A 139,434-nucleotide genomic window follows, 5' to 3' on the forward strand; every position below is an offset into this window, starting at 1 on the left:
TCACCTAGGCAAATTGGTGAGGCTTTTTACCAAACCTTGTCCAGGAAGTGGGGTGCAAGGTTTTGGGAAGTATTTTGGGGGGAAGGACGCGTCCAAACAGCTCTTCCCCAGTAACCAGTATTAGTTTGGTGGTGGTAGCGGCCAGTCTAAGGATAACGGGGGTAATATTTTGTACCTTGGGGAAGTTTTGACCTAAGCTGGTAAAGATAAGCTTAGGAGGTTTTTCATGCAGGTCCCCACATCTGTACCCTAGAGTTCAGAGTAGGGGAGGAACCTTGACAGCAATACTGCATGTAACTAGTTCACAGAACTGGAGGGGGGTGTTGGGGAAATTCAGGGGGGTAAACACCCCCATGGGGGGGTCTAGGGAAATCCCTGGTGGGAGGGGGCCAGGTGGAAGAGATATTTGGCAGGCTGAGACCTTCTATGGGAGCCAGGCCCCATTTAATTGGCAAGCAGGCCAAACCCTGGGGCAAAGCAGGGCAAAGACCTGGGTTAGCTCAAAGGTCCCTCTCTGGAAGGGGCCAAATCCAAGTAGCCTGTGAGAATGGTAGGATTTGAAGCTGGTTTCCATCCCCGCACCCCACCCCCACTCATGGGGATGTCCTTGTGTCGGGGGTTTTGGTCAGTTCGGGTTGGATCTCGGTTTCCAGCTGGCATCCATTGCTGTGACATTTTAATCCACTCTATTAAGCTGTGGTGGGGGAGGAGAGGGGAGGGAAAGATGCCCGATGTATCAGCTGAAAAGAGACTTGGGGGTTCTGCTGGGTGCCCCAACCCCTAGCTTTACTGATCCCTGCCTCTTCATCGCAAACAGCAAGGAGCGCATTGGGGTGAAAGGATTACCTGGCGTCGGTGAAAGGTCACGGGGGAGCGAAGGGGATCCCACCAAGGGAATTCAGACTAGTTAGCCAGGCTGCTCTGGCTGAAGCTAGGAGTTTATTCCCCCTTCCCCCCCATCCCTGGCTGCATCCAAGCATGGAGTTGGGGGCTCTCTGCAGAGGGAGGGGGAAGTGTTACAGCCATTTGCAGCTCCTGGCACCCCGACCGCTCCCCTGGGCGAATCGGGTGGGGTTTGACCTTCCAATGTCTCCGATGGGCCTGTGTTCGAACAGCTGAGGTGAAGAGCTTGGAAATAGACTGGAGGGGAAGGAGTGAGTCACCTGCTCCAGGAATAAACTTTTCGATAGGGCCAGGGCAGCCGGGATGGAGGGCAGCAAGTTGCCAACGCCACCCACAGCAGCGGGCACGACGGGTGCCGTGGCTGGAGCCACCTGAGACTGTCCGATCGGAGAGAGCCCCCCGCCCCCATGAGCCAGTCCCAGGCACCGCTGAGAGGCAGAGCATGGCCAGAGATGCAGGACAGGAACTGGGGCAGAAGGTTATGACTCCAGGATGGTACCTGAGGCATATGAAACCTAAGCCGGGGGATCAGCTCAACACCCCTCCTCCTGGCACCATAGGGATGCCCTGGACTCAGTGTGCTGGCAAGTGGGGGGCACCGCATCAAGCTTCTCGTGCACTGATGTCCAGAGCCCAGAAGAGAGCTCTGAGCCAGCAGCTCTGCCCGAGGGCACCATGGTGGGGCTGAATTCGAGGCCAGCTTGCAGTACGAAGGACCTCAAGTGGCTTCTCTCCAATGGGAGAGTTCAAGCCTTGCCTGGAGCCTGCTGCTACCGGGCCTTATTCACTGGTTGTGTATTTGTGTGGCGTGAGCATGCGTGTGCAGGGGTATGTGCGTAGGCACTGTGTATGGGGCAGGCATGTGCAGGGCGTGCGAGGGGCGCGTGCAGGGTGTGTGCTCAGTGCAGGTAGGACAAGACTTGGAGAGTGTAGGGGGTGCTGGCTGGATGCCCCGGCAGCCCAGACTTCGTCCATAAAGCTCAGCCATGGACTCCATGGGCGAGTTCAGTGCCTTGATCTAGGGGCACCATGGGACGCTGCCCCAGACACAGCACATGCTGTGAGGGTGGAGGCTGGCGCTGGGGTACCGCTGGCAAAGGATGTTCGGTCAAGGTGCAGGCCAGGCTTGTCCAGCTCTGTGGCCATCATCAGCCCCAAACTCTCTGGGATTCCCCAGCTCCTGGCAGTGGTCACGAGAGCCCCGAGCCAGGGGGTCATCTCACGGGCATTGTAAGGAACGAGCTAATCTGCCAGTGACAACCCCCTGACCCTCCTTATGGGCCGGCCAGATCCCTGTGCTATTGCCCCCAACAGCCACAGGAGTGTGAAGCATCATTGCAAGACCAAGCCAGCTGGAGAGCCAGCCCTGGTTGCTGACGCCTGCTTAGGGCTTTGACTCCTAACAGTGCCCAGCCCTCCGGCTGCCTGCCAAGTATGTGGGAAAAGAGGATATTTAACAATCAATGAATGTAGGTGAAAGGTGCCGGAGACGGACCAGAACAAGCACAGGCCATGGCAGTGCAGGGTCCCTGCTCTGATGCGGGGCAGCAGTCTTGACCTGCAAGGACCCACGTCCTGTCTCAATGTCCCATTCGATCTCCGGTCCCTCTGTTGAGGGTGCCCAGCTGGGCGTTTGTGACGGAGGCAGCCCCAGTGGGCTCAGGCTCCCCACACTCCTTGCACGTGGCTCACAGAGCAGTGGTGAGAAGGGGCCCAGCTGTGATAGCGAGACCAGACGCCTCTGTCCTGAGTCCAGATGGATTGACTGGAAACCGCTTCCAGCGCAGCGTGAGAACGGCGGGGGACCGCTCCCCAGCACGGGGTGGCCGAGAGGAGAGGAGCCTGGGAGAAGCTGCGATGGCAGCCACTGGGGGTGTCATGGCTGTGCCCCGTTCCCCAGGTTCTCCAGGGGCAGACAGTAGCAATAGCAATGAACCAAGAGGATGCGACAGTCAGGATTTACCAATCATTTATAACAAACCAAACCAATTTATATACAGAATAACTCCAGCATAGGGTCAATGGGAAATGCAGCCTCCCTCCCCCCCCGAACGCCCCCATGGCAGGTGTAGCCATGTGCTATTGGCTCCTTCCCTTTATTCAGTGCATGTATGGATCACGCTTGACACACGCCCACTGGGAGGAAGAGTTGCCAAGGCTAGGCTGATCTTGTGGGCTCCTCCAACCCTCCTGGCCCTTTGCGTGGGGACCTGGCTCCAACTGGATTTAGAGCTGTCAAACCTAGACTCTGCCAAATTGTGTCTCCTTCCGTGTGTCTGTCCGTGCCCCTCTCTCTTCTCCGCCCTCTGTACACATGCTCAATGTTGGACTCCTTCGGTTCCCCTGAGCCCATTGCTGGGCACAGGGGGTGCTGTCTGGTGCTCCTAGGTTCTGTTCCCAGCTCTGACTCTTGTGCCTTGAGGAATGGGATTAATGGCTGTATAAGCAGGAACGATCCCCTCCCAGCACTCACACTATTGGTTCTGGTCAGACTCACCCTCCTGGGATTTGCCCCTCAATTCCTGAGGCAGGACTTGTACTTACAAATATAAATAAATCATAACCCAGACTCCCTCTCAAGCTGTTCCTACAGATTCCCTCCTGCATCTAGTTTTCTTGGAGCTTTTTATACTCCTGAACTGTATCTAATGAGACCCACCTGTTCTGGCTGCCATGGTGAGTCAGTAAAATAGCTCTGTGCATCTTAAATGCAGGGTCTTAAAGCCTGGCACCTGATCACAGTGCTACTTACTGAACTCTCAGGGCTGTAGTGAGGCTTGGGTGGCATGTGTAAAATTCTCTATAAGAGTTGGGACTGACCCAGACTTCAGACTTGGATTTGAGCATCGCCAGAGTTCAGGAGTGTTTGGATCTGAGGGTACAGTTGGGGACCCCCACTCTGTGCTACACAAATGCTTGAGTAGGTCTTTCCCCCTCCCCACCAGAGGGAGCACTGCCCCAGGAACGACCAACGCCTTTGTTCAGCGAGAGTCCCACCAGCTATTTAGCTCTTATCCACAAGCTCCAACTTTCTCACTGGGCAAAATCTGTGCGCGGAGGTGAATTGTAATAGTTCTACGAAAGACCCTCCAGGGCCAAATACATTGATTCCCAAGGGAGTTCCACTGGTTTACACCAGAGATGAATGTGGTGATCCTGTGTCTAAAACTCTGCCAGGGACTCAGTGTTGTTTGGTCTTATCTTGTGTCATACAAACCGAACAGGAGGGGGAGCGACACAGCCCGATGCTGATGTCATGTAATTTCCTTCTCCCCCCATGCCCTGCTGCACAGCTCTGCTGCTCTGGGACTTCCTTCTTATCACCCCTCCCAGTGGATTTCCGCTTACAGAGCCGCTGATGTCTCCTGGGAAACGGGAGAAATCTTATGCACAGAAACACTTCTGCTCCCATCTCTCTCAGGTAGAGCTCAGTCCGAGGGATGAAACTGGTGAGTTCTTCTCATTAGACCCAATCCATCCCTGGTGCAAGCTCCGCTGAAGTCAGTGCTCTCGAGTCTCCTCTCACACCGATGTAGATCAGGAGTAACTCCATTCAGTGGGGCTACAGCAGTGTAAAACCAGGGTCAGAGAAGAATCAGGCCCAGTGAATTTCGTCTTATAAATGAATAAAATGTTAGCCCAAAACGGTCTGCCTGCATCTCCCTATACAGAAATTGTTTTTTGAACCTCCCGAGGGCTAGGCCCTTGGTCAGTTGAGGACCTCACTGCCTACTTCCCTAGGGTGGGACAACCTGCTACACCTACTAGCCTGGGAAGAATTTGTTTCCCATCGGGACAAGAGTTCCAGCTAAACTTTCCTCCCAGTTGCGTCAGCACAAGCCCATTGGGCCAGATCCTGATCTCAGTTACGCTGGGGTAAATCCAGAGGAGCCAGGGCCAAATCCTGCTCTCTCTGAAGTTCGTGGCAAAACTCCTAAGTGGTGCCAGGGCTAAATCATTCTCTCATTAAAGTCAGGCATAGGGGCCAATTGGAAGTCAACAGCAAAACTTGCAGGGCCAGCTCCTGAGCTGGTGGAAATCTGTATAGCTCCCTGGACTTCACTGCAGTCAAATTAAGTCAATGGGGTCATACCGCTGGACAGCAGCTCAGGATCTGGCCCCCAATGACTTCAGTGGGACCAGGACTTTGCCCCTATGCTGGTGTAACTGTGAGCAGAATTTGGCCCAATGTCCCTTGCTTTTGTTGAAGCGTTGAAAGAAGCCCCAGCTGCTCTTTAAAGAGTCGTTTCTAGGGCATCTCAGGCCAGCTGCTTCCCCTTGCCCTGCCTCACCCCCCTGGCGCCAGCCACTCAGATTTTGATTTCAGTCCGGAAGGTCTGCTGGACATGCTCTGTGTGTTTGGCTGGGTGCCGCTTGGCTTTGACGGTGAGGGTGCCATCCACACCCAGGGCAGAGGTGACGGACGTGGGGTTCATGTCTTCAGGCAGCTGGCACTTATGGGTGAAGGTGTTCATGACGGTCCCATCCGCGGCTAGCTGGAAGGGAGAAAGAAACAAAGGTGGGTCACGCTGAGGGATACAGCACGGGCTGGCATGGCGGCCTCTGTTTGCCCCAGGCCATGGGTGAAAGAATGTGGACCCTGGGCCAAAAGGAGGGTTGCTTCTTTAGGGCAGATAAGGAGAAGAGATGGGAAAGCTGTTGTCTGTTCTGGCTCTGCCATTCCCTGCTTGTGATCTTATGTGAGTCACTTCCCTGCTCCTTGTGATTTCTAATCAGATTTACCTGCTCCCCAAGTATGCTGGGTGGCACCTGATATTTACGAGTGGCTTGGACTGGGAAGGGAGGGAGTGGTTAAAGGAGACTGGGCGTCATGACGCCGGAGTCCTGTTCCTGGATCTGCCGCTGTGCACCCTCTGCGCTCTGGTGCCCCGCATCTGACAAAAGGACTGAATACCAACTGACCGCCGGGATGGGGTGGGAGCTTCATTCCTAGGGTTGCCAACTTTCCAATTTCTGGCTGCATTTTCATTTTGGCTGAAAAGTTCATTCTTGCCCCCTCCTCTGTCCAAAGAGCCGACACCTGAGCCTCACCGTCAACAAGATCACATTTAGATCAGGTGAAGTGTTTCCTCTTTGTGCTGTTCAGAGAAAAAGTCCAGGGCTCAAGTAGGCAAGTCTGGTAATAACCCCAACGAGGCCGCGGGTAGTTAGGACCCTCTTTAAGACACATCATTGAGGGAAGAATGTGGGGAGAAGGGGAGAGATTGACTCTACTGAGCTAAACCTCCAGCGCCCACACCAAAAGGTTCCTAAAAAAGTTAAAGACCTTTAAATAAACTCCAATTCTGGCACAATGACACCCCACCCCCCCCAACACACATATACCCACCAGAAACGAGGGTCAGCACATAGTAATTTCAGGGAGTTGGGATCTGGGAGGGGGGCATTGTGGTCTCCATGTTTTTCCTGGGGAATGAGGGAGAGGGGAACTGGCTCTAGGTCCTGCAAAGGGGCGGTGGGGAGTGTGCATGGGCAGGGTGCATGCCTGGGAACGGGGGGGTGAGGCTCAGAGCCAAGGCGGCCCCATTGAGGGAGAAGGGCGCATGGGGGTTTTGCAGCTGCAGGGGCTGGCTGGGGACACAGTGGCTCCAGGCTGTGTGTACGGGGGAGGAGGGGGTCGGCAGCGTGGTGAAATGCTGCTCGCAGCCCCTGCTCCCTCGCCAAGCAGCAGGCGGAGCCCCTCTGCCCAGGGAAGCAGGGGTCCTGCCGCCGGGGCTGAGCAGGGACCCCCTTCCCCACGGACTGCCCCTGGTGCTGGGCAGGGGGCACAGCAGGTGTGCGGAGGAGGGGGAGGGGTGCCCTGTCCCGGCTACTCATCCGTGCAAGGTGGGAGCTGGCGGCGGCGTGGCGAAGTCGCTGCCCGGGGGTCCCCTGGTGCCGCGGGGCAGGAGCAGCAGCAGGAGTGGGGGGGAGCAGTGGAGACTGGGCTGCTCCGGGGCGCACTCTCGCTGCCCATCCCCACTGCTGCTGCCACTGGGGGAGGCGGCGTGTGAGAGGTGGGTGCACACTGGGGGAGCAAAGCGGGAGGGCACGGCCACTTGCTGCTCCCTGGTGCCGGCTCTGGGCCACGATCCCCTGGCAGCGCCTTTCTTCCTGTCTGTCCACCTACATGGCCCCAACTGTTCCGGCACCCCTGCAAGTGGCAACCGGACTTTGGCTGTCCGGTCCGTGTTTCTGACCGGACACTGTCAGGTGCCATTTTTGACTGGACTTTCCGGTCGAAAATTGGACACCTGGCAACCCTGCCTTCGTTCCTGGTTGGAAAGCGCTTTCTGACTGCAGACAGAAGGTGCTGGAGATGGGCAAAGGCCTGTTATTGTGGGGAAGGCCTGTCTGTGCGTCTTCGGAGGCACTGCCGGGCCTGCTCCATGGTGGGGCGGCCACACACGCCTCTTGGAGCGGATGGCATTGCTCTCACAGGTGGTGTGCGGCGTCAACGGTTGTGTAGGAGCTCTAGGCCCGGAGGAGCTCACATCTACTCAAGTAACCAGCCTCTCCCAAGGGGTACCACTGTAGGGAGTGTGGAAGGGGACATGGCTGTGGGGCAGCTGTAGCTCACAGCACCTCCTAGTGGCAGAGGCTAAGACTGGGGTGGCTGTGAGCTCCCTTCCCACCCCCTCCAGCTCAGATGAGTTGCGCTGAGTCTGAGTTGTTCGCTGAGGTGTTTCCAAACGAGGAGGCTGGAGCTGCAGTCTGAATGGAAGCACAGTAGAGCTTGGGGAAGGTTACATCATTCTGCAGCTCCCCCTGGAGTGATTAGGCGCACATCATTAGAGCCCAGTGCACTGTGTCCCCGTGGATACTCTCCAGAACATAGTGTCCCCAGAACCTGGCCTGGGAGTGAGCAGATGTCGGTGCACGTGAGCGGCACAGAGCCCTTGAATGGCAGAGAAGATCAGTATGTACCAGCCAGCCTCATAATGAATTTAGCACCAGGGAGAGGTGACAGCACTGGAGAATGCTGTCCTCATGCCCTGTATATCCCCAGGACGGGTGCAGCCTGGGCACTAGCAGGGCAAGTTTTCCCGGTATTGTCCCATTGCCAGTGTGCTTTGATGCTGCCCTAGAGGGACCTCCTCTGGGGCGGAGAGGGCAGCATGTGCAGTCTAGGGGGGTCTACCCTGTGCTAGCTCTGCTGCCAGTGCTGGTGGTGTGATTTAGGGTCCTGCCTGAGACCCATCAAACTCATGTCATATGATGGCCTCCAAACTGCCCTTTAATCAATGAAATAGTCCTGTACCCGGTGCCTTATGCACACTCCATACCACACGCTCCTTGCCCCGAAGAGCAGCTCACAACTGGAGTTAGGACAAAGCCAAGAGAACAGGTGAGGTCAGCTCGGATGTAAGGGCTATCAAGGATGAGATGGGAAGGGAACCGGCCGCAAGAAGAAGGGGGGACTCTGAAGAAGTGGATAGAAGATGCCTAATAGGTGAGACCAGCTGTCCAAAGGGCAGGATGCTAGAAGACATGAGGCCCAGAGTGGGAAGAGAAGAGAGATGTGAGTGGAGCAGGATCTCCAAGGGCTGGGTAAGGAAATTGAGTCTGACGGGGTGAAAACTACCAGGTGATACCAGCATTCAAGCGCAAACCACCGACAGATGGCAAAAGGCCCCCGAGCCCAGTAACGGTCCCCTGAGCCAGCTGACCTGTTGCTATCTACACTTCAGCATAATTCAGGAGCTCATTATGGGGGTGGTCCTGGCTGATGCTCCAGCAAGCTGCAGTGGGAAGGATGATCCAGGTATGGGAAAGGGGCCCATGTGTCAGGAGGAAAACCCTGGAGCAGCTCGGGAGGGGGGTTAAAGAAAGGAAAGTATTGATGGCAGGTGGCTCAGGGCCTGATTCTCCTCTCACTCAGGTGGATGTAAATCAGGAGTCACTTCACTGAAGTCAGCGGAGTGACACCAGCATATATGAGAGGGGGTCCATGCCCAGGTCTTCTGGCACTTTCCAAAGCAGGTACAGTAATTTGTATGGGCAGAGTCACCAACCTGCGGTTGTTCTGGGACAGCATCTCCCAGCACCCATAGTGCTCTTTCCCCAAAGGTGCTGGAGGGGATGGTAGAGGGTACTGAGAAGGGAGATGTCATTTGAGCTGCCACAAAGGGGTGGCACTTGACTTTGGGATGATAACAGCGTTTACCATCTTGGGCCAGGTGACACCTTAGAGTGATGAAATGGGGCAGTGTGTGAAGCACAGCCCCGAGCAATCTCGGGCTTCCCAAAGTACCCACAGAGAGAGCGAGCTGTGGGAAGGGAGGGTTCTGACCCAGCTCTCCCATGCTTCTTCTGGTAGTTAATAAATCAGGTCTGATTCTGGTCTCGCAGAGGTGTAAATCACCAGCCACGCTAGTGAAGTCATTGCAGCCCCATTGGCATAGGTGGACCAGAACACAAGCTCTGGCGCGCCTGCTCCGAACACAAGCTCTGAGTCCCAGATGCTGGACAGAACTGCCCTGCCTGCTGTGGAATCTCCTGCAGAGCCCTCGCTCAGCACATCGCCCCACTCCATCCTGGGGCAGCGATCTGTGTTGGGACGTGATGGGGCAACAGGGTGGTGAAGGGGCACAAGTCTCCCAGCGTGGTGACCGGACCAACGAAACCCACAGGACCAGCCGTTAAAAGTGAAGATGAGAAGATTCCACTGGGACAAGCATCCCGAACCCCAGATACTGAACTGAGCTTAGCCAGACCCGCAGGGTTCAGGTCTAGAGCTTGGCCTGGAAATCCCCCAAAATCAAGATGGTTAAACCTCGAAAAAGGGACAGGGCTGGTTTCAGACTGAGAGGAAGGTCTGGGGGTAACAGGCCCATTAAAGGGAACTGGGCTTAGGGATCCTGTTCCAGGCCTGGTGTTCCCAGCTGGGCCAATGAAGAGGGCAGGGCAGCACCTGGGGGCTATAAAAGACCAGTCAGGTAGCCGGCAGGAGAAGAGAGCTGTTAGAGAGAGAAGGTGGTTTCAGGGAGAAGGTTGAAGGCAGGAATGCAGCATGGGTGTTTGAGGCAGGCGGAGTGGAAGAGGGAGATGCCTGCTGACTCGGAGCGGGGCTGAGGGCCAAAGGCAGGGAAGCAATTGGCACCTCCCCACTGATGTCTCTTTGCTGGAGAACTGGACTCTGAGAAGGCCACGGGGAGTGAGGGATGCTCCCAGCAGAGAGGCTGTGCGGGTTCCCCTGGGAAGACCAGGATTGCACCCCAAAAAGAAGGGCAGAGGGCTGGAGGCGTGGCAGGAGACACTGGGATCTGGTGAGAATGAAGCCAGGTTTTAAGGGTTCCGTGTTCTGGGGGTGATCTGGACTGTGGATTAGGGACTGTTTGCACTATTGAGGGATTTGAGGATCAGCTTCTGCCAAGTTGGAAGGGACTCAGAAAGGAAACTGGGGTGAAAGGCCACTTGCGGGGCTGCCCTGTGGGGAGGCCCAGCTGGGTTTGAGTTGTGGGGGCGCAGGCTCAGCCTAAGCTCGGGGCCGAGGTCTGGGTGGAGATTTGGGACAGGGTCACTGTATTTTGGAGGAACACATGGCCTGGGACTTGGTGTACACCCCTGTCTTGTTCTGCCCATGACTCCTACAAGACTCTGTCAAGGGGACAGATCTACCCAGGGCAGAGGGAGCATTATGGGCTGAGGGAGTGGCCAGTGCTGCTACTCCAGGCCCTGTGCACATGGAAGGCCGCTGTGGTGGAGCCATTCACCTTCTCGGCGTGGACCTCGATCTGGTTGTTGGAGGTGGTGACAATGATGTCCTCGGGGGAGAAGTCGCTGACGTCCACGGCAAACTGGTAGGTGTCCCCCAGGGTTTTAATGTTCCCCATGTTGCCTGGCCGGGCTGCTGGGAGAGGAAAGAACAAAGTGAATCATTTCTGATCCCTGTGCAGGGATTTCTCCCTGTGCCTGGGGTAGATCAGGGCCCATTCCAGGGTGACACGGGAATCCAGCTCTTTACCAGGAGCTGCTGTATACAGCTGGGTATGGAAATCTGGGAGAGTTTCTTATCCTTGATTGGAGCAAAGGAAGATGGTTCCCCACCACTAGATATTGGGCATGATCCCAAAGTCAGAAGGAGTCTTTATGGATTTTGGATCCGTATTAGTGTACCCCTCTCGCCTTATCAGTAACCCAAGCCTGGAGCTATGTACTCACCAGAAAAGCTTTTGATTGTCAGTGCTATTAAGGATGTATGGCAGTGGGGGGAAGAATGCTTGGGAAACCAAGGACTTGACTTTCAAAACTGCTTGTGCAAAGACTCATCGAACGGCGCATGTGCAAAATTGTTTGTGCAGTTGTGAACTTGATTTGCGCACAAAGTTACTGTGATTGCATTTGCACAAGCAAAGATGGCAGTTATGCATCTAACTGGCCGTCTGCATTTGCAATGACCAGATTCACACAGGAGTAAGGGAGCGGCCATAGTCAGACCAATGCTCTGACCATGCTGACCATGGCCAGTACAGGATGCTTCAGAGAGGGGTGTAAGACCCTGTATTGGACAATTATGGTGTAAGCTATCCATGGAAGTTCTTCCTGAACCAAGTTAGTGGTTGGCTAAGGCCCTGAGCATGAGTGTATCCTTCATACTCATTTTTAGCCTCCTTAAGGTAGCTGAGTGTTCCCATATCCACAGAAATGCCTAAACCCTTTTTGAATCCTACTGAGTTGTTAGCCTTAATGACACTCTTGTGGAGGTGAGTTCCATGAGTTAATTATGCCTTGTTTCCTTGTATGTGTGTGCAGTTGTGTGCCTCCTAAAGTCATGAGCTACAAACCTTCACATGCAACTATTCCTAGTTAATGCTGGGGGGTTCTGCCCTTGCTTTGACACTGAAGGTCTCCTCAGCAAGGAGTTGCACAGTGAAACTAGCTCCTTTTCCTTCTTTCACCAACCCTGGTTTTGCCCAGACGTGGTCTGTTCCTACTCTGGGATCTTCACTCTGAAAGAAATACTACAGTGCTCCACAGCAGTGGCCCCTGCCCTGCAGCAGGTAGGTCCCTGTTGTAAGGTGTGATGTTCAGGATCACGACTACAGAATAAGAGGACTTGTGGCACCTTAGAGACTAACCAATTTATTTGAGCGTGAGCTTTCGTGAGCTACAGCTCACTTCATCGGATATGCTCAAATAAGTTGGTTAGTCTCTAAGATGCCACAAGTCCTCCTGTTCTTTTTGCGGATACAGACTAAGACGGCTGCTCCTCTGACACCTACTACAGAATAGTGCTGTGTAATGGGCCTGACTCTGCTTTCACTTTCCCCTGGTGTAAATCTGGAATAAGACAATGGGCTTGTATTGGAGTAAGTGGCAGCAGGTCTGTTCCTATGCTGTGCTTCAAGCTCATCTTTCAACACCAGGATCTCCTCGTGATGAGTTTGCAGTTCTCAGCTTTGTTCGTCCTTTGGGGGGGGAGGGGCAATGGTATTTTGCCACCCCCTGGAACTGATGGCCGCCACGTGGGCCAGGCTAAGCTGCGATGCTTGTACAAAACCCTTCTGGGATGGTTCTGCTGGAGTCCCACTGTGCTCAGTTATCTGGTCAGTCGATAAAAAGCTGCGTTTTACAGAGCTGCGTCTGTCCTCACTCAATCTAACTGCACACAGCAAACAACTCATCCCCCTCCTGTCTGCGAATCACACCCCGATTTTTATCAATTTGTCCATTTTATGCAAAAAAATCACCCAATAAACGGTTCATGGAGAACTTCGAGCTTGCCCTTTGCCTATGAATGGTTCACCTGGACCCTGCACTGTTGGGTAGGGGTGGACTTCACCCCGGTGCAGGGGGCCCCTTCATGCGTCACTTACGTGCTTGGGCCCACACACACCTCTGTAGAGAGGTCAATGTGCCCCCATGGGACTGGCTGCCTGGGTAAGTCACGTGACATTGGTTCTCTTTCTGTTTCCTCACATCAATCTCTTTTTGGTTCCTTGAACAAATGACTTTTGGCTCCAAGACTCACTTTCATTGGCTCTCTGGGCGAAGGAAACATCCCTTGTGCCCGGGCTGGTGAAAACCAAGGGAAGAGGCTGCGTCAAAGCCCCTCAGGGACACTTAGCCAGATAAATCTCCCCAGATGGTTTTTCGTAGAGTTAGCCTGTCCTGCCCTTTATGGACTCTCACTACTGAAACACTTCAGAGGACCCCCAAGATGGTAGCAGAAGTTTTCCTCTATATTCCTCTGGCTCCTTCTGCTGTCCCCCTTCCCATACAGATCCGCTGAGAAATCAGGGGCATGAGGGTGAGGCCCCTGCCCCCCGCTGACATGCTGGTGAGGGCATAGAGGTTGTTCCCCAGATAACCTCAGACAACACCTTCTCCTCTGTCAGCCCCGCTATTCTCCATGGAAACAAAGGCTGCCTCTGGCCATGGACATCAATTCCTGCGATTTCCCTACAGACGTCCCATTGAACACGTGCTCGGGTGTCGTTTCACCCCCCACCCCCAGTGAGTCCTGTACAAACACCCAGCAACCGGGGGCGAGCCCGGATCCCTTGTCTTGCTGAATCTGGCACTAGGCAAGTCTAGCACAGCAGGGACGACGTGGTCTCTGTCCCACATGTAAAGTGGCAAACTCAGGATTAGGAGGCACATCAGTTACTGCCCAGGCAATCCCTGGGGGAACGAAGGGGTCGTGTTTCCTCCCCCCCGAGCCCACCAACTTCTGATGTCCCATTGGGGTCTCCCTCAATGCAGCTGCATGGCTAATGCATTTACACATAGGTCTGCCCCTCACCAACCTCTCATAGGGGGTAGCGCCTCCATCAGGACTGGAGTGTCTGGGAGCTCTCCCCTGGTTTGCACTCCTGCCCTACAGCGCAGCCCCATGGCCAGTGCTCCCAGAACGTCTGCTGCTGCGGAGGATGGAACAGGTTCTGCCCATCGTGTGGATGCGAGTAGCCTCCCCGGGAGCTGGCATTGCCCAGTCCTCTCTCCCTGCTTTCCCCCTTGAAAACAGGCGGGGAATATGCTGGGAACAAGCAACCGAGAGAAAACATCCCCCATGCTGGGAGATCCGGACTTCCCCCCTGCCCCAGCTGACTCCTCCTAGAAGCCCAGGTCTCTGGCTGCAGGAGTCATGACTCCCCAGTTACTGCTCTGTGTTCTGTACAGCTCCCCGTGCTTTGACAGGCTGGGGTTGCGGTGGCTCCGAGCGCCCCTACACTGCCCTACTGATCTCTACAGCACCCCCTGCTGACATGTGGCCAGCACTGGAAAAGTTGGGAGCCTCCCCACAGCCCGCAGCTTGAGCTGGGATGCACGTGGCTGTGAGCGCCTGCACCCTCCCCTAGAGCGCCCCCTGCTGGGAGAACTGGAGCTAGAGTCGGTGTAAGAGTCCCCCTCGTTCAGGGCTCCTCCAGCTTGCTCTGTTGTGCCTCTTGCTGGGGTCAGCTGAGGCTGGCTTGTCTGTAAGCTGTTCTACACTTGGCCCTCCTGCTCTGCTCCCTACCACCCGGCCTGCTGGGGGAGGAGGGAGCTCGAGGGGCCAGGAGCTTCCCTCCACCAGCCCATGATGCAGCCTCATGGTGACTCTTCAGGAGCTGGAGTAAGGACAGCGGTAAGAAAAAACCCTTTAATGCTAAGGGACGGACACAAAGGACCAGCTGGGAGACTAGACTGTTCTTCAGTAGAAGCAAGTTTTATCGCCATAGACAGAAGCAACCACCCGATCGCTCTGCCAACGAACACCCTTGATTTCCAGCCACAACCACTGCCCGCTTTGCCCCACTTCCCAGCCCGCCCGCAAACACTGCCGCCAGATCTCAGGCTGCACCCGCTGGCAGGTGCCAACTTGCCTGGGAACACCAGGGGCTCGTTGCGCGGCCTCATGAAGTTCCCGAAGTCGTCGCCGAACAGCCCGCGGGCTTTCTCCATGTGCTGATCCCGGGCCGGGGTGGGTGAGGAGCTCTGGTGGAAACTGCGCTCCGAGTGGAAGGCAGGGGAAGATTTCAAGCTCATTCACCTCCAGAGCCTTGTGGAGGGCGAGTGGAGAAACAACCCACCAGTCAGCCAACCACAGGTGGCGGGGGGGGGGAATCCTCTTCTCTCCTCCTGGATGAAAATGGGAATCGAGCTTGTTCTGGGTGTCCCTGCCACTGTCCCCTTTACAGCAGGCTGGGAGGATGGAGCCAGCACAGTTCAGAGGCAGCTGATGGGCTTATAAAGCCCCTTTAGGTTCTAGGCTGCCTTCCAGCCCTCTTGAAATCAGGCTAAATTTAGGTGCTTCTGCATCACTTGGACGGCCGTGGAAACTTTCCCCTCCGCCAGAGCTCCAAACAAACAGCGTGGAGGAATCTGATCTCATTGCTGGCATTCCAGCCCGCCTGGATAATGCAGCTCTCGCTGGCTCCTGGCAGCACCAGGCTGCTGTGGGCTGATGGCCCAAAAAAAGGAAGTGTGTGGGGGGAGCGATATGTGCAAGCTCTGAGGGGAAAGGGATGTGTACTGATGTCATAGCATAATGTCCATTCTGGGATGACTGGGGGGCGATGGGACACACGGCTGCATTAATAACGCCCTTCTCCCATCTGAGGGTCTGCAAGCATCTCACCCCGCATGGGAGGTAGGTGTGTGCTAGCTGTGTTAGACAGGGAAACTGAGGCATGGCAAGGCGACGGGACTGGCCCAAGGTCACCCAGCAAGCCAAGAGCAGAGCCAGGATTAGAAGCCAGGAGCCAGGCTTTGGCACCGTTTTCCTTGATGACCCTACTTTCCCATCTGCTAGCCTTTGCTAGTCCCTAAGCACTTGGGAAATGTCACAGTGTCGGATGCAAGGAGAGGTTAGTATTGGGGAGATGAGGTCAGGGCTCTGCAGTGCCCCCTTCCTGAGGAAGTGGATAAAGAGGAAGGGCAGGTTACTGGTGCCTTTTGCTCCTTATCTGACAAAAAGAACAGGCACAGTTAGGTCATAAATTAACCTGATGATTGTCAGAGTGACTCGGCCCCCTTCTGAGCCGAGGCTTCTTCTCCCAGGATGGGGCGGGGGAGGGAATTGGCATGAGCCAGGCAAAGAAAGGAGAATGGGTTAATAATGGGTAGCTACGGAGCAGCTGGAAGGCTTCTGCTCCTGGGGCGGTGTGGCCGGAAGAGAGAATTTAAACAGGGTAGAGAGAGCGTAAAGGATCTCTGAAATGGGGCTGCAAGGCAGGGAAGGGGCTAGGGTGGGGAAGATCTGGGTCCAGGAGCCCTGGAAAAAGAGCTGGGTTAAAGAAATAGTGAGAGACCCTGAAAGAAAGTCTGAGACTGAGTCGAAAGACAGCTAGGTCTGCAAAGGGGCTGAGAGTGCACTAGGCAACAAACCCTGAGGGAGAGTTTGAGGGGGAAGAGAGCCTGGGCACCAGAGCCTTGAAACAGGGGCTGGGACTCCCCTCACGCAGTCTCAGGGCACAGGCATCTGGTGGTGTGAGGAGGTGGACTAAAGATTCCAGACACCCGGTGGTGAAAGAACAACGGTTACAATGGTTGTGCTGAATGACTCGGGAGTGCCAAAAGACTTGGTAATAGTGATGGGTTCCCCCCAGGGTGCCACCTGGAACTGGGGTACCACTGAGCCCCCCTGATCCACCAGCCTGGGCTCCCTTCTGCACTGTACTGCTGTGACAACCTGCCAAGCCCTCTCCAGGCTTTAGCCTGCACTTTCACCAGCATACATACAGGTAGGGACACACCCATCTGCAGTTACACGCAGATGCTCTGACCAGCTCCTGCATAGGAAGGCTTCAGCTAGGGTACTTCCCACCTCCTTTGGCATGCACCCCCTCTGGAGTATAGACCCAAAATTATACCGTCTTGCGCTGCACAGGGAACTGTACAGCGTAAGCTCATGAAATTTGCCCCCTCTCTGTGTGAAAAGGAATATGCAATAGCTTTCTGCCCCAAGTTATGACTCCCACATACTAGGTTTAGATAAAGCAAAAACAAGCTTATTAACTACAAAAGGTGGATTTTAAGTGATTATAAGGGATTGCAAATAAATGAAAGCAGATTACCTAGCAAATAAACAAAAAAACACAAACTAAACTTAATATACTACATAGATCAGTTATGAATACTGCATTCTCACCCTAAGTGATTATACAAGCAGGCTGCAGATTCTTAAGGGGCAAGCTACGCTTGCTTACAACCTGGAATCCCCAGTTGTTCCATTCACAGGCTAAAAATCCCTTTAGCCTGGGTCCAGCACTTCTTCCAGTTCAGTCTTTGTTCCTCAGGTGTTTCCAGGAGTCTTCTTGGGCGGGGGAGTCCATGAAGAACCAAGATGTCACTCCCCTGCCTTATATAGCTTTTGCATAGGGAGGGAACCCTTTGTTTCAAAGCCTGCTTCCCAGGCCAGCAGTGGGAAAATACTGACCTTCCAAGATGGAGTCCAGCACTAGGTGACTTGGTCACATGTCCTTGTAATGTCACAGCAGCCATTACTCGGAGGCTGTCTGTGGCGTCTTCAGGAAGCTTCTCCTAAGGCCTATTGTTCTCTCTAACAGCTCATTAAGGTGAATGGGCCCTTCCTGGCCAGCCATCTAGATTGAAAGCCTTTTGCCTAGTGGGCATTGCCCAGGGATAGCTACATGTGAAAGAAATACATAGTCAATATTCATAACTTCAGATACGAAAACGATACATGCATACAAATAGGATAATCATATCCAGCAAATCATAACCTTTCCAATGACACCTCCCATGACTGATCTTGCATGAAATACATCATAACTATGTCATAATTATACCATAATAATATCACTGTGAAGACTATGGGATGCAGTGTCACAGTAATGCCTGCCAGGGACTGGATCTTAAAGACACCTCAGCTGGAGGGCAGGTCTCATGCACGGGGGGTGATAGAAAGGCTGCTGGGAGATGTGCTACCATGGGCCACGTGCATGTAAGTTATATGCAGTCATGCCATGCCTAGCTCCATACATGCTGCTGCTCTGGTTTCTGGTGCCTTCTCAGACACTGGACTTGGTGAGCACCACTAGAGGGCTCACAAGTTATTTAAAGGGATATTACCCTATTCCTCAACATTCCTGTTACCAGCATCCTCAAGACACTCAATGAAACTTTGTTCTGGCTAGATGTTGACCAAATGTCTCCATTGAAGAATCCAGGGCAGCAAAGGGGGGAATCACATCAGCTGATGTCAGTGGGTTGAGTTGTCTTCACCCCACATCCTGATTTGCTCTGCCCTGTACAGCTAAGGAGCTATCTTTCCATTGGTGAGATCCCCTGAACTTCCTGTGTTTGACAGACCAGCCTGGGGTACACAGACCAGGTGTCCAGTGCACGGCTTCCACCCGTATGCTGCTGCTCATCCCTGCTCTGTATGACACCTGCCAATGGAAGTTAAAGATCTCTTCATGGTCCCTCCAGGGCATGATCCTGGCCAACATCCCCTCTTGTTAAATCCACCTCTGATCAGTGGTGTCAGAGTCATCTCAGAGGAGTACAGCATGGTTGCTGCATTTGCCTGTACTATCTAACTCCCTGCCTTGGCATTCTCAAATGCTATGGCTGAGGGAACAGAGCCTTAGGGTGTAAATCCCTCTGTTCTTTATAACCACAGGTTCACAACTCCGTAAGGCCATCTTAGCCCTTCACAGGGACATCTGCTAAATTCCAAGCAATTTTATTCTGCGACTCTTAGACCCGAGTGCTGTCTGCTAATTGCTCCTAGGGTGGGATTGCCCTACTTTCTTTATGCAAAATGTCTTCTTCCCGCATTGTGCAGTATGCTGGTGGAAGCTGACCTTCACCCCAGAGGTGGCTGCATGTCGTTGGTCAAGGACTTTGGCATACTGGAGGATTTAGAGCAATCTAGAAATCCAGATTTTTATTTGGTTGTGTCCCTCTTACTACAAGCACAATGCTAAGATGAGCCAGACTGTGATCTCTCCCCGCCCCCCAATGCTACAGTGCCATTCTACAGTATTAATCAGTGGGGTGTTACCATCTGCAACGCTGTGTTCAGAGCTGGTTGCCCCATCTCCGAAAGGACAGAGCAGGATTACAGGGGGCTTAGAGGTGGGTAATGAACATGATTAGAGGCAGGGAAAAACAGCCAAGAAGAGAGAGTGGGACTGTTTGGTTAAGAGAGGAAACCCAGCAAGAGGGGAAGTGATGGAGATATAGAAAACATGGAAGAGTCTAGAGGAGAGAAACTGGCTGCTTCTATTTACCTCTACTCATAACTCAAGAACAAGGGGACATTCACTGAACTTGAAAGGTGATACAATTAAAACTGATAAAACACTTGCCTCCACCACATATAATTAATCTGTGGAACTCATTGCCACAAGACATTGCAGATGCTAAGGGTATAGTGTGGGCGTCAGACATTTCTAGAGATAATGGGCTACAAAAGAGAGGATTTTTCTTTAAAACGGTCCTGCTTCAAGGCGTCAGCCAAACTTAGCTGCCGGGGGGAGGAAGGACCTTCCTCTACAGGCAGGTTAATCTAGACTCATCCTGTGTTCCTTGAGCCTTCCTCTGAAGCAGCTTGTGCTGGCTACTGACAGAGACAGGTCAAGGGACTAGATGGACCATGGGATGATCCGGTGAGCCAACTTCTGTGTTCCTCCCAGTACGGTCAGGCAGGGAAGCTGGACTGTGGCTCGGTGGGAGCAAAGCCTGCTCGGGGACGAGGGGCTGGATTCTGCCCTGACTTGCACTCCACAGCCATGCTGGTGTGTTGTCACTTACCCATGTGCTGAACACAAGGCAGTGGAGAATCAGGCGTGTGCTGGGGGGTACAGCCCTGGGCAGCATTTGGCCCAAGATGTCTGTACTAGCTGGGGCTTTTAGAGCATTTCCAGCCGTTCAGTTCCCCAGTCACGGCCAAATCTGAGCCCCATGACATCAGGGTGAAAACTCCCATTGGCAGTGGTGGGGCCCAGATCTACTCAACTCCTAGGGCCAAACCCCTCCGTGGTGAGGGTGGCTCCAGAGACTAATTTGGTCTTAATGCTGCAAAGCAGCCCACGGCGAGTGGGGGAGCTTTGCTGTCCTTGCCCGTACAGGGTTAATTAAGCCTGGCCAAACAGCTGAGCCTGCCGCCTCACCAAAGGGTCAGCATCCTGCTCTTTGTGGCCAGCGGAGACTGGCCCTGCTGCGCTGGTTATGGCTGAGGCTCTGGCCCTTGGACTCCACCCCGCTGGGTTTGCGACGCTTTCTGGGCGGATGATTTCTAGCCCGGAAAGGTCAGTGGTGCCCCCGGGACAGAGCGTGCACGGCTCTCGGCCGCCCTGACCCGCCAGAAGCGTTTCTTCCTGGCATGAGTGAAGATGCCTTTTCCATCCACGTTTCTCCGTGTCAGCATCCTCTGCCGGCGTCACGAGCCATCTCCGTGGGGTGGAGGGCTTGGGAGACTCTCCCTCTCCTGGCATGGCCTGGGATTGTTCCTAGGAGCTGGGGGCGCCGGTTGTCTGGTTTGGGGGGGTCTCTCTGACGGTTGTGCTGGCCACAGGGATGAGGGGCCCCTGCTGCTCACTGCAGGACATGGTGCTGTGCATTCCCCTGGCCACGCTGACAGGATCCAGTTTAGCCCTGGGAGAAGATTGTCTGAAGCACAAAATGGCCTCACAAAGTGTCTCTTTCTGCTCCAAAGAGACTACGGCTAACGCCCCCATTTGGGGGGCAGGGTATCCACAGATCCTGGGCGGCTGTCATAAGCAGAGCATGGAGTGGGGGGCCTGTGGCTGGATTATGAGCAGGAGTTACTGCAGGTCAGGTCTGAGGAGCAGTGGCAGAGCTGGGGGAGCGGCAGGTCAGGACTGGGGTGCCTGGGGAGGGTTGTACGGAAAGGGGAAGCTTGTGCAGCCCCTGCCCCCACTGCTGTCTGACAGCCTCCCTTTGGGTCAGACCAGCCCTTCACTTAGCCGATCCTTCAACCATTTAAGGTTTTATTTCTCAGCCTGATAAAAGGGCTTGCTGACCCACCCTGCATCCGCTCCAGGAATGCGGCTGATGTCCGTGCTGCTAAATGTGCGGGCCTGTGAGCCGGCTGGAATGTGCGTCTGCCCCGTGCTGGGACTGTGTGTTACCCGGAGCGATGAGCCAGGCCTGAAGGCATGTCCCAGCCGAGCTGGGGGAATGCAGGGCTGCGGGCCGAGCTCCGGATAGCCGTGCATGTGTCTGGGGAAGGGGGGATGTAAGGAGATCCAGATGCTGAGTAATTACAGCCGGGGCTAGAGTCACAGGTTGGTGGGGGCATTTTGCCTTGTGTCAGCCCCTGATGAATAATCTGAGGCCAGCGTTCCCCTCACACACACCTCCCCCTTCCCCTCTGCTCTGCCTCTCCTCCATCTCACCCAGGCCTCGGTGCTGCTGACAGCCCCCGGCCCAGCCCATCACCCGTCGTCAGGCCCTGCGGGCTGTTCTTTACACCCTGCGGAGCAGAAAGCCTGTGAGATGGTGTCTGTGGATTTATAATGGTGACACTCCCCACTGATGAGCTCACTTCTGCACAGGACTGACTCTAGGCACCAGCAAAGCAAGCACGTTCTTGGGGCGGCAGCAAAAACCTAGAGCTGGCCCTGCTTCTGGAGTAGTCCCGGGGCAAGATTTTCAGAAAGGATGAAGTGACTTGGGAACCTAAGTCCCATTTCAAAAGTCATTAGAGACTTAGGAGCCTAAATCTCACGGGATTTAGGCTCCAAAGGACCCAAAGGCCAAGTCTGCAACAGTATTTAAGGGCCTATGGGAGTCAGGCACCTGAACTACTTAGGCACTTTCGAAAATCCCACTAGGTGCCTACAGCAGCTCTGTAGGCACCCAAATGCCTTTAAAAATTGGCCCTCAATCATTTTTGAAAATGGGACCTGGGCTCCTAAGTCACTTGGGGGGTGTCTACCCTGCAGCGCGGAGCGAGCCTCCTAGCCTGGGTCCACAGACTCAGAGGAGCAGGGCGTCAGCTAGCGTGCTAACCAGAGCACTGGATATGTGAGCTCAGGCTGGAGCCCGGGCAGTCGTCTGGGTTCAAGAGGCTGAGCTGCGTGTCTGCCCTGCTGTCTGTAGCGCGCGAGCTCAAGCCCTGCTGTCGCACGTGTGCAGTGTGGACATATGTTGGAAAACGCTGATATTTCCAACCACCGATGTCATGGGGAAAGGGCGAGGTTTGAGTGGGGGTTTTTGTTCAGTCTGTTACGCAGTTAAAGGCCGGCTGTGAAATTCAGATCCCCCGGTGGGTTTGAATCTGGGGTTCCGATTCAGGCCTGTCCCTTCACTGGAGCTGAAACCAGGCCCAGCTCCTCCACATCTTGGGTTTCTTTATGGAGCTGAAGGTGAGGCCAGACTTATTGCATGGTTTGTGGGTGTTTGGAGTGAATCCAGACCGAGGCTGGAGAACATCTGGGGCTGACTGATGGTTTTGCTCTGTGATCAAGTGATGCAGGCTTCATTTGACCTCCCAAAACAAAACTGGTGATCACAGAATATCAGGGTTGGATAGCACCTCAGGATGTCATCTGGTCCAACCCCCAAACCCCAATTTTTGCCCCAGATCCCTAAATGGCCCCCTCAAGGATTGAACTCACAGCCCTGGGTTTAGCCGGCCAATGCTCAGACCACTAAGCTATCCCTCCCGCCATCTGAGAACTGAACCCACTCAGGTCACCACTGAAAGAAACTGGCACCAGCCCCCGGAGGAGCAGGATGCATCTGAAAGGCTGGGATAAGGAACTTCAGCCATCCCACACTGCTTGGCAGCCCCTCGTAAAACGCTGCAGGAGTGGGCGGGGATGGTGGGAGGGATGCGCCCGGGTGCTGCAGGGTTTCAGATCCATCCTGCCAGGCACTGAGGAAATTTATTTCCTAAGGGGCTAAAAATGGTAGCCAGGTTCTCGAGGAAGGAAGGGAGAATGGCGTGTGTGTGTGTGAGAGAGAGGCGCTCCTGCCCAGGAGCCCCAGCCATGGCCCACATCCCCAGAGTGCTAGATGCTGTACAAACCCAGAACAAAATCCAAGAGACTTTGTCAGGAGGCCTCATTCTGATCTTACTGTCTCTGGCATTAATCAGGACTAACTGCCCCTCTCCCCCAAGGGCTGGGGACGGGGGTATTGGCTGGAGCACTGGGGTACAGGATGGTGTGACAGGTACCGGCTGGAGTGCCAGGCCAGGGCTGGTTACTGGCTGGAGCACTGGGGTACAGGATGGTGTGACGGGTACTGGCTGGAGCGCCGGGCCAGGGCTAGGGACTGAAGGCTCCGGTCAGGTGCTCAGAGGGGAACCATGAGAACATCTTTCTGGGGTATTTGGAGAGGGTCCATCACCATAGTCTCCAGTCACAAATTGCTGGAGTCCAGAGTCTGCATCAGCTTTAGTGGGTCTACAGCAGCGGTTCTCAAACTGTGGGTCAGGACCCCAAAGTGGGTCATGACCCCATTTTAATGGGGTCGCCAGGGCTGGCTTACACTTGCTGGGACCTGGGGCCAAAGGTCAAGCCTGAGGGCTTCAGCCCTGGGCAGCAGGGCTCAGGTTACAGACCCCCTGCCTTGGGCTGAAGCCTTTGGGCTTCAGCTTTGGCTCCCCGGCCTGGGGAGGTGGGGCTTTGGATCCCCCCTCTCCCTGCCTTTCCCTCCCCCAGGGTGGCGGGGCTTGGCGGGCTCAGGTTTCAAACCCCACTCCTGGGGTCCTGTAGTAATTTTTGTTGACCGAAGGGGGTCGCGGTGCAATGAAGTTTGAGAACTGCTGGTCTAGAGCCTCCCCACACTGCAGGCCCTGTTGGGGTCCGGGGCTGCCATTGCATTTCAGGGTCGGCTGGTGCTCGGTGTTGACGCCGTATCTTGGGCCCATCTGGTTCCATTCAGGGCTTGGCTGGTGTCCGGATCCCAGATCACTCCCTGGGGTGCGCTAGGCCCTGCCGGTCTGTGGAGGCAGCTGCTCCCGGCTGTGATCAGGTGGTGCCTGAGCCATCGCTGACCTCCGCCTGTGTGGGGCGGCACTCTCACCCGGGAAGGGATGTGACCCCCCTGGAGTCAGTCAGCACCCTCTCATTACGGGCTGCAATTCCTCCCGTTGGGCTGCTTGCCACGCCTCCCTGCTCAATGGGGAACCCGATCCACCGGCCCGGTGCCAGCCCTGGAATCTCTGCGCTGAGAGTCATGAGCCCAGAATGCTGGGAGGAGGTGGGAAGAGGTTCATGAGTGACTCGCAACTCTTCCACTCCACGACCCCAAGTTACTAAACCCCCCCAGGAACCCACTCCCCTCTAGCTAGAAAGAAGTGTGTGGGGGGGTTTGGGAACCCATGAGTTAAGCACTATGCTGAGGAAAGACATGGTGACTGGGACATGGACGGGAAAGAGCCCTGAGCTGGATTCTGGGTGTGTTTTAGGATAACAGCATTGGTGGATTTCCTTTCCCTGGGGTAGACAGGTTAAGGTATAATAATAACAAGTTATAACGTGAACTCCAGAGCAAGCTCAAAGCATTTTGCAATGCATGAGTGAAGCCTCACAACTCACTAGGTAGGTTAGTATTGTGGGGAAACTGTGGCACGGAGTGGTTAGAGCCAATATGTTCGAAAAGAGTCATTGATTTCTGGCTTGGTTTTTGGGACCCCGACTTGAGACACTGAAGGCCTGATGTTCACAGGTGCTGAGCCCCTGTGGCGAGCAGACACTGACTAGAGCAGTGACTCCCCTGCTTTTTCATTGATCCAAGCTGGTTCTTTAATACACCTTGAACTCTGCTCCTAAAGAGACAAGAACAAAGCAAAAACCTCCCTGAGAACTGAACCTGAACTCAGGGGGAGCTGAGCTGTCTCTGTGTGACAGAACTGCTATTGCATGGATATCTGTCACATTAGCGTTGCTGAATACATTCGGATTCTTGATTCCTGGCAGATTCCCAATTGTCAGTCATCCTAGTTATATTGGAAAAAAACCCACGGAGCAAGGGTCAGGACTGGTAGGTGACCTTGCTTCAGTGGGGGATCTGGATGGGAGGCAATGGGCCACATTACAAGAGTTTTCCCTGGGATCTTCCTAGCTAGAGGTGGTGGGAAATGTTTTTTCCATCCCATAAGAACTTTTGAGATGCTAAAAAAATTTCCAATCCCGAAGTGGGACAAAAAAATTAATCTTGAAAATTTTCTCAAACCAAAAATCGGGGGTGTGGGGGGGGAGACAAATCAGGTCACTTTCACCTGAAAAACTGAAGTTTTGAAATTTGCAAAATGGAAACAACCCCCACCCCAAAGTGTTCGAAATGGGAAATTTGCCAACATCAGCCTTTCCCAAGAACATTTCTGTTTCAATGAAGCGGTGTTTAGAGATGGAAAACTGTATCGTCAAAAAATTCACAAGTGGAACGAACCCTCCCTTGCTGCTCCTGCTGACTCCGGCCCAGGTGGTTCTGGTTGACTTGTCAAGGACGTTTTGAATAGCGACTGTAAATCTTTCCTGTGTTCTAACTGCCTGGGTGGGGCGGGGAGGAGGGACAGCGACTGGTGCAGTGGTACCTGGCCAGTGCAAGTGCAGAGGCTGGGAGGCAGTTTCCTGCAGAACTTCGGAGGCGGCAGCTGTCCTGAGAAGCACCCAGGTGAGTCCTGTAGTGCTCTGAGCGTACTAAATCCCTGGAAAGGGGGCCATTACAGCTCAGCATGGCCAGGGCTGGGCTGGGCTAGGACAGGCTCAGGGCAACGCTGCAGAGCACTCTCTTAAACACTGATACAGCCACATCGCACTGTCCTGCAATCTTCTCTGAGTTCCCAGCCAAAGCAGGAGTGGGCTACGTCGGTACATAAGAAAGCTCCAAAGTGAGGAAGGGTGGGCACGGGGAAGGCTCCGGATTTGGGACTCAGGAGATCTCACACCCTGGGCAACTTGGGCTGAGTCACTTTGTCTGTCCAGGCTCCGTTTCCCCATCTGTAAAGGGAGGATAATACGGCTCCCTTCCTTGGGGGGCTGCGGGGTAAATCCAGTCACAGTGTTGAGTGCCCAGAACAGGCAACAAATGAAATTGAACTTGCTAGTGGTTTGTTATGAGAGGCTCTTTCCTCCTTGGAGCCAATAACGAAGCAAAATCTGGCATGATTACGGGGTGGTGAAAGTGCTGCTATTCCCCAGAAGACTCACGGCCAAGGCTACGACTCCTCACTTTCACAGAAGATGCTCTGGGACTTTTCCCAAGGCTCAGGGTGCTGCTGACTAGTGCCCTGGCCAAAATCCAGCCTGGCCAATAAAAAAAGAAAAGGAGTACTTGTGGCACCTCATAGGTGAATGGTGCAAGGTGATAGTAAGGGCAAGGACTGCGAGGGGTGTGTTAGCAGTCAGTGCTCATCAGGGTAGTAACAAGTGACACAGCTAATGGCCATTTGTCACATCTCTGACACTGGGTACGAGTCTGTCCCTAAAAAGTGGAGAGGAAGCGGGAGGAGGCACCTGAAACCTCTAGGTGTTGGGGTTTTTTTTTGCAGATAACGTAGAAATTAGCGGATAGGAGCACTATCTAATTCCTATATTAAAAAAAGAGGATTTAATAAATATTAGATCCACTCAGCTCTAATACTAACATGTTCTCACATCTTGTGTCAAGTCACTTAAGTAACACTGGTTAGGTTTAAAATGTTAATGTATATTCTTTGTTACTAACTCTCGAATACAACAATCAAAACAATTCTAGAAAAATCTAGATTACTTTCTATCACTTTTTTTGCAGTTCACCAAGCTGGGAATAGATCATTTAACTTTGGAAACATCCTACTAGCAGGGCCGGCTCTAGGATTTTTGCCGCCCCAAGCCAAAAAATTTGTTGGCTGCCCCAGCTTTTTTTTCGTGCCCCCTTCACCCCCGGCTCCGCCCCAACTCCACCCCTTCCGACCCCTTCTTTCCACCTGCCCCCCAAATCTCCCCCTTTTCTGAACGTAACCTGGGCTCAGTGCTTTGCTGTATTTTTTCTGAGCCCGCCCCCACCTGTGTTCTCTCTAAAACAACTCTTCTCCCTCTCCCCCCTCCACAGAGGGATTCCTCTTTTAAAGAGAAAAGGAGTACTTGTGGCACCTTAGAGACTAACCAATTTATTTGAGCATGAGCTTTCGTGAGCTACAGCTCACTTCATCGGATGCATATCGTGGAAACTGCAGCAGACATTATATATACACAGAGAATATGAAACAATACCTCCTCCCACCCCACTGTCCTGCTGGTAATAGCTTATCTAAAGTGATCATCAAGTTGGGCCATTTCCAGCACAAATCCAGGTTTTCTCGCCCTCCGCCCCCCCACACAAATTCACTCTCCTGCTGGTGATAGCCCATCCAAAGTGACAACTCTCCACACAATGTGCATGACAATCAAGTTGGGCCATTTCCTGCACAAATCCAGGTTCTCTCACTCCTTCACCCCCCTCCCAAAAACCACACACACAAACTCACTATCCCGCTGGCAATAGCTCATCCAAAGTGACCACTCTCCCCACAATGCGCATGATAATCAAGGTGGGCCACCCCCAGCACAAATCCAGGCCTTCTCATCCCCCCCCCCCATACACACATAAACTCACTTTCCTGCTGGTAATAGCTCATCCAAACTGACCACTCTCCAAGTTTAAATCCAAGTTAAACCAGAACATCTGGGGGGGGCGGGGGTAGGAAAAAACAAGAGGAAATAGGCTACCTTGCATAATGACTTAGCCACTCCCAGTCTCTATTTAAGCCTAAATTAATAGTATCCAATTTGCAAATGAATTCCAATTCAGCAGTTTCTCGCTGGAGTCTGGATTTGAAGTTTTTTTGTTTTAAGATAGCGACCTTCATGTCTGTGATTGCGTGACCAGAGAGATTGAAGTGTTCTCCGACTGGTTTATGAATGTTATAATTCTTGACATCTGAATTATATGGGGTGGGAGGAGGTATTGTTTCATATTCTCTGTGTGTATATAAAGTCTGCTGCAGTTTCCACGGTATGCATCCGATGAAGTGAGCTGTAGCTCACGAAAGCTCATGCTCAAATAAATTGGTTAGTCTCTAAGGTGCCACAAGTACTCCTTTTCTTTTTGCGAATACAGACTAACACGGCTGTTACTCTGAAACCTCTTTTAAAGGCTACACTTCCATACCCTTCATTTAATCACCAGCCCTTTCTTATCTTAATCACCTGCCTCTGTTTGGAAACAAAATACTGGCTCCCTGCCCCAGGGGCACCTCTCCTCTCCACTAATGCTGGGCTGTAGTTGCTCCACCTGGGAGGCTTCTGGCCTCCCCCAAATTGGTGCCCTTGTGTCTTCCCCAGAGCTGGGGTGAGATGCCCAGCTGCTGGACACAGGCCCATGCTAGGTCTGATCGAGCTAGCATGCTAAAATGTAGGTATAGTGGCAGGAGAGGTGGGATGGGCTCACCACCCTGACTCTGAGCACATCTGAACCCCATAGGCCTGTATTCGGGGCAGCTAGCCCTTCCTGCTGCTTGGACCACCGCACTTACATTGGCTCAATCAGCGCAGGGGTGTCGCCTCAATCTGGGAACCCCCTGCCAGCTCCAGTGCAGACTCGCTCCGAGTCTAGGGTGTCAGTCCCACAGGCGAAACCACTAGCCTAGGGGCCAGCTCCGTAGCTGGTGCCAACTGACATAGCCCCGGTGACTTCAATGGTGTGGCACCAGTTTACACCCGCTGAGAATCTCAGCCCCTTTCCCCTGTACCCCAGCCTTTCCTCTGGGCCACCCTTGCTGGGTGGAGATGCTGGCAGCTGGGGGCTCCTTTCCTGCTGTAGCCATAGGTCCAGTTAGTTATGAGTTCCAGGAAGCTGGGAGGAAATCAGATTTTCTGTGGTTCTTTCTTCTCTGTTGACTCCCTTCCTCTCTGTGGAGCAAAACTGAGGTTCCTCAGCACGTTAGTGATCGATGCAAGTCAAAGAGGCTTTGGGCTGGATTCTGGCCCCGGCCTGGGGGCTCCACTCCACTGGGTGGCACAAAGCAGCTGGAAAAATGGCGTAACTGGCTACCTGGGAATTCTCCCCCAGCTTGAATGGGGCTGGGTTGTGCCTAGTCAGCAACCCAGCTCTGCTTTTGAAGGTGCCATCTTCTATGTGAGGATCTCAGCTTTCCTTAAAACAAAAAACAGTAAGTCTCCAGCTGTCCTGGTTGTGAAGAAACCCTTGAAAGGTGAAGTGAGCATTATCAATGCAGTGATGTCTGAGTTTGCAGAGAGCCTGAAGCAACAGCCCTTAGAGGGGCAAATTGCCCCATGAATTTCAGGGGGTGTTAATATAGGTGCCCAGTAATAAAGCAGCAAAAACTTACAACAAACTGGGTCATGGCAGGGCCCAGAATCTGGGCCAACAAAGCTGGCAGACAGACACTTTTGCCCCTGTCCTGCCCAGAAAGGAGCACAGCCCCTACCAGCGCCAAATCTAGGCCTCTGAACATCTGCTGAATCAGAAGGTGCTGTTACACGTGAGTGCACTGAAATGCTCAAGGCAGGATGCAGGGAAGCTGTTTTGAGTTCCTGGGACAGAATTCCATTCCTGCATCTCCAAGGGCCACCAGCTGGTCCACCCCTAACTCCCACGCAGGACTGATGTGGAGAAGACTGCAGTGCTGAAAGCAGAGGCACCTGCACCTGCAGGGCTCCCCGCTCCTTTCACGGACAGGTATAATCTGTCTTTGGTGCTGTCTGCTAGTTCATTGCCCCTGCCCACCCAACAAAGACTCATCTTTAGGGTACGAATGAGCAATGGGCGAATCATGAAAAGTGCAGAGGTCCAGACCAGCATGGAAAAGTTTGGGGAGAGAGGCTCAGAGAGGAGTCTGTGCTGGTGTAACTTACATGGTGAAAGGGAGATATTAACTTCCCCACGTTGGAGTCTCTTAGACTCCTTGTGGCCTGGCCCAGTGAGCTCCCTTGTCACAAGGCTTGTGATCACAGCTGGTTGGGAAATGATGTTTCTTCCCCATGAAAAATTTTGACAAAACTGCAAAATGTTTTACTTTTTTCTGTCACAACAAATTTCCTCGTAGAAAGTAGAACCTGAAAAAAATGTTCAGTTTTCAGCAACCCAAACCCCTGAAATTTTAGTTTTTTGGTTGCAGGAAACAAACAAACAAAAAATCAGATTTCAGTTTTTTGGTGAAAGTTTTTGATGAACACAGAAGCTTTTGCTGAAAAATTCCCATTGGGTCCCAGGCAATTGACACTGAACACGTTCCATCGAAAGGTTTTTTCTATCAGCTCTAGCTAGAATCCTCTCTACTCCCTCCCATTCCCCCTCTGATCCCCATTCCCACGCCTGTCAGAGCCCCAAACCAACCACCGCCCTGTGAGCCACGAACCCCCCTTTCTTCCTCAGTACTGGCTCTCCCAGCCCACTTCTGCAGCCGCTGCCCCTGCTTTCAAGATTGGGGCGCTGCAGTGGTGAAGGGCCTGGCTGCTGGGTCACAGCATGGCACACGCTGTACATTTGCCCCCCGTGCCGAGGCTTCACTGTTACTGCACCCTTGTTGGTGCAAGTCCTTGCAGGGGCAGATTCTGTGCTGTGAAACTACAGGGGCTGAGTCCTCAGGGATGGCACGAGCGGTCTGAATTAGGTGAACCCAGTCTGGCTGATACAAGAGCCAGGCCCTCCCTGAAGCAACCCGAAACAGGATGGTTTCTATCCAGGTACTTATGTCCTTGTCATAAAGGTTCATTAAGTGCTGGATTCTGCCAGCCCTGCTCACATTTAGCATTACCTTACATCATGTTGATTTCAGGGGAGCTCTGCGTGAGTGGGGGTCAGGGATGGGCAGGATCCAGCCCCAAATGCCTTTTGGTTTCATTTGATCTTAGATCTTAAGACGTTTTTAAGGCCCGGTTTGACAAAGCCCTGGCTGGGATGATTTAGTTGGTGTTGGTCCTGCTCTGAGCAGGGGGTTGGACTAGATGACCTCCTGAGGTCTCTTCCAACCCTGATATTCTATGATTCTATGTGTTGAGACTTTGACTACATCCCCATAGACCCCCCCGCCTTGGGCAGGCTACCCGAACCTGCTGGGGTAAGCTATATCACCTGGGCTACCCGGCTGGCTCAGAGGGAAGAGCCCCCCTCCTGACACATCAGCAACACTCAGTGTTTTGATGCCCCTGCTTACCCGCTTCCTGGAACAGTGGGCAGCAAAGGGGTAGAGGTTTGGCTCCATCCCCAGGTGGTCAGTGCAGCTGAGCCAGGGGCGGGATGCCTGGAGGGAATTGTGTCCCTTTGCCATGGGGCCTCTGCTGGGATCCTGCAGTTGTGTCCAGGTGACAAAACCTAGCTCTGAGCTGTCCGATAAGCTCCTGTCCTACACTTGACCTTCTTGGCCTCCTGTGAACAACACGTGAATGCCCTGAGGCCTCACGGGCCTGGTGCATGGTGGGAGCGTTTATTCCAGTCGAGTCTGCACGTTTGTTGGGTCTCACTCCATTAGCAACTCAAGGTCACCCACTCCGTCAACACATTAATCACCCGCTCACTCCAGCTAGATGCCAAACATCAGCTATTATTAGCATAATGCGGCTTTACCTGGTGCAGGATCTTTCCTATAAACTTCTTCCTGGTGTGCAGCAGAGCTAAATAACCCCTCGCTCTCCAGCGAGATTCTGTCTTAGAAGCTCGCCCCTGGGCATTAGGCCACCCCAAGGAGGGTCCAAGTCCCACTGACTTTGTCTCAAGAGATCCGGGCAGGGCCAAAGCTGTCGTCAGGCGTGATATGAAATGAGAGGGTGAGTCAGTGAGTTGGCAGGGAGTCTGTTCTGGATTCTGGGAAGGGCAGAGGAAAAGGTTTTCACCACAGCAGAGGTGATGAGAGGGGGGACGGGGACGGGATGGGACTAGACAAGCTTGGAGAGCGGGGAGGGGAGCGACCCAGGGCTCAGTGTCACCAGTGTAAGTGTAGAATTAATCCATTGAAGTGAATGGATTTGCAGCCGTGTAACATCAAATTCCAGCCCAGGGTCCATAAGGAGGCTGTTTCTGACCCAGCAATGCAGTACCCCACGGCTGGGTTGTTGGGGAAGCAGCAGCTGTGGGAGGTAGGCCGCCCCACCACACATGCAGACCAGGGCAGCCGAGCCTGTCGTTTGCCAAAGCTGTATGGTCGCTGATAGCGAAATGGTTCCTGGTTAGCTCCGTGCCATCCTTTATAACATGGGCCTCTCCGTAGCCCAGAACCCCCTACGGCGAGGCAGCCCGGAACCGCCTCTTACCCGGTTTGCACAGGGACCTGCTACTCCTGGCCTGGAGGCATCGCTGGCCCATGGCAACAGCAGGGTCCTGGAGGGTGTGGAGGGAGCACCAGGCTGCTCAGGCGGCAGAGAGGATTCTCGTGCTACAAGAAAGCTGGAGGCCCTGGCCCAGAACACGCAGGACAATCCGAGGTAAGAGCCAAGATGGGTGGAAATGCTCCTACTCCAGCACGGGTGGCAGAGTTGGCGAAGGCCTCCTGGGCCATCTAGTCCAGATGGGGCATAAGCAGCATTCTCCTCTGCCAGCAGGCCCTCAAGTATGACACCTGTACCCCTTTGGGGTGGGGCCCCAGGCACCTTCCCAGCTGGAGCCTTGCAGTTCCTAAAGCCCCCACTCTATGGTGTGTCGTTGTTAACTTCTGTGTTAATAAAGCCAGGCCCCAGCAGGCTGATGGTCCTTTCTCTGCTACGCTTGATCGAATAACCCCTGCTCCGCACTCCGTACTTGTCTAGGGGCTTGTGCTCCCTGCTCTGTCTGCCTAGTGTTGTTCTGTGGCTGCTCCAATTGGGCTTAGATTTCAAATGGCTGCCCCCAAATCACTGCACTGGGTTTGATCCAGGGCTGCTGGTCAGCTGTATTTAATAACATCCGGCTGGGATTTCTAAGGTGCCCCTTCGGTCTGTACTGCCTTTCCCTTGACATTTGCCTGCATAGAGAGCTGCAGAAGGACAAAACCCAGCTGCTGGGTGGGTCTCGCTGGCAGTAGCTGGACTGAAAATGAATCTCGGAATGAACTCATGGAATATTTCAGCCTTAACAAAGCTGCCACCACAGGGGAACTTTGTTTCCTGGTTAATAACCGAGCTGGTTGAAAAGTATCTATGTGCTTCTCCCATCTTCCGAGAACCTGTTCCTCCGAGTGCAGAACAAACTATCAGTTTCTGCTTCAGTGCCAGATCCTGTGCTACTGACAACCTCCGCTCACTTTCCTCCTGTGAGGGATGTGCAACCTCTGTTTACAAGGGGGCTGAAAAGAGCAACCCCAAAAACCCTTCCCTAGGACCACAGGCAGGAGGAAATTCTCCTGGTGCCTGGGCCCTGATCTGGGGCCAGGGTTTTTACTGGGTTAGCTACAGTCCCTTGGCGAAAGGAAAGGGGAGTTGCCGTGCAATGATCAAACTCATGCCCTGTGGGGTTTAGCTGACCCTCCTTGTAACATGCGATTTACCTAGCCCCAGCAGAGTGTGTCTGACTCACCCTGTCCCACTGGTGCCCCCTGTAGGCTGCCTGGAGTGTGTGAAGCGCCAGCTGTTCCGTGTCGGTGATGACTGGTACTTCCTCTTTTTCCTGGGGTTGATAATGGCGCTGATCAGTTTTGCCATGGATTTCACCGTCTCCAGGGTATCGAATGGTAACTATTGACTGGCTGTGATCTCTTTCTCTCAGCTGAATACTACAAAGCACCCTGGCCTCTGCAGCGAGTACAGCAGAATGATTATCCGCCTGGAGAAACTGAGGCAGGGAGAGGGGCCACAGTGCCACAGGAGGAGGTAGTATCAGAGATGGGATTAGTACTCAGGTGCTCCTGGCCAGGCCTTGGCTTGCATTGTTCCACTGGATGCGTCTCCTGAATGCTCCATAGTCCTTCTGGCCAAAGGTGCTCAGTGGGGGTTTTCTGGACATGGAGAGAATTCCCTCTGCGCTGCTCCTAGCCTCTGCCTACTCAGAACGTAGGAGCCCCAAGGCAATGGCCTGTCCTAGGAGCGCACGGGGTGTTCTGCAAGACTCTACTGCAGCATCACTTGAGAGGAAGCTCCTGGCCTGGCTGGTCTCTGTGGGGTTCACCGACTGTGCCATGGAAATCTGTGTTTTGGGTTCTCCGTGGGGGATGCTGGCACATGGGGATGACAGCAGAATTCAATGCAGGGTATCACTGGCTGAGCAAACAGTATAAGCTTAGGGAAAGGAGTTGGGTGGGTAGGGCACTGAACTAGGAATCCGGAGCATCGGGTTCTATTCCTGCCACCGACTCACTGCATGACCCTGGGCAAGTTACCCCCTCCATCCCCTCCACAGCACAGCAACACCTCCCCACCCTCACCGCTGGGACCTGTGGCTGGAAAGCAGTCCAGAATTTCCCTGTTCCATCTGACGCTCCATTCTGAGGGGATTTGCGACTGAACCCTAGGAGCCCACACTGACGGGTAAAATACACAAAGCCAGAGTCCATGCCCAGAGGGAAAACTTAGGTTACATTGACACCTAGTGGAGTTCACATGAGATCCAACAGTACCCTGGGAGCTCCTTTGTGTATCTCGGTTAATTACTGTCATGCCCACAGTGCGGTCAGAACGATCCACCCCGGGTGTGCACAGAAATCTGAAAGAGGCTTTTATCCTCCCCAAGGAATCCATTCCAGGTGGAGACAGAAATCCATGTTGTTTTCTTTCTTCCACGTGAAGGAGGAGACAGCGAGTGGGAGAGAGATTCCAGACTGAATTTCTGAGCCCGTCTGGAGTGGATTCCAGCTACCCTGCCTGTGCAAATGATGGCACGAACAAACTCTATGGGGCGTGGCAACTTGCTAACCTCAGCTGCCTGTCCTGTGCAGCCCCAGTCTGTTTTCTGAAAGGCAGCAGCTGGGCAGAGCGGGCCCCTACCCAGCGCCGAGGAAAGAGGGATTTGGGTTTCAGATAGGAGCATGGAATGTGGCCCCAAGAAAGGGCAATAGAAAGAGGGTTCAGATGAAGGATGCCCCATGTATACGACGTATTTCCACAGACCCGCTAGGGCCACTGACATTGATTTTTAACATGAAAAGCTTAGAGTATGTTGGCCACAGGAAACCCTGCGGCCGAACTCATCATAGAGACTGTTCCTACGCCACCCTTTGCGGGTCCTTCTTCCCCTCTCCCGACCGTCCTATCACAACCCACCCCAGTTTGTTTTGATGTCATGTTTTTATGTAGGGTAATGTTCCAGGGAACACAGAGTTGGAAGCTGTGGTGAATGAAAGGCAGGAAGGGCATTCATAAAATCAAAGAGTTAGATGCTGTATAATAAACCTGTGGAACTCTCTGCCATAGGATATTAGTGGGGCAAACAACTTAGTAAGATGCACTATTGCACTGGACACACTTAAATTAGAATGGAATCTGAAGGTTACACTAGGTGGGGTAAAAACCCAAGCACTGCCAATCCTCATGCTTCAGGGCATAGGAAGATTGTCAGATGGGGGTCAGGAAGAATCTCCCCGTCTTTCTCCAAGGGATATTATTGTACAATTAGATGTTTGAATGGGATTACCATCTTCCCTTGGCCACTGAGAACTGTTGGAAGGAGTGAACTGGAATAGCTGGACCAATGATCTGTTATGGTGTGGCAGGAGGTGGGATCCCAGAATTGGGATTGGCCCATTGATATAATCTGGAATGGTGGGACATTGGAACAGTTGGACCGTCGCTCTGTTCTGGTGTGTCGTATGTGGGCTATCATAGAATCATAGAATATCAGGGTTGGAAGGGACCCCAGAAGGTCATCTAGTCCAACCCCCTGCTCAAAGCAGGACCAATTCCCAGTTAAATCATCAGAACAGATGCAGAACTGGTCTGTTGTGTTGTGAAGGGAGGCAAGATATTGCACTCGTTAGGCCACTGGTCCATTTTGCTACATCACTTCCTTCATCTCTGTTTTACTCATTTTCTAGCACACAAGTGGCTTTACCAGGAGCTCGGGGATCACTTACTGCTGAAATACCTGTCCTGGACGATGTACCCGGTTGCCCTGTCCGCCTTCTCCACTGGCTTCTCTCAGAGCATCACTCCACACTCGGGAGGTGAGTCCAATGTGCTCAGACTTGAGGCTCACAGGTCACAGAGGAGCTGTCTGATTAATAAGAATCATCCCTTTGCCCCATAGCTCCTTACCAGCCTGGTGTCTCGTCTGGAATCAAGTTCCAGGCTATTGGCTACCCAACCTGATATCAAGTGCTTCGGGGTGACTCTTCTGTTGCACCATGGGCTCATGCTGAGCAACATCATGATGGGGACAGTGCAGCCCAGTGGGCAGTAAATGAAGTGGTTCTTCCACTTTTGAGAACTAAGCAATGTGGGGTTGGGGAGATGGTCCATCAGATGGTCTATCTCCTAGCGGGTGGCCTACAGAGTGGAGAAAGCTGGAGACAGATGTGCACATCACAAAAATCCTACGATGGTTAGCACTAAGTGGGTCCCTTGTTGGCCATCACAGTAGACAGGTCAAGGACTGGAAGGGCCTTGAGAGTGAACTCCCCTCTCGCGCCCCAGGTCTGATGCGTTGAAGTGAGTTGGCCGGGCTGCGTGTGGGAAGTTTGTGCTGCTGCTTCCCATATTGTATTTGCTTGGTGGATAAACAGAGGACTTCAGTCGCTAGGGCTGACCCCAGGGAACCTTTCACTGGCTCTCAGTGTCAGGTATGCACAAAGGTCTTTGCCCTATAGCAAGCAACAGATGGCTTTTTTTTTTTATCCCTGGAACCCAACAAATATGGAAAACACTTTGGATAGAAGCAGAGCATCTCTCTGCTTTTGGATGATGTAGTGTCATCTGGTTTTAATTGCAAGTACCCAACTCAGAATACACCCCCTTGGTCTTGTTGATGCTGGGTTCCTGGTTGGAGAACCACTGGAATCCCAGAACTGGAGATCCAGACATTCCTACCAAATGCCTTCACCTCTGTTAACTCTTGGCTTTCCGAGTTGTTTGCTGGCATTCTGGCGTATCCTTCGTTTTTGTGTTTTTCCAGGCTCTGGCATCCCGGAGCTCAAGACTATTCTCACCGGAGTCATGCTGGAGGAGTACCTGGCCATTAAAAACTTTGGAGCCAAAGTGGTGGGCCTGACCTGCACCCTCGCATGTGGGAGCACCATATTCCTCGGCAAAGTCGTTAAGTGTTCCCCGCTCGGTCTCGCAGCTGAATAAGGTTGAGGAGAGGTTTCGGTTGCTGGTGACTCTTCCATGCTGCCCTCTAATGGTTCCTCTTGAGGGACCAGGCCGGTGTAGGCCATTGGGGATAATATAAAAAGTACAGAAAGGAGACTCCCTTCCAACTCTTGGGAGGGAGATGAAGTCAAAAGTTGCTGGGGTGTCCCAAGGAGGGCTAGATCCACAGCTGGTGCAAATCCATTGACGTCAGTGGGGCGATGCTGATGTACACCCGCTGGGAATCTGACCCTGATTCAGGGCACCAGAGCCGATTTTTAGCTGTCTGATATCTGAGGGTGTGTCTCAGTCAGGTCGTGTCAACAGATTCCAAGTCCAGCAAGAGACGGGAATCTCCAGACATGTGCAAAGAACCCGAGGGCCTTTCTGGGTCTGAGAAGGGGTGTGTCTATAACATGCTCGAGAGCCCCTCCTCTCTGAGCAGCAAACAAACGGAGATGGAAACCATCCAGTGGATGAGCAGCAATGGCTCATGGGTGGATGGGAATTAGCCCGTGTCAGAGTAGGGCGGTGGCACTTAAGGTTGAGACCAGCTTGCTGTTTAACAGCTCATTTTTCCAAGTGACTCTCGAAGGAAGCCACTGCCCTTTAGAGAGTCTCTGCTCTTCGTGCAAACCATTGAGCACCCAACTCCTCCTCTCCTCCAGGGCCCCTTTGTGCACCTCTCCAGCATGATCGCAGCGTATTTAGGAAAGATCCAAATGTCTGTCGTTGGGGAGTATGAGGTAAGGTGGAGAATGGGGCCACTGCCTGCTGGTGAGATGAGAGGGGACTCAGGGAGGGGGTAATACACCCCTCTCCCCAGGGTTACCCTTATCGACTGATCCCCGCTGGCAGCATAGTGGGACTCCCTGCGAGTCCTAAAGTCTGAGGCAAACCCCCCTGCTCTGCATGTGTCTCCGTTCCAGAACAAAAGCAAGCAGACGGAGATGCTGGTGGCAGCCGCTGCTGTGGGAGTCGCGACCGTCTTCGGGGCTCCCATTAGCGGTAAGAGTGCAACTGGCATGACCCGGGGGGGTGGAAGGGGTGGGGACAGTGTCACATGCTGGTGGAGTGTCTGATGCCTCCCCTCACCAGCTGGGTCACACAGCAGAGGTTCCCAAACTTTTCTTATTGCGCTGTACCCCCTGCCGGAGCAACCACCGGCTGCCCCCGTACCCCCTGCCGGAGCAACCACCGGCTGCCCCCATACTGCCTGCCGGAGCAACCACCGGCTGCCCCGGTGTCCCCTGCCGGAGCAACCACCGGCTGCCCCCGTACTGCCTGCCGGAGCAACCACCGGCTGCCCCGGTGTCCCCTGCCGGAGCAACCACCGGCTGCCCCCGTACTGCCTGCCGGAGCAACCACCGGCTGCCCCGGTGTCCCCTGCCGGAGCAACCACCGGCTGCCCCCGTACTGCCTGCCGGAGCAACCACCGGCTGCCCCCGTACTGCCTGCCGGAGCAACCACCGGCTGCCTCCGTACTGCCTGCCGGAGCAACCACCGGCTGCCTCCGTACTGCCTGCCGGAGCAACCACCGGCTGCCTCCGTACTGCCTGCCGGAGCAACCACCGGCTGCCCCGGTGTCCCCTGCCGGAGCAACCACCGGCTGCCCCCGTACTGCCTGCCGGAGCAACCACCGGCTGCCCCCATACTGCCTGCCGGAGCAACCACCGGCTGCCCCGGTGTCCCCTGCCGGAGCAACCACCGGCTGCCCCCGTACTGCCTGCCGGAGCAACCACCGGCTGCCCCCGTACTGCCTGCCGGAGCAACCACCGGCTGCCCCCGTACTGCCTGCCGGAGCAACCACCGGCTGCCTCCGTACTGCCTGCCGGAGCAACCACCGGCTGCCCCGGTGTCCCCTGCCGGAGCAACCACCGGCTGCCCCCGTACTGCCTGCCGGAGCAACCACCGGCTGCCCCCATACTGCCTGCCGGAGCAACCACCGGCTGCCCCGGTGTCCCCTGCCGGAGCAACCACCGGCTGCCCCCGTACTGCCTGCCGGAGCAACCACCGGCTGCCCCCGTACTGCCTGCCGGAGCAACCACCGGCTGCCCCGGTGTCCCCTGCCGGAGCAACCACCGGCTGCCCCCGTACTGCCTGCCGGAGCAACCACTGGCTGCCCCCGTACTGCCTGCCGGAGCAACCACCGGCTGCCCCCGTACTGCCTGCCGGAGCAACCACCGGCTGCCCCCGTACTGCCTGCCGGAGCAACCACCGGCTGCCCCCGTACTGCCTGCCGGAGCAACCACTGGCTGCCCCCGTACTGCCTGCCGGAGCAACCACTGGCTGCCCCCGTACTGCCTGCCGGAGCAACCACCGGCTGCCCCGGTGTCCCCTGCCGGAGCAACCACCGGCTGCCCCCATACTGCCTGCCGGAGCTACCACCGGCTGCCCCAGTGCCCCCGGCCAGAGCTACCACCGGCTGCCCCCGTACTGCCTGCCGGAGCAACCACCGGCTGCCTCCGTACTGCCTGCCGGAGCAACCACCGGCTGACCCCATACTGCCTGCCGGAGCAACCACCGGCTGCCCCCGTACTGCCTGCCGGAGCAACCACCGGCTGCCCCCGTACTGCCTGCCGGAGCAACCACCGGCTGCCCCCGTACTGCCTGCCGGAGCAACCACCGGCTGCCCCCGTACTGCCTGCCGGAGCAACCACCGGCTGCCCCCGTACTGCCTGCCGGAGCAACCACCGGCTGCCCCCGTACTGCCTGCCGGAGCAACCACCGGCTGCCCCCGTACTGCCTGCCGGAGCAACCACCGGCTGCCCCCGTACTGCCTGCCGGAGCAACCACCGGCTGCCCCCGTACTGCCTGCCGGAGCAACCACCGGCTGCCCCCGTACTGCCTGCCGGAGCAACCACCGGCTGCCCCCGTACTGCCTGCCGGAGCAACCACCGGCTGCCCCCGTACTGCCTGCCGGAGCAACCACCGGCTGCCCCCGTACTGCCTGCCGGAGCAACCACCGGCTGCCCCCGTACTGCCTGCCGGAGCAACCACCGGCTGCCCCCGTACTGCCTGCCGGAGCAACCACCGGCTGCCCCCGTACTGCCTGCCGGAGCAACCACCGGCTGCCCCCGTACTGCCTGCCGGAGCAGCCGGTGGTTGCTCCGGCAGCCAGTACAGAGGCAGCCAGTGGTAGCTCTGGCCGGGGGCACTGGGGCAGCCGGTGGTAGCTCCGGCAGGGGACACCGGGGCAGCCGGTGGTAGCTCCGGCAGGCAGTATGGGGGCAGCCGGTGGTTGCTCCGGCAGGGGACACCGGGGCAGCCGGTGGTTGCTCCGGCAGGCAGTACGGGGGCAGCCAGTGGTTGCTCCGGCAGGCAGTACAGGGGCAGCCAGTGGTTGCTCCGGCAGGCAGTACGGGGGCAGCCGGTGGTTGCTCCGGCAGGCAGTACGGGGGCAGCCGGTGGTTGCTCCGGCAGGCAGTACGGGGGCAGCCGGTGGTTGCTCCGGCAGGCAGTACGGGGGCAGCCGGTGGTTGCTCCGGCAGGCAGTACGGGGGCAGCCGGTGGTTGCTCCGGCAGGCAGTACGGGGGCAGCCGGTGGTTGCTCCGGCAGGCAGTACGGGGGCAGCCGGTGGTTGCTCCGGCAGGCAGTACGGGGGCAGCTGGTGGTTGCTCCGGCAGGCAGTATGGGGGCAGCCGGTGGTTGCTCCAGCAGGGGGTACAGCCGCATACCGCATACCACCGGCTGCCCCCGTACCGCCTGCCGGAGCAACCACCAGCTGCCCTGGTGCCCCCTGCCAGAGCTACCACCGGCTGCCTGCTTACCCCTACCCTTCTCATCACTGATACTTTGTGTGGTCATCTTACCACCAGCTGTCTTTAGCCACCTGCCCATATGTCACTGTTATGTACAGATATAGTTATAGTGCAACGTATACAACCGAACACCCCCCTCAGTTCTGAGCTCAGTTAGACTGGGCTGTTGCTGGGCAACTGAACCTGCGCGGTATGGTGATTGGCGGGGAGGGCTCTATACATCAGTGTCTCTGTGTATTTGTGTTCTCATTGGTACATCTTGAAATACGTTAATTACCGTGTTTTATATAACAAATTCCCACAGAGTTTTAAAGCTCCTGCGTACCCCCCAAGATGCCTTGTGTACCCCCAGGGGTATGTGTACCACCGTTGGGAACCCCTGACACAGAGGATAACAGCCTTCTATTGGTGCTAGCCAATAGAGTATCTCATATGGTCAAGATCTGTTCTTTGGTGCCGAAAATCTTGGCTTCAAACCCTGCTGGCGAACAATACAGCAGTCCTGGCCCCAACTGGCTCTGCTCTGCCTCGCTCTGTTCCCATTGGTGCTCCTTGCACCCTACCCCACCTTGCCAATTTCCCTCTTACCTTTCCTATAAGGCTGGTGCTTTTGGAGCCAGCAGGGAGCTAGGAATTCACCTCCTGTTGTCTTCACACCCTTTCTGCTGTTGCTAAATGAATAGCAATTGATCGTGTTACTGTGGAGAGTCAGTAACTCAGAACAAAATGGCACCTTGGCCAAAATGGCAGATCGTGTCTGCCCTGAACTGCGAATGGGACTACCCAGAAGAGAGCCCCCGGGAAGGTGAGATGTCTCTTAAGAAGGAAAACCAGGTGGCAAAACCATGATGACCCTACCTGGAAAGCCAGGGAAATGTTTCTATGTGTATTAGGTTCTGTAAAACCCCTTTTAAATGTAACCCTTCTGCCCGTCAGAGTTGGCAGCAACAAGGGCCGGGTTCAATATCTAGGGGATCCATTCCAATAACACAATGCAAACCGGCTCGAGCCCCCACCCAGTGACCTGGGAAAAATATATACCACCCCTGCTGGGCGCCTCCAAGCGGCAATACTTCCCCTCTCGCAAGCACCTAGTCTGAGTGTAGCAAAAGTCTTTTAATAACAGAGAGAAACAATGTGGCATTATGTTGGGGAAACACCACCAACAGGATTCATAACACAACCCATGAGCAAAAACAACCCCACCCCAGGCAAATTGGGGCATGCCCTTTTCCCTTTGGTTCTTGAGTCCAGCAACCCCAAATCACCCAAAGTCCCAAAAGTCCAATGCCCCAAAAGTCTCTGTCCCTGGTCAGGGCAGCCCCAGAGTTCGAAAGTTTATCGGCGGAGCTTTACCTCCCAACCTGGGTGGAGATGGGACGGGGGTAAGAGGCACCTTACGTGATCTGAAGCTGACCGCCCCATAGCTCCATAGCGGCGCTCCGCCAGCCGCCCCACGAACTCCTTCGCTCAGCTGCACTCCGCTCCGCCAGCCGCCCCACGAACTCCTTCGCTCAGCTGCCCCACGAACTCCTTCACTCAGCTCCACGGCCCACAAGCAGCTCCTGTCATCCACACACTGCTCCGCGTCGAACTGCTTCACCAGCCGTCCCGCAAACTGCTCCACAATATATCTTCAGGCTCCCCCACTACTTAACACAACACTCAGTGATTTCAGCTCTTAGGTGAATTCAGCTTATAGTAGGGGAGCCTCAGTGCTGGTGCACTGTCAGCCCAAAGCAAGCTCAGCAGCCTATAACTAGACTTCTAATGAAATCAAAATTAGCTCTGATATTCCACAGTGGAGAGAGGAGGAAGTGCAATCAGCATGTAAGGCCCTCACCAAGGGGCCCATGCCACCAAGTACTACTACTTGTCCCCAGCCTCTCTCCATTCACACAGTTTTGGAACCCATGACCCTTGCCTAGCGAGTGCTACTTAGATGATGGTGAATCCCTCCATCGTAACAAAAGGCCACGTACAGTTCCAAGCACAGTTCCCATAATCAGGGTAATAACAATTTATTCTTCCTGCCCCAATAACAGAGACACTGGGGATCCCACAGCAGCCAAAGTGACCATTTGGGCAGCTATGGTCTCATTCTAGGCGTGGTGGGTGTGCCTATGCAAATGAGATCGGCCCCTGAAGTTCTTTTCCACAACTTGCCACACCTCACCACCAGATGTCAGGGTGGAGCTCATCCTGACACTGCTTACATAAAATTCAACAGTACGAACCCTAATGTGGGTCCTTTGAGGAGAAGAGCTCAGAACTGAGATCTCCAGCAGCAGCAGGTGGAAACAATGTCCCTGCTGGAATTTCTGTCACTAGATGCAGAATAGATTTGGAGCTATCCGAGGGCCTGCTCCAAAGGCCTTTGATGTCAATGAAACGACTCTTTAAATCAGTCCCTTCTTGCATTGCTAAGTCTCCAGTGCTACATTTTCCCCCTACGCTGACAGCAGCTATGTATTGCTCAGCCTAAGGGACTTTTATTTCAGATTAAAGAAAGTAACGGACAAAGAAAGAACGAATATAAAGTCTCCAAGGGTGAGAGCGCACACTGCCTTGCTCTGTAACATGTTGCATCGGCACTGAGACACCAAATTGGCAGTGGCCTCACAGCAGCAGGTTGGGGGACTCCTCTGCACTTCAAAGATTAGCATCTCCTCTCCATCCCGTAACACCATCGTCAGCGGTGCTGGAGGTGGAGGAGTCTAAGTGGCCTCTTTGTGAATGGCCCAGACTCCTGGTGTGAGGATCTGGGCCTTTGATGCTGTATGTTTTCCCCAGGGCATAAAATTTAATAAGCACTTGAGAGTTTGCCAGGAGATAAGGCACAAGCACCTGGCTCAGTCTGGGTCTGCTCTGGCTGCTGTCTGCATCCAGCTCACCCAGGGCCTGCTCAGATGCCTAACGTGAGTTGTTGCCTCTCATTTGCCATCCCAGTAACCTGAGACCTCTATTTCCCCAGGGGTCCTGTTCAGCATTGAGGTGATGTCATCCCACTTTGCGGTCAGGGACTATTGGAGGGGCTTCTTCTCTGCCACCTGTGGAGCCTTCATGTTCCGTCTGCTTGCCGTCTTCAACAGTGAACAAGGTACAGGGAGTGGCGCTGGCTGGGCCATCGGAGCGGGGCACCAGGACTGATGGGGTGGCCCACGAGTGAAGAGAAGTTCAAACCACACATGGGTATCCATGTGCACAGCTGGGCTGCCCCATCCCTGAAATATAGGGTGACCAGACAGCAAAAGTGAAAAATCGGGACGGGGTGGGGGGTAATAGGAGCCTATATAAGAAAAAGACCCAAAAATTGGGACATCTGGTCACCCTACTGAAATATCCCTCCTCCAGACTACCGGCCCTACCGCCTTGTGTTGGGAGCCTATGAAATAAGCAGCATCAGACTGGGTCAGAACTTGGAAGTGAGACCTTGGCTGGGAGATTGTGTCAGGAGCTACAGCTACAGTGCAGAGTTATTCTGCTGATTCACACTGGCAGTCAGATTGGGTGGGTCCTATTAGTTCCAGCTCTGCAATACCTAAGGGATGAGAGTCCTCTTTAAATCAGAAGGAACAAGGAGAAGGAACTCAGCTAGTTACATTCTATCTTATTATATACCTCCTGCACCTTGCATTCGGTATTCTCCTCTCCCTACCCAAAAGTGTTGTGGGTGTGCTTTTGTCACGTGCTGTGCCCACCCCAGAAGTGGCTGCATTTTAATGGTGGTTGAAAGATTCCTTTGTAAAGCAGTTTGTAGTTTGCAGGGTGCTTGCTATCCATCAGGATGAAAGGTGCTCCATTCAGGCAGAATGACATTTCTTTTTTTAAACAAAATCCTGGATTAGAAAAGAATTCATCTTTCCCCTGACTGAGGTCAGAACAACCCAGCAAAAGACACTGATCTTTGAAAGCAGACTGGCAGGCTCTGGGCTGAGTATTGGTCCTGTATCCTGCTAAAATCAGCTTGTTAACAGTGCATGATGCATCGTTTATGTCCTGGATGCTGCTGACAGAACCATGGTCTGTTATAGCATGGTCTGGACCCCAGCGGTGCAATTTCAGACATGGCCCTGCTTGAAAAAAATTGATAAAGCCACCTGTAGTGTTAGCCAAAAGCATCCCAGGCAGCCTGAATGAGGCTCGTAACCTGTGTCAATTTGCAGCATTGGATCTGAAATGACTCTGCCAGGCCAGACTCTAACGGCTGTTTGTTCGCAGTATAAAAGCACAGGCCATTGGCCCAATTGGCTGCGGTTGGTGCCACCACAGGTCAGGGTTGAGTGGCATCTGCAGAGCCGTGTCTGTGGACTGGAACAGGGGGCTGAGATGGGGGGGCTGCAGGTCACGGCTGAGGTGCCTGGGAAGAGCTGTGTGTGGGCAGGCTGCAGAGACCCAGATGTGTTTCTGTCTCCCGCAGTTTTATGAGCATCAAAAGTCACCTCATTTCTCCCCTGGCCTTTAAACTGTCAAAGAACAGGACAGAGTCTGAGTCACACCGAAAGAATCAGTTTAGAGACTCGGCGGGGGAGAGTGCCGGATGCTGCTAGCATGTCTTAGGAGGCTGTGAGATGCCAGCTCCACCTGGAAATCCAAAGCAGCCAGCCAAGCTAACCCCCAACACTGCTGGCTGGCTTGGGCTGGTGCCCTAGCCTCAGAGCCATGCTCTGAGAACCCGTCCGTGGGGCCTGTGGAAGAAGGAGGGCTGGTGGCATCCCCCCGACACATGGCTGGGAATCATCTTCCACTGGTGGGGTGGGCTCTTCCGGGCTGTGGGTCAGGAGGTAACATTCTTTGTTGCGCAGTTGGGGATGCAAATATCATGTCATCATGGTGGCTGGGTTCTGGTTTGCCCTCGTCCCAGTGTCACTCGGGCCAGTCTGCTGGCACAGTCCAGCTGCTGCCGCACCACGGGAGTCTGTGATATACACTCCGCTCCCTATTGGCTAATCAGGGCACCAGAATGGGGGCCAGTGGCCATGGCCCCCCCTTTTTCCCAGCGGTAAGAGTGAACGACGAGGGCAGAGAGGAGCAAGAGGGTGGCGGGGTCTTGGAGGGAAGGGACGGCACAGGAGCAGGGCCTCGGGCCTCGACCCTCAGGGGAAGAGGCAGTGTGAGCACAGGGGTTCAGGGGGCAAGGCAGGGACGGGGCCATGGTTCGGACGCCTGTGGCCCCTCCACTTTTAGGGTGCTTCTGCCACTCCTGTGACTAATGCTAATAGAACTGGAGGGTGCGTGTCGAATTGGCCTGGGGTGTCCATGGTTGTGACTTTTGACTCTTTTTCTCAGAAACCATCACTGCTCTATTCAAGACCAATTTTAAGATTGATTTCCCCTTTGATCTCCCAGAGACGTTCTTCTTCATGGTGCTCGGGTAAGAGCAGGCCCAGTCTGGTCTGGTTTTCTTTTGTTCGGTGCAGAGGTGTCACTTTCAAAGGAAGGGGGGACCAGCCCAGTGGATAGCTTGCTGCCCTGGGGCCTGGCAAACCTGCAGCTGCTGTGGGCAAGTTACTGAGACAACACTCTGCCATCTATACAATGGACACACAAGCAGTGCCCTACCGCACCGGGTGCGTGAGGATGAAATCTATGAAGAGCTGGGAGGTGCCATAGATAGTCACTAGCCAAACCTAGGAATAGCTACATTCATGGTTTCTTTATGCTACTCCACGAATATGCCTGGTAATGAAATCACCCTTGAATCCACCCGTGTGCAGATCTCTGACTGTCTTGGAGGACGCCGGCTGCTCTCGGGGGAGAAGTGGGGGGTAATTCCTGCTTTTCCTTCTCTTCTCTCGGCAGGGGGATCTGTGGGGTTCTAAGCTGTGCGTATCTCTTCTGTCAGCGCTGGCTCCTGGGATACGTCCGGAGGAACATGATCACCGCCAAGCTGCTGGCTACAGAGTAGGCGTTCTGGAGGGAGGGGTGTTCTCGGCCGTGGGGGCTGTTCCCAAATTGCAGCAGGACGGGAGGCATGCAAGCCATGTGTGTGGCCGAAGATCTTCTCTGCCCAGGCCCTGTCTCCTTCCTTGTCCCTCCAGCACCCTCCGTGCTGCCCTGGATGTCATCTTTCACCACATCCATCCTGTTCCCTTGGCTCAGTCCCCAAGAGGCACTGGCATGTGCCTGCCTATTTGTTCCCTCCTAACCAACTGCTGGCAGCAAAGGCTCCATGCTGGAGCTTTCTCTGCCTGCTCGGCTCCTGCGCTGCCCACAAGGGGATGGTTTGTCTCCTCCTCCTCTGCTGCAGGAGGGAAAGGAAACCTCCCTCCTGCTCCAGAACCTTTGCTGGCTTTTCACCCTAGCGGAGAATTCATGGGCCCATTGCAGCTTGGCTACCCAGCCTGTGTGACCTGCCATCTCCCTGACCCTCCCTTTCTTCTGTAGTTCAGAGAGCTCCATTCCAGGGTCACCGTGTGATGTTACATGTCACTGATCTGTCTTTTTCAGCAAGCCCATTTATTCCTCCCTGGTGGCCCTCCTGCTCGCCTCCATCACATTCCCTCCCAGCCTGGGGCACTTCATGGCATCCAGGGTAAGTACTGGCCTATCTCGGGATCCCCTCGCCTGTTCTCTGACCAGTGGGGATCTAAGCACTCACTCCAGGGTGGAGAGCAGGAGCCTTTCCCAACCAGCTCTGAAAGACAGGCGACACTGTGGAGAGACCAACTCCCCCCTTCTTGGGGTCTGGCTTTACTAACAAAGTAAATTGTCATCTTCTCACTAAAGTCCAACTCCAACCTTCTCCCCAGGTTGGCTGCATCTATGGCTCCTGTCTCCAGACTCCTCAGCCCACACCCTAGATCCTCTCTGCCTCCCACCCAAGATCCCTCTGGCAGGGCAGCAGTCCCCTGAAGCCTGTATTTTCCATCAGTCTGGTCTTCCAGGCTTAATACAGCTAGTAGGTATAGCAGGCTGGGGCCAGTTGTACGCCTTCACTCTCCTGACATCTATCTATGGAGCTACTCCTGCTTTACACCAGTGCGGGTGATAAGAGAATCAGACTATGTCTGAGCACGATAGTGATTCACAGCATCTCCTCCTCCTGTGCGGGGAAGTGCTTCGACCTGTCTCCTTTCCCAGCTCAGCATGAAGGAGCACCTCACCTCCCTCTTCGACAACCAGACGTGGGGCCTTCTGTCCCAGAACGCATCGCTGGCCAGGCCTCCTCAAGTCGACCCTGAAAACCTGTGGATTGAGTGGTGGGAGCCCAGAATCACCATCTATGGCAGCCTGGCGCTGTTCCTGGTGATGAAGGTATTGGTCCTGTCGAGGTCTCCGTGAGAATGGGTACCATGGGTCTGATTCTGCAGGAACCTCAGTGCTCTGTGGAGCTGGGAGTGCTCAGCCCCTTGCTGGATCGACCTCTAGAACCTTTAGGGAGAGCCAAGAACATGCAGCCTCATGGAGCAGAGGTGGGAGAGGAAAGTCAAGGACCCAGTGGAGTCTGATAGGGGATACAAGGTGGCAGCTCCTGTTGAGTAACCAGAGGGCTCCAAGGTTGTGCCATGTGCACTGGGCGGAGGGAGAGTGCCCTCGTGAAGGGCCTAGGAGGAGAAGTCTCTGGTTCCTGTTGAGGAAATGTCCCTGTTACTCTTGTGTGAATCTTGCCATTTATACCAGTTGTGTTGGTGGTAGAGTGGTGAGTGTAGCTGCCTTCTAAGCAGTTGACCTGGGTTTGATCCCCAGCCAATGCAATAATGGATCCCTCCTACCTAGGGAGGTGGTGGAATCTCCTTCTTCAGAGGGTTTTAAGGTCAGGCTTGACAAAGCCCTGGCTGGGATGATTTAGTCGGGGATCGGTCCTGCTTTGAGCAGGGGGTGGGACTAGATGACCTCCTGAGGTCCCTTCCAACCCTGGTATTCTATGAAGGGGAAGTGTAGCCAGCAACTCCTGTGCTCCCTCTCTGTGTCATTTGGCAAGGACCTGAGGGCCAGAAGAACCAGATCTCCCATGTAATGTTTGGCCAGGTCAGCTGAGAACAGCTCAGTCCAGGGGAAGGCTTCCTTTTGGGTCCCCTGGCAGAGCTGTCACCTCTGGGTGATGAGGGTACGGCTGTGCACCTTGACGTGGTAATGTGCAGGGTGTATGTGCAGAGCAGGGCCTGCCTCTGGATGGAGGATTCTGCAAACTGGTTTGGTGGCTAGACACCCCACCCCCACCATCGCGGGCTAGGGATGGGTGGAGTGGGTGCACGTGGGTGGATGTCTCACTCGCTCCCGCTCTCTCGTTCATTCAAGTTCTGGATGCTGATCGTGGCCACCACCATGCCTATGCCAGCTGGATACTTCATGCCGCTCTTTGTATACGGTGAGACCGCTTCACCCTGCCCTTGCACCCATTTCTGATTGGACCATTTGATTGTGCTTATTACCATAACAGGGAATAAGGGCTGCCAACTGGACCAGCCCTTTATCACTCGGAGCTAAGAGGAGGCTGCTGGGATCTCTTGACACTCAGAGCCCTTGCCCTGCAGAAGGGTTGTGGAGAGAGGGGAAAGCAGCAAGTGCTTAGATCAGCAAGATCCACCCCTGGCTCCTGGGAACTTTGGTTCCTTCTCCGGTGGCACATACACTCAACAAATCCTGGGCCTTTGTGCTTCTGTCCCAGAGGGGCCCACTGGGAGGTGGGAACGTGAGTCCCTGACCTTTAGATCCGAGCGGCTGGATTCCAGTGGTGAATGTTTTCCCAGGCGCTGCAATCGGGCGTTTGGTGGGGGAAGTGGTCGCCTTTCTCTTTCCTCATGGTATTCAGTCGGACGGCGTAGTTAACACCATCACTCCGGGAGGCTACGCACTGGCAGGTAAGTCTCTAGCACGAGACCTCAACTCAGGAGCCTGGTGAGAGGCTTTGAATGACCAATGAGACTGCAGTGGTAGGTGCCTTTGCAGGGTGGCTCCAGAATTTAGTGTATTACCCCATATTTCTGGGGTGGTCTCCAGGATCTTTCTGCCTTCCCCCATTCCTTTCCCTTCCCAAAGGCCTGGTGTGCTAGGAGCCCAACTCCAGCTCAGGGGGGCTGGACACAGCTCCGCCATGGCTGGCAAGGTATGACAGCCTGAGAGAATGATGCAGGAGGATCTGGGAGCTGGACACGAGCTCCCTGGCAGATCCCCCCGCTGGACAGCACTGAGAGATCAGTGCCCTTTGTATTGTCCTTCTGGCAGGGGCGGCAGCATTTTCGGGCTCAGTCACCCACACCCTGTCCACTGCCCTGCTGGCCTTTGAAGTGACTGGGCAGATTGCCCATATCCTGCCCGTCATCCTGGCTGTGCTGGTTGCCAACGCGATAGCCCAGAAGTTCCAGCCCTCCTTCTACGACGGCACCATCATCGTGAAGAAGTTGCCCTATCTGCCCCGGATCAGGAGCCGACACATCGGGTAAGCCCCTGGGGAGACGCTGCTGCCACCGGCTACCCCTGGGAGGGGCATCTCTGCTGGCCTGGCGCTGGGTTGGCGGCGGTGCAAGAGGGGCAGGTTAGGCAGGCAGCTAGAGCTGGAGGGGAGGGAGGCCCACACCACCCCGGCTGGGTAGCGAATGCAGCGCCTGGCACAGAGACAGAACTGAGGCAGGAGAGTAGCCCTGGTGTACCGTGGGTTAATAACAGATCAACCACAGGGTCCTCAGCTCCCACGCCATCCCTGCATCAGTCTGAGGTTCCTGGCTCTGGCTTACACCAGCCCCCCTGTGGTGATGGTTGTCCAGAGGCCTCGGTGCTGGGTCAGAGGAGAGCTCTCTCCCCTTTTTCCTGGCTGACCTTTGGCCCTTCTACCCCCAGCTCCTACAGGGTGACCACTGACCAGTTCATGAACACCCACTTTGCAGTCCTGGCCAAGGGCGCCAGCTTTGAGGAGATCCTCAGTGTTGTGACCTCTACCGACGACCTGGAGTACCCCATTGTGGAGAGCACAGGTACCATGCCACACAGTGCCCAGAGTTGGGGCCACGGGTCCTGCTGGCCCTTCCGCTTCTTCTCTCTGTCCCGCAGCCCCATGGCCATCTCTGTCTCTCCTTCCCTCCCCCGCCCCTCTCCCTTTCCCCTGGAGCTGGGCCCTGCTGCCCTGGGCAGCGAGAGACAAGCCTGCTTCCTAGTCTGGCAGGGATGGAGCATCTGGAGCGGTTCCCTTTGATTGACGTGGCTGGCATTTCTCCTTGCTACTGAGGGCCCCGGGCTGGACGGGTGGGAGCAAGCCAGTGACATGAGCAGCCTTACCTTGGTGGAGGAGGATCCATGGCTTAACGGAGCCCACGGCATGGAGCTGCCTCACTGGACACAGCCCTCATGGTGGGCAGGGATGTGCCATCAGCCTGGGCCCATGACCATGAAGTGGTCAGCCAGTGCCAGGGATCTGAGCCACCCATCCAGCTCCTCCTCCCACCTCCTGTCTCCTTCTCCTACAGAGTCTTTGATGCTGGTGGGCATGGTGCAAAGAGCTGAGTTGATCAGGTACCTCCAGACCCACGATGAAGCCAAGCTGTCCCCCCAGGAGCCAGGGGAGAAGGTAGGTTCAGAGAACTCATCCCCCTGCTGCCCACATGGCCCTTCCAGCCAGCAGCTCTTCGCACAGAGCGGGTGGAGGTTTAGGGGAACGAGACCTGGGAGGGAACTGGTGAGATCCCTGGGTTAGAGGCTGCAGGTCGTCCCCTCCGTCCGGTCAGCCCCACCTTAGTGATGGGAGAGGCTCTTCGGTCCCGGCAGCCTGGGACGGATTGTTCAGTGCAGTCCATTAGGGCGCTTGCTCCAGTCTAGCAAGGGCAGGGCAGGTGGCCACCATGGGTCAGTCCCAGTTTCCTTCCAAGACTGCTGGGTGGCTCCATGTCACACCCGGGGCCCTCCCGGAGCCGTACCCCTTTGGAGAGACCAGTCTGCAATGGGGGGTTCAGTGCCTCAGGCTGCGATGTGCTGACACCGAGGCCCAGGCAAGAGGCTTGGGGGGGCGTTCAACCCTACGTCAATATCACCGCTGACACCCTGCTGAGACCACACCCACTGCTGAGGCTCCACCCTCTTAAAGGGGCAGCACCTTGCAATCTGTAAGGTATCAGACCGCAAAGGCACTTCACCGAGTCCTGTCCCCATGGGAGACAGCGCATGGGTGGGACACGCCCCCGAGAGTGCTCTTCGAAAGTGGTACCACTGCGATGGCCTCCTCAGGTCTGCCAATGCCCACCCTCCGTTGTCTTCCCCGACAGCCTCGCTCCAACGGGACGCTGGGGGACGACTGCACCATCGAGCCAATAACCCTCCAGCTGTCACCTTGGACATCTCTGCACCAGGTAACTGGGTGGGAAGAGGGCCTGGGAGGAAGGGCTCTGGGCAGCTCCAGGCTTGTGTAGGCCCTGCCATCTCCATGTGAAGAGGGAACCGACGGAGGGGGGGGGCGGGCTCTGCCGAGATCTGGACGGCGCTGCCCTCCCACGTCACACTCGCTTCTCATTCCCTTCCAGGCTCACACCCTGTTTGAACTGCTGAGCATGCAGTGTGTCTTCGTCACCTCCTTGGGGCGGCTCGTCGGGTCCATCTCTCGGCGCGAGGTAAGGGCTGGGGCCAGCGAGGAATCGGGGGCTGGGGGAGAAGGGCTGACCGGAGAGCTGCTGGCCAGGAGCTCAAGGACCCATCCTGGATTGGGAAAGGAATGGGCATTGAGGAGGTGACTCAGTGGCTATCGATTCCCCGGGGCTGGGGGGAGCATGGAGCCAGGCGGGGGCTTGGCCTTGCCCACCTGCCGCTTTCTCTTCCAGATGAAGAAGGCGATTGAAGACCTGGCAAATCCGAAGACACTGAAGTGAGCAATTCGGAGCCTGGGACAGCAGCCCCTTCCCCCTTCTGTGCAGCGGAGCGTGGGACAGGGGATCTCGCTGGGGCACTGAGATCTCAGCAGCAGGGGGGCAGGGCTGGCAGGAGCCCCCGCCTCTTACGTGGGTCTCCCCAATTATTTTTTGTAAATGGAAATGGATTTGAAAGCTTCCCTGCCCTTCCTGCTCCCGCCGCAAGGAGCCACAGTTGTGAAAGCAGAGGCAAAACCTGGACCTCTCTGCCCCGGGGAGCCTGCCAGGTGCTGGCAGCCCTCACCCACCCTGGAGACACAATAACACACAGCTACACAGGGACAAACATCTTGGGCCACAGACTGTCAGTGCAGAGGGCAAACCAAGGCTGCAGTGTATAGTGCAATGTGAAATGTGCATGCACCATCCTGAATTTAGTGCTTGCTGCCCTCTCTGGGCTGGGCCCAGTGGGACAAGAATCTGCTACTTAGCAAGCCCGAGAAGAGATGCTCCTTGAGTTCAAGGGGCAGGGGCCTGTGCTTCGGGCAGTGAAAGGCCCCAGTTCCTGTCGTGTACGTCTGGGTTCATCACAGACCTGCCTGCGCTGGATTCTCCTGTAACGTGATGTGCTGCCTTTAATCACTCCCTAACTGCCAGGGTGCAGTTTGAGTCAGAAACAAGCTCGCACAAGCCCTGAGGAGCCAGACCACCCCTTGCCTGTCTGTAGCGGAAGCTCAGCCTAGACCATCCCCAGGGCAGCCAGGCTGTTGTGGCCTACACAGCAGGGGACGGGGGAGCCTCCTTTGAAATCCATTGTTCCCACTCACGGCGTGCTGTAAATCAGAGACAAGGGCCGGCGGGTGCGGAGCTATTGATCCTTTGTATTTCTCTGGGGACACGGACCATGGAGGGGAAAAGGTGTCACGGCTGTTGCATCCTGCCCCCCCCCCGGGGGACCCCCTCCCCTTGTCCCCGCTGACGCAGGAAGCGTTGCTAAGGTGCACACAGCCTCCACGCAACATTAGGAACCAGTGAGGTTGCAAAGCACCCAGCGCCGGGCTGGACAGCAGCTGGCTGGGCAGGGAGGTGGTCTTAGGGCCAGCCCTAAGAGGAGGCAGCGGCTCCCAGAAGTGACAGTCGTTGCACATACCAGCCGCCTTCTTTACAGTCCCCCCCTTTAAAGAAGCACCCTGCATGGGAGGAAATCCTGCAGGATGCAGGGGTGGGGTGGGACCCTGCCAGAGGTGCCAGGAGTAGCGATGCCAAAAAAGCCTTTTCAATTAAAATATAACATTCACCTGTCCCCTATTCCCCCTGCCCCCAGTGGGCTAGCTGAGATTTTTCTCATTCGTACCATTCCCCCTTCCCTCCTCTCCCTCTCCCAAAATGGGTGAACGATGGTATGTGCCCGAGGGAGGGTGGGGGCAGCCGTAGGGCCTGCCCACAGAGCCATCCAAACGTTTGAGATCAGAGAATCAAAGCCAGCTGTGCACAGCAATTGTGGGGGGTGGGTTTGGAGGAAGGGCCTGTCACGTAATCTAGGTTGAACCTAACCCCATTGTCCCCGAACCGTGATGTGTCCCGGCCCTACTCAAGGCTGCAGCACAGTGATGGGGCATGGCTGTTGGTGTGGGGCGTAACTAGCATCCACATGGCAGCTGGGCCCTGGAAATTAACTATGGTCCTGTAAGGAGGAAGGACCAAACTGACTGGGTTTGTAGCTTTTCCGCCTTTAGGCTGGGATTTGCAAGAGTTTATGGGAACTAGATGGAATCCCCCATCCCTCTGCCTTGATGGAATTTGGGTATCTAACCCCCTCAGGCGCCTTTGAAACTCCCAGCCTCAGAGACCAGGGTGACTTCCTAGTACAAGCCAGCCCCTCACTAGCCAAACGCCAAAGCCCCTGGCCCCAAGTGGCTTGAGAACACATCTCTGCGGCGAGCTGGAATTGCAGGGGGAAGCACAGAGATGCGCTCAATTTAAACCAGCCGGGAGCTCGTCCCAACTACATCAAGACAAGAAGCCAAAGTGTCGTGTGCCGGCTTGCACACAGACCACACGCTCACGTGGCTAGCTGGGAGCGCCAGGGATGGACTCCCACCTGAAGCACAGACACTGAACACGCTCAGATCAGATGCTTCCCCGGCTCCCCCCACTGTCCCAGCCCTCGGGGAACCCACCGGGGGACGGAACATGTCTGGGTCTTACAGCGATTCTACTCAACGCAGATCAGTAGCCTTGGCCGAAGGAAAATCGATCTAATCCCCAAACTTGGTGCAAACGGCGACAGTCCAGCAAATGCCGCCTCTAAAGGGCTAGGGCTGCCTATGGCCTGGCAGTCCCAGCCCCCCAGGTAGCCCCAGCGGCCACTGTTAGGAGGGATGCTCTTGGTGGTGCTTTGCCATAGTGTGTCAAACCAATAGCAGCTTCTAATCACTGCTCCCAGCAGCATCCAGGGAGCTGGAACTAGCCCTCTGGACAGGACCCCTCGCTCCATCCTCAGGGCAACCCCATCCCCACTTCCTGTCCCGAGGAGGGGTGGGAGATCTAGTTATAAAACACTTCGTCCTCCTCCGAGAGGGAGCTGCTGTCCACATCGTGCAGGGAGTTGCTGAGCCGCTTCTGGCAGGCGCTGGTCATGCCCTCCTGCCTTCTCCCCACGCAGGCCTGCTCCTTCTCCGAGCTGTCTGCCTGGGAGCTCCCGGTCTGGGGAGAGCCGCAGGGGAGAGCCCCGGGGAAGGGGTGGATAGAGTTCCTCCTGTCCACTCCGGAGTGCACCCAGGGTATTGGGGAGGTGTGTGTGGAGGAGGAGCAGGCGGGCAGGCTGCCTTCCAGGTTGGGGCTACTTATCACCTGGGGACTCAGCAGCAGCTTCTCCTGCAGGTAGATGCTCTCCAGGTCTGAAAGCAAAGCCGGGGAGGGGAAGAGTGTTTGTGGGGACTCAGCAGGGCAGGCTACTGTCAGCTGGCAGGGCCTGGAGAACGGGCAAGGTCAACACTTTCGGGAGTGGCCACCAATCCTGGGTGCCCAGCTTGAGACACCTGATTCCTTGAGGCACTGATCACCCGCAGCTCCAGCTGGAGTTGCTGGGTCCTCGGTCCATCCAGGGCCCCAGTCCTGCCCTCCGCTCTGGGTGTCACTCTGGGCTTGTGGAAGGGGATCCCCCAGGGATGCAGCATTGGCCTAGTGCAGGGGAGGGGGAGGTGGCCAGGCTGTCTCTGTGCTCCATGGCCCCAGCTGCCCAAACATCCCCCTTGGAGCAAGATGACAGACATGGAGCCAGGGATCCACACCTGACTGATGCAGGTCACCAGCAAGGATGGCCCCGAGCGACCCTCCTGAATCTGTTACATGCAGGGAGGGCTGGGGAGCACCAGGAGCCCTGCAGGGCTGCTCATGGCAGAGAGAAGGGGGAAGGTACCTTGAAGCTGTACGATCTCCTGGGAGCTGCCCCCGTAATTCATTTCCTCATCGTCTAGTGAGGACCAGGCACTCAGGGTGGCTTCGGTGATGGCAAATTGTTCAGCGACCCCTGGGCAGGACCGTGGGAAACCAAAGACAGGTTACAAGGGGAGGGGATTGATACTGGGCCGTGTCCTGAACCTGGCTACACCAAGGTAAATCTGGCATCACTGAAATCAGAGCGAATCTGGTTGAAGAACAGTGTTTGCAGGAGGAGTCTGGCTTGTCCCCTGGCAAACCAGCGCAATTCTATTGCCGGGATGTAGGAGGTCCCAGAGGGGATCCAGCCACGCTCCATCCAGTCCAGTGCCCTGTCTCCAGCCAGGACCAGCACCCTGCTCCCAGGGGGAGGCGTGATATGGGGATCCCGGTATGGAAAGTGCTGGGATCCTCTGGCTGGCAGTGAGGCTGAGGGACCTCTAGCCAGGTCAGGCCCAGGAGTCCTCTGCATGGGTTGCCATTCGGCTGACAGCTGAGGGACACGGCAAAGGCACGGGCCATTCGCCCCAAGGGATGCCCCAGTGCCCAGCCATTTGCAGTGCTCTGTCACTGCCCTTTAGGGGGCGCCGCTGTACAAGCGGAGTCGGTGCTGGTGCATTGACTGCCCCCCCCCCCGCACAGATTATCCCCTGCAGCGTCATTGGCCTAGTGGCTCCCCCCTGCCCACCCACCTGCTGCAAAGCGTGCCTCCCTCAGCTCGTCCGTGAGGTAGGAATAGTGCTCTTCCTCCATCAGCCACGGCTCGCAGCCCACCTGGGGGGCGCTCCAGCCTTTCCACTCAATGAGGTGGGCCACCCGGCCATGAGCCATGGCAGTGGGCTTGGTGATGTGGTCCTTTATGGTCTGGACTAACCCTAAAGCAGAGACAGGGGAGGAGCTGGACTGAAGTGGGCGGGATTCAGACCAGTGGGATCAACGCGTCACGACTTGGTGCTGAAGGAACATCCTGCATGACTGATCATGTCCATGCTGGGTGGGCATCTGCACTGTGGTAGCCAGCCCCCAGCCAGCCAGCCCCACTCACCACAATCCTCTCCTAAGGGGACACTACAGCAGCTGGCTTGGATATCTGCAGGGGGCTTCCCTAAGGAACTGGTAAGGAATCTAGAGGAATATTTATAAGATGTTGCTTGGTTTGGGATTGAGGGGACTTGGCAGAGCTGTGGGTGGGACCCGAGATGGAGTAGCGAGGGGCTGCAGGTCAGGATTGAGGGGCGCTGGCAGAGGTCTGGGTGGGACTCGAGATGGAGTAGCGAGGGGCTGCAGGTCAGGATTGAGGGGCGCTGGCAGAGGTCTGGGTGGGACCCGAGATGGAGTAGCGGGGGGCTGCAGGTCAGGATTGAGGGGCTCTGGCAGATCTCTGGGTGGGACCCGAGATGGAGTAGCGGGGGGCTGCAGGTCAGGATTGAGGGGCGCTGGCAGAGGTCTGGGTGGGACCCGAGATGGAGTAGCGGAGGGGTGCAGGTCAGGATTGAGGGGCGCTGGCAGAGGTCTGGGTGGGACCCGAGATGGAGTAGCGGAGGGGTGAAGGTCAGGATTGAGGGGCGCTGGCAGACGTCTGGGTGGGACCCGAGATGGAGTAGCGGGGGGCTGCAGGTCAGGATTGAGGGGCTCTGGCAGATCTCTGGGTGGGACCCGAGATGGAGTAGCGGGGGGCTGCAGGTCAGGATTGAGGGGCGCTGGCAGAGGTCTGGGTGGGACCCGAGATGGAGTAGCGGAGTGGTGCAGGTCAGGATTGAGGGGCACTGGCAGAGGTCTGGGTGGGACCCGAGATGGAGTAGCCGAGGGGTGCAGGTCAGGATTGAGGGGCGCTGGCAGATCTCTGGGTGGGACCCGAGATGGAGTAGCGGGGGGCTGCAGGTCAGGATTGAGGGGCGCTGGCAGAGGTCTGGGTGGGACCCGAGACGGAGTAGTGGGGGGCTGCAGGTCAGGATTGAGGGGCGCTGGCAGAGGTCTGGGTGGGACCCGAGACGGAGTAGCGGAGGGGTGCAGGTCAGGATTGAGGGGCGCTGGCAGAGGTCTGGGTGGGACCCGAGATGGAGTAGCGGGGGGCTGCAGGTCAGGATTGAGGGGCGCTGGCAGAGGTCTGGGTGGGACCCGAGATGGAATAGCGGGGGGCTGCAGGTCAGGATTGAGGGGCGCTGGCAGAGGTCTGGGTGGGACCCGAGATGGAGTAGCGGAGGGGTGCAGGTCAGGATTGAGGGGCGCTGGCAGAGGTCTGGGTGGGACCCGAGATGGAGTAGCGGAGGGGTGAAGGTCAGGATTGAGGGGCGCTGGCAGACGTCTGGGTGGGACCCGAGATGGAGTAGCGGGGGGCTGCAGGTCAGGATTGAGGGGCTCTGGCAGATCTCTGGGTGGGACCCGAGATGGAGTAGCGGGGGGCTGCAGGTCAGGATTGAGGGGCGCTGGCAGAGGTCTGGGTGGGACCCGAGATGGAGTAGCGGAGTGGTGCAGGTCAGGATTGAGGGGCGCTGGCAGAGGTCTGGGTGGGACCCGAGATGGAATAGCGGGGGCTGCAGGTCAGGATTGAGGGGCGCTGGCAGAGCTACTTGCAGGATGCCATGGACTGGGATAGCAGGCTGGAACTGAAGTGCACCATCGCCCCTGCCTTGTAACCTGAGACTCAGGCTCCCTTTCTGGATGGTGAAGTGCCCCTGCTTGGGCAATGTGGGGTAATGTTTTTCTCCCAGCGAAAGCGCCCCTGCAGGGCTGCGGCAGCCCTTCTCGCAGCGGTTTTTGCGTGGCTGGGGCTTGGAGCTATTTCCCCGAGGCAGCTGCAGTTTTGCATGTCTCGTTGAGCTGGGAGTTACGTGGCACTTCGCAGGGCAAGCACTGCAGCGCTCTGAGGGTGCACTGACGTGGTATCTAACCGGGACCCTCAACAGAGCACAGCAAATCATGGCATTCAAGAGGCACTAGACCCCCGCGGCTGGCTCCAGTCAGCTGACTCAGGCTCGTGGGGCTTGCGTGGCGGGGCTATCAGACTGCAGGGTAGACATTCAGCTCGGGCCCTCGTGAGGAGGGAGGCCAGCCGCGGGTGTTTAACTGCAGCGTAGACACGGGCCCGAAGATGCCACCTTGCACTACGAAGAATTTCTCCAGGGTGAAGTTAGCACTGGTGCAAGGAGCTGGTTAGGCTATTTACCATTGACCCCAGCTCAGGTACAGCACAAGCAGAGCATCTGCCTCTGGGGCTAGAGGGATAGTCAGTCTCCAGGGCTCATTCATTCGATGGCTTTTTTGCTGAGTACCAGCTCTGGTGATAGTCACCAGTTCACTAGGAACTGAACTGAGACTCCTCAAACTCATCATTCCATATGGGCCAGTCTTCAGATAGTCACTGCTCTGAATGACTTGGGCTGGATCCCAGTTTACTGGTGATAAAATTTTGGACAGCTCACCCAGGGGTGATTCCAAAGCCAACTGAAGCCCCTGAGGGAATATCTACATTGCAATTAAACGCTTAGGGCTGGCCTGTGCCAGCTGACTCGGGCTCACAGGGCTCGGACTAGGGGGCTGTTGAACTGGTTTTCCAGGCTTCTCGGACTCTGCCAGGAGCTCTTGCAGCAGGGGAAACAGGAAGAGCTGCCCATCATATGCAGTCATGGCTGAGAAAGAAGCCACTTTTATAAATCCGAGGAAAGGGCAGTGGCTAGAGCATTGGCCACACCTCTGGATGGCCCTTGCCCCACCTGAATTGGGGAAGCAGATAATAAAAGCCTGCAGCTGCTTTCTCTGTAGTGTGATGTGCTTGTTTAGGAGACCAGCTGGCCCAGCCCTAAGTGGATAGAGGAAGAGGCTAAGCATCTCTCCCATGCTAGCCAGTCCCCCTTGATCATTAGCTCCTGCTACTTTGCTAAAAATCACAATTTCTGTTTATCATAAAATTCACTGTGGTTTCTCCCCCTTGCTAAGCCAATAGGAAGCTCCCCGTGGTCTCATGGGATTTCCAGGTGCTCTGGGTCCTGAAGACCTGAACCCTGGTCACAGTGCTGCCCCCGGCATTGCCCCAGCTGTGAGCAGTGTTCCCCCAAATCTGTCTGCTCTGGGTCATCTCCTGAGCAGGTTCTGTCTGTTGTGCTAATTGATGACAGTAGAACATAGTCGCAGCGGGAGGCCATGGCAGGAGAGGCGACTGCCAGGGAGCCAGGGCCAGTCCCATGGAGGGCTCTGGAGACCTTGAACCAGACTCTGTGTTCAGGAGGGAGACGGGCTGCTGTATTTTGTATCATCTGGGGCTTTGTCGGGGCATGTGGCTCCATTCCTAGATACAATGAACTGCAGCGCTCAGGCCTAGAGGTCGGGAATGTAGGGGTCAATGTGGCCAAGTCTGTGTCTGGTGGGATGGGGCATAATCTCCTGGCCAGCTGTAGACGGGGAAGGGCATTATTTTGCCACCCTGGTCATCTGGGGTCTGACAACATCCAGGGGCAGCTGTGCAATCACCTGAGGCCAGGTGTCCCCAGTAGAGGGGGATGATAGAGAAGACGCTAGATCCCCCTTTCCACCACATCCCCTCAGCCACTTGGGCCAGCTTTACCCACCGCTTGCCATCCAGGTGCTGCCCTTGGCTGGGCACGGAGAGACTCGGGTATTGTGTCCGGGCTGCCCTACCAGCTCCCCGAATGGCTCCATGTAGCTGTTGAGTAGGGTGTGGAGGCGGGTTGGGACTGAGGGGCACCAGCCGCGCTGGATGGGAGCCTGGACTGGGCTGGGAGGGTTTTGGAGGCAAACAAACAGATACCCGTGATGCTCCGAGGGGATGGACCGGAGCCATGTCTGCCCCCTCTCCCACCCCATGCCGTGCTCCGAGCAGAATCGTCCTGTCCCTTTCTCCTCGGTGGCTCTGGGAGCTGGGCCTGGGCAGGCAGCCTGGGGGATGATTCCAGCACTGTCGGCCTTGTGGAGAAAAGAGAATCAGGCCAGCAGGGCCAGCCAGCTGGCGGTTTCCATGGAAACAAACGCCTTATTAATCTCCACTACACACAATTAATTACGCCGGGGGGAGGGACGGTCGCAACGGTCACGGCTGCTGCTGAAAGCAGATAAACTCCCTTCCCTCTCCAGTGCAGAGGCAATCAGAGCCGCTCAGCCTGGCCTGTGGGGTCCGGCTGGTCTCTGGCCTGGGGAGGAGGCTGCTTGTTGTTATGGGCAGCGCTAGCTTCTTGCAAGAGCCATGGGCAGATCTGAGATCTGAAAGGTGTGATGGCATGGACCAGAGGATTTGGATGGCTCTACCCAGACCGAGCAGTGGCCCTACCCCTACAGAACTAAGGACGCTTTAGTCTCGTCAGCCTTCGAGGTCAGGACGTAGCGGCTCTCCATGCGGTAACACAAGGCGGGGTGGTCTGTGCTAGCCAGTCTGGGAGTCAGAGAGGCTTGCAGGGGCTGTGTGTATCCAGCAGCCTTGCTAAAGAATCCCCTTTCTGTTCCCCGGAGCCAAGGCATGGCTCTTGTCTAGCCCGAGGCCCGATCCGGCGGGATGATGGGTGCCTGGGCCCTGGACATCCCCTCAGTGGGGGTGGGATCAGGCCCCTTCTGGGATCAGGCCCTAGCTCTAGCAGACCAGCTTGGCTACTGGCTGCTCCATTTGAATGAAGAATGAGGAGACCCCTTCAGGCAAACCTGAATCACCATGACTGCTCTGTCAGAAAGCTCCTCTGAGACCGGGATTCACCCCTGCCGACAACACGGGGGGCAGAGAAGCCCTGCTGGATCTCGGCTGGAAGGCTGGCCTGGCTGCCCCGTCCTGCATGTTTGCACCAGCGCTCCTCTGGGAGGCTGTGCTACGCCCGTCATGCCAACCTGGGGCTCAGGGGTGACGGAGCCTGGTGGGAGGGAGGGATGGTCTTTACCTACCCACCAGAGAGGAGGTCGCCAGGGCTGTGATGTTGTAGCCGCTGGAGCCGGATTTGGAATTGGAGAGGATCCCACTGGATGTCTTGAAACATTTCTGCAGAGGGAGGAGAAACGCAAAGGCTGGCAAGACAGGCTGGGTCAGCGGGTACCCTCAGCCAGCCCCATCTCTAAGAGAGGGGACCCATGCAGGCCATGGGCACTCAGGACTCATGATACGAGATGGGTGGCATTCTGCTGTGGACTCGTGAGGGGGGCTTGTGTGACCATGTCTAGTGCCCTCTGCTGCTGCAAACGTGGTTGCAGAAGTCCACGTGCTTGTAACTCCAGGGGCAACTGTAGTTAATCACAGGTTTCAGAGTAGCAGCCGTGTTAGTCTGTATCCGCAAAAAGCCACAAGTCCTCCTTTTCTTTTTGTAGTTAATCATGGTCATTATGGGGTGAACTGGGTTACACAGAGTACTATGGGATGGAGCCACGCTCCATACCTCCCTTACTTTCTGATTTAGTCTGGCTTAGTTCCCCCCCCCCGCTCCTCCTCCTCATGCGCTGGTGTGTTGCAGTTAAATAAAGCAGCAAGTTCCCAGCCTGCAGGCCAGTGAGTAGACTTATCTTTGTTGCTGAGCCATTCCTCCAAAACTCAGAGATGTGGGCGGTGGGTTTTTTTGGGGGGGGGCATGCTCAGTGTCCGCCAGGAACCTCCCAGCTGTGTCCCGTCAACAGGGCTGGTTCTACACCCGCTGGCACGGAGTCCTGGGACGGCAAGGGTCTGCAGGACCTTACTATCCCATGAAAGCCCACTGGTCCCATTCACTGTAAGGACCCTGTGCCGGCCTTTTGGCCCACCAGAGCCTCCGCATCCCCGCTTTAGCTGAGCAAAGGCCAGGTGATGTGATCACCTTGAACCTACCCCCTCCACTTGCCACAGTTTTCCAGGGACTTCCAACCTGGACAACCTCCCCCAAAAAGCACAGCTTCTGGCATGGCAGCCACCACATGCATCCACTAGGGGGCACCACTTCAGCCACCCCCTGCCCTGCATTCTCCCAGGAGCTCAGCCGAGGGTTCCCAGACTGTAGAAGCAGAAAATACCCTCAGGGCCACCCAACCCACACTGACCTGCAGAGGGTCCCAGCAGAAATCCATCTGGTTTTCCTAAAATACAGGGGAGGAAATGAATTAAAACCGGTGCCAAACCCAGGGCTCCCCAGCCACAGCCCCCCTTTTGTTGCAGATTTGTCACAGGCTGGAGGGGAAACCGAGATTCCTGTAGCCCAATGCAGCTCTCTGGGGAGGGGACGGTCTTCTCTGTACAGCACCTAACACAGTGGCTCCTTCTGTCCTTCTTCATCCTGGCTTGTTTTATTCATTCCCCTCCTGTCCCCATTCCCTTGTTCTCCACTCCAGCAAGTCACTGCTTTTGTCTTGTTTTCCTCCTTAACCCGGGTTTGCAAGTGCTACTGTGATAAAATTATTATTAAACAGCTGCCCTTCCCTCTCTGTGGGGCTCTGGGGTGAGACCTTGGGGAGCCCAAGCAGTGTCAGTTCTATGCGTCCTCGCTCTCTTCTCTGCTCATGACCCCTTCCCCTCCCCTGTGCATCCTCTGGCTAAACGCTGGACCAGGAGTGCAGCCGCCCGCCCAGATCAGCCAGCAGGGTCTCCCCCCACACTCTCCTCTCCCCTGGGGCTCAGGGATGGTTTGAGTGTCTCTGAACCCCATGAACAGCCGAATTAACCTGTCCGGGGAAACGGCCCAACGGGTGTCAGGGCTTGGGGGGGTGGGCAATAGCCAAATCTCTGCCTTTTAAAACTGAAATCAGGTTCATTCAGTGAAAGTCGTGGGAGCGATTGCTGCTGCTGTGCCGGGTCACTGCTGGGATGAGCTTGACAGGCCTCAGTCAGCAGTGTCTTCAGTGTGGGAAGGATGGGCTTGTAGCTAAAACACTCACTGGGATGCTGTGGATTCAGTTCCCCAGCTCTGCTGCTTAACCCTGGGCAAATTACTTAATCTCTTGGAGTCTTTCTGCCAACTATAAAACGATGGCAATCATTTTCCTCGCTTCCAGGGGTGCCGGGAAGGTAAACTCCTGACTGTTTGTGAGATACTCCACATATAAGCACCTAGATAGAATCGCATTTCAACGGTCTGGCCAGGACTGTGATGAGAAATGGATAATTCTTTATTCAGACAGCTTGTCTGAAAGACACAAAGCTACACAATTCTCTAAGCGAGTGGGCGGGGAGGGGGGAACAGCAGTACAGCCTAGTGAGCAGGGCACAGGAGTGAGGTATGCCTACACTTCGAGCAGGAGATGTGCGTTCCAACTGGAGGAGACATACCCAGGCTAGCTCGGACCGACCCACCCTCATGAGTGGTGGGAGAGGCTACCTGCCCTAAGTACACATCCATCCAAGCCCCAGCTCAAAGTATGGCCATGCTCTGAGACCCAGGCTCTGTTTCTGGTTTTGCCACTGGTCAGCTGGGTGACCTTGGGCATGTAACTTCACCACCACGTGCCTCAGTTTCCCCATCTGTAAAATGGGGATAATGATACTGACCTCCTTTGTAAACCAATTTGAGATTGGCTGATGGAAAGCAGTAGGGATTATTTTTATTACAGGCATATAAGGGAGAAGATCTGAATTTGGGGATAGGTTTTTAATTACAAGATTTTTATTTTTTCCCCCACCATAAAAGTGGAATTTCCCCTCAGGAAATTACACTGGTTGGAGGTGTAGGATGGGCAGTATTCAGACCTGGACAATGGCAAATTTCAGGGGTAATGTCTGTCTAATCCATCTGGTCTTATACTGCACCCATCACCACAGGATCTGGGTGCCCTGCACACCACTGGCGAGATGGGCCTGGAATGCCCCCTTTCTACTACAACAGTTCTCACTCGCTTTTGATTCACGGCCTTAAAAATAAACAAGTATCCCACAATGCTTTGCAACTTCGGCCACAAAGGATGGTGGGCTTTGGGCTGTGGGAAGAACTAATGGGAGGTTTTCGGGTACTGTGGGTGGGGGCTGCTGGCAGGGGCCATCTGTGTAAGTTCCGGGGTATCACAGCTTAAAACTCTGGTGTGTTTCATAGACAGCATTCTGCATGAAACTGGCTTGTTCTTTCCCTCAGAGCGGGACAGCTGGACCCCCAGCTCTTTCTAAAGCAGCTCAGCGTCATTGTCTCTGTTTTACTCATGGGAAACTGAGGCACAATTTTTGCTTATTCCTAAAACATATAAACAGAAGTGGAGGTTGCTTGGTGTGGAGGTTAGATTGGGGGCTGTTTGGAACAACCTGCACAGTGCCCTAAACAGCGGCCAGTGAAAGCTTTATACCACTTCTCCCCCAGTGTTCTTTCCACACTGTTTACCCTGCAGCACATTCGTCCCTGGCACAGAGAGACTGTGTCGAGCAGTAGTAACAACACCCAGCTCTGATATGGCGCTTGTCACCGCGAATGCAGGTCAGGGTCATTAACAGATGGGGAAACTGAGGCACAGAGCAGGGAAGTGACTTGCCCAGGGTCACACAGCAGGTTAGTGCTAGAGCGAGGAATAGAACCCAAGTGTCCTGATTCCTAGGCAGGGGCCCTAGCTGCTAGACAGCACTACCTCTCTAACACCCTTTCACACTTGGTGAATGGATGGAGCGCCCTGAACCCAGAACTGGGCTGGCCAGGTAGCAGCAGCCTCCCCTGCCACGCACACAGGGTAAGGTAGTGCTGTGGGTGCTGACCTGGGGGGAAGGCTCCATGGCTTAGCTTGTCAGCTCCTTAAGACAGGGCCTGTCATTCTGTCCCGCGTTTGTAAAGCGCCTCACACAATGGGGTCCTGGGTCCTGACTGGGGATCCTGGATGTTATAATAATAATAACATGGCCTGGTCGGTGCTTGGCCTCACGGAGAGGCTGCCAATAAGCACAGGAAATACGGATCCCTGGCCACTTGGCCTTTGTCTGAGTCACCAAGCTGCTGTTACACGGGCCACTGAACAGCCCGTAGTCTATAATAGCTTTCATTCCCTCATGAACGGGTAAGCGGCTCCCCCGCCTGTAACCCATCCCTGAGTCATCCACACTACGTGCCAGCAGAATCCTCAGAGTGACCTTCTGGGCTGCAGGGAAATGTTTAACCGCCCCCCCCCCCACACACACACACACCCTCGGTGACCAGATAGCAAGTGTGAAAAATTGGGATTGGGGTGGGGGGTAATAGGTGTCTATATAAGAAAAAGCCCCAAATATCGGGACAAGTCCCTATAAAATTGGGACATCTGGTCATCCTACCAAAGCATCACAAGCCTCAAGGTTTGTTTGCCAAACAGCAACTAGAAGTCAGCTATAACAGCCACCCTCACAGATCATCAGCAGGGTTCGAACCCAGGTCCTTCAGCAGCACAGTGTAGCTCTTTGGAGCTAGTAAAGTGACTCCACTAGCTAGCAGCGGTAGTACCCTGTTCTTCTCATTGAGGCCAAGCTGCTGGAAGGGGTCACAACACATATGTTGCATATTCCTGTAGCACTTGTGATGATTGTCCTGGGGGTCTGACTCTTTGGTTACCTTGCTGTTGTCCTTCTCCAGGGCAGCTGCGGGCACTTGCTGACTGTCACGGTGAGTGGAAGGAGGGCACTGTAGGTGGCTGGCGATAGAATATTCCTTCTGAGCACTTGTGAAGAATTCTGCAACCGAAGGAGACAAGAGATGGGTGACAGAGACGTGCTGGGCCTGGTAACCCTCCTTCGGTGTCTATTTACAGGGCAGTTTTTAAAGAGATGCTTGGAAAACTGGGGATGGGGGAGATGGAAAATTTCAACTTTTTGGCCCAAAATTGAACCCCAAATCTTTCCATTTGGAAATGGTGCTGCGGTGCCTCATGGGAGTTGTAGTTCAGCTGCCTCATGTCCCCATTCTCCTCTATAGGACAGGCTCTTCAGCCAGACTACATCTCCCATGATGCACCGTGGCCTCGCATGCTGTGCCACCACAGTGCATCATGGACGCCCATGGTTCTGGTGCCCCATGGGATATGTAGTTTGATGGGGAACTTGGCCCACAGAGGTGAATGGGGATGTGAAATACCCAGCTCCCATAGGGCACTGGAGCAGCATTTCCAAATAGAAATATTTTGGTTTTCAGGTGTTCAGCTTTTTGACAAAATGTCACCATTTTCCAGGGAAAGCAGACACTTTTTGTGAAAAATTTTGTTTAGTTGAAGACCTAATTTTCCATCAAAAACAGCGTACATGGAAAATTTCCCACTAGGTGTGACAGAGTGCTAGGGTCTGAGAGCAGACCCAGGGTTCTGCTCGCTGGGGCACTAGCTAGATCCCCCTGGGCTGGATTTAACTGGGGGGATGGGTGCTCAATGGTTTAATTAGGTAGGAGGCTGATGAGCTAAAGAGAACAATCAACCTGCTAACTGACAACAGGTAAAGGCAAGGAAGGAAGTGCAAGGGGGGTGACTAGCAGAGGCTGTGGGAGACAGGATCCTGAGATCTCTGGATAGCGGGCAAAGGGGACTGTTTACTTCCCATGGCATGTTGCTGGACTGGTGGGGGAAATCCAACAAATAACACACAGGTGCTTATAAACTTGGAAGCAACCAGCCTCTTTGGGTGGTCCCGAGGGGGGAGAAGAGAGCCTGTTACACATGCCTAAGTTATGGATCAAAATATGGACATCCCAAATCTCTTGCAGTGGCTTCTATGCCACTTAATACTGTATCTTTCTATTCCCTGTGTTCCTCTCTTGCCCCTGCCAGCTGACAGCCACACGGTGCTCCACAAACATTAATGCTTCGGCCTCACAAGCCCCTTGTCAGTACTGTTATCCCCACTTTACAGACGGGAAAACTGAGGCACAGCCTGCCAGGAGTGTGCCTTGGCAGGAATGGCCACCTCCCTCCCTCCTGCCACAGTGCCCTTCAGTAATCCCAGCCCTTCCCTCAAGAGCTGACCAGGCGGTTTGTATTTTGACTTATTCTGTGTTTGTACAGCACCTCGCACCACAGGGCTGGGCCCTCTTGGCACTGCCTTAGTACAGCTAATCAATAATGATTAGAATTGACAAGCTTATTGTATTAATTAGGCTTGAAAACCGTTAATACATTTACTTAACTGGGCAGCATCGTTCCTGATGATTGCATGTTTGATGGAAAGTCTGGAATAGATCAAGCAAGTGCCGGATGTGAAAAACTCAGCACAGGTGGAAGTTCAATGCAATTAGCAAAAATGCCAAACACAAGATCCTTAGAACCAACGTCCTACGTGTCCTATAGGGAGCAAAGTCCTGGAAATATAAGAAGTCCCTCTAGTGCAAACTGAACAGCGTTGTGTGCAGGTGATAGAATCAGCAATGAAGAGAGCCTAGACCAGGCACAACTACCTACATCACTCGTGCTACAGAAGAAAGGATGGATGGATTTGGAACATTTTTACAAATGCCCAATAATGGCTCCCTAAACAGGTGTTTCTTTGGCAACCCCAGGGCAGGAGACAGAGAGGCCAACCTAGAGTGTAGAACTGATCAATGAAATTGTTTTTAATTGTTCACTTTATTAATATAACTTCATAAGTAAAGTATGATGAATGAAACTACATTCATTCATAAAACCAGGTACCCCAATAACTGGCTAATTGAGTTTCACTTTCAATCCAATTGCTGCGGAAATAGCTGAAACTTGCACTGCTTCAACATTGTAACTCTGCTCCCTGTTTGCCGTTCCTTACCCTTGTCCATGGTGTAATCCAAACTCCATTTTAACTTGTCCCAAACTCCATTTTAAAATGCTCACTTCATTTTTGCAAAACCCGGCTGTAATCTGATTAGTGTAGTTTAGATGTGGGAATGAGGTATGTATGGATGATGGAATCAACCTCCAGCCCCAGGCTGTCCTGATGAAATAAAGTGTAAACACCAAAGGCTGAAGATGCAGACAGCAGGCCTGACAAAGCAAGAAGAGTCCACCCTCAAAAGAAAAGAGCAAAAGTACAATTGAAGAAACATCAAAGCCAGGTCCCAGGCTGAAAGTCATGTCTGCAATTGACGGGTGATCAGTCACACCGGACCCAGAGGCCGCGTGACACAGCAAGACCTGTAAACTCTGGATTCAAACTAAAGCCTACAAAAAGGATGGATGAGATGGAAGACTTTGGAGGGTAACATTCTGCTGCCAACATGGAAGGGCATCGGTGCATGCCCAACAGAAACCCAGCCCTTCCTTGTTCTCGGCTTTCCTGGCCAGTTAGCCGCCACAAGCTACGAACCCTACGAAAGCTACGAAAGCTACGAAAGCTACAAATTTTGGGATGTATAAGTAGGGGCATAGCGAGCAGATCGAGGGACGTGATCGTTCCCCTCTATTCGACATTGGTGAGGCCTCATCTGGAGTACTGTGTCCAGTTTTGGGCCCCACACTTCAAGAAGGATGTGGAGAAATTGGAGAGAGTCCAGCGAAGGGCAACAAAAATGATTAGGGGACTGGAACACATGAGTTATGAGGAGAGGCTGAGGGAGCTGGGATTGTTTAGCCTGCAGAAGAGAAGAATGAGGGGGGATTTGATAGCTGCTTTCAACTACCTGAAAGGGGGTTCCAAAGAGGATGGCTCTAGACTGTTCTCAATGGTAGCAGATGACAGAACGAGGAGTAATGGGCTCAAGTTGCAGTGGGGGAGGTTTAGATTGGATATTAGGAAAAACTTTTTCACTAGGAGGGTGGTGAAACACTGGAATGCGTTACCTAGGGAGGTGGTAGAATCTCCTTCCTTAGAGGTTTTTAAGGTCAGGCTTGACAAAGCCCTGGCTGGGATGATTTAACTGGGAATTGGTCCTGCTTTGAGCAGGGGGTTGGATTAGATGACCTTCTGGGGTCCCTTCCAACCCTGATATTCTATGATTCTATGATTCTATGATTCTAACCCAAGCCACGAATTCAAGCTACATTCAGGACTGGTAACTATCCAGCAGCTGCAGAACATTTGATGTGTGTGTGTGTGTGTGTGTGTATACATAGGTATTAGATATGAGTTATTGGTCTTAAATCCAATTGTGTTATTATAATAAACGAGACCTCTTGTCTTGTCCCCTAGAACGATCCTGTGCAGTTTTGTCTGTATAACAAGAGCACCCGCATAGCACGATAATGGCTGAAGGAATGTTATTGCACCCAAATATAAAAGTGATCGGAAAATGAGCCCAGGATGGGAGTAATTGGGCTGTTTGCCTGATGCACCTAATCGTGTGGGCAGGCTGATGATGATGAGAAAACACCTGCCCTTAAAGCTCTGGGAGCTAGGACAGCAATTGACACACCTGGTCCATACAACAGATACATCAGGTACAACTCCGACCCATGTAGCCACACGCCAGGGCAATCAAATAGAGGAGAATTACCCGAGCCCACTTAGACAGCTCCCAGCCATCGCTAATTCCATCCCCAAAGGCCAAGAAAGCCCATGCACCCACCACGATTCCCTGCACATCAATGCATTTGCAATAGTTTGGACCAAGAGGAGAACAAATTTTAAAGTCGAGAGCCCTTCGTGGGAAATGCCAGGCGCCAGCTCTCGCTGTAAAGCAGTGTTTGTGGCCCACAAAATAAATTGCACAGCCAGGCAAGCAGCAGGAAAAGCTCAGGAAGACAGGCAGGGAGGTGAAGTGTAACAGAGATGGGCAAAAGCCATTGCAAGAGCCTGCGCTCTTCAAGGTGACCTGCGTTAGGAGATATAATTGGGCCCTGAGCCCTCTAATGCTGGGATGGACACAAGGCCTGGAAGACAGCTTTGGATTTTTCCTGCTTGGTGCTTATTTTGCATTCCAAATTCGGGTCTTGCCTACTCTAGGTTTCCAGGGCGACACTAGGTCTGGTTGGAGACCTGGTCAGATCCGAGCCTCAGGAGTGTCATGCGAGTAAAAGCTGATTAACAGAGGGAGAGGGAGGTGATTTTGTTCAGACTCTTTAAACCGGTTGGCTTTGCTTTGTGGCAAACAGGCATTTGAGTCAAACGCATGGCAAACGCTTGGGAACAAGCGCATCTTTGCTAAAGCTCTGACACCTTCTCTGCTGCAATTAAAGACCGAAGAGCGCTGACAGCTTCCGTCTCCAGGATCTCCAAGGAGCGCTCCAGCAGAACCAGAGACGAGCAGACATTTCAAAGGGACAGAGTTTAATCATCCTCAGGAAGCAAAAAGGCCACAACTACGTCCCCTTCTCTCTTCACAAGGCCCCTGGGAGCAGTCTGTATTCAGCATTAGCATGGGGCAGGGCTTTGTGCTGCCTTGTCCTTCCCCAGCAATGCTCATCAACGTCTGAGTGCACAACCAGTTTTGCCTCCGTCCCCACCGGCCGTGCGCTCCCAGGGATTTGCTAGGGAGAGGATCGGCTAAGGATGTACACTCTCCACAGCATGGTCCTGTGCTCCTACCCCAGCGAGTGTGGCGTGTTCAGAGAGCGTTGTGGGGCTGCAGCTATCCAGCCCGGGAAACTAGCAGAGCTGCTGATGGACCCGGCTGACAGTGCTGAGCCTGGAAAAGGGAGCCCATGGCCCTGTTCTCTTCCACCCTCATCCACCTGCTCAGGGAAGGTGTCCCCTACTCCCGGACCCGCACTCCACCCCAGCCAGCTCAGAAGGCACCTTCTCCACATCTGCCCCTGTTATGATCTCTGTCTCACCTTTGCTGTGCCTGGTGCTCTGCAGGCCAATGCAAGAAGACAAGCTCCCTGCTCTGATGAACTTCGGATCTGTGAGGCCTCGCAAACTCCTACACCCCCGTCCCATGACTGCCTGATGGGAGCAGCCCCCATTGCATCCGTTGGGATTAGCTCACAGAAGTAAACATGACACCGCCGGAGTGAGCATCTGCATGCTCAGCCCCTTAGGGTGCAGAGAGGCGAAGCAGTGCAGGCAGGTGCAGCGTTGCCAACTCTAGTGATTTTTGTCACGAGTCTCATGATAATTATTGTTTCCCGTAAAGCCCCAGCTCCTGGAGTCAGGTGGATCTGTGATGATTTCAGCCTTCATTCTTAAAGAAAAAGTACGTTTCTAGCACTCATGGCTGCGAAAAAAGCTTCAAAATGTGACCCCTAAAGGCTCAAAAGCAGAAGGCAAATAAAAAGAGCTCCAAATCTATTATTTTTATATAATCTCATGATTTTCAAACCATGATTTCTGGTGAGCCTGACGCGTGATTTTTCAACCTCTGGGGTTGGCCCTCCTGTAGGTGTAGACATACCTGCCCTAGCTTTGTGATCTAGCCAGCAGGGCCCCGAAATGTGAGTATGTATCCGGAGTTCCAACCAGGCTGTCCCAGAGCCCCTGCTGCTACATCTTCATGGCTATTTTCAGCCGTGCTAGGCAGATCAAAGCTATGGCGACCTACGCTGCAATCGCACCTCTGATTATGGGGTCGACGTACCCTATGTTTGACAACTCTGGCCGTGTGCATGATGCACACGAGGGCCAGGCGCTCATGGATGCAACAGGGAAGGCCTTGGCTTGTCTAGACTTGGGTTTGGAAGGCATTAGCTCACATGGGGTAGGCTTTAACTCAGCCAGTTTAAAACACGTTGACGGCACATTGCCTTGTTAACACATTAGCTAACACCTTCCTGACCCTAGTCTAGACAGGACCTCGGTCTATATATGAACCTGTGTGTACCCTTCTACATAGGGAACCTAGGCAGGCTTAGAACAACTCTCCGTGCTGGGATTTGGCCAGGGCATGGTGGTCCAAGCTACAATGACACATGAAGCCACCTAGAGTCAGTAAGACACTGTTCAGAGCAAACCCTGCCCTGCAACCTGCTGCATTTTCCATCTGATTTCAACATCTGCCTCATAGGGTGACCAGATGTCCCATTTTTAAAGGGACAGTCCCGTTTTTTGGGACTTTTTTTTATATAGGTGCCTATTACCCCTCACCCCCTGTCCCATTTTTTCACAGTTGCTATCTGGTCACCCTACCTCATACCTTAAAAATCTCATCCGCTTTGAGAACCTGGTGGGCGGCCGCCTTGCCTTTCACAGCTGATTTTATGTATTTTATCCCCAGTTCCTGAGAAGCCATTGGCACTTCCTCCTAGAAACCATGTTCTCATGCCCAGCTGCCCCCTTGGCACCTGCTTTCAACTCTGGGCCCTTGCCTGCCCCGCTGAAACCCTGGAAGCTTCCTCAGCGGGAAGCCCTTGTCCTCCCTCAGACAGTGCAGCCCTTTCACAGCTTTGACTCTGATGCTCCCAGCTGCCTGACAGTGGGGAGGAATATAATGGATGCAGGAAATTAGCTTTCAAGTGTGATTCTGCTCAGAGACATGCCTTGATATAAAGGGTTTTGTGAGGCTCCATGTTTATTTGTCCTCAAAGGTACTTTGGAAAATTTCAGGCACCTCAATACCTTTGCGGATCTAGGGCTCGGTGACTCCAGACCAAATGTGTCCCCTTTCTGAGTAAAGAGATGAGGTCTTTCTAGCTGCCGGCCCTGCAAACTCCTGCCGGGCTCTGAGAGTCACGCTGGGGGTTCTCATCCTTCTCCCCAACCATCGCCAGTTGCAAAGGGTTAGCTGGCAAATTCTACACCCAGGCAGCCCCCTTGTCTTGAATGGGTTTGCACAGATGGGGCTGATAGGAATAGAGTGGCCAGCTCTGTGGATGAAGTGGGAGGCAGAATTGAATCCAGCTCCCCCTGTGCTGGCTCCTGCAGGGCGAATGAGAGCAAAATGTGGTTGTGTCCCTGAAGCGAACAGGTGGGAGTGGCAATGCACACGGGGCGGGAGTCTTGATCGCCCTACGCCTCATGCACTGCAGCAAAGTGGTTGTGAATGGCTCCCATATGCAAATGGTCAAAACCACCTTGGTCCTGCAAGTGGTTCAGTCATCTGGAAACTGGTGAAGTCTGAACAGATCAGGACTCCTTGAACCACCTCAAACGGGGTCCATGTGATGGCTCTCTAAGCAGCTTAGCTGAATTGGGTTTTTTATTAGTATTTATTATTTGTATTTTCATAGCAGGGCCCCACTGTGCTAGGCGCTCTACAAACACAGGAAATCTCCCCAGTGGAGATGGTATCTTGCAATAAAGTCACCCACTCTGGAAAACACGTCAGAGAGGAAGGGGAGAATTTCTCAATTCTGGGAGCACAAACTCAGGACTGGGCTTTTGGAGATCTGGGGTCTAGTCCCAATTCTGCTGCTGGGTGACCTTGGGCAAGTCTCACCCCTGCTCTGTACCTCAGTTTTCCCATCTGTAAAATGGGATAATAAGACTGCCGTCCTGTGTACCGTGCCTGGAGATCTATTGGTGAAAAGTGCTAGCTAAGAAGTAGGTGTTATGAAGCTTACTTAATTTTTATGCCAAATCTCTTTTCCAGCTTCTGGCCCCCTGTATAGCCTGGCTCCTTGTGGCACAGCTGAGAACACCATGCTGTGTGTATTATCAGTCCCTTTCCATGGCTCCTTTGCAAGCTGCACCTTGCAGCCCGTGATAACGAGCCTGCTAGAGCTCTCCCTTTCCCCATCCTTCTCCCCAGCAACTAATCTCCCCCCAGACTCCCAGCGGGCAGAGCCCTAGCTGCCTGGCACATGTCCACCTAACAGGCTCTGCAGACAGTAATATTATTAAGTGTAACTGACGGTTCTGGGTGGTGAGTCATAGACACAAGTACAGTGTGCCACTCCTGCCCAGCCTCACAAGGCCACATCTAGGGAAGGATGCCACAGGCTGACGCTAACGGCCCTCGGAGAACAAAATTCCTCTTCTCTACAGATATTTATAGTGAGTGTATAGGGGGTGTATATGCACAGTGCCGTGGGGTCTGGTGCAAACCAGGGGCATTTCAAAGGCTTTGCTTCTCCATAAGCAGTCTCTCCTCTGCAGGTTTCGGCAGCACTTAAGGCTTTTGTGTACACACACACACATCTATAACTATATAAGTGTGCCTGGATCTGGTTAAAAGAGAAACTGGAGCTTTCCAAATGGAGTGGAAGCATTTAAACATCCAGCTCCCCCTGGAGTTGAACCGCACCAGATCTAATCCATCTGCTCTGATGTGGGTGGGTGGGTGTGAAATTAGAAGTGTCTGTAACAACCACCCACTAAAAGGAATTGCAAAATGTTGGTGTTTTGGGATTATGTAAAAGAAAAATTGGGTTGGCTTTCCTTCTTCTTTGGGCCAGTGTTGATCTGGGTGGATTTGCATTTTCTGAAATCCCGTTGTAACTGGAAAAGTGGACTATTTTTATCAGGCTGGTTATTGTCATTGAATTCTGTGAGTCTGACCTGAGATTGGGACTCTTAGGGGTGTCCTACCCCTGGTAGCATGACAGAGATGTAGATCTCAAAGGAGATCAGTAGCATTGCCTCCATTTTACAGGTGGGGAAACTGAGGTACAATAAGGGGCAATGACTTGCCCCAGGTCACCCAGTAGAACCACGACTAGAACCCTGGTATCCTGAAGTGCAGTCTAGCACTCTGTCCACTAGGCCACATTGCCTCCCTTAAACTTACACCACTTAAGTGACTCACAGATATTTACAGTTTTCCCCTCACGATGCTCCTGGGAGGCTCAGTGCGAGTGTGGACCCTTTTGTCCTTGTCACCCAGGGCCACCTGGAGCTGAGGCCCTATCAAGAATCCTGGTGTGATAGGACCATGCCAGCAGCCAAGAGCGAGCTGTCCCCTTGCTGCCTTGAAAGCAAAGGAGGACACGCGCTGAGACATACAGCCATGCAAAAGCCCGGCCACGCGGACTGTTTGTACCTGCACCGTTTGGCTGTGAAGATCCTGAGGGATTCATCCAACATACGTGACTCAAGGGAAACTGACAATGGCTCCGTGGGAGGCATGGCTGGCTTCCATGTCACTCTCAGGGCTAGGCTGATCTTGATGTGCAGCCCTCACAGTGTAAGATGATGTGTGCAGTGACAAGGGCCTGTCTCGGCCTAGCTGTGCGTTCGGGGCCACGTTGTCAAAAGAACTCCACAGGCGTGGAGAATCTGGCTGATGGAGCTCTCTGGAGAATCTGGCCCTGGTCTGATTTGGCTCCAGTGTCTCCTGGACTTTGTAACAGGCCTTTCACCTCTAGTTTGAATTCAGATCAACTCAGTCATGACTTAAAAGCTGGCGCTATCTCAAGGCTGGCGTGGCATGAGTGTTCCCACGAGACTGATTTCCACGCCCTACATATCACCTGCACAACCGGCAGCCTGCAGGAGAGAAGCCAAGTCCCTGAGTGGGCCCCGCCCTCACCAGTGGCTGCCTCTGGGTTGGCAAGGGCGTGTTGGCAGAGGAGGGTGCAGGGCATAGCTGCACAGGTGTTGTAGCTAAGCAGAATTCCCTATTGCTACAGGCCTGTCACCTGTACTGGCTGCTTTTCCCCCCACACCTCTTCCTCTAAGCCCTTCCCATCCCAATACCACAAGGGCCCAAGACCTCCCCATCAACCTCCCCGTGATCGTCCATCAGTCCAGGAGGAGGGAGCTGGATGGGGAGGTCTCTGCCAGTGGGAGCCTTTCTCCAGCCCCTCGTCCATCCAGGCAGGGTTCCTATGCGCAGCATCCACTTTCTGCTTGGCCTCCTTCTTGGCATGGTGGGTGCAAGTGTCCTCAGCTCCGTGTCCCCTTCTGGATCCCTTGCTTTGCCCCTGTGACTTGTTTCGCCATCCCGGTTTGTTCATTTGTTGTGCCCAGTATTCAGCTGATTTCTGGGCCCTGGGGTCCCTCCCTTGCCTGAGGGCCTTCCGTTGCTTTGATGGGCTCTGCCCACCAGTCCCAATCACCAAAGAGGCTCCAACCTTTCACCAACACCCGACTCACTTTAAAAAGCAGCCCAGTAATACATGGGGAAAACATGCCGACACCGGCTTTCCTTGTGCATTATACAGTCTCAAAGACCCAAGGTCTTCACCACTGGTTCTTATTGGCACAGGGAGGCTAGTCCCAGTGTGCAGCTGGATATAGTCCCCTCCTCCATGGCGATGTGCACTGCTGGACCATTAGAGCACTGTACCCCAGAGGTGGCTGCATTTTGGCGTGGGATGAAACAATCATTACAAATTGCTTTGCAATGCAGCTTTTAGGATGAAAGCCTCTGTTATAAGGGAATATTTCCTTAGAAAAATATGACTCTCTGGGCTGAATTCAACACAAGTTGCACATGGAAGCTGAGAACTGGCCAGGGTTTGTGGGACTAGAACCCAGAACCCTGTCTCCCCTGTTGTAACCCCATACCCAGGTTGCTTCAGGGCTGTTTTACCATCTGAAATCACCCTGGGGAATGCATCGGAGAGTCTGGGCCCAATTCTAATCCTATGTATGCTGGCATAAATCAGGAGTAATCCCACCAATCTCAATGGACTCACACTGGTGCAAACAATTGGGACCTCTAGCTTGATGATGCTCGCTTCCGTCAGTCTTCCCACCTAGCACCAAATGCCTCCCTTTATTGCCTGCTCCTCCCTGAGTGACTGTCCTAGAGACGTGGCAAGTTGTCACTGCCCTGGGGTTGGAAGACAAGTGCCTGACTGTCTGCATGCAGCAAGCCAGGAGCTGCCGTGGCAGAGTCTCTGTCTCATCCTGGCTGTGCAGGGCAGGGCTTGACCGAGATGCCAGGAGGCTGGGGTTTGGGAGGGGGAGATTGGGAGTTTGATGCGGGTCAGACCAGGGCTCCATTCAGACAGTGGCTGGAAACAAAGGTGCAAGAAACCCCCTAGTGGACACAGATGGAATAACCTGCCTTTAGGGGAGGTTTCTGCCTGACCCATCTCAGTTAGTGTCCTGTTTATGCCCTGGAGCATGGGGATTTTTACCGAGTACGTGAGTGAAGCTCTAGCCAGTGTCCGAGGGGAGCCTTGTAGTAAAGGCAAAAGCTAAATGCCCCACCCCCAGGTCTGCCCCCCCAGCCAACAGCCCTCAGCTAGCAGGGAATAAAGCCATTCCCTTCCTCCTTGTCCTGAGTCTCTGTTACATTCAGTAACACCCCCCCACACAAAAACACACACACGTCCAAGGGACTGGCTGGCAAGGCGGGGCATGGGCAGACCCCCATGGGGAGGCAGACACTAAGTAAACAATCCTTGGGCTGGAGAGCAGCTGCCTTTGGATGGCAGGTGCGAGTCGGCGGCTCTCTCCCCTCCCCCTCTCCTTCCAGCCCTGGCTGGCTCAGCCCCCCTGCCCCACCCCTCCCTCCGCGGTGGATGGCACTCACCTTGGGACACGCAGGACCCCATCATGCGGGGCTCCTCTTCAGCCCCCTCTTGGACAGCTGGAGGCTCATCTCTTCTCTCCCCAGCTCATCTGTTCCCAAGCCAGCTCTGTAGCCTGCCCAAGGTGCGGACAGAAGACCCACCTCCCCCCCAAAACCCCCCCGGTTGAATTTTTTCCTCCTCGGCGCTCACTTCCTCCTCCTCCCCTGCTCCCCCCTTCCCCAAGTTTGCAGGCGACTGTAGCACTGTCTCCGGCGAGCCGCAGGGGAAGAGGAGGCAGGCGGCACAGCGCGCGGAGGAGAGACAGACGGACGTGCACACACAGAGGGGAAGAAAAGGCAGCTCTCTGCCAGTCAGGGCTCCTTGGGGGATTAGCTGGGCTTTAGCCACCTCCCCTCTCGCCTGGCTGCTCTCCCCACCAGCGCTTGCTGGAGCCGGGGAGCTGTGGGGGGCCCTTTGTCCTTCGCCGCCCGTGGAGAGGAGCCCACTTGTTGCATTCCCTGAGAGCACTGGCGGGCCTGTTTCTCCTTGCCCTGACCCCAGGCGCTGCCTTGACCCCTGAGTCCAAGGAGGGTCAGGCTCAGAGGCTCTGCCCTCCCCGAGCCGGCTGTGATGCTGAGGGGGGTTACAAACTGGCTCCTGACAATGTAACAACAGTCCCCCCTCCCGCCCCCAGCTGTGACTGAACCACTTTGCTGGGCCCCCAAAACTGCCACTTGTCTCCGCTGACTGCTGAGATCAGCATGCGGGATGGGGGCTTGAGTGACCAGGGCCTGGGGGCAGTGGCTTCTCAGCGAGGGGGGAGAGGGGGCTTTATGCTCGAGTTTGCTTTCCACTCCCTGCACCTGCCCCATGAGTTGCACTTTGCTGCTTCCAGGGCAAAGAGGGCGGCTCACCCCGTGGGTCTGGTATTCGCTTGGGGAGAGGGATTGTGTGTGTGTGTGTGTGTGTGTGTGTGTGCGCGGGGGATTTGCTGAATGTGGTGGCTCCTAGGGAAGGCAGAGGGGGTTGTTTGCTTGTACCAAGGTCTCTGTGTCAAGACAGGACTAAGCAACCAGTGCCGCCCCCCCGCCCCTGGTTGGATTATGGACAGCCCTCTGGAGGCAGCCAGCACTGGAGATTTTCTGGCATAGTCTGTGTTTATGAGATTTCCAGTCTAAGTCACCTGGCCCAAGAGGGTGAGAGAAATTCCCTTTACAGTACTGCCAGCTCTTGAGAGTCTTGCGATACGTGGTGTTTTTCTGAAAGCCCCAGCTCCCGGAGCCAGGAGAATCTCAGCTTTCCTTTGTTTCTAGTAAGCTTCCAGCCTGCCTGGTTGCAGAGGAAAACTTGGAAATGTGACCCCAATGCACCTTAAAAGCTCCGGAAGCAGAAGGCAAAGATAAAGAATGCCGCATTTATTTTAAAAAAATCATAATTTTTAAGCCAATCTTGTGGTTTTGGGGGGACCTGGACTCACGAGGCTGGCAGTAGTGCTTTGGAGGCTGAAGAATTGCAAAGCACCAGCCTGTCTTCTCCTTAACAAAATACTTAGATCCTCAGCTGGTGAAACTCCCCGTTGACTTCAGCGGAGCTGTGCCAGTTTAGAGCAGCTGGGGATCTGGCCCACTGACTTAAATGGAGCGACACTGATTTGCATCAGATGAGGATCTGGCTTTTAATTTTTGTAGAATAGAAACTCCAGCAAGTGCAATCTCAAGGCCGGTCAAAGCAGGTTAGAAGCTCCCACTTTGCACTAGCAGCTGCCCTGCACAGCTTTGTCTCCAGGCTAGTCAATGACATGCAGGCACTAAGTAGAACATCAGTTGCAACAATGTGTGTTAATTTTACTGCTGCCAGGCGCGTCTGGCCAATAGGAACATGGCAGGCAGCCGGTGTTCTGACTGATAAAATAATTTGCTCTTTCCCTCCCAAAGCATTTTAGAAACATACTGAGTTCAACACCATCGTGACTGGGGGGAGTAGATGAGGTCCATGGCTGAATGCAAGGAGTGATGCTTTCTACCCAAGCGCAGCTGGAAAACAAATTCTTGGGCCCAGATCCTCAAAGGTGCATGATTTCAATGGGAGTTAGGTACCTAGATACCTTTGAGGATCTGGGCTTTTAAGACTGCTGCTGCTTTGGGCATCTGGGAGTAGCCAGGGTCCGTTGCGGTGTCCAGGTTACAAAGGCCAGTGACAAGCAGCAGTTAAACGTCCCCTTTGGGACGTGGGTTTTTTAACCACGAAAGCTTATGCCCAAATACATTTGTTAGTCTTTAGGGTGCCACTGGACTCCTCGTTGTTTTTGTCCCCTTTGGGAACTGCCCTGATCTCTGCCATCTCTCCCGAACCCTTCCCCACCTCAGTCCACTGGCTCTGCCCTGCCGGCATCTCAGGGCGGGGTGAAGACACTGCTTTTGCCCCCTCCAGCTGTGACTCTGCCCTCACAGAAGCAGAGGGAGGAAATGTCCCTGGGGGCCAGGTGATGGGGTGTGCACTCCGCACTGGCAGAGAAAGAGTTAACTGGAGCGGGAGAGCACTCAGTGCACCTGCCTGCATCTGGAGGGTGGGCCAGGCCCAGCTGAAGGGAGCTGGTGGCTAATAAAGGAAGGATTCCAGGGGACTGGGGGGAAGTAGGAGGAGAGTTGGTCCGAGGATCCCCTGCTGATGGGAGTGATGGTGAATGGCAGGTGGACAGAGGTGGACACACTGACAATCTGGGGAGAGGCAGACAGGAGCTGGCCCTCCAGGGAGAAATCCCTGACAGGCAGCGCCTGGTCCAAGAGCAGGAAGGGGCTCTGCAGAGCCTGGCAAGGAGTGAAGGGTCTGTGGAGGAGGTTGCCCAGGTAGGAGCTGGGGAAAAGGGCCTAGAGACAGGCTGAGGTTGGAAGTGGTCCAGGGAGGCAGCCAGGAGCCTGAGGGAGTGGACTGCAGTGGCTTGCTACAAGGTCCCTGGCCTAGAACTGGCCCTGGAGAAAGGTTGTGTGACACCCTGCCCCCCACATTCAAGGGGTGTAAGGAACTGAGCCCAGAATTGGGCCGAAGATCTGGCATGAGGTTATTGGATTGCTGGGTGGTGGAACTCTGTCTCCCCCTGGAATGGGGGGCGGGCTATAAGTGAGCTGGCCGGAGGGCTGACTAGGAGAAGCAGCGGATCAGTGCAGGGCTGGAGCAGCTGTCGTGCGGGGATGTCAGCAGAGGACATCCTGTAATGCCATGCCCAGCTGTGGGGGGGTTGTGCTGGCTGGTGAGTCACTGCTCTGCATGCCCCTGTGTGCCCATTTCTGGACCCTCTGGCTGCACTGTGTTAAACAACCATGCCATGTAAAACCACTATCCTAATAATACACTAACAAAACTCTGCCAAGGCCCAAATGTCAGACACCACATGTGACCAGGACCCAAGAAAGTTATTTGTGCTGGGAAACTAGATTGGGGATGGATCCCTTCCTTCAGTGCAGCTAGCTCTGCCCAGCCCTACTTGAGATCTCAACCCTACGAGGGTTGGGGGGGGGGGGAGTTAGTTTTGCTAGCTGACTTTAGCAGCAGCTCATTGTGGCAGGACAGAGGGGAGGAATGATGGGCTTGTGGCTAAGGCAGAGAAACCATCTCAAGGGAAACCTCCCTAAGACTTTGGCGTGGGTTGGTGAGAGGGAGTTAACTGAGATGCTGCAAAGGGTCTTCAAACTCTTGTAACGATTTTGTTGGACTATTGTAATGCTGTCATACTAGTTATTCCTGGAGAGGAGATGGGCTAAAACGCTGGGAAAGAGACCTAGTAGAATGCAGGTGGATTTAAGATTTATAATTGGCCTGTTTTCAAACACAGCCCCTTCGATGGCTTCTTCTAAGCAACTGATTTAAACATTTGCTTCAATGTCACAGGATGCCGTTAAGACTGCTTACGTTCCCAATTCTAATCGGGCTGGTTAGTTATTAATCACCAGCAGGTCCACCGGCCCCAAAACAAAATTCGTTTGCCCGTCAGTGAACATTCTTAGTTGGCTGACGACACACGAAAGAATGGATTCACAACAACAGACTTGGGCGTTCTCTTACCACGAGAGATGCGCCCCCAGGGGCCGTTACCTGCTCACGGCAATCACCATTAAGCTCTCCCCAGAGAGACAGCTGAGATTGTAACGGAAGTCGCCACTCCAGAGCCTGTATTCTGTCGACTTGTGTTTGATTGGCTCCCCTGCTCTCTTTCGTATGAAAATAGCCCCAGTTAATAAATGTGACATTTGTTTGGTCATGGTGGCCCTCGGGTAACTCCTGTGACTGAACAGGGAAAGCCACACCCCCGAGCTGGCAGTGAGCGAGAGCTGGTTAAAGCCAGCCTACCATTCCTTGTTCCTCTAAATATTTTTAGTAACTTTTAAAATAGAATTACTTGGTGTCTGTAGTGGGGCGGCTCCCCACTCCAGGAGAGCAGGGGTTAAAAGCAGCCCTTGGAGAGGGCTGTGGTGGGGACCCAATTAGAAAAGAGATTCAGAGTGGCTGAGGGAGGCTGGCTGGCTAGCTGGCCCCAGGTGTGGCTAGCTCAATCAGGCCACGGCTGGCCCTGATAAAAGGGCTGTGAGCCAGGTGACAGAGTCTCAGTCCAGGGCTGGAGTGGGAAGGACCTAGCTGTCTGGGAGCACAGGGTACCTAGAGCTGGGCCGGGCCCGGGCCGGGGGCTCTGGCCTGGTGAGTCCCCAGGCTGAGGCCTTGCTGAAGGCCAAAGGAGGTACTGGGGCTGCAGGGAGGCAGCTGGGCCAAGAAAGGCGGCACTTCCAACCCCCTTGCTGATAATGAGTGGCCATTACAGACTGCACCTGCCCCAGAGAAAGGGGGCTAGATGATGACTGGCAGTAGCCACTGAGGCAAGGTGGGCTTAGAAGGTTGGGGGTTCCCCTGGGGAGGGAAGTCCCAGAGTGTGGGGGGTACTGCTGTGGGCAGAGCCCTGAGGTAAAGGGCACTGGGGTCTGGGAGGGGCACGGGGCATGAGAGACACTGGCCAGCAGGTGGCGCTCCAAGTGCTGGAATTGAGCTAATTCCCAGATGACCAGCAGGAGGCGCGGCGGTGAGTCTGTGACCTGTTACAGTGTCCAACAACTTAAAGCTGCCAGTTTCAGCCGCACAGTGGCAAGGTGTGTTCCGGGCTGGGGAGAGTGAGATCCCCTGGGCTACTCTGCCAGACTGGATCTGAATCCAGCATGGTTTAGAGGCAGTTTGGCCTAGTGGATCGAGCACACGTTGGCAGGAGGAGACCTGGAGTTTATTCCTTGCTCTGCTCTGGGAAGTTCCTTGCTCTCCTCAGGCAAGTTACTTCTCCAGTCTGTGCATGTTTCCCTTCTACAGCCTGTGATCTCCAGGGGACAGCGACTTTCTCTCACTGTTTGTGTAACGCAGACCACAACGGGGCCCTGATCTCAGGTGGGACGTTCATGAATGCTCATTTATTGCATGCTTGTCAAGGTCTGTTAGAGCTCATGAGGCTTGAATCCTGTCTTTGGATTTTACCTAGGGGGAGGTAAAGTGTCTCTCTCTCCTCAGCAGGAGAACAATAGTTTGCTCTGTCTCTTCTGCTGGGTCAGTCCTCAAATAGTGAGAGACGACCCAGCATCGCTTTCCCTGTGGGCCTGGCAAGGGGGGCAGACCCGGTGGTGTGGCTGGTGATGGTGAGCAGACCCTCCCTCTGGCAAGCAGCTTGGACGAAACGCATTGGCACGAGGAGCCTGGCACCGGCACAGCGGGGACGAGGGGGTTTCCCAATGGAGCTGCTGAGCCTGATGGTATCGCTCCCTGTCACCAGGAGCTCCCTCTCTTCCCGGAATCTGCCTCTGGCTGTGGGCACTGGGCTTAGACTTAGGGAGGGGGCTGTGGCTGGCACACCGCATGTCCCAAAGGTCTAAGTCCCAAAGACTTAGGGAGGGGTGCCTGGGGTCTGGCTTTGGCAGGTAGGGTGTAAGGGATAATGGCCTGAGAGCAGAGCAGTGACTGAGGAGCCATCTCTTGGGTCATGTCAAGCCAGGTTGGACGCCACACCAGAAACTAGAGGAAGCCCTAGGCCCCGGGCATGTGCGCATCCCTTCGCAAAGCCCTCTGCGTGGCCTGGAAATGGAAGTGGAGCCTGTGGCTGCTAGGCCACAGGTTCAGATCCAGCCCCGGTCGTGACCGAAAGTTGTTGGAGTCTAGTGGCTACCGGACAGAGCCCTCAACCCCACGTGCGTTAACTGGCCCCTTTGCTGGCAGCGCCAGGAAGAGATCAAGGAGTGATTGGGCCATAGAGCTTGATCTCCCATCATGCCTCGGGGTGGGGGAGCATACCCACAGAGCAGGGGCAACAGTGGAAGTTGAGGCCTCTGCTCTCTAGGGCTGGCTGTCTGGCACCTTCCATCTGTGCTAAAATCACACTGAAGTACAAAACCCTCTGGGGACAAGCCCATTGGCACTAAGGCGTGGGGTTTCCACGATGTGCTCACCAGTGCCTCCATGTGGTGAGAAGCAGGGTCTGGCCCAGGTTTAGTGCAGTGGGAATGGGATGGCATTTATCCCATTCACAAGGAGAGATGCACACACTCTCAGGGGCAAACTCGCACAAACACAGCCATCAGAGCACACAGATCTAAGCACAAACAGATGCACAAATACACAGTGAGAAATGCACTCCCTCCTATACATGCAGACAGTCAGAGACATGACTGTTCCCATAGCCTGCTCTGTACCTTGGCTTGGCAGGATTAGATTTGTGTTGGTAAACGTTGATTTCACCATGCACACAAACAATGAGAATATTTCCATCGATCATCGAAATTTACAGAAAGGCAAAGTAAGAAAACTGATGCTTGAGAATTTATTAGGACTTGATTTCAGGATATTTACTTTGTATATTTTGACCTGTGCTGCTGACAATTTGTGTTTTTTAGAGAGACAAGGTGGGTGAGGTAATCCCTTACCGTTCTTACTTACCACGCTCTGTTGGTGAGAGAGACGAGCTTACACAGAGCTCTTGGTCAGGTTCTCCTGACCGCTCTGATAGTGTGGGACCAACATGGCTACAACGCCACTGCCTGCAATTCGTGTATAATGGTTACAAAGTTGTAACTCTTTGAATATCAATGTCTATTGTCAATAAGTCTGAATTCTGTCGTCGTTCCCCCTGCCATGGTATGACCCCCACATAATTTGCCACAACTATGAAAATACAAGTTGATTAGGGTTACCATACGTCTGTATTTTCCAGGACCTGTCTGGCTTTTTGGTTCTTAAATCAGTGTCCGGGAGGAATTTTTAAATATCTAAAAACGTCCAGGATTTTGCCATTATTATTTTTCCCCAAAGAAGAGTTGATCATTCAAGAAAGAGAGTGAATGATGATCACTCAAGAGAGTGCCCACTTTTTCCCCCTAGCTCCCAGCGCTTGTGCCACAAAATAGCTGTCTTGCGGGGCTGGGAGGGGAGGGGGAACTCGACGCGCTCAGGGGGAGGAGGCGGGACCAGGGTGGGGATTTGGGGAAGGGCCCAATGGGGCAGGGTTGGGGCGGAGACTTTGGGGAAGGAGTTGGGATGGGGAAGGGGTGGAGTTGGGGCAGGGCCAGGGATGGGAGGGCAGGAGCAAATCCACCCCCCACCCCCCTGGTGGAGTGTCCTCTTTTTTGAAAGTTCAAATATGGTAACCCTAAAGAAACTCTTGACATTAGCCTAGGCAGGAAGTGGCCAGAAACCCCGGCTGTAGCCCTGGCAGTGACTCCCCTTGCCCAATGGGTGTCACCTGTGCGGTTATACTTCAGGATAAACCAGCCTGAGGCAATTCCTCGTTTTGGCCTGAGTAAATTGCTAGGGAAATAACGGTGTCTTGTTCCTTTCCTAGCACCAGCTGTGCCACGCCTAGCCAGCCGGCCAAGCACCCACCCACGCAGACCCCACCTGAATCATCGTCCGTCTGGGAAGAGAAGCATTGCTGGGTTGGAAGCCTGTTTACTAGAGAAAATGCTCCTTCTCTGGTGTCTTTGGGAGCGAATAGACGTGGGCCCTTTCCAGCATAGTCTTCCCCATGTATCCTTGGGTCACCTCAGGCTGTGGCCCTGATCCAGCAATCGAGGGTTGCAGGGGCCTGGGCTATTAGGTCTGGTTGCAGGATTGGGGCTTTATGTGATCAGCTCCTTGGGGCGAGCCTCACGTCTCTTATAGCTCTGTAAAGCACCAGCCTCACCCAAGGGGTAATGACACAGGACCAGAGTGATGCCAAGAAAGCGGAAACTACTTGCAAGCCCCTTGCTTGGCATTTCTCTGGAACCAGCACCTCCCCTGGTGTAGGGGGCACGCCAGGGTGGAGAGGGGGCATGGTTGGAGCACAGCATGCTCTGGCAATGTCCAGCTGGCAAATGGTCACTAAGGGACCATAACCAACTGAGACCAGTTAAAACAGGGACCCCTGGCTGCTTTAACCTGCTCTGAGGCAGAGAATCCAGGAGCTGTAACCAGCTTCCTGCTGGTCCTGTCCTGATGCACCTGAGAATCTGCCCTGTAGTGTTTGTCAGAGGCTCTTGCTAAAGTCAGAACCTGTTTTTCACTCTAGCTCCGCTGCATGCAGCTGATTGTGTCCCTCTCTCTAAGGAGTACCATGGGGGCTGTAAGTTTCCAAGGCTCTGGCCCGACCTACCGCAGAATTGATTTATCAGCAAACCTGAGCTTGGCCCTTTCTGAGATCTCTGAGCATGATCCAAAACTAGCCTTTGCCCATCTGTTCCCACTGAAACCCTGCCCTCCTCTCGGAGGCAGGAACCTTCCAGCCAGGTGGCCAAGCCAGACCTACACACGCAGTGATGGGACCTAGCAGGGGACTTGTGGGCATGGCCCAGGCCCTAACTGCTGGGGCACACGCTGTAGGAAACACTCCCACATTGACCAGGCAATAATAATAGGAACTTTTCTTTGACAGTCATTAATGGGTTAACAGCCTGCACTGGCAGGATTCCCCTTACACAGATGGGGAAACCTGTATCTTGAGCAAGTGACTTCCTCTGGCCCTGTCTCAATGTCTGAGCCAGAGTAGAACCAGGTGTCCTGCTCTAGCTGCTAGATAACTCTGCCCTCTGTGGCCTTGGGGCCTTGCAAAACTCAGCCTCTTTGCAAGCTTCTCCTGACCCAGCCTCACCAAGGGGAGTGCCCTGAATGCCAGCCAGTCCCTGGATTTCACCAGCAGGGGGTGCTGTTGCACTAAAGAAATGACCCTTGTGGTAAAGGGGTTTGCTGTGACTGTCCTGGCAGCCTCTATTCCCAGGGGGCGACGGCTCAACCCCACTGCTGTCTCATGCCCCCCAGGGGCGAAGGCCAGGCTGGAGAGGAAGAGAACGTGTCTGTTAGTGTTTGAAATGATCAGCCCCAAACACGCTCGTGTCCAGAGCACTAGGATTACGGGCCCTAGTCTGCCCCCCAATAAATTCACTTCTCTGCCATTGTCCGTTGAGAGCATCCTTCCTTTGTGCTGCTGGCTGGTTATTCCTGGGCTCTGTCCTTCAGAAGGTTTAACAGAGTGACGGGAGAAAGGAAAGTGAGATTAGGGCCTTGGGAGTGGATGCCACCCAGTCACAGGGTTCAGATCCCAGCAGTGTCCTCACAGCTTTCCAGGGGAGAGAAACTAAGTCACGGACAGTTTCTGTTCTGCAGCAGAGCTGTGCAAATAGCTGATTTTTTTGGTTTGCTGGCAAATCCAGAGCATCAGAGAGGGGTGAGAAATAGTTTCGGGTTGCCCCTCAAATGGCATTTTTTGGCTAATCAGAAAGTCCCCATCTGTCCTAAGGTGATACCATTTCACGGCTTGGGTTGAGGCTTATTTCATTAGCATTTGTATAGTCCTTTGCAGTTCCATTGTAGACTGGTGCAGGTGCAAAGTTGTACCAGCTGAGCTAAAGGTGAGATTTTTATAATTGGTGCAGCTTTGTAGGTGGATTCTCTTATCACATTAGCTTGCACTAGGAGATTTATTGTGGAAAAGCGGTTTTAAACCAGTAAGAGTTTACACCCAAACGTTGCACTGGATTAACTAAACTAGTTTAAATGAAACAAGTGCATCTGCTCTGTTGCTTAATTTTAGCAGCCTTTTTGAGCCCATTGCCATAGCGTTGAAGTGCTAATGATCCTCTGCTAGAAGGCACTGTGGGAATGCCACATAGAGTGCAACACACAGAGCTGTAAAACTCCTGCGGAATGTGGAAGCCCGCGGCTGGTGGTAGGGGGGCTTAGCCAGATTTACCGATGTGCAAAATTCTCCGCTCCCCCTCTTTGACTAGAAGAGGTGCCAAAGTCACATTAACAGCAGAAGAGCAAACACTAAGGAGCGCTGTGTCCCAGTTCTGGCCTTGCTATTTGATTCATGATGGGATTTGATTTTGTTTTAAGCCATTTCAGGTCTGATTTTAATTGGCATGGTCTCTGTCTGACCCTGGCTGGGAGGCTGGGCCAACTAGGGGTGGGTCCCAAGGAAGACAATTCAGCTGCTCTTTCTTTTCCTGTTGGGTGGAATATCCCCCCCTGCCCCATGCGTTGCCTTCCCCCCATTACCCTAAGCTTTACCCTGTCTTGACTCAAGAGACTCAGGCCTGGGACTCTGCTTCTGCCCTGCTCATGCTAGGCCTGAAACCAGAGATGGGTCCAAGCCAACATCTCAAACCCAAACAACTCCGATTCCAGGTTCCAAACTGCTGCAACATGGGCCTAAAACCCATTCAGAAATGGGAGCCTTTGGGTGGCATTTTCAATGGTGCCTAAGGGAGTTGGGCACCCAGATCCCATTGAATGCCAGTGGGAGCTGGGCATCTGACTCCTTAAGGTGCTTCTGAAACCCCCATCCTAGGGTTGGACTGTGATACACCTTAGTCCATTGATGTCAGTAGGGCTATCTGTGTGCTAAGATACTATTCATCTCTAGTAACAGTCTGGCCCTTAACCAAGGCAGGGTCTGCTCTCCTTCAGAGCAGCTGCCCAGGGCCCCGTTGGTGGTCAGTGTGTTCTAGATATAAACCGTGGTGCACGTGTGACCAATCCCCACCTGGGTCAGCAGCTGGGCCTCAACCCTGGGATCATTACCACAGACCTCTCCTGTTTGAGCTACAGGAGTAACTCCATTAACCAGCTGCAGTAGTAAGCTGTTATCTTCCAGTAGCCCAGACACTAAACTGGAATGTAATGCACATGGTGCCGGTATGTTACACAGCCATGTTAAAAGAAAGATGGAAGAGGGACCAGGAATCTGGTGGTGGGAGGGACTTTGGGAGTATCATCTCCCTCCTGCAAACCACAGTATTGGAGGAAAGACTACAGGCGGAAGGCTCCGGGGCAGGCTAGATGGAGTCTAGTGAATCGAAGCAAGAGGAGCTTGCAGTGATTGCAGACAGGGTGGATCTGTGCACTGCTGGTGCTGGTATGTGTCCAGGGGTGGCTGTGTAAGGGCAGAGAGTGCTTGGTTCAGGGAGGGCTGGCTAATAGGGTAATTACACCGTCTGGGCCCAGCGAGATGTAAACAGGGATGCTATTAACTGGATCGGGTTGCAACATCAAAGCCTGGAGATGGGCCTTGTGAGCTGATCCTTGGTGAGGAATCTGAGCAATGCTGACAGGGCTCTTTGGAAAAGGGGAGGACAATGGCAGCTGGATAGTGGCCCTCAGAAAAGGAGCCCAGCGTCACTGACCCTTATGCAGCAGCCAGGACATGGTGCAGATTTTTGTGCTAGCACACAAGTGCGAATGCTGCTGGGAGGGGAGAGGAGGACAGCGAATGGGGTGGAGTGGAAGGGGGGCTGCAGGGTGGGACCGAGGGGCGCCAGCAGAGCTGTGAGCGGCAGGGGGCCGGGATCGAGGGGCGCTGGCAGGGCTGCGAGAGCCAGGAGGCTGCGGGGCGGGACTGTGTGGGTGAGGATGGCAGGGCTGGAATGACAGGTATCCTGCAGGCCAGGGCAGGGTCTGTGAGTCCGCAGCTCAGTCCCCTCTGGGCTAGGAAAAGATTCTGGGAAACAAAGCTGAGCAGATGCCCAGGCCTGGCCTGGCTGTAGCATCTGGAGAGCAGCTCAGTGACTTGGGTCTTTCCTAGCCTGGCTTCTCCTTCCCCAGCCTCGCTCTTTGCTGGAGCACTCTGACCCTTTGCCCTTTTCGTCTTTTGAAAGAGCAGCTTCGAAGGTCAGGCCTCTGGCTGGAGCGCTGCCCCCCCGCCCCCCCCCCCCCCAACACACACCTCCCAGTCTGCAGCGGGAACATGGCTCTAATCTGCAGCGAGCAACAAAGCCTGCCCTGCCATGCCGTGGGGACTCTGAACTCCAGCTGGTCTGCGGGCAGGGGGGTGGGTAGACCTCTTGGCAAGGTCTAGGGGCCTCAGTGCTGACCCATATCCCCCCTGCTACTCCGGTCTGGGGACCCCACCGCACCAGCCCTGCCCCTGCCCCTCCCTGCTGACCCATATCCCCCCTGCTACTCCGGTCTGGGGACCCCACCGCGCCAGCCCTGCCCCTGCCCCTCAGTGCTGACCCATATCCCCCCTGCTACTCCGGTCTGGGGACCCCACCGCGCCAGCCCTGCCCCTGCCCCTCAGTGCTGACCCACAGCCCCGGCTGTTCAGGAGATGCCCATCCCCTGCATGCTAGCGGTGCCATGCGGTATGGTGATTCGGTGCCAGGAAGGTGCAGCAGCAGCCACCAGCTCTCCTGCAGCGGTTGGGAAGCAAGCGTAGGGGTGCAGAGAGTTCCTCTGCGGGGCCCACTGCTGCCGGCTCAGTGGTTCAGGCCAGGGCAGCCTGGTGCTCTGCGGGGCTTCCTAGCTGCCCAGCTGAGCACCTTTACCTCCCACGGGAAGCCAGCCCCACCGCTGGGAACTCCTTTGCCTGCAGGCGCTGCCATGGGAAGGTCTGTCTGTCCTGGTGCCTAGGGTGACTGGAACCTTAGGCCAGATCTCCCTCCCGCCCCCCAACGCTTTGTCCTGAGAGTCTGAGCTGAGGCTGTGACACTCATTGCACGAGTGTTTTGTGTAGACTCTGGTGTTTGTTAGCAAAGGAACAGCAACGGCCCCACCCCTGAGTAGGAACCCCCTCCAGATGTTGAGAACATTCCCTTCCAGAGCCAAACGCTGTCCCCTGGGCTCCTCTCTCGTGGGGGCCAGGTTCACTCTGAGCTGGGCCCCTTGGCCTTCCTGGAGCTGAAGCAGCTGCAACAGGCAAACTGCCTCCACACCCTTTGCCTTGGAGCATGCCCATCTCGCAGTGCGCCGGAATGCAGCGTGCATGCTCCCGGGCCCAGAATTCTTATCATACTTCGCAATTAGCATGTCACCGTCCTGGGCGAGCCAGTGATCGCTTAAATTAGCCAGCTGGAAAACAACATAGGTACATTACAGGGGCAGCTGGGGATGGGGGGGCGGGGAGGGAAAGCGCTCTGTTAATGGGTCACAATGATGCTGGGGGTCATGGGTAGTACAAAGAGAGAATGTCCCACACCCCCCACTGATTAGCTGGGGAGAATCCCCCAGTTTTCATAGGTAGAACCCATGTGGCCAGCCTGGCTTTCATGCAGACCAGACAGCATTTGTGTCACTCACATCACCTTAGTGTGGTTCGTGTGACAACACACAAGGTATGTATGTGGCTCTTACACTCTTAGTGTGGCTAACATAAGTGTCTGATGGGAACTGTATGTTGCTTGTATGGCCTTAGCATGACTCCTAGACTCACATGGGTTTCACATGACAAGGTCATGCTTCTATAGAGCAGTGATTCTCAACCAGGGGCCCAGGGCCTCTTGGGGGGCTGTGGGTAGGTTTCATGGGGTCTGTCAAGCAGGGCCAGCATTAGACTTGCTGGGACCCAAGGCAGAAAGCCAAAGCCCCACTGCATGGGGGTGAAGCCCAGGGCTTGGAGCCCCACCACCTGGGCCTGAAGCCGAAGCTTGAGCAACACAGCTTTTGTGGGGGGGCCCTGTGGTGTGGGGCCCCCGGGCAATTGTCCTGCTTGCTACCCTCTAACGCTGGCCCTCGCTTTTATATGTAGAAAACCAGTTGTTGTGGCACAGGTGGGCCGTGGAGCAGGAGCGGCAGAAGCGCTCTGAAAGTGGGGGGCCACAGGGGCCCAAACCGTGGCCCTGCCCCTCCCCACACCACCCATTTCCCCCATGATACCACCGCTTATCCCCAAGCCCCCGCACCTCCTCTTTCCCTGAGGCCTTGCTCCACCTCTTCCCCCCCCAAGACTCCACCCCTGGCCGGTTCACTTTTGTAACATGCCCACCATCCAAGTATTCTACAGGACAATATAATTGGGGTGTGTGTGTGTAGCTGGTTGTTGAGGCATACATAGGACAGGGCATCAATGAGTATATAACTCATTTTGTCTGTTCATTCTCAAAATATCCTGAAACACTTGGCTTGATTCCTTTTTCTCATCCACAGTTCACTGCAGCTAATTCAAGGGAGGTGGGGTGCATGTGTTTGTTTTGCAACACAGTTTGAGGAAGGGATTAGAGGCTGCTTAGCACAGGAGTGACACTTCTCAGCCAGCTACAAGGAAGGATGTGTCATGGTCGCTGAGTTTTTGTTCCTGAGAGATCCCCAGCAGGGTGGCTGCTTCCCAGGGGTAGCTGAGGGCTGAGCTACAGACAGACTTGCAGGGCTTGATCAATCAGGTCCCTAAAACCCATTCTTGCGGTGCAGGTTTGGACGGGGATACACTTATTTTGCAGTCAAAGGATACATCTACACTGAGCCTGGGTCAGCTGACATGGGCCAGTCGCGGGCATTTCACGGCAGTGTAGACGTCCCCGCGGTGGCTGAAGTCAAGTCAGCTAAAGAAACCTGTCAAGGTTCCTTCCCCACTCTGAACTCTAGGGTACAGATGTGGGGACCTGCATGAAAGACCCCCTAAGCTTATTTTTACTAGCTTAGGTTAAAAACTTTCCCAAAGCACAAACTTTGCCTTGTTCTTGAACAGTATGCTGCCACCACCAAGTGATTTAGACAAAGAACAGGGAAAGGACCACTTGGAGTCCCTATTTCCCCAAAATATCCCCCCAAACCCTTACACCCCCTTTCCTGGGGAGGCTTGAGAATAAAGAAGATGAGCACAAACCAGCCTTGGATTTTTAAGACCCAAAAAACCCGATCAGATTCTTAAAAAACAGAACTTTATTAGAAGAACAAAAGAAAGATAAAAGAAACACTCTGTAAGATTAGAATGGAAGGTAATCTCACAGGCAGTCAAATTAAAAAAACAGAGAATCCCTCTAGGCAAAACCTTAAGTTACAAAAAGACACAAAAAAAAAGGAATACACATTCCCTCCAAGACAGCGAATTTACAAGCCAAAACAAAGAAAACCTAATGCATTTTCTAGCTAGATTACTTACTAACTTTACAGGAGTTGGAGGGCTTGCATCCTTGATCTGTTTCCAGCAAAGGTATCACACAGACAGACAAAAGCCTTTCCCCCCCACCACCATCCAGATTTGAAAGTATCTTGTCCCCTCATTGGTCATTCTGGGTCAGATGCCAGCGAGGTTACCTTAGCTTCTTAACCCTTTACAGGTGAAAGGATTTTGCCTCTGGCCAGGAGGGATTTTATAGCACTGTATACAGAAAGGTGGTTACCCTTCCCTTTATATTTATGACAAAACCGATTTAGCTGACTTGACTTACAGCTCGACTTTAGTGGGGACTCGGCGCCTCTGTGCCGCTAATGCAACCGCTCGGTGCTGCGGGAGCGTTATTTCGCAGCGTGCTCTCACTGGAGCGGGGCTAACTGGAGAGGAGTTATTTTGAGTGTAGATATACCTGGCGTTATAAGGTGTGTGGGGCTGAGGTCTGGTCTACACTGGGAATTAGGTCGGTATAACTGTGTCTCTCGGGGGCGGGCGTGTGTGAAAAACCTAACTCCCAGCGTAAACAGCGCTGGATCGCTGGGAAAATTCTCCTGTCAGCCTCGCTACTGCCGCAGCGTTTGGAGTGCGGACAAGACCCACTGTGTGTGTGTGACAACACGTGTGTCTGCGTGGTGCAGCTGCGAAGACGAGTGTGTCAGTACAACACAAAACGAGAGGGGGAGCGGCCACCCGGCTGGTTTGGGGCCCGACTGAGATGGTGGCACTGGTCTTTCCCCTGCAGGTGGAGATGCTCCTCAAAACGAGAGACAGCCCCACCCACTGCAGGGGACAGAGTTAGAGGGAGGGGTTCACCCCAGAGCTGGGCTGAGCCAGCACAAACAGCTGAGTGCAACTGTCTGAACGGTTTAGATTTGTTTGCTGTGTTGTTGTAGCCACGGGGGTCCCCGAAGATTAGAGAGACAAGGTGGGGGAAGTCATCTCTTTTATTGGACCCGCTTCTGTTGGGGAGACAGACCAGCTTCTGAGCCACAGAGAGCTCTTCTGAACTGCTTTTGCTAAGCGATCATCCCACCCTTTGCATTTCTCTGGGATGCTCGGAGTTCCTTTCCCAGACCTGAAGCCAAGCTCCATGGAGCCTGAAAGCTCGTCTCTCTCACCAGAAGTGGGTCCAATGTAGGCTCACCCACCTTGACGTTTCTGGAGCGAACGCACCTCTGCAGGAAGGTGCTGGATTCACACCTACAGCCCGGTGGAGAGCCCAAGATCAGGCCCAGCAAGGCAGCGTCACCCGCGTTGCCCTGTAAATGGGGTGCAATGCTGCCCTGTGGGAAAGCCCTCCCAGGGCTTGCGGAGGGTCTGGGGAGGGGGATCAGCCTCTAGATTCATTTCACACAGGAGCCACTGAACCGTGATTAGAAAATGGCCTTGCTGGGCTGCCGTGTGCCAGCAAGCATGGGCTGTGAGCCCCACTTCCAAAGCCTGGTGGCAGCAAATCAGCTCCAGACAAATGGAAACACTTCGGACCAGCGAGAAAGCAAGTTCTGCTCTCCTGCTGCCGAGGGGATTATAGACCCCTCGCTGAGCGCCACGCAGAGCAGCAAACGCACCTCAGCAGCTCCCTGCCGGGGTGTACGTGCTTCCCAGTCTGCCCAGGACAGGGCGACATGGGGCCTGCGCCACCAGACAGTTGCTTTTCAGTTCAATTTCTCTTGTTTTCTCTCCGGCCCTGGCATGGTGCATCGCTCTTGCAAGGACGTGGCTTGGTCTGTGGAATCATCTGAGTCCGGGAGTGGGAGGGAACCTGCGTGGGCGTTTGGACCCCCCGGGTGCGCTCGAGGTCCCCTTCATGGTCCATCTGTGAGGCTCTTCCCACCCCCAGCTAGGTAGCTGCGACTCAAGCTTTAGCAGCTTGTGCTTTTAGCGCGGAGGTCCCCGGTGAGTGGGCCAAGAGGGCGACTGTCGCATGATTCCCTTCTCCAGATCCGCTGCCTGCGTTCCTCGTCTGGAGAGGAGGGGTGTACATAGAGGGAGCCCAGGGAAAGGCAAAGCTCAGGAGGGAGTGTGGTCTAGCGATCAGAGCTGGGGATTGGGAAGCTGGCTTTGTAGGTTCTGCACCTAGCTCTCCCGTTTGCTCTCTTACATGACCATAGGCAGGTCACGGTGCCACTCTGTGTCTCAGTTTCCCCATCTGTAAAAAGGGGGTGATGATCGTGCCTTCCTTTGAGATCCACTGAGGAGAAGCGATGTGTAAGTGAGAGCTAGTTCTTCTTCTTGGCACCAGCCTGAGCCACCTGCAGAGCAGAGCAAAATGCTGTTTGAGTGTCGTCGTTTCCTCCTCCCCTCCCCCCCACCCCGGCCCATCACTGGACAAACCTGTGGCAAGGCAAAGGGCAGCTGGAGACTTCCCTGATGAGCAAATACAAGGGGTTTGCTGGGGCCCTAAACTAACCTGCCCTCCCCTGAAATGGCAGGGGTCTCGGCAGCAAAGGACTGGGTAATCGCAGGTGCCTCTTTCTTCCTGGTGGGATCAGAGACCCCCCCTTCCCTCCCCCTGCATGACCACCTCCTCCCCCCCTGTTGCCTAGCAATGGTGTTTGCTGTCACCAACAAACATGGAACAAGCAGAGCGCTTGGGAAGCAGCCGCTGGCTGATAAACGGGTATCGGTTAGTGAGTCACCCTGCGGGGAAGGGAGGGGAACCAGCGACAGCCCCGGGAGGGATCCGTGGACTCTGGCATCCTAGAGTTCGGATCCAGGCCTCAAATGGTGCTGCCGGGTGTTGAGATCCTGGGCGGGCGGGGCGGAGGAGGGAGGGTTGCGCTGGGCCAATCTCTAGTTATAGACACAGGCCTCGCCCCTGGATCTGACCAGCCGTCTCATCTGCTCCGGGTGCGGAGTCGCACCCAACCCATGTGGCGAACAGGGGATCAGGCCCAGGGCCAACCACGAGAGCCAGTGGCATCCTGGCAAATCCCAGCCTGAAGGAGCCTGTGCTACCCGGGCACGGCCAACCAAACGGCAAGCGGCCACTGCTCATGGGGTCAAGGCCGAGAGGCCCATGGATCACCTGTGATTTCACGCCAGCCTCTTGTTTGTTTATGTCCCTGAGAGTTGGTTTGATTCATGTCTCAATCATGGGGAAATTGTGCGAGGTGGAGCCAGGGCACAAATTCCTGGTAATTACTTGGCAACAGTGTCCTGAACCGTGGGCTGGAGCTGGTTCCTTGGAAGAGGCTTGATGCTGCACAAGGGCTCGGGCTGGGGGTTCCTCTGCTCATGGTTCCTTTCTTTCCTAGCACATGTGCGTTTGTGTCTCCCCCGACTGGCCAGCCCCAGTGACATAAGAGCCTGCTACTGACTCACAGCTGATGGAGTTACTCTTTTAGCTCCGGGAGTCTGGTTCTGAGGCCCCAGCTCCAATGCCCATTAACAATGGTTGCGTACAAAGGCACCGAGGAGAGGACGGGCAGACATTCCCCCCAGGCTCCCCACCAATCCGTGCCGCCTCATCCCATCTGCGTGGCCTGGGTTGGAGTTGTTTGTGCCACGGGACTAGGGGCAGAGGGTCTGAACATCACCTGCTCACCCCATCCACTTGTCTCTAGAATCAGATCCAGACTGCTGAGAACAAACCCCTTCCACGCCAGGGCCATACGAAGGATAATTAGGGACCAGTTGGGATTCAGACCAGACGGAAGCTGAGTCAGAGATCACACACTGGATGGACTCCCTCTGTTGTCCTCCGTATCTCCATCCTTCGCTCTCATCGAGGGGAAAGCTCGGCTCACTGGAGGCTGAAGCTATGGTAATGAAGAGGCTAACATGGATGAAATTGAGCAGGGGGTTGGACTAGATGACCTCCTGAGGTCCCTTCCAACCCTGATGTTCTATGAAATCAGAACTGGGTCAAAGGCCCTGTACTGCTGTTGACTAATGGAGATTCTTCTGTTGCTCAAACGCTGAGAGCCTAAGTTCTATCCCTGCTGCTGCTGGGAAGGGCCAGGTGTCTGTGGTCCCTAGCCTGAGGTCCCTAGTGGGCCTTGGATTTGCCAGTGCCAGTTCTAAGGCCTGCTTGGTTCTTTCAGTACTCCAGACTCTGGGCCTCCCAGTCCGGCTCCCCTCCACTGGGGCTCAAAGGCCCAAAGCTGCTCCCTGCAGTGTTGCTGCCCAGTGAGTGCTGTTCGAGCCTGGGAAGTGGGTGGCTGGGGGTGGATTCTATGGGCCAGTCCGCTTGTGGGCACACAGCCTGAGAGCAGTGATTCCAGCTGAGCCATGCCCAGCTTCTGCCTACTTCTCCCGTCCCACCAGGTGACCTCTGGGATATCTGGCTGGGGGACTGGAAGTGAGGAGCTACCAGGGCCCTGCTGGTGGGCCAGGGGGTGCCCTGATACTGGGTGTTGGGGTACCTGTTGGTGGGCCTGAGGTAGTCATTGGCAGGTGTTAAGGAAGTATCACAGGGTACCCTTTAGTTATTAGGGTTTATCTGCTGTCATGTACCAAGAGGGCATCCACTCAGGGCTCTCAATATAAGGGGAACACTGTATGGGGAGCAGGGGTCCAGCCAGAGCTGTTCCCCTCAGTAACCCACCTTGGGTCATCGCAGGGGCTCCCAGACCCTGTGATTTGGGGAGGTGCCATCAGCAGAGCTAGGGCACGTGCCACCCACCCAGAACCTGGCAGTGCCAGGAAGATCTAGTAGGCCCTGCCTGCTGCCGAGCGGCCCCGGGTCTGTGGGAGCACTGGCCTTGTGCTAGTTCCCTATGGAAAGGGTTTAATTCCAGCAGGTGGAGGCAGGACCCCTTGGTTACGTGACAGCCTGGAGGGCAGAGTGTGACAGCAGATGCCTCCAGCTCTGTCCATCTCAGCTCAGCCATGAGCTGGGGCTGGCCTTTGTGGGCACTGGGAATGCCGGGACTGGGTGGAGGGCCATGGGGAAAGGGCGAGCCGGGGTAGGCGAGGTTCTCTGCCCTCCACTCTGCGTTCGTGCTCGGCCCTGTCAGTTTCTAACAGTCACTGCCAGCATGTCCTAGCCACACAGAGGCAGAGTCCAGCGCCACGGGATTCCTGCTGCTCCACGTCTGTGGAACTTCTCTGCATGGCACAGCAACTGGGCACTGCCAGGGAGCTCACCTATCCGGCAGCGTGTGCCTGGGGAGTTCAGAACTCTCCCATGGCTGGTCCTGTAGGGGGCGCTGTGATCCGGTCTAGCCTAGCCGTGTTCCCTTGCTGAAACAGCTTCCTCTGTGCTGTGAGTGCCCCAGCCGCTTTGTTACTGTAGGGTCGCTGGGTTGTTATTGTAAGGGCTCTGGGTTGTCGTTATGTCTGAACGAGGCTCTTGTTTGCCAATGCCGGGTTCCTGCTTCTTGTTAGTAGGACAATAACGCTGCAGGCCTGAAGCGAGATGGGTGCTGTACAAGCACATAACGAGAGACAGCTCTTGCCCCAAAGGGCTGCCAGTCTGAATACCCAACACGGCCCAAAGGCGGGGGGAACGGAAGGGTTAATGAACCGAGGGCCAGAGAGACACCATGAGGTCACGCGGGGCGTCTGGGGGAGATCTGAGAAGTTTCGAGTTTGTTGGGCTTTAGCGTATTAATGTTAGAGTTGCCAGCTTGTTGCTGTAGGGTAGCTGGGCTCTTGCCATAAGGGCTGGCTGCTATCGTCGGGATTTCTTCATAGCTGGCTTGTTGTGGGCCTGCTCCTGAGATCCAGGCAGCTGCTGCTTTGGCTATTTTGTTAGAGGGATTGAAAACATCCTGGAGCTAATTGCACTTTTGGTTGCCTTGTTTATTGGGGAGGAAAGGGGGAACATGCAAATGGATCTCAGGGAAGGGACACTTAGGCCGGCGGGCACATCCCACGCTTGCCATGTGCGCTGCTCCCCGATGCGGTGTCTCCGGTTTGCACATGAAGGGGGCATTGGTGCTGCCGGATAATCCATTTTGTTCCACCCCACTCTCCTTAGGGCCCGGTGGCGACTGGCTGGGCTCGAGCCCTGGAGCGAGTTGGCTGGGTTCTGCCTGCAGGGGGAGCAGCCGGGACAGCAGAGAGCGAGGGCTGAGCTCTGAGCGGGGCTATGGGGCACGTGGTGGGGAAAGCCCAGCCGTGCTGACCCCCTATCTAGAAATCCCCCAGAGCAGGGCTGCATCAGCCAGTGTCCGCCCTGACACTGGCGAGAGGCCGGGGCAGGGAGCCAGGCCCCAGCCCAGGGGCCACAGGCACCTCACCCTGCTGGGGATACTGGCAAAGCTGGCCATGTGGGTGACTGGTGCAGGAGGGAGGGTCGTGAGAGTCTGGGTCTTGTGGGGGCACCAGGGATCTTAGCAGCCACATAAGGACTGGTTTGTCCACCAGCAGGAGGGGTCCTCCTGGCCCTCCCCCCCCCCAGCAAACCCCTGGGTGGCTCAGTTAAAGGGGCAAAGGCAGGGCAGCTCCCAGGAGGCCCGCCGTTCCTAGGGTAATTGTAGGTTACTCAGCAATCCCTTTGCCACTGTGATTCAGTTCCTTTTAATCTTGCTGCTGTGGGGGCCTCTCATCTCGCCGGGATCCAGCGGGGGAGACGGGGCGGGGGGAGTGGGGAAGGACTCTGAGCTGTCCCCCGCGAGGCCACGTTCCGGGTTGGGCTGTGGTGGGCACCGAGCCTGGAGCCTCTGCTGCCAGCCCTGCTCACCGAGGCTCCTCTGCATGGGGAGGGAGGTGCCAGAGCACCACAGCGAGAGGGGTGTGGACGCTGCCGGCCAGGAGACGCTCTCGAGGGGGGATCCCAGCAGGGGCGATGGGGCTGACCTTGACTTGCTACGAGGAGGTAAAAAGTACCCATGCCTGGCCACCGCTCTCGCCACATCAGACACCCGCCTTGGTGTGTGGAGAGGGCAATGCCAGCCACCAGGGCAGCTGGACATGTCCTACTTTTAACGGCCCGCTGCAATTCAGCAGAACGAGTGGGCAGCGTGAAAGGGGCTGTTGCAGCATACTGCCGTGTCCCATCCGAGCCCCGAGAGCACCCACAGGGGCTGGCAGGTGGGGAGAGAGCGGGCAGCACCCCTGGGTTCGGTGCTTGTGTGGCTGGCTCTTGGTGGGAGAGAGAGCACTGTTCCCATTGCCAGGAGAGGCAGGGCGGCTGGCAGGCTAGGCAGGGGGCATGCGGGTGGTCAGGGGGCTGGTGCGGGCATCACAGCAGGAACTGGCTAGGAGTGTCTCAGCAGGGGTTAGTAAAACCCTGCCATGTCCCAGACTTGCGAGCAGCTGGAAAAGACCCAGCCACCTCCAGTGCCTGGCTTGGGGGGGGGATCTGTACCAGGACTCCCCTGCCACCCGCTGTGGGAGGTGATGGGGAGATGGGACTAGCGCCATGTTGTCAGCATTGGGAAGGGGGAGAACGAGAGCCAGCAAGTGGGTGAGTTGAGAAAGATATGACCCTTTTCCCCAGCCCTGCTGCCTGGCACTGCCCCCTGGCCCCCCCCACCCCCCCGCCAAGCACGGCCTCCCTCCCAGCACTGCACTGCCCACCCCCCCGCCATCACTGCCCTCTCCCCTGCCTGGCCCTGCCCCCCACGCTGCCTCTGCCTGCTTGGGGTTACCCTTGGCCCCCTGCCTGCGAGGCCCTGGGGCTGGATGAGGGGCCATGTTCAGCACCGGCAGGGCAAGGGGCCGCTCCCTCCCCTGGAGGAGCCAGAGAGCTCAGCTCTCCCTTGGGCTGGACTCTTGTCGCTCGCGGAGAGCTGTGCCAAGAACCAACCCATGCCAGCCAGGTGGGGGTGTCCAGAGACACCCAGCCCTGCAGAGTCCAGCTGGGCCCCTGCAGCCACCCGTGGCTGGCTGGGAGCTGGGCGCTGCTGGCTGCCTCACAGCACTGGCATGTGCGGAGTGCCCTGGGCTGCCCGGCTGGCAGACGGGGCAGATCTAGGGCCTGGAGCCTGGGCAGCACCATGGGCTGCACCTGCTCTCTGCACCTCTCCAGCCTTTCCTTCCTGGGCCTGGAAACACGAGAGCTTTCGGGCCCCTGCTTAGAAGACTGGATTCACTGGTTACCTTGCTAGGACTGGAGTCGCCGGGAGCCCCTTCCCTAACCAGAGCGTCTGCCCCGCTCCTGACAGCGCCCCCTGCTGGGAGAGGTTGGGACTGGAGTCGCCAGGAGCCCCTTCCCAGCCAGAGCGTCTGCCCTTTGGGGCAAGAGCTGTCTCTCGTTATGTGCTTGTACAGCACCCATCTCGCTTCAGGCCTGCAGCGTTATTGTCCTACTAACAAGAAGCAGCAACCCGGCATTGGCAAACAAGAGCCTCGTTCAGACATAACGACAACCCAGAGCCCTTACAATAACAACTCCTGCTGGGGAGGCTGGGAGTGGAGTTGCTGGAAGTGCTCTCACCGTCCTCTCATCAGCACTGCTCCTTCCCATGCCTCCTGCCCAGAGGGGCTGGGGTAGCTGTGAGCTCTCTGTGGCAGAGATGTGGCAGATGTGACCCTGTATGGATAAGGTCTTTTCCCAGAGGAGGAGACCCAAGCCCCCCCTAGAAGGGGTTTATATCTAGCTCTGTAGGGTCAGTGACAATATGGACACATGCTAGTGCAGTGAAAATAGCAGCGTGGATGTTGCTGCAGCAGCTGCGGCTTGGGCTAACCACTGAGGTTCAGACGCCCCTGCTCCCTGGGTCTGAGCTCACACAAGTGTCACTCGCTCTCAGCTGCGGTACAGACGGATGGACCCAGAGGGCCTGATACTGAACCATGCAGGTCAGAGCCGGGTAAGCCCCCAGGAGACCGAACGGGCAGCTCTCTGCTTTAACTGCTACGCCGCTTCCCCTCTTGAAGAGAACGTGGTGCTGAGCAAAATGGACACAGCTTTCCTGGAAGAGCTAGCCTCTAGGAACCGCCAGACTGAACCAGCTCCGGCGCCCATCCAGCGCAACCTCCTGTTACCAGCAGTGGCCAGCAATAGAGGGCAGTACAAGAAACCCCCTAACCAGAAGTTAGGAGATAACCTGCTCCCAGAAGAAGTTTCTTCCTGACCCTGATTAGGTAGAGGTTAGCTGGTGCCCTGAAGCATGAGGGTGTATAGCTCTCATGGGCATCATCTGACTTCCCTGCCTGCCCAGGGCACTGTGAGCCTGAGTGTTTTGTAAAGCACTGGAAGATCTCCAGCAGGAGCATGTTGTGGCCTTTTTTTCTCCCTCTACAATTCCTGCTGTGGGGCCGAGACCCTGGCCCTCCCATGCCCTGCCATGCTGATGGGGAGGATAGAAGCTGCTCCGGGGATTTTACAGTCCCAAGGTTGGGCGGAGTCTGATTTGCCCTAAGGGTCCGAGCCCCGGAGACCGGTGGGGCAGCTGCTGCTGGCAGTAAGTGACACTGTCACCGCGTAGGGGAGCTTGGCAGAGCTGGAGTCTGAGAACAGATTGGGGGGGAGGAGGGCGGAGTTCACTGTCTCTTAATACCTGCGAGTATTCACCTTGCCTCCCTATGGGTCGGGGAGACTGGGTTGGCCAGGCTCAGCCTCCTGGGGAAGCCACGTGTTTTTCTCTGCCCCCACTTAGCAGTGGAAAGTTAACCCTTTGGCCGCTGCTGTGCTGCCCTCGCCTCTCCATATCCCGCTGAACCAGAGGGTCGATAGGCTGCCGAGCACATTCAGCAGCGGGGTGGGTTGGCTCCACTTCCGCCCAGCAGCCCTGGTCTCTCACCCAGGGCGCCGCGTTTCCAGACCCCCCCAGATGGGCTGTGGATTGCTGCTGCTCGGCTCCGTTAGGCCCTGATCCTGCTGTTGGATCCACTAGCACTGACCGCTCGGACCATGAAAAACCCAAATGCCGCCCCCCTGCATCCTCCTGATGGCAGGATCAGGGCCTTATTGATTATGGGCTTGATTCTGATCTTCTGCCCATTTGACATCCCTCTGGCTTCCAGGAAGTGCTTCCTGATTTACACTGGTGGGTGTGAGCTCTGGATCGGGTCCATCTCTGCAATAAAGCGTCTTTGCCTGTGCTAGCTGATGAACTGTGTTAATCCCCCACCCTTCACCTGCGTTCCTGGCCTTGTGAAAGCCCCTGGGGCAGTGCCGAGGCGGACACATTCCTGGGGCCTGGCTCCCGCAGCCGTGCCTTCCGCCTGCCGACACCGGCTTGCTCTTAGGTGCCTTCTCGAGAAGAGCAAAAATTGCCAAAGGACAAAAAAAATCGACCCAGCTCAGCAGGCGCGATCGCCTGTCCTGGCCCCAGAGCACCATCTCGTCACCCCTCTGCTGCCAGAGGGACCCGCGCCTCTCCCACCTGCTGTGGTTAGCAGCAGCGGTCCAAGTGAACTGGGAGGCTCAGTAAAGAGGTGGGGAGGCGGGTGGTCAAGCAGAGGCAGTGTGCTCTAGTGGTTAGAGCGCTGGGAGTCGGGAGACCTGGCTTCCGTTCCTGCTCCTGGTGTGTGGTCCGGGCCTCTCCTTTCCCACCACTCTGACTAGCTGCACTGCAAGCTCTCAAGGGCAGTCTCTCTCTCCCGATGTGTATGTACAACGCCCAGCGCCATGGGGCTGGGAACTTGGGTGGAGCCTCTTTACTGTAATAACCCCAGATGTCCTTTCTGTGAGATCAGAGGCCAGGCCTGGACTTAGGGAGACATGAGATAGCGCAGGCAGGGAGAGTCTGGGAGCCAGCAAGAACCCCAGGATCCGTGTCCAGCACCCTCATCCTCCTCTTATAGTCATTCCAGCTGAGTGCAGACTCTGACCTGCCACAGGCCAATCTGGGGCATAATAGGGGATGTTCTCCCCACACCACTCCCCTGACTGACTTATGCCTGCTGGTATGGCTGGCATGTGTGTTTCCAAGTGCAGATGACAAGCAGAAATAATTGCCTGTACACAGCGCCAGTTTCCAGCTTTGCTGGGATTTAAGGGGCCCCGTGGAGCACCTGTTTGTGAGGCTGGATTTTCCTTTTGTTAACCAGAGTTTGTGGTGCCTGGTTTTTTATTCTTCTCCATGGGGCAGAAAAGGAAAAAAGTTATTTCCAGCTGGGCTCAGGAGTTATTTCCACCTGACTCCTTCCTTACCAAGAGAACAAATCTGTGTAACTTGCACTTTGCATGATGGAAGGATCACAAAACACTTTACAAACAAGCATGAACCTCATAACCCTGGAGGTGGGTATTATCCCCCTTTGGCTGATGGGGAAACTGAGGCATGACAAAGGGAAGTGATTTGCCCAAGGTCATACACTGAGTCACTGGGTAGAGAACTAAGGAATCTTGATGCACAATTCCCTGCTCTAGCCACTAGCTGATGCTGTCACAGTAGCACTCTATTATTCCCCGGGACACTGGCTGTTTCCAGACTGCCAGTCAAATGGGTGTTGTAGGAGAACATCTCTGCCTAAACTACATTGTCTCTAATAGAGTGTATTAAGCTAGTGTGTGTCTGCACCACTGCCCTCTGCTGCATGGAGTCAGAACTGCTCAGTTGTGTGTCATAGGCTCTATACAGCTGACAGCAGAAGGGGATTCTGGTCGGAGAGCAAATTGTAGGGGCTGGGAGAAGGGTCTCAGATCTAGTCCTGCTGGGGTTGTGAAATGAATGACCAGCATATGCGACATAGTGACAATGCGAGAGTCCTTGAACTTGTTCTGATTGATGGGCTGAACAGATGGCTATATTAGAGAGAGGTGTTGGTGAATGAAAGTCTGGATAGAAGGAGAAGGCGTGGGTGCGTGGATGGATAGACAGATACTGATAGTCTCCGAAGACTTAGCTTCTGCCAACATAGCAACCGGGGAGAGTTTCCACACATCGGTTTTAGTAGGTCCTGCTAAATCAGTGGTGACAATGACAGAGTAAATAGACTTTAGAAACCAAAGCAGCTGGACTGAAGATCCCCATCAGGCCAGGCTGGGGGCTTCCACCTTGGGGCCCAAAGGATCTATAGCATGGGAACCCACGTGGTGTGAGGCTAGGGATGTGGCAGGGGCACTGAATGTCATGCCTGTGGGCTCGTTCGCTGCTGAATGAAGCCTGGCTTTGCAATGGGAAAAGGGAGCCGCGGTCGGAGTGTATAGAAAAGCCGTTATTCTCTTTGTAAGCCCCCTAGCCTCCACTCCAGATGTTCCTCTCGTTTTTCCTGAGGCTGATGAAAGGCATTCGGCAGAGCTGCGACCCGGCTGGGGCTGGAATCTGCCATCCAGCCCCAGAGCTGTCAGCGCGTGGGGATTTATGGCCAGGGAAGCATCTCTGAGGGGCCGCCCTCTCAGCGCCAGCCTTCTCCTCGCAGCCCTTCCTGGGGGAGCTACGCTGGTTCTAATCAGTGTCTGGCCTGGGCGCGTCCCCCCAGGGCGCGTCTCCTTCACCGCTCCCCTGGCTCCGTTCCCCTGCTGGGAAAGCTTCCCAGCAGATTCTTTTCTGCCCCATGGAACGCTGTCTGGGCAGGATCCCAAACCTGGCACAGAGCTCCACTGGGCCTCCGACCGCAGGAGCAATGTCCCCAGCCTAGGCTCACTCCTCCTCATCCACAGCCATGCCCCAGCATGGGTCAAACTCAGAGCCCTCAGCACCGCACAGACAGCTTCTGCTGCTGGAGCTAAAGGAGCAACTCTGCTAGCTGGCACCAGTAGTAGGCTGTTATTCTCTAATGTACCAGCCACTGAAGGGACATGATGCACACCCACCTAGCTCAGCCCCTGCCTCCACCCCACTCACTCTCTTCCCAAGCCTCTCTCCCAATGGTCTCTTTTGTAGCCTTACCCCACCCCTTCCCCCTTGCTGCCTTTTAAATACGGCTCATCCCTCCCTGTTCTAAGAGGCTGGCAAAACATGACCCTTACAGCCAAGAGGCTAGAGTGAGGGCAGTACAGGGTTAACGCCGTATGGGGTGAGTGGTGATAGTAATAAACCTGAGCGGACAGTAACATGGGTGCGGGGGCATGGGATCACACAGGGCATGATGCATCTGGGGATTGTGAGCCCCCTGCAGTGGGGGGCACGTGCTCCTCTCCACTGAGCATGCTGCTGGGGCTGGGGAAATCAAGTCATAACAGAAACAGGCATGGGGGTAGCAGTTACCCCAGCATCCGAGCGTGCCACGATTGTTAGCGTATTTATCCCATGCCTCCCTGTGTGTGCACAGGTGGAGAACTGGAGCCCAAAGAGACCAAGGCCACGTCTACACTCCAGCAGCACGGCTATGGTGCTGCCCCCGTGCCACCGGCACGCCGTAGTGTAGAGGCTTCCTGCTTTAATGGAAGGGGATTTTCCAGTGACGTTGTGAATCCTCCTCTCCGAGAGACGGTTGCAACGTTGACGGAAGGCTTCCTCTGTTGGTCTAGCCGTGTCCCCCCTGGGGGTTAGTTCAAGACAGCTCCGGCTCTCGGGGCGGGACGTTTTTACAGCCCTGAGCCACGTGCCGAGGATCACCTGGTTTTTACGCGGAGACCAAGCCTCAGTCACTTCTGAAAGTGAGACTTGGGTGCCGAATTCAGCCTGGTGTTGTAACCCTGAGCAGAGCAGCTTTGCAAATCTGGCTGAACCGCGCCATGGGGTGTCTGGGGTAGAGTGAGGAACTGCCCCTGCCCCTTCTCAGGTGGGCTCCTTGACCACTGGCCCATCCGTCCTCTTGGTGTGGGCGAGATGCAAACGAGACCTGCTGACAGTGGGATTCAGAGCACAGTGCCTCACCGTATCCACTCACCTGCCTCATCCAGGGGCCACCAGACAGTCAAAGCTCATGAGTCAGACCCCAATAAATCAGGAGGTTGGCTTAAAAATCATGAGATTTAAAAATAAACACAGAAATGTCCGGTTCTGTTTCTTTGCCTTGGGGTCTCTGTGCTGCCCAGATACACTCGGGAATCCTGCTCAAGCTTTTCTGTGCAACCCAGACAGCCTTGTAAAACAAAAGCTGAGATGCTGCCAAAATAACATGACTCCAGGAGCTGGGGCTTTAAGAAAAAACCCCACCAGGTGTGGTGAGATTCTCCATAAACTAGGGAGGTGCTGGCAACACTGGGATGCAGCCCACCCCCAATGGAGGAGGTATCAGATATCACCCAGATCCCCTGCTTATCCTTAGCATGTCCCCTGCAGGTCATGTGGAACATCACCTGACAAAGAAGAGGGATGGGAGTGAGGTTAAGGCCAGGGCTAGCAGATAAGGGGTGGGAGGGTCTTTCTATACTAGCTGTGTGACTGTGGCCAAGTCACCCCCACCAAATCACACTGTGCCTCAGTTTCCTCACCTGTAAGGTAGCAGGGCTGAACAATTAATTATTCCTGTAATAAACTCACCAAGGGCTTGTGAGGCTTAATGAATGAATGTTTGTAAATTTCTTCAAGACCCTTGGGCTGACTGTGCAACAATATGTAGAAAACGTATGGCATTATTAGTTGTAACCCTTTAGGAGAACGTAACCCATTTCTCGTTCATCTGCAACCCTGTCTGTGTTATAGGCCCCATAAAATATATGACCAGTTGTGTTTGAAATATACTGGACAATAAATAAAATCTATTCAAAATTTTACAACACACGTTTTTATGATCTTTAAAGCCTGGGGAATGATGCAAGTCGCGTGTTATATAGATTGCCGGGCCGGGTGTGCTGATGGGATCAGAGACTAGAGCCAAGTGGGCTGGCTACTGGAGCGACCTTGTGCTTGGGAGAGGGTGGAGGATGGGAGGTTGGCCCAAGAAAACCCTTAGCCCCATTCTGCTGTCGGACCAAAGATAGTATTTCTAGAGCCGGATGGGGATTTTTCTATTCCAATTTCGATGCCAACTTGTTGCCACCAAAACGTCTCGGAAAGGGGCAGGTTCAGAGCATCTCCCGCGGCCAACACTGTGTGAAATCAAAAGGGGTTGAAAGTGTTTCATTTTGACATTTTCCAAACGAAAAATTCCAAGTTTTGAAATAACGTTTTCGTTGGCGAGGAAGACGTGAACTAGACGAATGAAAGGCTTTTAAAAAAGCAAAGCACAAGAGGCTGAAATGAAGTGGTTCGAGCTGATTGAAAAAAACCCCGTTGCAGTTGGCCGGAGTTGACTTTTTTTTTCCAGTTTGTGGAAATTGCCAAGCTTTCGACATTTCATCCCGATTTGGGGCATCCCCCCCCCACACGCCACAGGGAGAGCTGAAAAGAGCCTGCTAGTGGAGAGGCTGCATGGTCTAGTGGATGGAGCATGAGACTAGGTGGGGGGTCTATTCCTAGCTCTGCTGCTGACCTGCTATATGGGCTGGGCCACGTCATTTCACCGCTCCCTGACTCAGTTTCCCCACCTGTACAATGGGGACACGTTTGAGTGGCTGGGGCTATGTATCAACCCCTTCATTACTAGAACCCTCTAGAAAAGGAAATGTCGTTAAATGAAAGAGATGCTGTTTGATACGCTTGTACTAGGCCTCAGCATCAGTCCTGGTAGCACTACAGTAGCCCAGCTGCCCAGACTGGGGCGGGGGTCCCAGATTAGAGTCTAACATTGACCCTGGAGGGCCTGGGAGGTTCCTGTACCATCCCAGGAAAGCCCAGAGTTCCTGTACAAAATGGTAGAGCAGAACCTGAGCCACTCAAAGGGCTGGGCTTGGCACGGCTCCTCAGGAGCACTGGCTTTGCCCCCCCCCCCAGCCCTGCCTGGGGGCTAGGTGAGCTGTGCAAACCATTGTCTGCAGGAGACATGCCCCCCCGCCCCATTGCTCAGCAACGACCCCTCTGGCTGCCTGAAGTGCAGCACGGAAAGGCTCCCGCCCTGGCCCCCTCAGCCGGGTAAGAGCGAGGTGGTGACCCCAGCCTCTCTGCCCCACAAGTGCCTGCCCCAGGCCGGCTCCCCCAGTGGGAGCAGTGATGGAGATGAGGTGCCGGGAGCAAGTGGGGTTTTAAGGTCGGAGCAGGGTTAGACAATGTGATGATGATTCAAATGCTGGGGGTTGCACGAAGCCCTGCCTAAAACTAGGCCTCCCTCCACCACCTGGACCTGGGGAGCTGAACCCTCAATCCCCCCCCGTCCCCCCACTTAGGAGAAACACACATGTGTGGGGTGAGAGAGATGGGGGAGTGAAAGAGGAAGAGGAGGGAGCTGGGCAGGGACAGGAGAAGAGGAGGAAGAACAGGAGAGTGAGAGGAAAAGGGGAGAGAATAACAGACGAGGGGTTAGGATGGGCAGTCCCTGTTTCCACTCATCCTTCCTCGGTTTCCCTCCATCTGCAGAGTCTGTCTGTCTGTCTCCTAGGCCTTCTACCCCAACCCCCTTTCTTATTATGTCTCTCTTTGCAGGCAAAGTGGATGTGCCCCCCTCCAGCCCCTCAGGGGGCCAGTTCCCCCCACCCCCTCCAGATAGCTCCCCTCCCGTTGAGATTCTGCTTGACTCTCACCCTCCTGCTCTTTCCAAGGTCACCCTCAAGCCAAGGCAGCAGCAGGCGGCTCTGTGGGGTGGCACACACCCGTTGGGCTGGCACCGGAGCGGGCGGGCAGGTGGGCTCACCCCACGGTTGGTCGCTGCAGCCCTCGCGCCCCCTCCTTCGCAGCCTCTCCGTGCCGCCACCCCCCTGCCGGGGCACTGTCTTCAGGGAGGCCCAGCCCAGCTGGAACAATGAGGAGCCTCAGCTGGCACTGCTCACGTTGCCTCGGGGGGTCATGGGGCCCTCCTCTGTGGGAGCCCTGCCCTGATCGTCCGCCCCACAACCGGGTGGGAGTGTTCCTCGGCTCTGAGCCAAAACAGACGCTCCGCGTGCCGGATCTGAGCCTGCACCAGGCTTTCCTGGTCGAGGGGACTCACCCTCTCACAGAATTGGGCCCAGCCATAACACTGCTTGAGCTGAGTGGCTGGACTACACCCCTGCGGGTCATGGGTTCAAGTCTCACGTGATCTCACATGGAAAGGCCATTCCCCCCAGCTGCAAAACTGGCACCTGGTCCATGGGGTTAGGGTGGCCAGCCAAGACGCTGGCCACGTTGCTCTCCTGTGCACCGTTGGCTACGAAGCGGCTGTGCCTTCCCTGTGTCAGCCTGACGTGCCGTTGGCTCGGGGAAGCTCTCTGACCCCATCACTCAAGGGTCTCTTGAATTCTGGGCTCCCCTTGGGGCTGCTGAGCTAGGCTGACTGGTTGGCAGGTGAATACAGCAGATCACTGCAGGAGCTGGCTGCACGGTGACCAGGGTGGCTCGGTTGGAGAGATGGACGTAGCCACCGGCCTGAGATGCTTCCAAGCCATCCAGGTCCCTATCTGCCCCTCAGCTCCACCCTCTCCCAGCATATCTTTGCTCCCCTTCTACCCTTCTCTAGCATGTCTTCCTCCGCCCACTCCTCATAGGGTCATAGACTATCAGGGTTGGAAGGGACCTCAGGAGGTCATCTAGTCCCACCCCCTGCTCAAAGCAGGACCAATCCCCAATTTTTGCCCCAGATCCCAAACAGCCCCCTCAAAGATTGAACTCACATCCCTGGGTTTAGCAGGCCAATGCTCAAACCACTGAGCTATATCTCCCACTCCCATCCTCCACTAGCCTGTCCCGTTATCCCTGTATTTCCCTCTCCATCTACTCGTCGCTCAGCATTTGTTTCTCTTTATTTCTCAGTCCATCAACACAACTTCCCCGTCTGTCCCTTAATCCTAGTGTTTATCTGCTCGTCCCCCAACACATCCACCCTTTCCCTCTTCTTATCTGTCCTTTAACCCTTCTAGCCACCCCCCGGCCCTTCCACGCTCCTATCAGAGGAGCCACCCACCGGGAGCAGCTCAAGGGGAGGATGGGGTGTAGATAGCAGGTGGCCGGTGGAAGGCCCTGAGCTTGGAGACAGCACAGTCAGATAAGAGGCAGGGGAGGAAGAAAGGCAGGTGGTAGCAAGCTGAGCACAGGCCCAAGTGGCAAAGGCAGAGAGATTGCCCTAAAATGCCTGTACGTTAAGACCCGGAAAACAATGGGCGACAAGGGAAGGCTCCAGACTCAACTGGGGTCTAACTGAGTCCTGGAGGGGACGGGGCACTGTGTTCGTTCAGCAGTGATGAAGGACGAGCGAGCACCCCACAAATCCCGCTGAGAGATCGAGGATGAGGGGCCAGGGCTGGGGAAGGCTCCCCTGCGGCAGGCCGGCTCTGTAGACTGATCTGAAGCTGTGGCTAGGTTTGCCTGTAGCTGGACGGATCCCAGCAGCGGTGCAGGTGTTACACACTGGGTGAAAGCCTCGGGGTACGTGTCAGCCAGGCAAAATAGCTCAAGGGAGCGGGGAGGACTACCGGGGACCTCCCTGCCACCTGTGTGTTGTCTCCACTGCAGCTTTGTCACAAGGAGCAGCGGAGGGGCGCTGGCAGGGTGTGTGCTTGGCAGAGAGACAGTGCCGGTGGGCTCTTTGAACTCCTGGGAGCAAAGCGAAAGGATGTAGCTGTCCCCAAAGGGGCTGCGAGCAAGGGGCTGGCTTCCGAATTATGCTGCTTCGTGGGTGAGATGCATGCCAGGGAGTCCCTGGGAATTAACATGCCTGGAGTGGGGACGAGCACTCATCCAGGAGTGCAAAAGGCCACTGAGAGCTAAGCCCTGGGCCTGAGCACAGCCCTGGCAGCCATGGGCTCCTGAGTTCTAATCCCGCTCTCACACTAGCCCCTTTCAGCATGATCTTGGCCGTGTCACTTCCCTGCTCTGTGCCTCAGTTTCCCCCATGTAATATGGGGGTGATTCTACTGACTGGCCTGTCCCAGGGGCTTTGCAAGTGAGAGGTGTAGTTCTATGCTGCCCCGAGCTGTGCACAGAGGAACCAGGGGGTGCATGCAGGGCCAGGCTAGCATGAGCTCAGCTTTGGGCAGTTCCTGTTTCAAACCATGTGGGCTCCTGGCAGGCACGCCCACCTTCCATTGTGCTGAATCTGCAGAGCCTTCCCTCCAGGAAACCAGGCGCTTGAGGCAGGAACGATGCAAACCGGGAGGAAAAACAAGTTTTTGCTACGTGACCAGGAGAAGCCATGTGACTGGGAAGGGCTCCTGGCTGCCGCCATTGGCTGGGATGCTGACTCTGCCAGCCTGTGCAACCAGTGCCCCTTCTCTGCCTGCCCTTCCACAACTTGGGTGAAGCAAACACGCTACATCTGGATAGGGCCCTACGCAGACCCCTGACTGGTCAGAGAGGAGCTCGGCCAGTCGGCCTCAGGGCAAGGGATTCCTTCACTGTCCAGTAGGGGGCGCTACATGCACCTGTCCCTGAAGGCAGGATGCTGGGCAGGGTGGTCCCATGTTGCAATTCCCGTCTAGGGCAATTCCCATGTTGTTATGATCCCACGTCTAGCGATGTCTCTCGGCTCCCTAGTGTCAGCCAAATGGACCCTCGGCATGCCGTGACTGGGTCTCGTTGCACCATTGCAAATCGGGAGGGACTCTGCTGACTACCGCAGGACCATAGGTCTCTCCCTGCTGCATCCGGCCAGCCCAGTGCCCTGGCTTGGACAGTGCCCAGTATCAGCTGCTTCAGAGGAAGGAGCAAGAAGCCCTGCATTTGCAGGATGGCCTGCCCCCCCAGCACCTTTCCTCCCGACCCCAGTGCTAGAGCTTGGGTTAGATCCTTCCCCAGCTCTCATTCGTTTGTTTGTTTTTTAGCATTCACAGTTCTCACTCTGGTTGCTGTCCTTTCTGACAGGTTTCAGAGTAACAGCCGTGTTAGTCTGTATTCGCAAAAAGAAAAGGAGTACTTGTGGCACCTTAGAGACTAACCAATTTATTTGAGCATGAGCTTTCGTGAGCTACAGCTCACTTGCGCTTGGCCTCAGTGATATCCTGTGGCAGCGAGTCCCACCGGCTGTGTGTGTGTACTGTCAGAAAAAGCCGTGCCTTCGAGTGGTTTGGAATGTGCCACTTCGCAGGGTCCTTGATTGGCCCCTTGTTCTTGTGCAGTGAGACCCGAGGGCTCCCGATCTCCCGTCTCTAGACCGTCTGGGTGTCTTCGTCCTGGCCCGCTTCTGCTCCTCGCTAAGGAGTGACTGTGATTGGCTGTGATTGTGATTGGAAACTGCAGGCAGCCTGCACAGTCCCCAGTTCTGAGTGCGTGTATCCCAGCAGCACCTTGAGCTCCACCTGAGATCCAGGCCTCCTTGTGCTAGGCACTGCACAGAGAACGGCTGTGTCTGCACTGGGGTGATTCACAATTCAAGGAGACACACCCACCCTAGCGACCTGCACTAAAACCAGAGTGCAGCTGCAGTGATGGGAAAGGCTAGCAGCCCTGAGCGCATACCCATCCGAGACGGGGCAGCTAGCTCCTCATTCTGCTCACGCCACTGCAGGGAGGTACGCTCTGTTTTTAGCACGTTGGCTCAATCAGAGCCTGCGGACAGGGGGTGTCTCCTGGAGCCAGGAGTCTGAATTATAAATGTGCCCAAGAGACACTCCCTGCCCAACACAGCTCACAATCTAAATACAGAAAGAATGGGAAGGGAAACTGAGGCACAGAGCAGGGACATGACTTGTCCGAGGTCACCCAGCAGGGCCAAGAATAGAACCCAGCTCTCCTGTGCCCCAGTCTAGAACTGATACCTTAGCTACCCGTTCAGTCAGCACTGCAAGGGTTAACAATATCTCTGGGTCCTTTGGTAACACTGGGTGACCTTCCAGGTACTGACAATTAATATCAGCAACTGGCAATTCCCCCAACCCCTGGGCAAACTCTCACACAGTTCTCTAATGCAGGGCCTTTATTTCCATCACCATCCAATTCCCTAATTATTGCAATTAAATCAGTGAGATGTTTTGCAACACACAGTATGAAAGATGCTCCCCACCCCACCCCCGTTTTAAGCTGAGTTCACTCCATTAACTCCAGTTACTCCCGACTGCCTGGCAAGAGGCGAACTGGGCACTAGACCAAATCAAGGGTTTTATTATTAGAGGGTTTCACCCACCACAAAAAAGCAGCCACCTCTGGGGCAGAAGGCAGCAGTCTTTAAACATATCAGGCTGGCAAATGCACAAGATCCAGTTACAACCCCCAGGGGATTTCAGGTAGGTGGAATGTAATTACCTGGCCTGGAAGCCAGCCAGGAGATTGTGGATAACTCTGTGTTGTTAGAAGGAATTAACCAGCTTTGGGAGCATGGTAGCGTTTGTAAAGTGCTCCTAACAGAGCGCTGTGTCCCAGATTCTCCCACCAGGAAGGATTCAGGCCCTGTCTGCAACTCCCCCCACCCCCTTGTATCAAGACAGGAGTCCCAGACCCCTCTGCCGCAGCAGCAGCCGGGGGATGGCTGGTAACTCCCGAGCAGCAGCCCAAAGACTTCTCTCTGAAATACAAATGCCAAACATCAGCCGCACTGCTCCCAGTGCAAATCCAGGGGGAATGAAACATCTGCCACATTCATAAAACAACTTTGAAAACATCTGGCTGTTTTTCCCAGCTGTGTCTCCCACACCAAGGCCAAAACAAACTCCTTCCCCACCTCCCAGAATTCAACTCACTGCAGGCCTGCCCTGGGGGAACTGGACAGAGCCACAGTGCACCAGTGCTGGGGATCCCTGCTGCGGGGGGCAGGGCAGTGGTGCTGTCAGTGCAGTGCCGGCGGTCAGGAGAGCAGGCTTTTCCTTTCCGCTCTCTCACAGATTTCCCGGGTGGCCTTGCCGGAGCTACTGCTCTCTGCCTCGGTTTCCCACACAGCAGGGCCCAGATCTTCAAAGGTACCCCGGGTCTTACCTTCCTGGGCCAAAGTGCTTTGAGATCATAGAATCATAGAATCATAGAATATCACGGTTGGCAGGGACCCCAGAAGGTCATCTAGTCCAACCCCCTGCTCAAAGCAGGACCAATTCCCAGTTAAATCATCCCAGCCAGGGCTTTGTCAAGCCTGACCTTAAAAACCTCTAAGGAAGGAGATTCTACCACCTCCCTAGGTAACGCATTCCAGTGTTTCACCACCCTCCTAGTGAAAAAGTTTTTCCTAATATCCAATCTAAACCTCCCCCACTGCAACTTGAGACCATTACTCCTCGTTCTGTCATCTGCTACCATTGAGAACAGTCTAGAGCCATCCTCTTTGGAACCCCCTTTCAGGTAGTTGAAAGCAGCTATCAAATCCCCCCTCATTCTTCTCTTCTGCAGGCTAAACAATCCCAGCTCCCTCAGCCTCTCCTCATAACTCATGTGTTCCAGTCCCCTAATCATTTTTGTTGCCCTTCGCTGGACTCTCTCCAATTTATCCACATCCTTCTTGAAGTGTGGGGCCCAAAACTGGACACAGTACTCCAGATGAGGCCTCACCAATGTCGAATAGAGGGGAATGATCACATCCCTCGATCTGCTGGCTATGCCCCTACTTATACATCCCAAAATGCCATTGGCCTTCTTGGCAACAAGGGCACACTGCTGACTCATATCCAGCTTCTCGTCCACTGTCACCCCTAGGTCCTTTTCCGCAGAACTGCTGCCTAGCCATTCAGTCCCTAGTCTGTAGCGGTGCGTTGGATTCTTCCGTCCTAAGTGCAGGACCCTGCACTTATCCTTATTGAACCTCATCAGATTTCTTTTGGCCCAATCCTCCAATTTGTCTAGGTCTTTCTGTATCCTATACCTCCCCTCCAGCGTATCTACCACTCCTCCCAGTTTAGTATCATCCGCAAATTTGCTGAGAGTGCAATCCACACCATCCTCCAGATCATTTATGAAGATATTGAACAAAACCGGCCCCAGGACCGACCCTTGGGGTACTCCACTTGATACCGGCTGCCAACTAGACATGGAGCCATTGATCACTACCCGTTGAGCCCGACAATCTAGCCAGCTTTCTACCCACCTTGTAGTGCATTCATCCAGCCCATACTTCCTTAACTTGCTGACAAGAATACTATGGGAGACCGTGTCAAAAGCTTTGCTAAAGTCAAGAAACAATACATCCACTGCTTTCCCTTCATCCACAGAACCAGTAATCTCATCATAAAAGGCGATTAGATTAGTCAGGCATGACCTTCCCTTGGTGAATCCATGCTGGCTGTTCCTGATCACTTTCCTCTCATGCAAGTGCTTCAGGATTGATTCTTTGAGGACCTGCTCCATGATTTTTCCAGGGACTGAGGTGAGGCTGACTGGCCTGTAGTTCCCAGGATCCTCCTTCTTCCCTTTTTTAAAGATGGGCACTACATTAGCCTTTTTCCAGTCATCCGGGACTTCCCCGGTTCGCCACGAGTTTTCAAAGATAATGGCCAGTGGCTCTGCAATCACAGCCGCCAATTCCTTCAGCACTCTCGGATGCAACTCGTCCGGCCCCATGGACTTGTGCACGTCCAGCTTTTCTAAATAGTCCCTAACCACCTCTATCTCCACAGAGGGCTGGCCATCTCTTCCCCATTTTGTGATGCCCAGCGCAGCAGTCTGGGAGCTGACCTTGTTAGTGAAAACAGAGGCAAAAAAAGCATTGAGTACATTAGCTTTTTCCACATCCTCTGTCACTAGGTTGCCTCCCTCATTCAGTAAGGGGCCCACACATTCCTTGGCTTTCTTCTTGTTGCCAACATACCTGAAGAAACCCTTCTTGTTACTCTTGACATCTCTGGCTAGCTGCAGCTCCAGGTGCGATTTGGCCCTCCTGATAACATTCCTACATGCCCGAGCAATATTTTTATACTCTTCCCTGGTCATATGTCCAACCTTCCACTTCTTGTAAGCTTCTTTTTTATGTTTAAGATCCGCTAGGATTTCACCATTAAGCCAAGCTGGTCGCCTGCCATATTTACTATTCTTTCGACACATCGGGATGGTTTGTCCCTGTAACCTCAACAGGGATTCCTTGAAATACAGCCAGCTCTCCTGGACTCCTTTCCCCTTCAAGTTAGTCCCCCAGGGGATCCTGGCCATCCGTTCCCTGAGGGAGTCGAAGTCTGCTTTCCTGAAGTCCAGGGTCCGTATCCTGCTGCTTACCTTTCTTCCCTGTGTCAGGATCCTGAACTCAACCAACTCATGGTCACTGCCTCCCAGATTCCCATCCACTTTTGCTTCCCCCACTAACTCTACCCAGTTTGTTAGCAGCAGGTCAAGAAAAACACCCCCCCGTAGTTGGCTCCTCTAGCACTTGCGCCAGGAAATTGTCCCCTACGCTTTCCAAAAACTTCCTGGATTGTCTATGCGCCGCTGTATTGCTCTCCCAGCAGATATCAGGAAAATTAAAGTCACCCATGAGAATCAGGGCATGCGATCTAGTAGCTTCCGTGAGCTGCCGGAAGAAAGCCTCATCTACCTCATCCCCCTGGTCTGGTGGTCTATAGCAGACTCCCACCACTACATCACTCTTGTTGCACACACTTCTAAACTTAATCCAGAGACACTCAGGTTTTTCTGCAGTTTCGTACCGGAGCTCTGAGCAGTCATACTGCTCCCTTACATACAGGGCTACTCCCCCATCTTTTCTGCCCTGCCTGTCCTTCCTGAACAGTTTATAACCATCCATGACAGTACTCCAGTCATGTGAGTTATCCCACCAAGTCTCTGTTATTCCGATTACGTCATAGTTCCTTGACATCACCAGGACCTCCAGTTCTCCCTGCTTGTTTCCAAGGCTTTGTGCATTTGTATATAAGCACTTGAGATAACCTGTTGATTGCCCCTCATTCCCAGTATGAGGCAGGAGCCCTCCCCTCACAGACATTCCTGCCTGTGCTTCCTCCCGGTATCCGGCTTTCCCACTTACCTCAGGGCTTTGGTCTCCTTCCCCCGGTGAACCTAGTTTAAAGCCCTCCTCACTAGGTTAGCCAGCCTGCTGGCAAAGATGCTCTTCCCTCTCTTCGTAAGATGGAGCCCGTCTCTGCCCAGCACTCCTCCTTCATGGAACACCATCCCATGGTCAAAGAAACCAAAGCCTTCTCTCCGACACCACCTGCGTAGCCATTCGTTGACTTCCACGATTCGATGCTCCCTACCTAGGCCTTTTCCTTCCACGGGGAGGATGGACGAGAACACCACTTGCGCCTCCAACTCCTTTATCCTTCTTCCTAGAGCCACATAGTCCGCAGTGATCCGCTCAAGGTCATTCTTGGCAGTATCATTGGTGCCCACGTGGAGAAGCAGACTTCTCCGTAGGAGATCTACGGGCGAAAAGCGCCATAGCATTGTAAGACAGTTCCCCATGCGCTGTGGAAGCCCATCACGTCAGGAACGTCCATTTCAGCTCACAGCACCCAGCTATTTCTAGCAGGAACTCGAGTAATTCCTTCTGAGTCGGGCCCAGGGTGCTTTACTGACAGTCACTATGGCCTCCCCCAGCATTTGAACCGGTGCCCTAGCGCGTGGATGGAGAATTGATGGGTTTGATCACGAGGGCACACCTTAGCTGAGGAAGGTGGTGTCAGCTTGGCTGGGAGCCTGTGTATTACACGGGCTGTGGCCTAGCAGCCAGAGCATAGAGTGAAGTCAAGAACCTGGGTTCTCTGCTTGGCCGGGACCGTGGGCAAGCTCTCTGCCTCCATCTCCCCTCCTTGCCTGGAAGCTGTGGGGCCAGGACTGTCCTTTGCTGTGTGTTTGTGTAGCACTCATCCCCTAGGCTGGGGTGGGCAATAGTTTTCACAGGGGGGCCACTCCACGAATTTTGGTAAGTCATCATGGGATGCACACTTTTACTCTACTAATGGGGGGGGTGCAGGGTCTGGGAGGGCGTTTGGGTGCAGGGGGTGCTGGAGCAGGGGGTTGGGTTGTGGAAGGGGGTGTGAAGTGCAGGCTCTGGTCAGGAGGCGCTTACCATAGGTGGCTCCCGGCCAGCAGCGCAGCAGGGCTCAGGCAGGCTGCCTGCAGGCCGTGGCCCCATGCCACTCCTGGAAGTGGCTGCGGCCGGCACATCTCTGCATGCCCCTTGTGGGGAGGGAGGCAGCGGGTCTCCTTGCACTGCCTGCTCCCGCAAGCACCGTCCCCGGTTTCCGGCCAGTGAGAACTGTGAGGACGGTGATGGGGGCGGGGGCAGCACACGGAGCCGCCTCCCCCGCCCCGCCAGGGGTGCGCAGAGAGATGCCAGCAGCAGCCGGCCGCTTCCAGGAGCAGCATGGGGCCACGGCAGACAGGTAGCCTGCCTGAGTGTCCCACTGCGCCGTGGGACTTTTAGCAGCCAGACTCGGAGATTCTCGATGGGGCAGAGGAGGCCGGACAGAAATGTTACTCATGGCGGGCCAGAGAGAAATGTTAGAGGGGCCGGATCTGGCCTGTGGGCTGTATTTTGCCCATCCCTGCCCTAGGCCCTGCTCCCAGCTGGAGCCCTTTAGCTCTAAGATCAACAGTCTGGACAGATGCTCATAGGGCATGAGTTGAAAAGCGTTCTGGGCACTCAGTGCCATTCAGAGAACCCTGGGCCATTTCCATGCCACGTTCCTCAGGCGGTAGCAGACACAGAGCCCCAGGGGAGGGAGCCCCTCCCAGCCCCACACGGTGCCTGCTCTGAGCGAGCTAGGGCTGGCACTGATGCCATCCAGCTGGCATCCCAGGGTCTGGTTCTGCTCAGATGCACACCCCATGCGACTCCACTGGCTGAATTCAGCCTCCTGGGTGTGAGCTGCAGCCGGTCGGTAACTTGGCTGAGCGCTGGCCACATCTCACTCCACAGATCCCTCCTGCCTTGTGTCCTGACCCATCAGCTCCCCACCCGTCCATCCACACTCCATCCAGCCTCTGTGCCCCTTGATTTAGGGGATCTCCGGGTCACGGGGGCCCTGGCAGCTGGTCTCTATCAGGTGAACCAGCCAAACTCACCCTGCTATCAGGAGTAACCATCGTGAGCAACCAGGGGTGGGCGAAGGGAGCTTGGGGCAGGGATGGTCTTTTTGGGCTGGGTTTGCAAAGCTCCTAGCACAACGGCATCCTGGACCATGACTAGAGCTTTGAGGTGCTACTACAGTACAAATAACAACAAACCCAGGGTTTCAGCTTGAGGTTATCTCCACTTCTTCTACCTTCCCCTCTTCCCTGATCAGTGTTTAATTGTCTCTGCCAGGCCACACACCCCTTAGTGCCTCTAGCCATCAAACAGTAATGCTTCTTCTTTCCTGCATACTGCACCTTTAAATTTCTAAGCACCCTGTACATCTATATGAGTTCAGCCACCATTTTGTTCTCCAAGCTGCTGCAGACTGTTACAGAAGAGACACACCCGCTGTGCTCTCTCCTGGATACTTGACCTTTGTTCTTTCTTGTCTGTCCTTAATCTACAATGAAAGTCACCTTAGCCTGAATGCACTGGTGTAGGGAGATGTGACCCTGGAAGTTCCGCCCCAGATGGTGAAAGCGGCATTGTTCCCAGCCCTGCCCCTCCACAAAGGACATCTGTGAGTCTCTAAAAGGTGCCACTGGTGGAACGATTCTCTTAAATGAATGCCAGAGCCCTGGAGTTGGCCTGCAGTTCCCTTCAGCTTTTAATCACCCGCAAAAGCTCTTTGTGGGTTCACATTCACCTGTGCCAGGGAAATCCTCCTGTCTCTGTAATATGTACACTGGCTGAGGCTCAGTGGGTTAGAGCAGTGGTTTTCAACCAGGGGTACGTGTACCCCTGAGGGTGCACAGAGGTCTTCCAGAGGTGCATCAGCTCATCTAGATATTTGCCTAGTTTTACAAAAAGCACGAGCGAAGTCAGTACAAACTAAAATTTCATACAATGACTTTTTCATATTGCTCTTTACCTACCGAAACGTAGGTACATTTATATTCCAGTTGATTTATAATCATATGGTAACCATGAGAATGTGAGCAACGTTTCAGAAGCAGTGCACTGTGACACTTTTGTATTTTCATGTCTGACTTTGCAAGCAAGTAGTTTTTAAGTGAGGTGTAACTTGGGGGCACGCAAGACAAACCAGACACCTGAACAGGGTACAGTCATCTGGAAAGGCTGAGAACCATTGAATCACAGAATCATAGAATCATAGAATATCAGGGTTGGAAGGGACCCCAGAAGGTCATCTAGTCCAACCCCCTGCTCGAAGCAGGACCAATCCCCAATTAAATCATCCCAGCCTGGCCTTAAAAACTTCTAAGGAAGGAGATTCTACCACCTCCCTAGGTAACGCATTCCAGTGTTTCACCACCCTCCTAGTGAAAAAGTTTTTCCTAATATCCAACCTAAACCTCCCCCACTGCAACTTGAGACCATTACTCCTTGTCCTGTCATCTTCTAACACTGAGAATAGTCTAGAACCATCCTCTTTGGAACCACCTCTCAGGTAGTTGAAAGCAGCTATCAAATCCCCCCTCATTCTTCTCTTCTGCAGACGAAACAATCCCAGTTCCCTCAGCCTCTCCTCATAAGTCATGTGTTCCAGACCCCTAATCATTTTTGTTGCCCTTCGCTGGACTCTCTCCAATTTTTCCACATCCTTCTTGTAGTGTGGGGCCCAAAACTGGACACAGTACTCCAGATGAGGCCTCACCAATGTCGAATAGAGGGGAATGATCACATCCCTCGATCTGCTGGCTATGCCCCTACTTATACATCCCAAAATGCCATTGGCCTTCTTGGCAACAAGGGCACACTGCTGACTCATATCCAGCTTCTTGTCCACTGTCACCCTAGGTCCTTTTCTGCAGAACTGCTGCCTAGCCACTCGGTCCCTAGTCTGTAGTGGTGCATTGGATTCTTCCGTCCTAAGTGCAGGACCCTGCACTTGTCCTTGTTGAACCTCATCAGATTTCTTTTGGCCCAATCCTCCAATTTGTCTAGGTCCCTCTGTATCCTATCCCTACCTGCCACCGTATCTACCACTCCTCCTAGTTTAGTATCATCCGCAAATTTGCTGAGAGTGCAATCCACACCATCCTCCAGATCATTAATGAAGATATTGAACAAAACCCAGGACCGACCCTTGGGGCACTCCACTTGATACCGGCTGCCATCCAGACATGGAGCCATTGATCACTACCTGTTGAGCCCAACAATCTAGCCAACTTTCTACCCACCTTATAGTGCATTCATCCAGCCCATACTTCTTTAACTTGCTGACAAGAATACTGTGGGAGACTGTGTCAAAAGCTTTGCTAAAGTCAAGAGTCCCTTTTCCCCTTCTTGGTCCAGGGTGTAAGTCCATCATGGAATGAGTTTAGTGGACCGCAGCTCAGCTCCCGATGGACCGACGTCCAACGCGACCGACTCACCAAACCCAACTGGCGAGCTGGACTCAGGAGGTGTCCAGACCTGAGCTGGTCTTGAAGGATTTTCATAGCTGTGTCCCCTCCAAAGGGATGGTCATGGGGAAGGTTATTAAGGAGGCCATGTTGTTATTAACAACAATAATAATAATTCTTATTATTACCGTAGGGTCTATGAGGCCGAGTTATGGCCCAGGACCGCATTGTGCCAGGCACTGTACAATCTCAGAACACAAAGGTAGTCCATGCCCAAGGAGCTTACAAGGTAGGTATGAGACAAGAGACAACAGGCAGCAGAAAGATGGAGGAGTCCAAGGAATGAACCAGCCCTGGTCAGTGGGACAGACTGTGGTCTCAGCACACCAGCAGCCCAGCCATTGTCCAGTTTGCTGTAAGCCTCAGGGCAGAGGAGGAGCCTGAGGAGTGATCTGCAGGAGAACAATGAGGTGGCTGTGTGGACGTCCATGAGGAACTCCTCCCAAGCATGAGGGGCAGCCTGGTGGGAAGCACCAAGGTGAGGAAAGGACAGGACCAGGAGATCTGCATTCTAATGCTGGCAGTGATACTGATGCACTGTGTGGCCTCATGCCAATCACAGAGCTCTTCCATGCCTCACTTTCCTCATCTGTACAATGGAGCTGATGGGACTGCCCTCCCTTCCTAGGGGCATGGTGCAAGGATTACTGCTTGTGAAGTGCTTGGAGATCCTTGGGAGGCGCCAGAGAAGCAGTAAGTGTTATGAGCCAAACAGTGTGGTGAGCTGGTCCCTGAGTCCAGGATAAAAAAATGTAGGACTTTTGTTTCCAGCAGATCCAGTCCCTTTTCATTATCTGTCAAGTGTTGACACTGTGCTCCGCTCTGTACAGCTCCCTGCATGAAGACTGTCCCTGCCTTGAAGAGCTGTTCATCTAAACAAGACTGACACCTTACGCATCACACATCTACCATGGGGCCCTGATCCCTAATAAATTGCAGTAATTAAGAGGCTGATAACAACCAAATCACTGTCCCTCAGGTACCCAAGAGGCCAGTTAAAAAATCCATGTGCACGAACCAAATCCAATGGGAGTGTCAGCGCAAGGAGGCGGGCGTGAAGGTGTTAACCCTGACACAGGCTTTGCTGGGTTATCCTGGGCCATGGTGTGGGGGGTGGGATTTGGGGATTTCACAGGCCCTGGGGAGAGCTCACTTTACCTGGGGCTCTGATAACAGCCCCTTGTGGGGCTTGCCGACACAGAGGCGGCCTTGTCAGCGACAGGCCAGGCATGCCCGGAGACCTCGGTGGGCAAATGGCCAGCTCATCACATGGTCACTCCCAGTCAGATCAAACACAGGAGCGGAGCCAAGGAGGTTCAGCAAAGCGCAGCTAGGAAAGTCAGGGGCCTCCAGCAGGGAGACTGGCTGGTCACTGCCAGGGACCAACCATCCACCATCGCATCAGGCAGCCGCTCTGTGTCTGACTGGTTGCCATTGACAAACAGCCGCCTGACTTCCGCATGGTCGCGTGGCTACAGGATAGGATAGGAGATGTAGAGGGTTCTATCCCTGGATCTGCTCTGCTGTGGGACTTTATGGCAAGACATTTCCCCTTCCTGTGGCTCAGTTTCCTCATCTGTGACATGGGGATAATGATCCTGACCTCCTTGGTAAAGCACTTGTCAGATCTGATGAGGGAGCGCACTAGGGATTCGTATTAATATTGACCTTCCTCCTGAGTGGGTTGTGAGGCTTAACTTACTAGTGTGTGTATAGTGCTTGGAGATCCTTGGGTAGGAGGAGCTAGAGTTAGGGTAGAAGATTGTGAGCCCCAGGTCATTAGTTAGGGGTGGAGGGTTGTGTCAGAGAAGCTGGAAAATCCCATTTGACTGGAGCCTAAAGGGATCAGTTCTCCAAAATAAGAAGCACAGGCTCATTCCTCGGCACGAGTAACATTTCTGTGGGGCAAGGCGTGGTGTATTGAGGACTGGGTTGAAATCACACGCTGTCACTTTAAGATTGGGAGGGGGGTGGCTGGTCCTGCTTGCAGGTGTGTGTGTGTGGGGGGGCTCTGTAGCGAAGGTTGCTGCAATCAGAGTCAGCCTGCAGACTGCAAGCCTAGAGCAAGTGTGGGTGAGAGATGCCTTGCTGCCTTAGAGAGCAGCCTGCTTTGTCTCACCCTGGTTTGGGTTACTGGTTCTGAATGCTTCAAAAGACAGCCAGAGTTCTGATGGCTCTAATGACATTCTCACGGGTATGTTGTGAGCAGAGCCCCCGGGAGGTGGTGAAGAGAGAGAAGGAAACTTCTTTAAGTGCAGGGCAGAGGGGCAGTTTTCTGGCTCTCAGAATAGGGACCGTGTTTGGAACCAGATTAGCAGCTGTCTTGGTGTGCACACCTTTGGAGCCGCTGCTGCGGCCGCACCTGTTCCTGTCACAGGGCTGGACTTTCAGTGCAGGCCCAGGGAGGAGCAGGGCCACGCCTTGGCTTGGCGGAGGCTTTGGCAGCATTGCTGTCATCCCGGAGAAAGTGCCCTGTCTGCTCCCTGGTGCTGGCTCAGGAAAGCCTGGAAGGTGAGAAGGAGCCTCAGATGGACCTTTGCAGCATCCTGGACTAGCTGGGGGCCTGTGCACTCCCCGCCTGCCCTCCATCCCCAGCCATGCCTGTACACCAGGGGTTGCCCAGGGGAGAGGGGGAGAACTGTCCATTGGCACCAGGGGCTTCCCCAGGATTGGCAGGAGTGGGCGGGGGGGAATCTGTCACACTGCAGCCCATTTGTGCAATGGCTAAATAGACTGAAACAAGAGGGGAGGAAGACGGGGAGCTGGAGCCAGGCGAGGGGCTGCTTCCCTTTCCCAGCGGGAGATGCTGAGCTCCCTTTGGCTCTTAGCAGAGAAGGCAGAACTTTCAGCCATGGCTAGAGGCTGGTGTGTAGCGTACAGGGGCTGCAGGGAGGGACTCCAAAACTGGAGCCTGGTGAGATCACAGTCCCACGAGCTCTCTAGTCATCCACAGAGCCGGCCTGGGGAAACACAGGAGACCTGAATTTTTTTAAAGTAAAAAACAAAGCAGAGAAACCAACCAACCAAACCCAACCCTTCAAGGCCACCTTCATGTTTAGTGCAGATCTCCCTTAATGCTCCAGATCTGCCAGACACGCCGGGGACACCAGCTGAGATCCACGGAGCTGTCTGATTATTGGTTTCTAATACCGTGGTGCCTTGGAGCCCCAGCCACGGACCAGACCCCCCACAGTGCTAGGCGCAGTACAAACAGAGAAACAGTCCCGACCCCAAAGTGCCTAAGAAAATGTCTAAGCAGCCTGTCGGGAAATCATTTTGTGAGAATATCTGACACTTCAAAGTTGGTTTGGTTTCCCTTATTCCAGTTGTTGGCTTTTTGATGAAATTGTCTCCTGGATGTTTTTGATCAAAACCGGTTCTGAAATGGTTGCTGTTTCCTGAAAAAAACAAAAACATGATTTTCAATCCATGGCAAATGTCAGCCCCCATTTCAGTCAAGTTTTAATAAAAACGTCCATTACAAACAGGCTGAAATTTGTCATTACCAAATGTCAGTCACTGGGATTTCAACCAGCGTTCCCGTGTCAGAGAGTCACTGCAGACTGCAGTGAGGCCAGGGGCTTCTCTGGCTGGGAAAGCGAGACTGGGATAAGCTAAGGGGTGAGTTTAAACCAAGGTCTGAGGGCCTTTTTTCGGATTAGCTTATGCCACTTGGGAAGGGGTTTGAGCTAAATGGGGGGGAACGCGCCCCACTTCTAGCAGCATAGTAGTGCCCCCGGGGCTGGGAGGGGGCTATAGGGTGTAACTGGTAAAACTTTCACATGTAGACAAGCTCCAGGCAAATGTTTCCATCTTGTTCTCAAAGCACCGGTAGCTCCGAGCTCCAGGGGAACAACTCACTAATGACAAACGAGTGGCTGTCAGCTAGTGAGTGTCTCTCCAGCCCCTACTGCCTTGTGCTGGGTCACTTGCCCCTAGTATGCCCACGCTAAATGGGTTGAAGCAAGCCAGGTTAATACTCAGATGGGAGAGTCCAAGGAACACCCAGGTGATGCAAGAAAGGGAGTTGGTAAGTCAGTTATCTGCTCTCTTCCTTCTGAGTCACAGTAGTAGGGGGGAACTGAGCCATCTTTCAGACAAGACAGAAAGCCAAGTTTGTGGTCACTGCAAATCCCATTGCACTTTTCATAAAGTGAAACAGTGTCCCTGAGCTGGTTAATTACTTCCTCCTGCAGTTTCAGTCGAACGTAGCATTCTTTTCCGCTGCCTCCTCTAACTTGATGTGTAGCTGTTTAAACAGCCGCTGGGTTCCACCTCAGAGGTGGCTGCATGTCAGTGAAAGTGTGAAATGTTTTTCATGTATCCCTAATCCATCTCACAGGGTGCATTGCAGTCTTAATTCATCAATTAAGGTGTGTTGAGAGCTTCCTATGAGAGAGACTGGGGAAGGCAACGGATCGATAATAAAAGGCAAATGTCCCTTTCCCCCCTCCATTCCAGAGCTGCTACCTCCTGGTTCCAATTAAAACTAGATCTAAGAGCAAGAACAGGAAGGAGTGAAAGACAAAGAACCATTAAAAGGGAGAAATAAATCTGAAGGGATTGAAAATTACAGGCAGAGAGAAAGAGACAGAAAACAGAAAAGCAACCAGAGCCAGGAGTAACATTTTTACAGCCGATTATGAGCCAGTCTGAAACCCTGTTATATAAATCCTGTGTCATCACCTAGTGGAACCTGATGCTATTCAGGGGATTATTTCCAAAGCTCCTAAACAAACTCTAGATAGCACAGTCTGATTGCAACAGATTTACAGCGGGTGCTTAATACCTGTTGCTATGCAGGGCGAGGGCAGGTTCCTGATATGGATTAAGATTGTCGGTTACCTTGGGAGGGGCGTTTCATCGATACATTGATGAGAGATGTGGAAACAACTCCGGCTGGATTTGTGCTGCATTTAGGAAAAGAAAAGGGAGCAGAGTGGAATAGCTTGGGAAATCCAGTGGAAAATAAGGAGAAGAAAGAAACCTATGTACAGAGGTGGGGGGAACAGGGAGGTGGGAATTTTAATGAAAATATACGCCCACTCAGCTGGATTCTCCACCGCCTCCCACTGTGTGGAGGTCTTGCTGCCCCAGCAGTTAGGGCAGTATCATTGTCCCCACTTTCAGATGGGGAAACTGAGGCACCGAGCAGTTAAGCCAACATTTGCCAAAGTGGCCACTAATTCTGGGTGCCCAGAAAATCCAGGACCTGGTTTTCTGACCTGCTCCCACCTGAAATGGCTGGCAGCTGTGGGGGGCTCAGCATCTCTGGGAACCACCCGCTGGGGCTAGATGTTCAGAAAGACTCAGTAGCACCCACAAGTGGGACCAGATGTTCAAAGGAGCACAGCAAGCCCATCAGGTGTACGTCGAGCTCTGAGCTCTTTTCAAAATCTGACCATCGACGTCCCAGTGGGGAGCTTCTGGGCACTCATAAACTTGGCCACACATGTCTCAATCGAGCTCCCGGAAAATCGTGGTCCCCTAAATCACGGGCCACTTTTGAAACTGCTGGCCTCAGTGGCTTGGCCTCGGTCACTCACTGACTCAGCAGCAGAATAAGGTCTGGTCTGTGTGGGAAGATGGCATCAGTGCAACTGTTGTGTGTAGACCAAGCCTTAAACTGATATAGTTTCACTGGTGCAAACCCTTGCGCGTGTGGGTATTCTTATTCTGGTTTAAGAGTGGCTTATTCAATTTAAGAGCTGCAGTGTGGTTGAACAAAGTACTGCACTGAGAATCAGGAGACCTGGATTTTAGTCCCAGCTTTGCTGCTGGACAATTGCCTCTCTGTGCTTCAGTTTTCCCATCTGTAAAATGGGCATAAAGTGCTTTGAGCTCTAGGGATTATTCTCATGTTGGTTTATCTTAAACCTTTTCCCAGTAAATTTAAAATAAACCAAAGGAGGCCTCTCTTAATCCAAAATGAGAGCATCCACACTGGGCTTTACACTGGTTTAACTAACTCAGTTTAACTAACTCAATTTAAATTGACCCCTTAAACCAGGGCAGGTCTCCCTGTAGACAAGCTCTTAGAAACAGAACCCAGGAATCCTGACTCCAGCCCCTGCTTTAACCACCAGCCCACACTCCCCACTCAGGGGCTTTCAGAGTCTATTCCTCATTGGGCTCGCTCGATAACATGCAGCCCAGCTCAGAACTGGAGGAGCTGCCAGAAAAAAGAAAGAAAGAAAGAAATTAGCCCAAAAAAGAACAATAACCCCCAAACCCACCCAAATCCAGGTGGCTGCTTTTAAACGCCTCGCAGTGCAGAAACGGCCATTGAGGCAATAGGCCTCCCCTGCATTGTTTTTAAAGGAACCTTTCCAGTGCATTATTCCATCCCCTGGCCCATAGATTCCTAGAGTTTAAGGCCAAACAGAACCATAAACTCATCTAGTCCGACCTCCCCGATAGCACAGGCCAGAGAATTCCACCCACTGGCCCTGTGCTGAGCCCAAGCACTTGTGTTTGGCTAACGCATTATCTAGTCTAGTCTGAAGACATGGAGAACCCCCACTCCCCTGGGTGGCTTGTTGCGGTGGTTAATCACCCTCCCACTTAGACATTTGTGCCGAATGTCTAATGTGAAGGTGTCTGGCTTCAATTTCCAGCCATTGATCTGGTTTTGCCGTTCTCCACTGGGGTAATCAGCCCTTTCCTAGCTGGTATTTTCTGCCTGGGATTGTATCATAAAACAGCCAGGACTCTGGGCGGTCTACAGTGAATATCCTAACAAGGAGAACGTGGGAATCTCCAGAATGGATTAGAGCCAGGAGCCGGTCTCCAACGCTGGTCAGCACCAGATGCATCAGAGGAAGGTGCCAGACCTCCCACGCCCCCACCCCCCGTGGACAATAATGTGATAACTTGCCCCTAAAGGAAGTTTCCGAAGTTCTGACAAGACCAAGAAACCCATTCAAATGCATCATCAGGTTAGTCAAACCCTCTGTATGTTCCCGCAGCCCTGCACAACCTGCCCTGGGCACTCATGGCAGACACATACATGCGAGTATGACAAGAGATTAAATACACACACACACACAGATCATGTACTATACACACACACAGATCATGTACTATACACACACGCAAACAGCAGAAGGGGGAGGGAGGCGCCAAGCTTGTTCTGGCAAGTCCTCCTCTTCCCCAGGGCTTGTTAAAGGCTCAGAATATCAATTACAGGATTACAGCCTAGGTGCTGACTCATCCCCTTTCTTCTTGGTGTCCTTCCACCTTCGTGGCCACCAGGCCAGGTGAGGACATCAGCCCCGTCCGTCCCCGCTGGAGAGAGGACCAGCAGCACCTCCCTGTGGTGCTCCCTGTGGAGACTGGCTATGCGTGGCCGGGTACCACAGACGGATGGGAGCCTGCAGCAGGACTGGTGTCCTCATGCCACCAAAAGCCCATGCGTGACCTGCAAAGCGTGGGGGTAGTATGTAGCATGAGGAAGGCTGGCCCCAGGGGAGGGAGGCTACGCCACTGGTTCCAGCACCCACCCAGAAGACCTGAGTTCTAATCTCTGCTCTGCCATAACACTGGGCAAGTCACTTCAGCCCAGACGTTCAAAGGGATCCTGCACTGAGCTAGGGATCTGAATCCGTTTGGGTCTTTGCCTCTCTGTGCCTGAGCACCCTGCCCTGTCTCATGGGGCGTGAGGATAAATTATCTAGTGTGAGGCACCCAGATATGGTGGGGAGGGTGCTCACATAGGGACTGAGCCAGAGAGGAAACTCCCAACAGCTCACTGGAGGCAAGTCATGTGCCTGCTCTGTGCCTCAGTTTCCCCATCTTTAAAGTGGGGGTCATGACAGTGACCCATCCAGGGAAGGTGAGCTGTGAGGCACTATTAGCTGCCGTGAAGCACTCGGGGTGCCTCGTGCTGTGTCAAAGCTCCCTGGCAGGAGGGTCTTGCATGCATGTTCAATGCGCTGTCTGTCTCCTCCCAAGGCGAGACCCTGTGCTCTGTGCCAGCTCCTGGCCTTGTCCGCCCCATGGCCCAGATAACACCAAAAGCGGGCACACCTTCCCCTCAATGCCGTGTGCCATGCATGGCTGTGGATCAGAGGGCTGTTACTCCGGTCAGGGGCTGGGCTGGGATTTTTCTCAATGACAAACGACTGAGCGATGGGCAAAGACACCCAGGTGTGGTGGTGATTAAAGCCCCCGGACTAGCCCAGCCAGGGTCGAGGTGATCTAACCACAGGGGACCTGCCCAGACTCCCATACATGGCTGGCGTCAGCCCCTTTGAACTCCACCATGGGCACGGCTGGCTCCTGCCCTGGACTAATCTCTGGGGAGTTTCCTTCCTCTCCCTTATCAGCGCTGCTCTGTGCAACTTGGAGGCACTTCCTGCAAGCGGCCTCCTCACCTGGGGGAAGAGGTGAGTGGCTGAGGGCCCCCCCACCCCAGCACTTTGCTATCAGAGAGCTCTGGGCCCCCCCAAGGAATGCAAGGACGGGCACGCCAGCCCCACTCTGCAAACACATGCCAGATAAGGCGCAGGATCTGACTCAGCTCTGCCAGCGTGCCTGAGCTGTAACCCAGTCTTTGGACCTTGGCCGGGCACAGCCCGAGCTGCATGGCTTTTCTGCCTCGCTCTGCAGAGGATGCCCCAGAGGGTGGCTGCTAGCCCGAGGGGAGCTGCGGGGTCCAGGCAGGCAGTGCGGGCTAGTGGATAGGACACTGGGGAGAGTCCGGACTCTCTGCCGACTTGCCGTGCGACTTAAGGAGGGCATGCCCGCTCTCTGTGCCTCAACTTCCCCATCTGAACCGTGGGGTTTACGCATCAGACCCAGCTTGGTGAGGTGCTTAAGAGCATCCAATTATTCTGTTACACGTAATACAGCCATTGCTGTTGTATCCAGACTGGGCTGCAATGAACAGATCAGAGGTTCGCTGGTACGGACAGATGTGAGGGTCTAGCTCTTCAGCGGTCCCAGCCTGGGCTGCCAGATATTGCCACAAACAAGAACAATCCTGAGCTCTTTCCCTCAGTCGATCTCAAAGCACTGTACCCGGGATAATTACCCCCATTTCACAGGTGGGGAAACTGAGTCATGGAAAGGGGAAGTGACTCACTCAAGCTCACCCAGCAGGCCAGTTGCTGGGAATCAAACCCTGATTCCCAGAACAATGCACTCACCACTACAACACACTGCCCTCAGGCTTGGGCTGGGTCAGCCTGGTGACTACATGGCGGAGGGGAACTAATTTGTCTCTGGGGGGGAATGGAAACCTTCAGAAAAGAAGCCAAGGCCCCCGTTAACGGTTGACCCTGCTTCCAGGAGAAGGAGCCTCTGGCAGGGGCTTTCCCACCTCTATGCTGCTTCTGCTGGAGCCATGATTCAGGGACCTGGCTGCCAGCCTGCCTCCTGACTGTTCCCCACCCGTGGGACACGGGCACTGGTCCCTCTCTCTTCCTGAGCCTCTTCCCCGCCAGGTAGTTACAGAACGCACGGGAGCATTTGCTTCTCCCCTGGGGCCTGTGACAGCTCTGGCTGCTTTCACAGCACTTCAGCCCCAGCCCAAGGAGGAACCAAGCAGGCCCCGGGCCAGTTTGTCCCCCCCCCCCCCCCCGCAGGTAATGTTCAAGCTCCTCTGAGATCGAACTGCCACGCGGGGCACATCAGCTGCTTGCTGGGAGGGGGACACGGGCTGCGGCTGGAGCTGGGGTGGGGAGGGGCAGCACCTCTGACAATCAGCCGCTGCTTGGCCAGCCCTGGGCGGGATTCTGCCGCAGAGGGCTCTGGGCTGCTCCGGGAGCCTGTCATGGGTGGAGGGTATCATAGGTGGGGAAGGCTGTGCCCCCGCCAAACAGCCAGGTGTGGCCCCGCCCACACTCCGCCCCCAGACTCCCCTCTGTGGCTCCCCTTGTGCGGTGGCCTCGGCTCGGGCTGGGGCCACCTTGCCCGCCCTTCCAGCGCTCCGGGGCGTGCAGCTCGCCCTCCCTGTGCTCCGAGGCGGAGCGGGGCTAGCCTGGGGCAGGGGCTGGTGGCCGCTGGCTGCCGGGAACTCTGGTGGGGGGCCTCGGTGGAAGGGGCGGGGCTGGGGGCTAGCCTCCCCCAGCTGGCGGTTCACGCGGCGCGCAGGGTGGGCACGTCCAGAGGGTTAACACTCACTAGCACCTCAGCAGCAGGGAGAGGACCCCCAGCCTGTGCCACTAGTCCCAGGCCTGTTAGCTCGGCTTCAGGGAGTGACCCAGCAGGAGGGTGCCCCGAGCCCTGGAGGGACAGGTGTGGGCCCTGGCTCCTTGCCCCTCCCCCATGGGAAGTGATTGCTCATTGCCATGTGCTCCCCTGCGCCATCTAATCTGCTCGCCCAGCCCTTGTGTGTTTGTCTTTGGCATCTAAGCGAAACGGCTGCAGTGGCGAGACCCAGACGGCCCTTGGCCTGGTTTCCAAATGCCTGGCCCAGCCTCTGGGTTCCCCTTCTCTGGGCTGGAGATGGAACAGCCTCAGCCTCCCCCCCCTCCCCGTCCCATCACCCCTGAGGTCGCCCCCAGCAGTGCAGCATGCACTGGGTTACCAAGGGGCACCTGGCAGCTGCCTTCCCCAGCCCTTCAGCATGGCGCAGGCCTAGGAAACCAGCTCTCGAAGGGTTAATCACCTGTCTGGCTGGTTTGCACAGCTCCCCCCTCACATTCCTTTGCACTGATTCACATGGCATCTGCTGGGGTTTCTCCTCATTGGCTTCCCAGCTCCGGGGCTCCTTGCCAGCAGCCAGCCAGCCGGGGCAGGGGCCAGTCTGCCTCTGGGAGCCTCCTCCCCCCACGCTGTCAGAGCAGAGCAGGGTCCCCTTTCACTTCAATGAGCAGCTTAGATCCCCCCATCCCTCTGTGGAGGAACCACCCGGAGGTGAGCCAAGCAAGGGTAGGGCAGATGGGCATGGGGCTCAGAGCCGTGGTAGGTGGCTGTGCTGGGCTGGGTCCAGCCCAGAATTGGGCCCCATTGCCCGAGGTGCTGGACATTGGAAAAGAGACAGTCCCTGCCCCCACGAGCTTACGGTCTAAACAGACAAGGGGCAGGGCACAGGGACTGAATGTACAAACAGATCTTTGTCCAGCGAGACAGAGAATGGAATGGGAGGGGCCCCGGGGTCACCAGCAGGGCTGTGGGGGGGCCACAGGAGTTGCAGCCGAGCAGGACTGGCGCATGGCCGAGCTGTGTGAATGCCCAGCCCAGCCCAGCCCTGGAGAAGAGCTTTACGTCTCTCTCACCACCAGGACAAGATCTCACCTCACCTGCCTTGTCTCTCTGAATCCCAAACAGGCACTCAAGCCAAGGGGGTGTTAACAAAACCAAGCTAAAGGCAAAGGATCGGCTCATAACTCAGCAGGGCTCCATGGGATGGTAATGGTGCTACACCTGTTTACACCAGCCGAGGCTCCAGGCCAAAGGGTTTGAACCAGACTGAGCAAAAATCACTGCCCCTCTCTGGAGAGTCCAGTGAATTGCATCACATTTCCTGGGTCAGAATCGCTGGTTCTCCAGCGAGACTTCTAGGGAAAACAGGGGAGACCAATTCTGAATATCTAATATAAAACCAATCTTTAAAAATCCCACGCTGCCCCCCTCCATCTTACAGAGATCTGTCTCCATGCACCCCGTCTGTCTGTCGCTAGCTAGCTATCATTTTTATCCTGCTGCCCATCACCGTAGTATCTGGGTGTCTTTTGCTGCAATCAATAGCAATGATGACTTCTCCGTGGACTTCTTGGAGTTTCTGGCACTTTTTCCTCTGTGGTGTCAGAACTCTGCTCAGGGCAGCGTGGGGTTTTTGGGGGATGGGGGGGTAAGGACTGGAAAGGGGTGTTTGCATTGTGAGCTTCATTGCCTTCGCACACTGCCTCTGTAACACTGCTGGGCGGAGCAAAGGGGTTTATGGCCCCTGAGGTACAAGTAGGACAGATCCAGGTTGCAGTGCCCCGGGGGGTCATGAGCAAGTGCAATGCAAGCACCAGGCAGGCACCAGCACCCGGGACCTGCTCGGCAGCCCACGTGCAGAGCATGTCAGATCGGTAGCACGGGGTTGCAGTTACAGACCTAGCTGGGTGTTATAACATGCCACGGGGGAGATGGAAACCCACCGCCCGTCCCGCGTGCAAACAGCTGCAGGGATTTCTACACCAGGGTGGCATTCCTGGTCTATAACCTCTGCCCACGGCCCTGTGCCAAGGCAGGCGTCTGGCCTCGTTATGGCCACAAGCCCCGGCATGCGCTGCTAGGAATGCGGGGAGCCGGGAGCGTGTGAACGGCTGAGAGCAAGGTCCGGGAGAAATCAGTGAGGGAGCAAGAATGGAATGTGATTCCTCCGAGCTGGTAGAGAATGGGCTCCGAGGCGGGTTAGGAGGCAAGCCAGACCGCACTAGCTGAGGCTGCTGTGAAGTGCTCCAAGCCCAGCGGTTGGGGGCCCTGCTGCCCAGGAGCAGCTGCCAGTGCTGGGGCTTGGTACCCACAGCCTGTCCTTACAGAAGGTCACCCGTGGAGAGCAGCGCTGGCGGGGTTGCCAAGGAATCTGTTCTTGAAGAACACACAGCTCATTAACTGGGGGGTCAGGTGCGAGGACCCAGGGGTCCCTTCCAGCCTTGACTGTGACTGTGATTACGACGGGCATGGGTAGGGCCCAGGGAGTTACATCCCTGGGGAGATCTGTGCCCGGGCAGGGCTCCGGGGAAGACATGCTCCCATGGAACATGCAGGAGCAGGCCATAGGCAGGGCATGGTCCTTCTCTTCTCCCCCTGCCGCCCAGAGGGTGACAGGCTTTGGGATGTGGCAGCTGCTTTGTTCTCTGGCTCTGATGTTGCTCTCAGCCCGAGCCTTGCAGGGGGAGTCAGGCCGCTCAGTACCCTCCGGTCAAGCTGGCACCTGAGCCCTGTAATCCAGCCTGGTAAATAAGGGGCCATCAGCGGCGTGGAGCGGGGTAGCGACTGTGCGCTGCACCTCCCGGCTGGGAACGGGCTCTGCAAGGCGGCCCCGGGCTCGCGGCACAGCCCCAGCCGTTCTCCTACCCCCGCAGCCGAAGAGCCACATGGGGCTGGCCTTTCGCCTGCCTTCTAATTTAGATGCCTGGCTTTAATGGCAGGAAATGCACCGCTGTAATTAACGAAAGAACCCGGAGCTTTGGGAGGCAGCACTGGCTCCCCTTTCAAGGGAGACTCATAATCACCGAGCCCACGAGATACCCACCAGCCTGGGGGAGACCACAGCCAGCCCCCCCAGACTGGCTTCCCACTCCCGGCCTGCTCAGGAGCTGCTCCGGCCCCCCTCTGCCCTCAGTGACACCCATGGGTATCATCTGCCCTAGAGACACAGACTGGTCTTCTGCCAGCATTCACCCCAGGACTGCGCAGCAAAGGGGTGGGCATGTAACGGCGGCAGGTGCAACCCAGGCTTAGAGCGCCTCTCCGAATGGGCTCAGTGCCCGCCAGGCTGCAGACCAGCTGTGCCGTCCCCCCAACCCCGTCCCACAATGCACCGGTGGCTTCTGAAATTTCCCAGGGTGCTGCTTCGGGGAGCTGTAAGTGACAGCAGCTGGGGGCGGCCGCCCAGCGGGCATTGCACCCACAATGGCTCAGGGCAGCGCGAGTGCAGAGCCGGAGCCAAGCTGCCGGGCCTCTCAGGCCGGCTGGACGCGACTCGAGTGGCTGCTCCAAACTGCGGGACTTGTCCAAGCAGATCAGTGCTTCAGCGCAGAAGGGAGAGGGCACTGGCTCCGCCCGAGGTGCCCACTTGATGAGCCCCTTGCCGCTGGAGTGTCGGGGTGGGTGAGAGACCCCTGCAGAGTTCTCTGGCAGGGCGTTGGCTCCTTGCCCCGCTGCCCGGCCTGGCACAGGGAATGTCCTGTCATTGCAATGCCCCCTGCCGGCGGAGCAGCAAGGAGAAACCTCTTGCCACCTGGTGGGCTGGGGTGCCTCTGGCTGGCTGTACCCCTCCACCCCCACTCCTTCGTGTCTCCGTCCCCGAACGCTATCTCCCTCTGTGGAGCCCCAGCAAGGAGAGCCGCCCCCACCTTCCCAGCCTGTGGCCCTCGTAAATCTCTGCCCATAAACAGCATTGCGCCAGGCGCATTCTTGAGGGCGAGGGGAGGCCCCTGCCAGGCTGAGGGCACAGGGAAGGTGGGGAGCAGCAGAGCGGGAGGAGAAGCAGGAGGTTTTGTGTTTCTCCAGCTCTCTGCAGCACAGACAGCAAGTCGTCTCCTCCTCCAGGCCTTGTGGGTGGGGGAGTCCCGGCTGCATGTGGGTGGGGGGGGGACGGGGGACACCAGCTTGGCCACTATGCGGGCAAGACACTGAGCAGCCTCCCCCCCCACACACATCCCAGAGCTTGCTCCACTCTGCAGGGAGGCTACAGCATTTCTACAGAGGGTGAAGGGATTGGCCCTGTTTGCCTCACTCAGCGGTGTGGCCCACGCCAGAGAGCATTGTGGGGGTGCATGGGAAGAAAAGCTGGGGGAGCCCCTGTGCCCATTGGCATGATGGCTCTGGATGGTCTCAACGACTGAATAGATCTTTCCCAGCCTCTAATTAGATGTCCCACGGTGCCGGCACCCACTAGAGGTCATGTATGAAAATATGGCCCTAAGAACTCCAGGATACTTGCGTATGTAGGTTTTCTGTTCTAGGGCTCTGGACCATTCTCTGATGTTCTCCCGCTTCTGCTATGCAGTGCACTGGCCGGTCACTGCTCTCCACCCTTTGCTGGAAACCTGTGCCACCCCTGCCCATGCCACACCCTCCTGCTGGGCTCCAGGGCTGCCCGTCCGGCTCCAGAATGAAATTCACTAACAAAAAAAGAATTGCACCATCTCGGTACCAAGCTCCTGGGAGCTCGGCTCACGGACACGACTCAGCGGGCACAGGGCAGTGCCAAGCAGGGCTCATGAGTGACCAAAAGGAAGTAACTCTGCAGCTGGCAGAGGCGTGGCTCACACCGCTCCCACTCTTTCTAGAAGCAAAGGGAATTAGGCCAATAGCTCCCATCTTCAGGGGCACAGCCCCACTCCATTGCCTCTTGGTGGGCCAGGCTGTAGTTCATTCCGTTCCTAGCATCTCAGAGCAGCAAGTTCCTCTAGTGACCGAACGGGTGGTTGGTTTTTTTTCAATGGGCAACAGCCTGAGCCAAACAACCCTCTGGAGGAGTGAGCGCTGCCCATAGCACCTGCTCCCCTTGGGGATGGCTGGGCCGCTGCCTCTGGAAAGGATTCTGCTGGACTCGCCAGGACACTCGCATGAACTGCGAGGAGGAGCACTAGGTGTGGGGGAGGGGAGCACTTTGGTTTCGGGGCTGATCCAGAGACCCCACCTGGGTGCCTCATGTCTGGACTGGGAGCACAGTGAGATCTGCTCGGAGCTCGGACACCCTCGGGTTCCCACCTCGTCTCTTAAGCGGGAGCAGATATTCTGAGCATGGTGCACCTGCAGCTGAGCCTGGGCCCTTGTCTAGGGCCGCTCCCAAGTTATCTTGGAAATTGTCATTTCTTTTTGTTATTCTTCATTATTATTTATTGGGACCATTGTTGTGCACGGAAGCCTTGAAAGGGCTTTAGGGGGCATGACCCACCAGTTGAGAAACACCTGGTGGGTCCATTTCCCTCCCCTAACCAGAACTGGACGGATCTCCGGCATCCCCACCGGGCTATCTCAGCCCCGCCATGGTGGGCCAAGATAGGTATGGGGCTTCATCCATTGCAGTTTTTGAAGTGGCCCAAGCAATGTGGCTTCCACCCCTGCCCAGAGCGAGAGCAGAGCTAGCGACACTGACGGACGATGTCGGCACAAGAACTGGCCAGGAGTAAATTTAGGCAGGACATTAGAAGGAGGAGGAGTGATGCTCTGGAGCGGCTGCTCTCCAGCTGAGGGCAAACAACTGAACTTGGGAGACAGGAGCTTGATAGGTTTCTGGCTGGAATGGCAGGGTTGCCTGCACTAGCATGAACTTGTCACTCGGTAGGGCCCTGTCAGGCCTAAGCTCCATGGGAGCCCTCACCTCATCTCCAGCTGCCCCGTCACTCACCCTGACCCCACAGAACCAGGCAAAATGGCTCCTTGCCCGTCTCACTGGGACATTGATCCCTTTCCGCCACATGAACTCACTGTTCCTCCCTTGTTGCACACCCAGTGCATCTTGCTCCGATCCTGCAACCACGTCCCCAGGGATCCAGTCCTGGCCGCCGTGCTGGGCTCTGGGGCTGGGCACTGCTGTGGGTGAGCTCTGGGCAGGGCATTGTGAAGCCACAGCTGGGTTCCGAATACCTGTGTTAACTGACTAGCTACAAGACGCCAGGCTTGGAGCATGTACAGGCTGCTGCTCCGTAGGGCCTGGGGCTTCTGCAATGGAAGAGGGACACGACCCAATTCTGATACGCTACAGACCACCTGGCTTCATTCACTGCTGACCTCAGGCTGCTTCGGTCCCAGGTCTCCAGAGGCGCAAGGCTGGGAAATTCCCTTGGCAATTAAAGGCCTTTGGGCCACTTTCTTCTCTGGGGTAACTCCACTGGAGCCAGGGAGGTATTTGGCCCTGCTTGTCACAGCCAGGGAGAAGCTTCTCGGCGTGTGAGTCGTTCAGGGAATTTGTAGTGGGCAACACTGGGGCTTTTGCCACTGGGTCACTGTCAGCCCAGGCTGGTAGCGAGATTGGGCGTCTCTGCCGTCAGACAACCCCTATGTGAAACAGGCAGGCGAGCCCAGCCCAGTTCCCAGCACAAAACCAGCTGGGCAGCGAATGCCACTGGCCTCCTTGCTGGCACAGAGCAGAACGGGACTACGGAGCCCGAGCGCGCCTCTGATCTAGAGGCAGGGCCGAGGCCGGTGGGGAGAGGGCAGAATGTGGGGGAAGCTGTGCTGAGCCTGTCCTATGGAAGTCTGTGGTTACTGAGCCAGCGCTAAATTGACACGAGAAGACAGGCATGTTCTGAATCTCTGCCTCGTCACAGAGCCAGGGAGTAAGGCCTGCCTTGTTGTTAGAGCACAGACTTGAGTTCAGTTCC

At 54.9% G+C, this 139,434-nt stretch overlaps 3 protein-coding genes across 15 annotated transcripts; 1 reads left to right on the plus strand and 2 right to left on the minus strand.

The window, feature by feature from the left end:
- Nucleotides 1-2,953: 2,953 nt before the first annotated feature.
- Nucleotides 2,954-15,108, minus strand: HSPB7 (heat shock protein family B (small) member 7). 2 transcript variants are annotated; one of them, XM_073317004.1, is made up of 3 exons: nt 14,712-15,108; nt 10,620-10,756; nt 2,954-5,399 (listed from the first exon to the last, which is right to left on the minus strand). In XM_073317004.1, the coding sequence occupies exons 1-3, from the start codon at nt 14,872-14,874 to the stop codon at nt 5,214-5,216; spliced, it is 486 nt and encodes a 161-aa protein (XP_073173105.1). In that variant the 5' UTR covers nt 14,875-15,108; the 3' UTR covers nt 2,954-5,213. The 2 variants fall into 2 exon arrangements, with proteins under 2 accessions (XP_073173105.1, XP_073173106.1); XM_073317005.1 differs by lacking the exon at nt 14,712-15,108 and adding an exon at nt 13,656-13,788 and having other exon boundaries at nt 10,620-10,753.
- A 10,229-nt stretch (nt 15,109-25,337) lies between these two features.
- On the plus strand, nt 25,338-53,840 carry CLCNKB (chloride voltage-gated channel Kb). 10 transcript variants are annotated; one of them, XM_073316991.1, is made up of 21 exons: nt 25,349-25,449; nt 30,354-30,503; nt 32,024-32,237; nt 33,329-33,457; nt 35,753-35,881; nt 36,829-36,968; nt 37,673-37,750; nt 37,934-38,012; nt 43,741-43,866; nt 46,056-46,140; nt 46,569-46,670; nt 47,217-47,301; nt 47,850-48,023; nt 49,008-49,077; nt 49,460-49,570; nt 49,935-50,148; nt 50,547-50,680; nt 51,170-51,270; nt 51,962-52,045; nt 52,217-52,303; nt 52,511-53,840. In XM_073316991.1, exons 2-21 carry the CDS (start codon nt 30,489-30,491, stop codon nt 52,556-52,558), a joined length of 2,205 nt encoding a protein of 734 aa, XP_073173092.1. In that variant the 5' UTR covers nt 25,349-25,449; nt 30,354-30,488; the 3' UTR covers nt 52,559-53,840. The 10 variants fall into 10 exon arrangements, with proteins under 10 accessions (XP_073173099.1, XP_073173095.1, XP_073173097.1 ...); XM_073316994.1 differs by lacking the exon at nt 30,354-30,503 and having other exon boundaries at nt 25,341-25,449; XM_073316996.1 differs by lacking the exon at nt 30,354-30,503 and having other exon boundaries at nt 25,346-25,449; nt 32,080-32,237.
- Nucleotides 53,841-54,780: 940 nt separating this feature from the next.
- FAM131C (family with sequence similarity 131 member C) lies at nt 54,781-78,201 on the minus strand. 3 transcript variants are annotated; one of them, XM_073317002.1, is made up of 7 exons: nt 78,058-78,201; nt 66,421-66,539; nt 62,975-63,010; nt 61,859-61,952; nt 56,671-56,853; nt 55,959-56,069; nt 54,781-55,437 (listed from the first exon to the last, which is right to left on the minus strand). In XM_073317002.1, exons 1-7 carry the CDS (start codon nt 78,080-78,082, stop codon nt 55,085-55,087), a joined length of 921 nt encoding a protein of 306 aa, XP_073173103.1. In that variant the 5' UTR covers nt 78,083-78,201; the 3' UTR covers nt 54,781-55,084. The 3 variants fall into 3 exon arrangements, with proteins under 3 accessions (XP_073173103.1, XP_073173104.1, XP_073173102.1); XM_073317003.1 differs by lacking the exon at nt 56,671-56,853; XM_073317001.1 differs by lacking the exons at nt 66,421-66,539; nt 78,058-78,201 and having other exon boundaries at nt 61,863-61,952; nt 62,975-63,533.
- Between the last annotated feature and the right edge of the window lie 61,233 nt (nt 78,202-139,434).

This window comes from Lepidochelys kempii, chromosome 18 (genome assembly GCF_965140265.1).
Source record: "Lepidochelys kempii isolate rLepKem1 chromosome 18, rLepKem1.hap2, whole genome shotgun sequence".
Lineage (NCBI taxonomy): Eukaryota > Metazoa > Chordata > Testudines > Cheloniidae > Lepidochelys > Lepidochelys kempii.

What these genes read in the sequence shown, in the direction of transcription:
- CLCNKB (XM_073316991.1), top strand. An exon ending in GGCACTTCATGGCATCCAGG is followed by an intron (nt 47,302 to 47,849) that starts GTAAGTACTGGC and finishes CTCCTTTCCCAG; the next exon opens with CTCAGCATGAAGGAGCACCT. An exon ending in CCCAGGAGCCAGGGGAGAAG is followed by an intron (nt 51,271 to 51,961) that starts GTAGGTTCAGAG and finishes CTTCCCCGACAG; the next exon opens with CCTCGCTCCAACGGGACGCT.
- HSPB7 (XM_073317004.1), bottom strand. Translation starts at nt 14,874, where the DNA reads ATGAGCTTGAAATCTTCCCCTGCCTTCCACTCGGAGCGCAGTTTCCAC. An exon ending in CGAGCCCCTGGTGTTCCCAG is followed by an intron (nt 10,757 to 14,711) that starts GCAAGTTGGCAC and finishes TTCCTCTCCCAG; the next exon opens with CAGCCCGGCCAGGCAACATG. An exon ending in TCGAGGTCCACGCCGAGAAG is followed by an intron (nt 5,400 to 10,619) that starts GTGAATGGCTCC and finishes TCTCCCTTCCAG; the next exon opens with CTAGCCGCGGATGGGACCGT.
- FAM131C (XM_073317001.1), bottom strand. Translation starts at nt 63,206, where the DNA reads ATGAAGAAGGACAGAAGGAGCCACTGTGTTAGGTGCTGTACAGAGAAG. An exon ending in GGAGGCACGCTTTGCAGCAG is followed by an intron (nt 56,070 to 56,670) that starts GTGGGTGGGCAG and finishes GGTCCTGCCCAG; the next exon opens with GGGTCGCTGAACAATTTGCC. An exon ending in GGAGATCGTACAGCTTCAAG is followed by an intron (nt 55,438 to 55,958) that starts GTACCTTCCCCC and finishes CTTTGCTTTCAG; the next exon opens with ACCTGGAGAGCATCTACCTG.